This window comes from Helicoverpa zea, chromosome 9 (genome assembly GCF_022581195.2).
Source record: "Helicoverpa zea isolate HzStark_Cry1AcR chromosome 9, ilHelZeax1.1, whole genome shotgun sequence".
NCBI classification, from domain to species: domain Eukaryota; kingdom Metazoa; phylum Arthropoda; class Insecta; order Lepidoptera; family Noctuidae; genus Helicoverpa; species Helicoverpa zea.
In genome coordinates, this window is record NC_061460.1 from 545,962 (window position 1) to 690,140 (window position 144,179).

At 35.9% G+C, this 144,179-nt stretch overlaps 1 protein-coding gene across 1 annotated transcript; it reads left to right on the plus strand.

Annotated features, from left to right (window-relative positions):
* Positions 1-16,507: 16,507 nt before the first annotated feature.
* Positions 16,508-113,077, plus strand: LOC124633533. The gene is made up of 6 exons (XM_047168791.1): positions 16,508-16,692; positions 53,932-54,101; positions 84,796-84,973; positions 87,672-87,811; positions 97,949-98,180; positions 107,916-113,077. The coding sequence occupies exons 1-6, from the start codon at positions 16,662-16,664 to the stop codon at positions 108,017-108,019; spliced, it is 855 nt and encodes a 284-aa protein (XP_047024747.1). The 5' UTR covers positions 16,508-16,661; the 3' UTR covers positions 108,020-113,077.
* The last annotated feature ends 31,102 nt before the right edge of the window (positions 113,078-144,179 follow it).

Consider the following 144,179-nt stretch of genomic DNA (forward strand, 5'->3'; position numbering starts at 1 on the left):
TTCGCCACTTAAATTCGTATAAGTTTTATTTGTCTTAGATCCAGTAATAAAGTATCAATGTAATTTTATTGCTTTCTTTTATCGTCTGCGAATCGCTAAAGAAAAATAAAGATGAAATATTATTATCGACCTCCAAAAGTTTGTTCAATTATTAACTTGTTTTATCTCTTTACAGTCTGTCAATATTAACAAAGTATTTAATAATGTGTATGAATTCGTAATTTTATGTCAATATGCTACTTATTCATAAACTTTCAAAAACAGCGGTGACTTTGACAGTAATATAAATAAAATTATTTACACATTATATTTACAGATATCTAGGCTTTCATTCAATTAGTTTTTTATTAAGATAGAAATTATTTAAATTTTGATTGCAAATACATACTTACTAATAAAACAACAAAAAAACATGCATATTAAAAATAAGAAAACAAAACACATGTGTGCCTACCTGTACCGTACGAACACGACTGCACGTACCGCGCAAAGGGAATACGAAAATTGTTATGTAAAAGATGAAGTGTGCATCTGTGCGCCACTGTAATAAGCCGACTCGAATCGTCAAACGATACTTGGGTACCGGTCAGACTGAGAGCGGGCTATTTATGTCAAAGATGCTAGTGATTGCATAATTATCAAGCGTAATTTAAATAAAATACGTAACATATCTAATACATTACACCACAAAGATCGATTCGATTCGATACACTATAATCGTAATTTTTACACAAGAGAGCTTCTGGACCCGGAACAATTTAAGTTGTCCGGTGCGGGAATCAAACCTCTGGCATTTTTTGTCACGATTGGCTACAGAATCATTTTCGAATAAAAGCTATCAGTACCTATGGTAACCTACTATTGCATGTTTTATAATATATAACGCAAAAGAATTTAGTGAATAGTAAATTAAGTTAGCAATAATATAAAAACGTATTATAGTTTAGGATGTGTATTTTATACAGGTGCTTTACATAATAATGAATTTTACAACAAAATCCCGCTTTCACTAAAACCGTATTGCAATAGGAGACTCGGCAAATAATTGATATTGCATTTTCAATATTCAGTATCTGCATATTGTGGCAGGTCGTTTGATTACGTGCATATTATTATGCAGTAAGCTGCAGGAGGTACCTACTAGCTAGATTTTTATGATGGCTTGGATTTTGGGCCTATCATATTTTTTCTAATTTTTGTTAAGAAGCTAATTTATATTCATAATTTTGTCATGAACCCGAATAATATGATTCATGAGCGTGATAAGTTTTATTAAACTTCCTTCATTGCTTTTCCTACGAAAGAGTAACTTACTGGCACACCCATCCTACTAGTCCTACTAATATTATAAATGTGAAAGTTTGTGAGAATGTATGGTTGAAATTTGGTATGTAGATAAGTGATACCCTGGATTAACGCATTAGTAATTTTTTATCAACAAACCATGAGGGCGAAGCCGCGAGCGTAAGCTAGTTTATCGTATAACAGTAATAGACTTGACAATGACAAATTTTAGAATATGTAGATTTCCAATACACTTTATAGATATCTAAGCAGTTAGTTTTAGCAGTAGTAGTTTGTAGTTCATATAAAATAGTTGTGAAGTTGGTGCAAGTGTTGCGACGGAACCGTTTAGCCGAGCGCTGTTTGTTATCCAGAAATCCTTTTGACAAGCTTCCTGCGTACATTGTGTAAATACAACTGGTTGTTTAGCTGTTGCTGCTTGGGAGTTATAAAATTGAAACTAGATAAGCTTGTTATATTTCCACATAGTAACCTACTATTGAATTTTGAGCTAACACAGTTGGTCACAAATACAGACATTATTATTTAAAATTGAAAGTCATTTTAAAAAGTAAATTCCTACTACAAAGCCAACTTACTGCGTATTTAAATTACCTAACTATATGTATATTTTTTACACAGCAGAGATATAGTTTTAAAATTAGCCCAATACAAGTAATGTAAATTAAATTTCTGTCTCTAGTAAGCAAATCAACACAAACGTTATTAAAATTGACCGTTACTATAAGACCAATCATTATTCTAGAAAACCTGATCCAGAAAAAACTTATGCCATATTTTAAAGTCTCTATGACAATAACGGTCGCACAACGATCGCTCAAGCTTACTAAATGATATGGCCAAGAAACTGAAACCACAGTACGAACATAGTTTGGAAGCCGGGCAGCTATCCCGCGGCGGGACAAACAATGTGGCCCACCCCTAGCTTTTTAAACTTGCTCCCGAATTCTGGAGTACAAATTCTAAGATCTGTCAAATTATGTAGTGGGGATGTGAGTAGTTGCATAATGATGCGGGTGTGTTTGGAACAAGTCACTTAAAGAGAAGTTATCATTTACATGACACTAGCTGGTTCTCCCGGTTTCACACACGTATCGTAAACACCACTTTCTGCAACTACGTAAAAAGAACCTACAACTTTTTGGTTGGTCCTGGGTTTCTCTAGCTATAGTTAGACAGTCAGAGTTACTTTTGCATTTGTGATATTAGTAAGGATAATAACAATTAACCTTCATCATCATCATCATCATCAGCCTATCGCAGTCCACTGCTGGACATAGGCCTCTCCAAGTGCACGCCACTGAGATCGATTTTCAGCTTCTCGCATCCAGCTCCTGCCAGCTGTCTTGCGCAAGTCATCACTCCACCGTGCCTGAGGACGTCCTACACTACGTTTGCCAATTAACCTTGCAAGCAATTAATTTATTAGTGGAACCATGAAAATCATGAAGGTATTCTTTTTATTTTTCCCAAACGGATACCCCTTTAAAATTAAAATAATATAGCTACCGCTATTACAAAGCCGAACATTAATTGTCAATTTGAAAATAATAACTACAAGATCCAATATTAATTTCAGACAAAGATTCACAACTCTTTGTAAATCAACCATTTCTAAAAATACATGCCGAAAGGTCCGTTTAAATTTAGGCACAATGTCAGAAGCACTGAATGGTTTTCTCGGCTATCAAGAGTTTTATTTTCCATTAGCCCCTATACTATATAACATTAAGCGTTTGTCTGTCCGTCCATTGTGGCAACATTTTATTCCATCAACAAAACGCTATCTGGAACGTTAAACATTAAATGGACCATCAAACCAAAGTTCAGCCAACTAATGTTACCACTAAACCATTATGTCATTTTATTTTAGGCTGGGATTACGATAAAGTAATTATTAAACAAATAAATGAATAAATATCGCGACACCTTCATACACGGTCGGTTAGCCCCATGGTAATCTATTTATTAGCTTGTGTTACACAATTCATGAACTATCTACATATAAATACATATTATGGGAAATGGGAAAAAAGGCTCGGAAGATGATATATGTATAATGACACCCATACCATAGCCAACAAAGTGCCCAACACCCAAATGTTGACCGCACCAGGAATCAAACCCGGGACTATCATATCATAATTATTAATTACCAGTTATTTTATGCAGTTTTACTCGCATTTCGAAGGAAGAACTGATTCCAGTCGTATCGGATTGCCGTCCCATCGGGCTATGAGAGTGAGGGTACAGAGAGAGTACCTGTGTTATGTCAAATGCTTGTGTATGTATTATAATGATTCCTCAGGTGATTGATCTCCTTTGAGAACAACCGCTGTAGCCGATAAACTGTCTGGACGCTGTTAATATCGGTATATGAGATATAATCAGGAGTGAGAAACAAAAAGCCTTTATGTATGTTGCTAGGCAATGACAGTTAAAATAAAATACAGTAAAAGGTAAAGCCGTTTCTAAGAAAAGTGACATTGTTATTTCCTTTTACAAGGGTATGTTGAGACAATTTTTACAAAAATAAATCACGGTATTCCACGAAAAATATAATTGACGTAGTAATGAGAAGAAATTTTTCAGTTAAAATTAACAAGGTGTCTTGTAGATTTACGCTTCCGAAGAACTAATTATAACATTTACTGACTGACAACTCATATTTATTAAGTTTTCCTCGCTTCCCTTTAAAAATGATATACAGCCTATCGCGTTTGACCTTAATTAAAATATTCCCGACAGTCACTGTTTATTAAATCCTTCAAAAATTCTTATTACAAATACATAGAAAAAATGTAATAAGTTTCCTCTGTAGGTAGTCAAAGGATTACGTCAAAAAAAATTATGGAAGACAAGAATTTTATCGCAATATAGCGTAGTAAACAATTTTATTATAATCCTAGCTGTGAGCAGTTTCCCGCCCATAACTCTTTTTTCTTTTCACTTAGATTATGTAGGTCATAGTTTTATTTTATATTATAGCGGTATTTCTTAAGAACGGGGCTATTATTAAATATTTGTATTTAATAGTTTCACGAGCGTTGAAGGAGACAAACAGTTGAAACGGAAGTACAAAAATAACCTTCAAATTAAAAATATAGATATTATCCATATAGATACGCCAACCCTTACCTACCTTATCACTTCTCACAGAAACCTTATAAGATAATTTATTTCTATTATCATCATTAACATGATTGTACACCAATTACGCCTATTTAAAACTCCTAAACGTTTCCTACATTTGGCACTTTACACTTCCAACAAAAAAAGGAACAATTTATTAATAAAAAGAGCCCATTAAGTTGCAGAACATGCTTTAAACATTGTACAGGAAAAGTGGCTCGATCATAAATATTAGGTTGCGTGTTAGCGTCGCGTAGCATAGCTTTGTCTGACACGATCCTTTATACGTGCTACGAAAAAGACTTTAAATTGCTTTTAAAAATACTGCGTCTTTTTTTTGTTCGTCTTTAAAATGTATGTGAGTGTAAAACGAGTGCAGTGTTTCTTATGTATGTGAGTGTAAATTTGTATTGGGTATGTTATGTATTAATAACTTCACTGTCGTATGAGTCTTATGTGGTACACACCGACTGTTTAACTGTTACGTCTCTATCGTGGACAGAGAAGTGTTTTTGACTATTCATAATCTTTCAAAAAAATATGATGAATTTGTTGCTCGATCTTTCTAAAGAACATGATAGAGTTACTCTCTGTCAAAGGTCAATTACATTTCACATTTCGAAAGATCTTCAACTGTGATTATATTATGTTCGAGACCTTTGTTTTCTCGTAAAAAAGAAGAAAAAAACTAATCAAATTACATACTCGAAAATTTTAGCTTTTCTTGTTTTACACACCCACACTAAAACAGAAATGAGTTTGAACATGTTAAGGATCTTTATACATACAATTTTGTAAGTTATTAACCTTACAAATACCAGATTGTTCAATGACAAAGCATGCTCGTGTTTTAGATTGCATTTTTCTATTAAAATGTCGAATGCACAGTTTTGCTTACAAAGAGCAAAGGCAAGAATTGTGAACCTGCGAGTATGGATACCTTGGGGTTTTTACTTTAGATTAGAAACTAGCTGTTGCCCGCGACTTCGTCTGCGTGGGCAATTTGGAATTGTCAAAATACTACTTATGCCGTAGCGTAGGTGTATTCTTTTACATAACAATATAATAGGATTACCACTTAGCAGCAGCACGGGTTGATCAATCAAGGTGGTGTCGACGATGTGTGACTATTTATCTAAACAAAAGAAGTAAAGTTTGTGACGTTGAGGAAATCTCTGGATCTAGTCAACCGATTTGGAAAATTATTACGTAATTCTCACATAAAACAAAGGTCTGACAAAGTTGTCATTTGTACATTTTCTGCAGCAGCTGCGACAAATCAGGAGCCAGAAAGTCTGTCAAACAGTTTTACTTACCATGGATAACGCGGTGTCTAGTTCACTGGGTTGAAGAGATCAGATAGGCACTCCAAGTAAACATTGGTACTCAAAAAGATTCGGTTTGACTGGAAGCCAACACCCACACAATTGAGGAATAGCTGGGTGGATGATGACTGAGTCATCAGGCAAGCGCATAGTTTCACTACTTGTGTTTCGGGGATTTTCTGTGCACTCACTCACTATGTTATGTTGGAATTCCACCGAAATGTTTGCATTAGTTCACGATCAGGTAAAGTATACGTCCGAGAGAGTAAGGGTCGGTTCATATCTGACGGAAAATGCGTCGAGCGTATTGTAAATGTATGATCGACGCACTAACGCATCATTGGTTAGGTGTGAATGATTGAATGTTTTATTGTATATTTGTCTGTGAATGTTTTATTGTATACGCGACGTATGTTCGGTCATATATGAACCTACCCTAAGTCCAATTCGTGTGTTGGCACTTGAAACCTGCAGTTCTTCCAAGATTTTCAAAATGTACGCTCGCAATTTGTCATTTCTTGGTGGAGCCAGCAGATCAGAAGAAACATAAGTGCTGTGTATACTGTGCGTCACTACTGCACAACCGTAAAATTTCGTCTTTATAAATAGCACAAACGTTCGCTCTCTTGCGGAGGACGTTTAAATACCATATTATGTGTCACACGTAGGTAAACAGGACAACAATATATTATCATCGAACCGCTTTCAAAGATCTGATGAGCGAACAGACCAGAACTGACTTGATCGCCTCGAGAAAATCAGAGCTCTATGAAGCGATCATTCGCTTTGGTTCCTACTGTTATTGTGGTTTCTGAAAATGTATTCAATTAACCAATGATGAATATAATTCTTAGCCGGCCAACTCTTTTGACTTCTCGAAAATCATAACGTTGGTTTTTGTGCAATGCACAAACGGAAATTCGATATATTACACATTCGATATTCACACTTCTACAGAATTGATATTAAAAGGTTTGACAGCGGGCTATAGTAGCGTAGTTAAACTAACTGAAACAATCTTAGTGATCCTTCAATAAAGTTAGAGAAGCGGGTGTGCATGATGAACATTAAGAGTTGGTAAATACGTGATGAAGATGACCTAATTCATTACTATTCTAATTTGTTCATGTACCACAAAACTCAAGTTAAGGTGGAGAAAAGGATTACCAAGCTCCCAAAGGCCTGGGCATTTGCAACACGTTGCATGGCATCCTGGAAAGTTACGTAATTCTCAGCCATCAGTTTGAGCAGCGTGAGGGAGTGTCAGGCTTTGGCCCTAGTGGGCCTCACAGGGGTTTGCTGAATCTCCTTGAGGTACGCGTGAAATAACGGGTCTCCCAGAAGCCGGAAGGTCGATGACCCACTCAAAACTAATCGCTCACGCCTACGGTGGCCGGGAGTCGTCTCTCGACATCCGGCTTTCGAGGTGTCTTACCGCAGTGGCTGGGATGAGAGTTGGGAATTTTCAGTCGCTCCGCCGCCTCATTCTTTGTCATCCCATTTCTTCTCGCTCCAGATCATGGTTTAAACCGGGGCCGGGTGCGATAGGTCGCACAGTCCGCACAGTGGTGACACCCGCGCGCCACCTCCATGAGATCAGAGTTGGGAATGTATGTTTGCAAAAACTAATAGAACATTTAGCGAAAACATGTTTGATAGTAACATGTCTTTGTAACTGAATAATATAAATGATATAAACGTAGCTATATAAAAGGTGTTTTTTTAGACTCAGTCCGTGGGTCTGACTGTGACTGTTCGTAATTGTGAACGGTGTATTTGTGATATAATTCTTAGCTCGATGATTTGTGATCAGAAGTTGAAAGCAAGTATGTCTCTGGCCTGCGACGTGTAATTTGTGCGTTTTCAGAACGAACGAACTCTTGTCTTCTGTTGACATCTTGTTGACGTATTGTGACAGGTAGTTATTCCCATTGATGTTAATTTTAGAAGTGACACAATGTTTTCGGTCGTATTTTGCCTACATTCTTCATTACTCAAAAAGTATATTAATAAGGACCTTCTATTTATATGTAAGTGAATTCAAAATAATGTAATATATTAAAACCAGGAACTTATTTTTAAGGATGTTTGAATATTAATTACAATGTTTTTTTTTATAATAATAAAATCTTAGACTCGCAATGCACTTTCAGTGTGATGCATGTTTGTTATTGGATGAAATGAATGGATATTCATGTTTATGAGAGGTATAGCTTATATTATGTCAGAACAACATATGTAGACTTTTTAAGAATGTGGGGAAGTTCATAATTTCTTCGGGACGTGGGTGCCGTTCCCATGGGAACTACTGCCCGCACCGGGATAAAATATACCCTATGTTACTCGCAGATAGGGCTGCCATCCGTCCGGGTTTCCCCGGATTTGTCCTCGTTTGGAGGCCGTCCGAGGGCCGTCCGGGCGGGGTTTCAAGAAGTGTCCGGGGAATACCCGGACATTTTTCATGTAAGGAAGAACCTCATTGAATTTAAGTATATGTTAATAGTAAATGGATTACAAATTAGGTATTATTTTGTTTAAAGAAAATCGTACTCGTTCGGGGAAAAATGCGATTTACGCCAAATGTCCGGGTTTTTTTTAATGTTTGTCCGGGTTTGGCGAAATTCGAGATGGCAGCCCTACTCGCAGATAATGTAGCTTTCTAATGGTGAAAGAATTATAAAAATGTCCCTGATGATGCGCTGATATTTCTTGTAGTGTTTTTATAGTAGCGAAATACACACGTTGTCATATAATTTTTTCTTGAAAGTAAGAACATACCATGACAAAGTGAAGTCTGTTTTCATTGATATTTTACCTACTACCAGTTTTATGGCACATCTGTTTCTGCATGATTTTCTTCATCTATAATTTTAGGATATCATTTCTTTAAATTCAGTTTTTTGCTCAAGTTACTTATAAAAGCGTTATTTTCTATGTAAAGATTGATAATAGGCCGATAAACTTACAAAGTTCAACATTCAAATATGTGTCATTATTGCACCCGCTGTTGCAGAAACGTTAACAGAAATTATCGTTCACTGCTCATCCCCCGTAGGTGATAGCGTGATAATATATATCCTATATGTTGAACCGGCCCCCAGGTAATATTCATGCAAAATTTGATTTAAATCTATGCAGTACTTTTCGAGTTCAGTGAGACCAAACATACAGACAAACAGACAAACAGACATACAGACAAACAGACAAAAATTCTAAAAACTATATATTTGGGTTCAGAATCGATAATAGATCACCCCCCAAGTATTCTTTTAAAAAAATATTCAATGTACAGTTTTGACTTTCCTATCATTTTATTATATGTATAGATTAGCTTCTTAATGCGCATTCTTTTGCAATAATAAAAGTAGCTTGTAGAAGTTTTTGCAATAAGTAGTTTTCTGATTGTAGCGTAATGATAACATAGATACCAAAATGAACTGACTATTTAACACTGGACAGTTCAAATTGGACTAAGTCTTGTTATTGTCATTAAAAACAAACTCTTGAGCTTTATAAAACTTGGCTATAGCTGTAAATCTTTGTTACCTGCCTACTTTAGTACATGAAAACATCTATAAAATAAAACAATATGAAGTAAACATCATTCCTATTATATTATGGCACAGATCTAAACCGATCTAACCAATAACAAAATGACGACATTATAATATTCCTTTAAACGAATGACACTTATCCTTTAAATGACATAAATCCAATCCTACTAGCCCAGCGCTGGGAATTATCGTCCGTTGCATAATTGCATCTGCATACAAATGACACGCTACTGTATGCAAATTATGTTTTTTGTCTCACACGACGTTCTTAAAGCAAGCTGGGATTATGATCAGCTGTCTCCCTCGCGCTTGCTTCTAATATTTTTTTAATTTGTTCTTTCTTTGTTCTTGTTCTCAAATTAGGTGTTTCTGATTAAGACTGGAAGCCGACCCCAACATAGTAGAATAGAATAGAATAGAATATATTTATTTGCTTGAAATATGGTTAGGTACAATATAGGTCTTACAATACAATTATGTTTCTCATATCTCGCCTCATATTCAGCATGCAAATTTTATAGGTATGAAATGGTAATAATTCTCAATTACTCAAAAATGGTAAGTTACTCAGTTACTTACACTATTAAAAAAGAAAAAACTAACAATTACAAAATTATAAACTAAAACATACAAATAGTCAAAATTTAAACATTTAAAAAGAATACAAAATCATAAAATAAAATAATACTAATCATTTAAAAAATGTCAACAACTAAATCAATGCAACATGTAAGGAAAAGACTAGGCAGATGATGACGCATTCATTTTACTAACTACGGCTAACTATTGCATCAACGTGTTGGTCGCATTAATATACTGTTTAAAACATAAATTAGTTAAAATACCAGAACATATGTCACTGACACATTTCAAAGAACATACCTAAGTCATGACGAGTTTGTATTTACATAGATTATCCAGTATTTTTTTGCATTCTCCTTCAAGTTATTCGGTAAACTTTTTTTATAAATACGGAAAAGTAATAAAGAATATATTTTCATATACAGAAAGGTTTTAAGCTTTTTATAGATCTTCTGACAGAGAAATCGAAAATGGAAGAAATACGAAATTGTAATCAATCAATAAAGCAATTATCGTATACAGTTGATATTTTAAGTCTGTTTTCCTTCCTCCGTCTTTTTCCAAACGTATTGGTGACTACATTTCCTTATACCTCACCAAAACCTTCACACAAAGCAACACAACCCAGCACAGTTGACCGACTTCATTCCATTCAACCTTCACTAAGTATGATTTTTTGTTCAAATCGCCGCAAGTTAAGTGCAAAGTCAAATAACGTTGGCTTACACCGTTTCTTCTGACGCCAAAAATATATTGTGCTTTAATTCTCAGGCCAAATACGGAGGCTTAATCTCGACGTACGAGACTTATAAGATACTTGATTTTATTACGGATTTCGCGACAAAAATTGGAGTTGGTTTTTTTGAATTATTAGCTTTTTGGGCCTCCGGGAGTCGTGTATTTGAGGCGGTATTTTTTTTCTTCGTTTATGTTAATTATATTATGATGAAGCTGAAATACATATTTAATGTAGAAATATGGTGAAGTAAATTGAAGTAATTTGCTTCAGAGATGATGTATGGTGTCAAATATGTAAATAATAAAATAATGTAATCGTCAACAAGCTAGGATAAGAAAGGTTTGAAATCTCATGGGTATGATTAATATGATCTAACATTTGCCGGTAGCGACAAAGCGATACGAATTTGCATTTGCTCACTCCAAATCTGGCTATAGTAAAACATATATAAATTATAAGTATATACTATAATATATCGGATGTGTCGTTCACAATCACATTAAATCATATCGCATATACTTTATGATGTTCTGTGACGAATTGTAAAAAAAATAACCTAATCCATTCAGTGGTTTAACCACAGGAATCATTTTTCGTTTTTATAATTTACAACATCATGTGTAAAGCAGAGATAAAGTTAGGAGTATCGTATGTTTTGATCAGTTGACAGCTGTCAGTTTTCAAGGGAGAATTTCAGTTGTTTGTAATGACTGACTTTTATATGGTGTTCTTATTTTTGCACATTTTTATTCCATTTACTTTGTTTAAAAAAAAAAACATTTTTTTATTTTTACGTATTTTTCTTTTATCTTTGTGTTAATCGACATATATTAACCAGTATATTAACGCATTTCATTTAATGTGATTATGAACGACACACCCGATACATTATAGGTCACATAACGCAATCAGATACCCTCCCCAAAATAATAACTGTGAATAAATAAATAATTATGCAAGGAAAAATACCAGGCTGGTGCTCAATTAGGTAATCATTTATTCAGACCGAAACCTAACCTCAATAACAAAACAATAAAAACAACAAAACTACAGCCAATAAAAGCCACTATCAGTCATTTAAATAATTACCGTCTTACCACAAAAACTTTTTAACGTCAGTTAAAGACTTGTCTAAAAAAATGTCAAATTATGACGTGGACATATGGTTCATTTTGGAACCACATTTTTTTTAGACAAGTGTAAAACAGGGGTTAAAGTTTTTGTAATAAGGCCATTAATGTTCCGCTTTACAATACGAATAAATAATAAGACTGTCAATATGGGAAATTATCTGGCAATTTCCTTGGGTCGTCGCGGCCTGGATATTCTGAAATATTGCATATTAAAATGCATTATATACTCTCAAACGGGAAGCCAGTGCCATTTATATTGATAGAAAATATGCATTTCTGCAGTTGGTATTGCATTCTTTATTAAGCTGTGTCGTACACCCTTGCCAAATGTGACGGGTTAACATTAACTCCAATAGATTTAGTGAGACTAGGAGTTATAATAAGGTTGTTTAATTTGTAACAAAATGCTTTTATCATATTACATTAAAGAGAACTCCTTGGTTTTAAACTATTTACGAAAGCAATAAAATAAATGTTAAAATAACATTCTCTCTAAACTGGAAAAGTAAATGGGGAGACCTTTGCTCAGCAGTGGGACAGTATGGACTAACAAAAGAAGTTTTCTTTTTAAATGGTCTTATTAGATTTTCCCCGAAGTATCTTTGATAACAGTTATGCCTCAAAACCAATATTTTTATTTGATTTCACATACTTTAAATAAAATATGACGCTGTAGGAATGTACACAATTCCTGGAATGGAATAATAATAATTGAGGCTTAAATTAATAAAGTAATATTATTGCAATTGTTTTCCCTGAATCAATCAAAATGGCAATCGGAGATCAAGATTTTAGTAAACCCATCGAGTTTGGGCTCGTTGAATTTGTCTTGACTAGTTCTCTTCATGTTTCTAATTGACGAGAACCTGATGCTGGAAATGGGATGTGGCGGATGAAACCCTGGAATGCCGGAATGCAACGGATAAACCGATTTATTTGTATTTTTGCTGAAAATTTAGAATGACCAAAGGTTAATCTTTATTGTTTCTCAATCTGTGCAATTCTCCCAGAGCCAGTTTGTTATGAGGATTGTTAAACAGCTTCATTTGGCCGAGATCGCATACAGCGACCCCATCTTAAAATAAAAGAAATTAAATGAAAGAAGGAAAAAATAATGAGCTCCTTCAAAAAGCATGAAATAAAATTAAATTATAAATTTTAAAAAAACCCTGACCCAAAAATGCACGCAATTATTATGACAAAAGGTTAAAAATGCTAAACCCTATAAAAAGCAAAAAATAACTTTTAACACTACGTAAGTACCAACTAAAGCATGTCAGACTAAACTAAATTTTGACGTGTCGGGGGGCCGCTTTTTACCTTTAAAAATACTTACATAAATCCCTAATTACAACATTCGTATAAAAAAACACGTATCTAAACAAAATTCTATAAAAAATTATAAGAAGTATATATGTATAATGTATATAATTACTTCTAACGTTACGCTAATAAATTAGAGCGGTCCCCCGACACGACAAAATTTAGTTTAGTCTGACATGCTTTAGTTGGTACTTACGTAGTGTTAAAAGTTATTTTTTGCTTTTTATAGGGTTTAGCGTTTTTAACCTTTTGTCATAATAATTGCGTGCATTTTTGGGTCGGGGGTTTTTTTAAATTTTCTAATCGGTCGAACAGTTCTTGAGCATAACGCTTAATAAATTCTTCATAATATTTCTTACTAAAGATTTTAAAGTCGTTTAAAATCTCAAAACTGCGCCAAACAATTTCGTTGCCTGCATTTATTTCATCGAAAACACATGTGTGTATAAAGCTAGGCTCCTAAACCGGGTGCAGATCGATTGAGAACCAATCAACATTTCGCCAGCTCGTTCCAGCGCATAGCGTAGATTGAGTTAGCCTTTTTACAATCAAATGCACAGGATAAGTGAAAATTCATGGTGGAACGACGCCCGATCACATACTACCACGTACCACGGTTTGAGTCGACATAATGAAACAGATTTCTTTTATGCCTACAATTCGGGGGTTCACTAGGCCAAATAATAAAATATAACCAATAGTAAAATATGCCATTGCCATGTGAACAATAGTCAACCGAATTAACATTATCGATACGACAATATAAAAGATATGGTTTGTTATTTAACGTCAGGTTAATGATTTTACATAAGTACACCATTTCCAAATGGAACGAAAAGCATTTAAAACAAACATATTAATCGAATATAAAATGAGACAATTGCTTTCGAATTTATTGCGATTCGTATGATTTTTTTATTTGAGCACATTATTGAAAATAAAGCAATTAAAACGTATACATATTATTTAATAAACACCCAGGCCGTCAAAATGAGCAAAGCGCATGTTAGTGTGAGATCCGCTTCAAAGCAATCAGTGCAGTCAAATGCCAGTTGCACCAGACGAAACTCTCAGTATTGTATTCCTCTGCTTATAACTTATCTAGCAGTTACATCGTTTGAACTGGCGAGGTTTGAAATCATTTCAGACTTAAAGGAATTACTTTCTGACTTGATGAACTGGAGTTTTTAGTTATAAAGTTGTAAGTTCACAACAAAGGTATCCAAATACCATTATAACTAAAAGGTTACTTTAGTGTTTCAATAAAAGAGCAAGAAATTATCACTAAAGTTCGGCCATTCAGAGAATGCGTTCCTGACACGTCGCGATTGAACTGACGACGTAACTACATTCATTGATTATTGATATAATAATGTTGTTTTAATGCTCCTCAATTGTTAAAACGGTAAACAACCAGCAAAAATATTTTTATCGTAACTGCAACGCCATTGCAAAGTTACGTCGTCAGTTCAATCGCGACGTGTCAGGAACGCATTCTCTGAATGGCCGAACTATAAAACATTTAATTTATTTTTCTAAAGCCTGTCCGAAGCTGCGGAAATGAGCTAGTAAACAGTCCCTAACTCTCGAATGGTCAGAATTTTAAGAAGGTTTTAAAATTGATTAATGGCGATCATCAATGTAAAACATTACTTTCAATTATTATTTATGTGGGAAGAGACTCATGCAGTCCAGAGGGAAAATAAAGGTTAATGATGATGATGACGAATTACAAAATAACTTAGGTATAGCCAACTTAACAATTCCATTAAAAATAAATACAAATTGAGAACCTCCTTACTAGGAAGGAAGGAAGTCTGGTTAAAAACAATACTAAAGTATTCCGAATTCAAATTAAAGCGTGGGCCGATCAATTGCAATGATATTCCGCCTACATAGCGATTGTTATTTTTTATTTAGTTAATGTTTTGGTTCTAGTGGGCGTTTGGACGATGCCAGTAGCCGTGCCAGTAGATGGTATGTCAGCAGAGTAGGAACAACAAACACACCGCTCTATTGAACGTGAGTAGTGGACCGGTCACGTGTAATAGCAATTCTAGAATCGTCTTTGGAACGCTTTGATCAGTGATAATGTCTTATAATTTCAGAGTTATATGACTTTTATGTTTTGTAAATCTAATAAAATTGGTTTGTACTTGAAAAAAATATTTCAGTGATGGATATCACATTAATTCAGGCAGGCTAGTTCTTAAGCTACTAAGATGAGATAATACTTGAAAGTATGCCAGAGAGTGACAAAGAGATAAAAATAGGGCCAAAATAGCTATCAACTAGAGCACTTCACATTAAATATATTGGTGTAACTTTATGTAATACTCATTATTTAAGAATACACATACAATAAAAAAAGTTTTCAAGAATTCTCAACAAAAACACCCACGCAATTATAACAACAATATTATGAGTAGGTATTTGGCTTGAAAATGATCCTTCAATACCGCACAGAGACATATCACATTACATACATAAATACATTAATTCGTTTATCTAATTCGGAACCAGAAAGGTCCGACTCCTAAAATAAAGTGTCAACATATTGTTTTCATAAAAATGTCAAGTGTGCAGAGCGCATGCGCGCGCCGGCCGGCCGGCTCTCAATTAAATATGTATTGCCAGATTTAGGAATGGTTTCCCGAAAATAAAGGGAAATGAAGGGGAAATTACATGAATATCATAGTAGATTGCAATCGAGTGAAAATGTTGAATGGTTTTGTTGGAATTAATATATTTGATTCCGTTTTTTGATGTATAATGATTTATGTGTGAAAAGCTGTGAAATTCAGTACGGTAAAGTGAACATTCAATGGTAAGGGTAATTATCGATCTTGAACGGTCTACAATATCGAGCCTTTACCAAATAGAGGACCAATATTAAATGAAATGATTAAAATGGATAATGAAAAGGTTACTAAAGACTGATAGAACTGTATTCCAGAAATCTATTCGTACACTATAACTTGGTTCTAGCCAAGGTTTGGTCAATACGTTCCACACAAAGACATTCGGAAACTCAAAAGCAATATTGTGAACGTAATGAAAGTGAAATTCAAGCCTATTCGTAGAGTGCAGTCGCTACGGCGTAGCTCACCTAACTATTGTCTACGCCGTAGCAAGATTTACCTGCTACGGTGAAGCAAACTCATAACTTTAATTGATCATAGTATATTAATTTAACTAAATGTATTATGACATAAAGTGTCAAAAAAAACAACACCATCTAAAAATATTAGACCAACGCAGATCGTTAACATCACCCCGAACGAAAGCTCTAAAAAAATATGTACAAAAAAGGCTAATTTAATAGTCCATAAAATTAAATTTATTCTTGGTATCCGCGGTTTTCATATAGCAACCCCGGTCGGTATCTTATCATTTAGCATCTGGCAGTTGACAAGTGACGCGAACCGTGGCCGCACGTCCCGTCGCGATCGCTCCCGAAAAACACGCGAGTTCAAGTAATGTGAAATAAGTGAATACTTTGGTGAAAGATAATAAAGTTCTGAATAATGTGACATATGTACAGTGCAGTGAAATATAGTTATTAACAATGCTGTTGTTATTAGTTGGCATGTTTATTGGTGAGTTTTGTTATGTGAATAAGATATTTGTCTTTATTTTGGAGGTCTAAAATACGTCGTCAGATGATCTGTTTTTTTTTCGAAGAATTGATGGCACTAGCTGTTAATACATAATAGTTTAAGGACGTTTAAGTTATGTCGTCTAAATTATTGAAATAGTGTCAGAGAATTATATCTATTTTCAAGGTTTACGTGAAATACTTAAATTATTTATTCTTCAAGAACATTTTAACCCTTCTTGTTAAACTACTAGGATATCAATCTAGGAATCAATTAGTACCTAGCTTAAATTCGGTAGCTATTCAGTAAAACAAAATATTTTAACAACACACACTCCAGCATTTAACCCTACAATTTTATAAGACAGGTTGACTAATTTAGATGGCATGATCTAGATAAAGTAGGGTTTTAGCTAAGGATAGCAGAAAAGGGTATGTTACTATAATTATTTTAGCTAGGAAATAAGAAGAACCTTTTTCATTTTACCTGAAATATTAAATATAATTACATATAGAAACTTTTTTTGTTAACCTGTATTTTTAATAGGTTAATATCTGGCCGAATAAATATGACAGGCGTTCTGATTGATCGAGCGTTCTTTTTTCAAATAAAAGAGATTGAGGTTAGGTGATTAATGAATGAACAGTTGTTCTATTGATCGACTCGCGGTAATGCGATTGATGTTTTTAAGCTGATTATTTTTTAATATCGAATTCGATTTCATTAATTATAAATTATTGTAGGAAAACTTGAGTCGTTTTTTTTTTCGATTTGGGTTACATTTAACTTATTTTTTAAGTGCTAGCTTCCGCTTGCCGGTTTCACACGCCTTCTAAGGTAATTACAATTATCGTGATGTGTAAGATAAATTACTGTCAAGTTTAATCAAAATCTGTTCAGCTGTTTGCACGTGAAGAAATAACAAACTCACACAAACTTTCTCCGCAAACTTGTGATTGGGAAATTGTTCACAATTTCTACATGATAAAGTCGCTCCACGTAAAACAGCTGTTTCTAAGCTGTATCCAGGTTGACTGGAAGCCGACCTCAGCTGGGAAAAGGCTAGACATTATAAAAAAATATGAGTTCTGTTCAGCAGTTACAGAGCTGACTTCTCAACTAACATACAAGCCAACAGTTATCACATTACACATTCGGGCACAATTATCTCAGGAAACACTGCGACTGCGGCGTGGTGCATACAATAAGAGAATTAATTCATTGCAGTGTGCAAACAAACAATAGTGTAATTGTTGTGTGCCGCCGCTTTTGTTTCATAGCGGTAGAAAGTGTGGTGGTAAAACTGTTCAATGGAATGTCAAAGTTATATTCGTACGTGTAGTTGTTGTCATTTAGAATTGCGTTAAAAAAGGGCTTATGGTTAAGCTCAAAATAAACGGTAGTATACGTATAGCGCTGCATTATATCTGAAACCCATTTATGAAGAACAAGATTTCGTTCGCGTCCTTGATGAAATGCCACTTTAACACTTTTCATTTCAAAGGCAACATAATTATATCTCCATATCGATCTCATCTAAATCGGTTCAGCGGTTTTGGGTGAAAGCAGAACAAACAGAAGAACATACGTTAAGATGTAAATTAGAACATTAATGTTAATAGTCATTCCCCAAATTCACACTTCGTATCCCAACAAACAATCTTTTAGCTGAAAACTCATGCAACAAAACACCCCAGCATCACATCTATCCGTTATCTTCACCAAACACTCAGTATAACCGACCGTGTAAGAATGTGTGATGCCATAAGTCTCAGTCAATCACGTACCAAAACCATTTGAATCTTCCGCATAAATAACTTGCTCCATACTGCTTCGATTGATTCTCGGTAAGATGGATAGTTCTGTATTTAAAGATAGATCGCTGGGTTTATTTGCTGAGGGAAAATAGCACTCATTATTTCTATAGACTATCTATAGTTCATTTTATTAGTTGGGTATTGTTCTTTGTGGTAATTTCTGGGAAGGGCTTTCAAATTATCTTGTAAACGTGGTTTCAATTATTCACAATTAAAGGGGTCTTTTATGAAAAGATACTGAGTTATTGTTTTCAGTTATAAATAATTGAAAGTTATAACTATTTTTAGTTACGCACGGAAAATTTAACGTGGGCACCGTTTTATGGGTAGTTTCCATTTTAATTGGACAAGCAATTTCCCTAATTTACTATTCAATTACACAGTTATCTAGATAAAAGTTTGTTTTATGATACGCCCGCTTTTTATGGGTATACTCGTTCATTTATGTACATATTTAAGTGAGGAGTAATCCAAATAATGTCATTGTAACATTTATAGAAGATAAGCATCAGCCTGCGGTTTCATTTACCTTCCGAAGGAACTACTTTCCGCTTATGGATAAGAAGTAGCCTATATGTGATTCTGATATATTATAGGTACGCTATTTATGAAAGTGGTAAAACACCCATTTATACAAACTTTCGCGTTTATACTAAAAGTAGGAAGTACCTACAGTGTAAAATCTGAGTTCTGCATAAAACATTATCTCAAAGTTTTTAGCACTTCTGTAGCTTTTACCAAAATATTTCGGCAACACCTTTCATCATTTCTAAGAGCCTAGGTTGTAAAAACTCCAAGGATATCAGCCAGCACTCAGGAATTACGGCGGTTCTTATCACAAAGATAAAACAAGTTCCCGAGGTAGGCTCCTACTCAAATAGTAAAGGAATAGTTAGCGAATTACGAGCCCTAACCCGATTTCTTTACTTAGCTTTTAGCCTTCGCACACTGCAAACTAAACAGTCGGCCAACTGTTTGAGAACATTTTTTTATAGAAAATCATGAATTCAATCAAAGTTTAATGTTTAGGTATGTAATTTATTACATATTGAAATATTTACATTATTATAGCAAAGTTTTTAGGCGGTCTGATACCGGACAAACACCTAATTGTTCGTTACGTGCGTCCTTCGCTTCATTTTTATACTAATTTAAGAGCCCATACCAACTATCGGCCGACCAAAAGTTAGTAGTCTGTGAGTACGGGTACTTTTACACTTACTGCCAACAGTTTATAGTCAGCTATACATATTCATTTACTTAGTTCAAGTCTATCTTAGTTTACGGCGTTCACAATGTAAGACGTATAAGGTTTCGTCCGCGGCTTACTGAGATATATCGTTTGTAATTTATATAGTTTTACTTTTAGATTTATTTGCTGACTCTTAGAAATGGTCTCGTGTTTTTGTAAAAATAAGTTTTTTTACATCGTATTTTTATTATAAAAACTGATATTGTGCACTATGATTAGAGGTGACTAAAGGTCATCACTATTTATGATTACTAGTACAGCAGTTCTATTTCCTATTCTCACTTTAATAAAACGTTTACCACATTTACAAGGTTTTCACATGTATCCTTTGAAACGATAGTTACGTATAACCTGCTCGGAAAAATCTAACCGAAAATGCGCTAGTATAAAAGCGCCGTGAACGCTAGTCCCATTATTTTAGAAAAATACCACTCAGAGTACAGTTCATGAATGTTTTTCTATTTCAATTTCCTAGTATCAATGCTTTTACCCCATTCCTCGCCAATTTCACAACAATCAATACACAACTTGGCTTAACGCAAACTTAAACCTTGGCTTACTTTTGTTATTGCGGACTTGCGAATTTTTAATATGCATATTACCTACATGATTCAAACCAAGTCAAGGACGACAGAGGGGTGAGGCAAGGCTAGGGAAGGGGGGAGGGGGTAGTTAAAGAGTTGAAGGTTCACAAGTCTATTGTTGGTACAACGTGCATATTTAATTTTCAGGTTTTATAATCCCTCAAGGGTAATGTAGGTAAGCAGAGGTAAAGGTCGGATAGTCGGCTTCAAACTCAAAGGCTTAAGCAATGGACGTTTGGACCGACTTTGAGGTGATAGGGTTAATGTAGTCCAGCTTTGGTTTGCGTTAGTGTTAACTATGTGTTGACTGACCGGAGAGGATTAACGAAACTGTTGTTGGGTAAAAAGGTTTTCAGGGAATTGGTTTTTCAAAACTATTTTTAGGTTCAGTCCAGCTTTGATAACAAAATTTTATTTTTGTTTGTTTTTATTGATTTGTGATTTTCGATGATAAGGTTTTTTTTAGCAAAATACAAATCGTCCTAAAACAGACTCTTTCTAACCTCTGACATTTCACAAACACAGCGAATACATTTCGCAAAATGTTCCGATTGTTTTCCATACAGACACGAGATAAAATACGTCCAACTTGTCTAATATTAATCTTTAAGCAGTTCACTTGAAGTTACGTGCTTATAACTTATGTATTCACTTATGTGTTTATGTTTCATTTACACGGTACCATCGCTTACAAAACTCTAGAAGTGCTAAAGGCATTCAACCACGGAGTAAGGAAAGTTAAGTGGAGATACCATAATGCAGGTAGGTCAGGCGCATTCTTTTAGATCAAATTCGTGCGGTGGGGATGATCAAAACTATCAGTTACGATTGAACTAACGAGGCGTTTGGGTTGTCTGAGACATCTGTTAACGATTTTTGGTATTACGAAAAATGCTCGGGTCCAAAGAAGAAGTACTAAGTATAAGGCACATTCGCATCCTCCGCACATTCGCATTTTGGCGCGCTTCTTTCTTAGGCGATTTTCCGTTATGGCACCTCCGCTAGTCATTTGTTCTCCGTGCATTCAACAGTAGGTGAATAGAAACTACTTTTATATGGCGTTGTCTCTTGTCGAGTTTCGTAAAAGTCCAGTAAGTTTTTATATTATGTATGAGGAAGGATATTGTTCCGTATCTCCCAAGTTTTTGTACGACTCCTTATGTTCAGGGTGTTTTATTAAAGTTATCAGTATTTTTTGCGTTATTATTTCTCTGCGTAGATCCAAGTTTTTCGTAAGCGGGATCTTTTTCACCAGGTTTCAGGATAAGCGTTACTAGCGTGACTACTCCCACTAGCTATTCAGCTTGAGTTTTAGCTTTTATTACCAGGCCGGAAAAACTTGTTACGGCAATTTTATTTTGATTTTTATAAGGAATACTAAGATAACAAAAAACCATTTCACTCATTTGTGTTTGCGATTGTCTCTGAGTTAATAGGCTACATTTATGGCGTGATCAACCTATCTCAGATTTTACATACATATTTAAAATGTTGAAAGTATTGTGCTTAATGATTTCATCAAGCTCAAATTTCATTGAATAGGCTTTAAAATCATGAATAGCAAAGTGCTTCCGTATGTTTTATATGAACCTATACATCCTCTGTCCACCTCTTCTATGAATGGTCGAGATATTAAATTTTTCCCTCATGAATAAATGTGCCTATACCTCTACCTTCCTCACCCATGACTGGTTATATTTTGTTAGGTGTTGTCATTAAATATTTTGATTGTTTAGGCTCGGACATTTGTGTTTATCTTCCGAGCGATATGTGTTTACAAATACAATGTTCCGTGGGAACTTTGACGGCCATGTTTATTCTATTTGTTTTATATTGAGGCGAGGAATGAGTTATTTTTGCCAGTATTATGCATAAAGATAAGTGAGGTTTGAGTATTTGGTTTTTGATGTGTTTTTGAGAACGGATTTTTGGTATGTGTGAGATAGGTTCGAGTGGAGTATGATACCGTGTCGTTTTTACATAAGTACTTTTATTTATTTATTTATTTTGTTGTACTTTTACGTTTTATGACCAAATAAACTTTTAGCAGAGGATGAATTTGGGATGCGTAACTGTACTTAATAATTTTTGAGTAACTTATAATACCTACCAGGAAGCGCTATTCTGTAAATGAGCTTTTTATATTGGTTAACGTTACCTTTAAGGACTATAACCTTCTCTAATGTTTGCTTAAGTAAAACATAGTCAGAACTGGCTGCTTTACATGTTTCAATATTTATTTCCGTTGCGCTCTATGAGCACTGCACTTAGTCCATGTGTAAAATGCAGGCAGCTTGCATGTGAGTTAGTGTAAATGCGAATATGCATTGTTGATGATGTTTGTGTATATTAAATTTCTATATTTTTAAGACCTTGTTATCATTATGAGCTGATGTATAAACCTGACCATTTCTGGTTATGAAAGTTAGTTAAACTCTGGCAATATGTTTGAAATTTTAAGAAACCAGGTAGTTATGGCTTTTTAAGAGCCTTATCAAAATAGCATTCCGTCTTTAATATACTTAATATGTTTTTTTTTTTTCTTAGAATATAGACGTAAATTTATAGTCGTTGGATGTGTGCACGAGTTGGTTGGTTGCTTGAATGAATATCCACTCACTATTCCACAGCGTATAATTCACATACAAATCAACAGAAGGCACAATAGGGAAAGCATACATGTGATAGCAAACGTGTTAGAAATATTATAGCGACAAGCATGCGCTCCGCGTCGAGGCGTGGTCCTGACTGGCGTACGTGTGAGTGCGCTTGCGCACCGCGATTGCATAGGTGTTAGTGCTGAGGGCTAGGTCGATAAAATGCCGACCGTCGACTATCGATAAATTTACCCGACCAACTGTTAAGGTAGTATGCATGTTAGTGTAGTGATGTTGTTCATATGTAAATAGATAATTGTATATATGTATATATTATATAAATTGTGTGTTTTTGATTGTGTAATTTGAAATTTTAGGTTTAAGATGTATATAAATATTATGTAAATAAATTAAATATTTGTGAAGTAGGCTACAAATTAAATTTCATTCTAATGTACTCCGTTAAATTATATCATTACACGCACATTGTGGATTTTCCAAATGTTTTCTACCCACTCTCAATATTGCTACTTCCCCCTTTTGTGACATTTACACGGAAAACGAGTTTCATGTTACTCATTCTATAAACATTTTATATACACGAAAAACACTCCGTTAGGTTAATTAGGTTCACAGAAGGAAAAATACAGTTTCTACCCAAAAAAGGTTTTATTTTTAAGTAATATTTTTATAACATTTTTCCTGCACTAGGTAAAAACGTTATATTTCAAGCGAACATCTCGGCTCGTTAGCCAGACTACCAAACACTCCGTTGTCACTATTTTGAAAACTAATTAAATTGAGCTAACGTAGGCTGAACTTTAAAAATGTTCACTGAAAACGCCAACTGAATATGAACTTTATTGTGAAGAAACAAGATAGAAAATTGGATGGACGTTTATGATAAGTGACAGTGCTATTCACAGGTGGCTGTAGAAGTAAATTATGATTAGTTAGGGCTGTGGTACATTAGTTTTTGGCGTTAGAAACAACCGCCCCTGAACACCAATAACTTACGTTGTTCAATTACCCACATTGCGTAGACGGGAGCCGTCAAGAATTGCGCATGTGTGCGTGGGAAATACTTCGTTCTACGCACGGAGTAAGGAAAGATGGGCGAAGATGCCATTATGCAGGTAGGTCAGGCGCCTTTTCCTAGGTCAAATTCGTACATTACGTACGATCAGTTACGAATGAACTAAGGAGGCTTCAGGTTCTTTGAGACATCTGTTAACGATTTTTGGTATTACAAAAAAATATTAGATCCAAAGAAGACGTATAAAAGCGAAATTAGTAAAGTTCCTCGTCTCCCACACACCCACATTTTGGCGCGCTACTTTCGGGATTTTCCGTTATGGCACCTCCGCTAGTCATTTTGCTCTCCATGGTTCTACGTATGTGTGGGTTCCGCATAAGCATTGTATCAGATTTCATGGTGAACGAAAGTGACGTGAAGTGGGGTAATACTCTAAGCGGGTAATTCAAGATGCCTTTGTTCCATTTACATAGTGAATGGAGTTTCTATTTATGTAAGCCTATATTACGACGATATGAGAATGGCGTGATGTTGCTTTTGACGTTTTATTCCCGAAAAACATGACGCATAAAAAATATAACATGATTTTTATGTGTCAAAGGGATTTGGATATTGAAACTGGAAGCTATTGTTTTTTAACATCATTGTAACTACTCAGTAAATTCAAAATTAATGATACATACAGTTACACCATACTACTAGTTCCCAAAATATTTCTCACTACTTCTCCATACAAAAAAAAAATATCAACATCCTATAAGATCCCAAGCACAATGGACCATATAATATGTCCCCTAAGCCCTGTGCATTCACCGTGAAAACTGTTGGTCCACATGCGAAGGGCTCACAGTTCGTAAAGAAAACAACTTGCAAACCATGGCAAATATAGCGAACCCCATTATTTTGGTCAACACACTATATAAACATGTTTGGAAAAGGATTGTGTTGTGTAAAGAAAGATTTTTTTGGGTACTGAATGTTTGCGTTTGCTTGGTGATAGTTGTATTGATAAGTATGAAAATAATATTTTAGCCATTCATCCTACTAAAATTATAAGCAAAAACTATTTAACCGATCATCATGAAACTTTGAACACATATTTTTGGTGATACTAGAATGAACATAAGATACTTTGTATCAACACACCACGGGCGGAAGTTAGTTTCATATAAGTAATGAGTGTTTTTGAAAACCTGGGAATTTACATGTGTTAATTTAGTCGATCTACGTGAATAAATTGATTGGCTTTTTGCTGTGCCCTAACAGGTTCCATATTATTGTACCCTAATTGAAATTCTGGTTTGACATCTGTAACACTATAATATTATCGAATGAATATGAAATTCTTTCGGAACGCGATTTTGCGAGATACGGTCGTCGAAAGTTGAATATTTAGTAAGATTATAATTTATATCCTTTTTTATAGCAAGACCTAAAAAATAGCAGGCATTGGAAACCATAAAAAATATTGTTTATATTCAGACCTGTTCTAACCCGACAAACTTCCCATCCACTCCATTACTATAGAACAAAAAGCGATAAAGTAGCATAATATAAAATGTAGCATACACGATAACCTAGATTCGTTTTAAAACAAGGCAAAATGCAAACTTACTGAAACTGTGTTGTCTATAAAACTCACATTTAGTTACGTAAGGTAACTGCTGAGATCGCCAACCAAAGTGAAATTTCAATAAAACTTTGATTAGGCACAAGTTTAAGGTACCAGGGTATAATGAAATACGTGGATGTCTTCTGTTTTATCTCCAAGGCAGTTTGAATTTTTCTTACAAAAGTTTTAAGGACTTTAAGCCAGCTGTATCTTGACTGGAGTCGTGGCAAAAATCGCGGGTAAGATGCCAAATGTTTTAGTATTTACTTTCAAGGTTAACTAGATACTTACGGGAAACTTTTGACTTTAATACACCCATTATCTGATAAATTAGTGACACTTACGGCCAGTTTCTTCATCAAAAGTTAAAGTTAAAGTTATGGCTAAAGTAATGTCTAAAGTAAAAGTAACGGTTAAATTCAATTTTTCTATTAGTTTTGCTGTCACTTTAGCCTTGAAAAAACGAATTTGACCGTTACTTTTACTTTAGACATTACTTTAACTTTAACTTTTGATGAAGAAACTGGCCGTGAGTGACTAGTTTAGAAGTGAAAGTTTGGGATTGCAGAGTAATCAATATCGGTGAAACAAAATACGGTCATTTATCTTAGTGTAACTTTCGTATTATACATTTCAGCAATTAATAAGAAATAGTTGTAGTATATGAAGAGATGAAAAAACGAAGTCATACTGAAATCAATCACTTTTATAAGCATCAAATTATAATACAGCAATAATTAAGGTCCTTTTAAACCTACGCTCTCTAAATTAACCCTCATGACGCTGCGTCGTATCACATGACACATATTATCAAATATGACAGGACAATAACGCCCGCCCGATACCCACTTACGCACACAACAGCCCGCAGAGCAGCTTGTTGCGAATTCCCGAATATCCTGCAATCCTGTTCACTGCTCACTCAGTGGTGATAAAGGCCTAAACAGCTGAATTCTGCGCCACCGATCGTAAAACAGTTCGGACGGATAGTCAGTACGTTCGTAAGCATCGCAGGGTTGCCAAATGCAGTGCCGTTATATAAAATTGGCAACGTACGAGTTGTGGTCGGCCGGCGGTTTGGAGAGTGCAACTGTCGATGTATCTGGCATTTGGGGGTTGCGTAAGTCTCACATTACGCTGGGTCCGTGTCGATTGTGTTTTTTTATTGGTTCGTGTCGGGTTAGATATTGGCGGTGCATTGATAAACTCGGGGAAGTTTATGCGATCGGTGTTCTAAAAATATTTGAGATTATACCCAAAATTTGGGCTTAACAAGAGTATTGTATTACCTACAACCGTTAAAAGATAATGACAGTGATTCTGGCGAAATTCATGCCGTAATATTTGGATATTAACAACAAGAATTTCAGGTAAAACCCGTCGTCGCTTTTCATTAAATGTTCAATATTCTTTGTAGGTATAGTCAAAGAAGGACTTATTTTCTGTTCAAGCTATTATCCGCTTTGGAAGCAGCTCAACCAATAAATTTACTGTAAAATTAAATGGCTCAGTACTTCAGCTATTTTGGAGAGTGATTAGATTTCTATTACGAGAGTGAATACCGAATCCTTACCTCCTGAAATTTCAAGAGCTCTGAAGTTCAAAGTTCAAGTGTTTTCCTCCTTAAATTGTTTTATCGTTAGTAGTTAATGAGGCAATTTCAGCAATTAAGATTTCGTTATAGAAAATGGTTGAAAAATAATCACGTTGCCGATTAAGGCCAACTGTCGACGGCGATAAATTGACGAAACTAATTGAATTAATGACTTTACAACATTTTCAGTACTTTTTCATGAAATAATGGCACGAACTTATGAAGTAATAAAGATCGTTTTTTCTTTCTCAAAAATTTTATTTTAATTTGCTAAGATCATATCTTTCAGCCCTTGGTCGTTATTTCTGCGTCTTGATTTATAGCTTATGGAAGTTAAGCCTAGTATAGAAGGAGAAAATTTTTAAACCACCACAAAATCTGGTAAATTTTGGCATCGATAACCGATTTTCATGAGATTGAACCAGCCCATTTGATACCTGGGGTCGAGAGTTTTCAGGCAGGCTAGACTCTAGAGCACTCACTAGATTCAGGGGCTCTCGATAATTCAAGATAGGCTCGACACCGAACATTTTCATGCAGGCTTTAATGGCAAAATAGGAAGTGTGTTTTTTTTAACACGACACTAGTATTTGAGTGAAGTGAGCATCGAAAATAACTCTACATTCTGCGTATATAAAAGTATTCTATTACATTTCACAAGTTACAAAATATTTAACAGAAGCAACGTAAAACATGTCAGCGCAGTCTACGTGATAATATCTTCAATATTAAATTCTTTTTCAGCACTTTTCTCGTGGAATACTTTGGCGTAAAACCTTGAACCTCTTTTATGGCATAAACTAGGCTCGTAAAATTCTGTAACCCCACCAGAGAGGAGCCTAATGCATAACGCATGTAGGGCACAAGTTTCTCACGAAACAAAAAAAACTGCGCAAAGCGAATATTTCTTTTGATCTCATAAGTACACTAGAGGCCAAAGAAAAGTATACATCGGGGATTAAACCTTTATTGCGAGCAGAAAGGCACGTATTGTTGCGTATTCAATACGCAGCCTGAGAATAGGATATTTTAGCATTAGGCGTAATGACTTGCTTTCGTGGCGTATCGTTGGTCTCAGCTAAGTGGCTGCGGGTCACGAGACGCCGCGTTTCGCCTTTTATTTTACGTTCCACTGCGTTTTAACAGCGACGCTTTGATGATAATTTTTGTTACGTTTAAGGAATAATGATTTTCTTGAGGAATTTGGGTAAATGCTTTGGTCAATTGTGTATGATTTATTTATTATGCTCAGAGTAAGGAAGTATAGCGAATTCTCAAAAAAAATTGTGCGTGTTTTAAAACAGTTTTTGTACGACATGATGGTTTATTTAATATCGTCAGTTGAAGTATGTAAAAAGTAATCACTACATGATTATTGATTACTTCATCAGATTTAATATTCACTTTTTGATATCCATTTAGTTATAATTTAAGCTGAAACAGATCAAATTTTCTGTTTTCAATTAATTAATTAGTTTCTGTGTTAGTCGTATCGTAACGAATTAGTAAAATACAGCTACAGTTTAATTTATGTCAAAATTTATTTATCAAAGAGAGTATAAATGAACTTTGTATTTATTATTAAATAAATGATAGTATCAATGACAATGGCACATAATTATAATTATTTTACGAGTAACACGCAAATAGATAAACTGAAATCACAACTATAATTAACGACGAGATAATTTATGGATTTTATTCATCGGAATAAAATAAACATAATTTGACCAAGGTTCCGACTAATATAATAAATGGGAACGTTTGTGATGATGTATGCGTGTTACTTTTTGACACTAAAAATACAGGATAGATTTTAATGAAACTAATCAGTAATATGAATCAACAGTTTATGCTGTTTTTTATGTGTGTGTGGTAACTGGTATCCTGTAGAGGCGGGTGAAACCGCAGACGGAAGCTAGTCCAAAATAAATCTATAAAGCAAATATTTATTCGATAGGAATGGATGCTTGATTTAATATTTAATTTGTTGGTCAATTTCGTGGCCGGCAGTGTACAGTGGTAAAGGGTGGTTCTGAATAAATTATAAGAAATATTGGTGCGCACGAACAGCGGCCAAAATAGCTTGTAAAGGTATATTCGGTTATTCTGTACCTATCTCTAAAATATTTGATAGGAAACTAAAGTCTGACCGCGGCTGCGCTCGTTTTGTAATGTACACTACACAGTCTGAATATTTTTTTATATAAAAAGCTATATGCTTTTTCTTATAAAAAGATCTTCTTGGAATTGGGAAAACAAATTCCTACAAATTTCACTTGTATTTAATTATTTTAAAGTACCTTAACAAACAAACCATTTTAATCTACTTCATATAGCCTGACAAACCAATTCTGTGAATTTCTTTCTGTACCCTTCCAAAAAAGAGTTCAATTCTACGAATTCTTAACCTTTTATAAAAAGGATGTACTGTTTTTAATTGTTGTTCATTTTCTCAAAAAGGAAACTGAACAGAAATATCATGACAAGAGTACGCGCACACTTCAAATTTTAATCAGCCTACAGTTCTTTCGGCTCGTAAATCGATATAGAAATGAATGAAAACCCACAAAACAACGATTAGTTATTTAGTCGATATCAGACCGACTAAAAACTTTGAATTGACGATTTTCTTTTAAAAAATGAGTTTTTCGGACCATCAAGCCAATTGTCGGCCGACTGTTTAGTCTGCAGTCTGCAGGAATGCTTTTAAGCAAGTAATTTAATCAAATTATTTTCTACAATTTACTTAATCCCACAAACAAACCAAAATGACATAACTTGGCACATCCAAGTTACTCACATTTAGTCGCTGCAAGCCATCCTAACTTACAAACGAACTTAGCAAGCAACTGGTAACGCACTTCTAGGGCAGTATAATAACTTAACTTTAACTCACTATATTACATTCGCAGTTTGTAACTGACTAACAAGTTTTGTAATATAATAGCGTTGTGTATAATCTGATATATAGTATCAAGATTATGTCAATGATAAGATTGGTATATAGTGTATAGTTGTTAGAAGGATTTTAGTCACGACTGGTTTAGTAACTATCTCGATGGAGTTTATTGGGAACTACTTAGTATATTCTACAAATATCAAGACTTATAGTGTTAGAGATTTTAGCTCATAAGTCGTTATCTGAGTTTCTCAATACCCTTTGATTGCCTCTCATGTTGAATCCTAACTTTCAACCAGTCAATTAAGCAATAGTTTATTGACTAAGTGAAAGACTTAGGTCTAACGTATAGAGGAATGATATTTTCAAAATCTCATAAAGCGATTGCTCGTTTTGAGTATCAAACCAGCAGCCGGTACAAATATGAAGAAAAGAGAAAATAGCACCAACATTCACATTCATAAAAAATCACAACACTACTAAAAATACTCAAGGTAAAAAACAGTAATAGAATATTGCGTTTGCAGGTGTAGCAATGTGCCTTCTATGAATTTCTTAACGATACGAGCGCTCGCACCGTCGGCTTTGACGGTAATGCATATTTATGCATTACCTCTCTCAGGAAACTCTTCAATAGTGGGTACTTTAAGCCATTTAAGCATCCGAGTAAAATGTTTCAATGAGTTCTGTATTCTCGATAAGAATGTATGGAATGCAAAGATTGAAAAGTTGTTTTTCTTTTTGCTGTAAAGGAGTTTATGATTTGTAGTGAAAAGTGGTGGGTATTGTAGATATGCATAAAAGGTACTCAATAAGTAAATAAAGAAATAACTTGTCAAGAATGTCGACTCAAAGCTTATTTAAAAATGGAATTCCGTTAATGCCACGTATCGCGTACGTGTATTTGTATTGTTCCAATAAAAACATTTCGGTTAGCCGTCAGGTGAGCATCTTGCTGAATGCATATTTTGTCACGACTTTTATCCTCCATCATTAAAATTGGCAAAGTATTATTTACCGGCCAGGATATAAACCCACACCACGCTATGTCATTTATAGTGGCGCACTTAAGTAAAATGAACAGTGTGAATACTGTCATATCTCTGATAATACGTAATATAAAAGTAGAGTGGTATGTTCGCAGTAAATATCTTTATCATATTCTCACTCTTCCGAATCGGCAAAGTTAAAATTGGATTCAATATTACGTTCTCTTGTCGAAGCCACATTTGTAACGCGTTATATTTTTGCTGTGTTCCTATGTTATACAACTTATACCAGTATTTTATCAATACTTCAAAACCAAAATAACATCAAAATGACTGAGTCCCTGTTAAATATGGCACTATGCCTCATGTTTTAATTTATTAAAGTGTCACATAGTACGAAATGAAGCAAAACGGTTATTTTTACTCTAAAATTAAAGCTGCTCTTCAGCTTTTTCAAGGCACAAACATCAACAAAACTACCAACTAATTCCGCCTTGACCTACCTACGGTAACACAAAACTGCAAAGAGCGGCTTAGCAGGCAAATCCTCGCAACATACATACTATAATATACATACACATAGCTAGTTAAACCGACAGACAGAAGCATAAGGTTGTCTGTAAATAATTCGAGCGCGATTACCTGAGACCTCGTACATAATTCGAGAAAAAAATCCGACATGATCATAAAATTAAGAAGAGTGCTGCTTGAATTATGTATTATATTAGCGCTGGATTTCGGCAAGATGTTCCTGTTGATTGGCTCGAATGAAATATTGTTATTGTAGTATTTTTTTTTTGTACGTATCTCGTTTCAGCAAGAGGTTTTATTTCTGAGATTTTTTTGGAGTGCTAGGCAGATATATTTTAGGTTATTTTCTAATTATTAAAAAAATACACCTGTTTATATATATACTAGTCGTTTCCTTCGGTTTCACCCACGTCCTGAGGGAACAATTTTTCTTACAACAATAAAATAAACAGTATACAAATACAAAATTAAACCCCAACGACGCAAAACTTTATTACAAAATAAAACCTTATCTCTTTTAGTATTTATATGGATCATAATATTGCTGTGAATGTTATTTCGACCAGTTCCTATAATAGTTACCAAGTATTTTAAACACCCACCATTATCACATCACTAGAGTGAGCACTGTAAGTCAAGTCACCGTAAATCGCGAAGTGTTTTACAACATCAATCCAACTGAATGTCTCTCCTAACTAATACGAGTAGCGCAAACTTTTCACGTTCCTAATGTCCGAGCTATTTCTCTTTGGCAACTTCAAAAACACATACAAACACCGGAATACGGTACGGTGTTTTTCACTCACTCGGTAGGCCTGCCATGAAAGCACTAATTTAATCGTGACGGTGATTTGTTGATTGTAAATACAACTGGCCTAAAACTGTCTAAAAGTAGGTACCTAAGAACAATAATTTGTACTAAAACAACAAACAGGCTTTGTTTTTTATTGAATCCTAGAAATGGAGGAGGTTATATGTTCGACGCGTTCTATTGTGAAGAACCCATAGATCAATTTCTTAAGGAATATTTTTTCGAATACTTTACGCTACATATAAACACCGTGAAGTAATTGTTGAAAGAATAAGATGTAACTCAAACTTTTTGTCCAGCAATCTCGATCGCGCTCGAGGCCTTCGAAAACAGAAAATTCTTAAAAGTATTGTCATGTTGATTAATAAAAACAGCAAAAGCTAAATATTTGTCTGCCAACAATAAACTTACCTACATTATTGTGTGTATTCAAATAAAAAACGTTATTACAAAAAACAATGCAGCTGAAAATAAAAGCTATCCAAATAGAGAAATAAAAACTCAATTTGAGCGTATTTATTTAAATTTTATTCTGATGGTGTGTCAATGTAGCGAGCTGACGAGAGCTCATAATCGCGAGAGTTTGAGCGTATGAGTGCGTACACTATATGAGTATATGAGCGCGAAAACTGTATGAGTGTATGAGCGTATGAGGAGCTGCACGCATGAGCACTCCCCGCCGAATGGAAATGAAACTAGAATCGCGAAATAGTTCGTGTGGCTAATTTTACTTTAATGTTTGCTCGCTATATTAAATGTGGGGAAACGTTAGAGCATCTCATTTGATTCTGGCTAACTTTATATAAATATAAGAGTTTATTACAATATTTGAGTACAATTAATGATATTTTTGTAAAACTAATAATCATCAAAAACATTTATACAAAGTTATATTATATCCGACACATAAAGTTTATTCCAAAAAGTTGTGGTTATAAGTACGTCTGCAAAAACTTACCGCGTACCCAAACTCTAAATTACTCATAAGTTGGGAACCGAATATTCTTCAACTTTTAACGAGCTTGTGAACATAACTTCACGCGTGGCCTTACATACGAACATACATTTTGAATTTTTAATCTGCCCTAGTAGTTTATTTCACCGAATAAACAGAGCTACACTAACTGTGCGATTTCCAAACCCAACCCAGTTTCCATCAAACCTTTGCTCGCGTCCAACGCATAAAAAGGATAAAAAAACTCCCGACCATTCATTCCATATCGGTGGAAAATTTCCGACGTCTGTATTTCCCCGTTTTCTCGAATTTTCCGCCTGACATCTCCCCGGATTTATCTTGTTTACTATCTCGAAAAGTAAATCCTAAATAAATACGAAAGCCAGATAGGAATAATTTTCAACCGCAATTAAGACCAACAATCATCATGGAAATTCGTTTTGGTTTAAGTTATTCATTGAGGGGCGGTTCCGCAAAAAATGTTTCTAATCCCTTGATTCGGTGTCTCTTCAGAATGCGATAGCGGGTTACTGCTAATCTGATAATAAATAACGCTTTCTGAACGATATTTTCTGAGACAGGAGCTATATAGGATTGAAGGCAAGGATTTGTGGTTGGTTTGGCAAACATCGCTCTCGGCCGGATCAACTCGAATCGAAGCTGAACGTACGTAAAAATTGGATCCGAAATAAACTACGTATTTTCAGTTTTTGTCGGAACTCTTTTATATTCAAACTACTGTTAAGCCTAGTTTTCTCGGGTATATTGTTACGGTATTCTCGCTAAGTATGCAGAACCCTGGGCCCTGTCAATAGCAAGTCATAAAAAGTTGCGAGACCCGCGCTCCAGTTAACAAACTTTGAATATTAAAAATCAATAAAGCATCAAGTTAGACTCAAGAGATATTGTTATAGGATCAAGTTTTACTTTATTCGAGACGAAAATAGATTTAAGGAATATAGGCGAAAAAACCCGCCACTTTATTGTAAGCCGTGTTTTGCTGTGCTAGCAAATTAGTTATAGCTGTATTAACCACTGCTTTAACCTAACAATATTTTGGGATATAAGTAGACTATGTGCCATATAACAAAATATTATTTCTATCGGCTGTTTCAGTTGAGCTTATTGGTGTTCCATTGCACATCTAGGGCGTCGGTTTAAATGCGAGCAACTGCAGACTATTGTCAAACCATTTGTCGCAGAATTGACAATTCCTAGAACCAATACTGAAACTAAACGCAAATTAGTGAACCATGGATTACGTTTAGCTGAACACATTTCATTTGTCCACACAAAAGGATAATTATAAGCTGATTGACACATAATTAAAATTATATGAAAATGTAGATAATTTGAGGCAGTAATATATAAAATTGTCTATTAAATACGTTTTGGCCCAATTTAAGTCATCCATTCAGCAACTTTGTCGCCCAAAGTTTGAAAGAACGACCGAAAACATTTTAACAACATCATAAAATGTTTGGCTTCCACATACTCTAGAACTGGCTATAAACCCCTTGAAGCAACTAAAGTAATATTTACGAGGGAGCAGATTCATCGTGGTACTTTCCAAGATGGAGCGTCATGTTTTCATTATGTTAAAATAAAAGTTAGTGAGCTCTTGGGAACTCTGGGCTCCTGGTAAGGGCTAGTTAGTAATAGAACGGTGGAGCGAACACGAGATTTTGTTTTTCTGCAGCGCTGTGAAATGAGATTGCCGGCTCAAAGGGGTTACTTTGATACCTGATGGCGATGCTGTTGTTTACATTTTTATATTGCTCGTGCATTATTATGAAGTCTTGTTTAGTGCTATTACTGCTCAGGTATAGATCGGAGAGTGTAGTGCAAACTGTGCAACATAGTTTGTGTGGAGTTTTTTTGCCAGATTGTACTTACGTCTATTTATGACAGAGTCTTTCTTGGCCTCTGATTAAATTTTCTTCGTAATCCATCGATTGTCGGTTAATACAAACGCCTTTTATAAGCTCAATGTAAAATTTCGCTAAATCGCGTCACAATGGCAAAATTGCTCATCTCGGATACTTACAATATCGAGTGTGCTTAAGTCCTAAAGATAAGGAGCCTTAGCAGATTCTAAACTCAAAAACTCCCGAATTTAGGGGAGATGGATAAAAATGTCTATTGTGCTGAAATCTGTCATAAGTGCACGAACTATAGCGTTATAGCTGATATTAATATACCTTAGTGTCTCCCTAGCGGGGAATAACATCTATATTCATATCTTGAACGGCGAAAAGAAAAAGAATATATCAGCTGCTTATCTGAGTCGTAACTCGCGAGGGTAGACAGAAGGAATGGGGGTATGGTGCCCCTAAATAATGGGATAGCGAAAGGTACATGTTCACTTAGTTTTGTGGCTGCGGCTGAGTTGGGTCTTTTTGGATTTAGTGTCAATGAGGCCTCTGGGATAATTTTATAACCGTGCCCTTCAAAAGGTCTTTAACCTTAAGACTGCAGATTTTGAACTTTTTTTGCAAATATATTCGGAAAGTTAAATCAAATTATATAAAGAAAACTTTTTTCTTACTAATCATTGCAGGGACATTACAGAAACCGTCATAATTTTACTATGTAAAGCATTACTTTTGACCAAGTCCTGCATGTCGATTCTATAAAATATCACAACTCACTTCGACATCACTCTCACTTCGACTTCGATCTAAAGGTAGAATTCCGTGGACGCGACAATAGTCAACCTATGAAAATGTATGGCACCGTTGCCGAGGCCCGTGACAGTCGCGCGCGGCCGACGAATTTCGTAAGCTGCTCGCGGCATTGTCAACAATTTAATTCTGGTTTTACTAAAATTCTATAGATGTTATTAAGCGCTAGACCATGTTGAGAAGCGTACGGCCGCGAGCGGCTCACGAAATTCGTCGTCCGCGCGCGACTGTCGCGGCCCTCGGCAGCGGTGCCATACATTTTCATAGGTTGACTTTTGTCGCGCGCGGCTGCGACAATCGCGACCCACGGAATTCTACCTTAAAGTTTCGTGATTGACATTGTCAAACTACACTAGCGCTACACTATCGAGCGTGTTGACAAGTTGAACTAAATTAAAGTCGAGATTTTGACAGATCTGCCAAAATCTGTCTATCTATAGGGGAGGTAGGGGACAGATGGGCAGTTGGGAGACATGATGAAATCAGAATAAAAGGGGGGTCCTTTTATTCTGATTTGATCATAGTTTTTTTTTATTGGGTAGTTTACGTTACCGACTGGTAACGGTGTTCATCCATAGACTATCTGTCATTTCTGTGAGTTGTCAAGAACAAACACTCGTAAAAGTACTTAAATATTTTGTTGCGGTTTCGGATCGTTATAAAGAGAAAACTAATGAAAGGTATGTGTATTTTCTATTATTAATGATTGATTGTCAAAATCTCCAGTTACGATTATAGTAAGTCGATGCAATCCACACCTATTATAGAACCTCCTCCATATCCACCTCTAGAAGAGGTACTACAGCAATAGTTTATGGGCCCCACGTTTTTATTTTAGTCTAATATGACCGGGACCACCGTAGGTTGACAGGTAAGTAACTATTTTTTATTTTCTAGTTTTCAGTGCACATAAGATAAAACCGTTTTAGTTAAGTTTTTTTACCGATTTTTTTTTATAAACTAAGTCAAAAGTGTCCAATGCTCCCTATGGTAGGGAGGCTTGGACATACCATGTAATGTATAATTTGTAAATTTTTGTTCTTCTTCTTCAGTGAAAATTTGTGAGGTTATAAATCTGCGCTAAAAATCCTTTATAGAATCTTGTTTCAGGTACCGTTGCCAACTTGATCTAGGGACTCCATATTTATCAGCTGTTAATTTTATTTTTTAACCTTTTGATACCTCTTGTATTGCTCGTTATATTAAATCTTTAAGAATTTCCCGTCGCAAACCATTCTTTTTAACCCCCGACGCAAAAACGACGGGGTGTTATAAGTTTGACGTGTCTGTGTGTGTGTGTGTGTATGTGGCATCGTAGCTCCCAAACGGATGATCCGATTGTAATGCGGTTTTTTTTGTTTAAAAGGAATGTCATTCGGGAGTGTTCTTAGCTATGTTTGGTGGAAATCGGTTCAGGTCTTCAAGGTCATCAGCTCGTTTGTTAGGTGTGATAGGAATGTTACACGCTCAGTTTACTTGCAAGCATATGTGGGATCTAAAATTTGAAATACTAATGTCTTCTGGAACCACTGAGCTGGTCTGCTGTTAGGACACGAAGATAGGAGACGTAATCCTGAACTGCCTTTTAGTAAACCCATCGAGTTTGGGCTCGTTTAATTTGTCTTGACTAGTTTTCTTCATGTTTCTAATTGACGAGAACCTAATGCTGGAAATGGGATGTGGCGGATGAAACCCTAGAATGATATATAACCCTGGATCAACAAAGGTCCATCTTTATTGTTTCTCAATCTGTGCAATTCTCCCAGAGCCAGTTTGTCATGAGGATTGTTAAACAGCTTCCTTTGGCTGAGATCGCATATAGCGAACCCATCATAAAAAGAAGGAAAAATTAAGGAGCTCCTTTAAAAAACCATGAAATAAAATAAAATTATAAATTTAAAAAAACCCCCGACCCAAAAAAGTACGCAATTATTATGACAAAATGTTATAAACGATAAACCCTATAAAAAGCAAAAAGTAACTTTAAACACTACGTAAGTACCAACTAAAGCATGTCAGACTAAACAAAATTTTGACGTGTCGACGGTTTTATTGAAACCGTTTAAATATCTCGTAATGTTGAAACTGATTGTAATTTTTAGGATAGCTCTTTGATTTTATCTAGCCAAACATAAGAAATGGTAATAAAAGTTGATTATCTGTAAAATCTGAATTTTTTATGCAATAAATGTGAAAAAGTGCCCATCCCTCCCCTACCTCCCCTAAAGTATGAAATGACATTACGAATCGAAGTGAAATGCGAGTTGTTGATCGAATTTTATAGAATCGCAGGACTGCTTTATGTAAGCCCAAGGCTATTAGACCGGATCAGCGAACACGTACAAAGAAAATAAATAAAATATGTACACGTTTTCCTTGTTATGTTTCACTGTAATCTTGGACATCATGGATTCTGTTTTAGTCAAAACTAAATCTATACTAATATAATAAAGAAGCAATTTTTTTGTTTGTTTGTTTATACCGTAAAGACTCAGAAACTACTGAACCGATTTGAAAAATTCTTTCACTGTTGGAAATCTTAACTCTTCCCAAGTAACATGGATTATATTTTATACGATATGAGCAGTAGTTCTCACAGGACGCGAATGAAACCGCGGTAAAAAGTCTAGTTCATAATATTATGGATAGATAGACAAGAAAACTACATAGCAACATCCCTTCGCAAAGTTTGGGATTGGCTTTCAGCATTATTATGATTTACACTGTGCGACTAGTGTCATCAGTCGGACACTAATTGACAATCCGGGCTACTTCTGAGACCCCTGAGAGAGGGCAATGAATCAACTACTAGGTACTCAGCACTCGCAGTTGCTACCTCTTGTTCCCTACAATAAATATAATAGGTCAAAATTTTTACGACCTACAAAATAGCGCGTAAGGCACTTTATTACATATCTTTCAATTATTAAAAAGTGTACAATATTATATAAAGTATCTAACAAAATTATTATTTCTTTCAAAATTGTGTAGATATACAAAGAGTTGATGTTACCTTCTTATAACACCCCATAGCTCAACAAAGGTACGCTGACAAAATAATCGCTTCCCATACAGAAGTACTCAAGTTCAACCCTTTTCAAATGTATTGAGTTTCCACACCTTCGAGCCCCTGGATCCGAGGGCAGAGATTAGTATGCTTTCCGGCCCCCAACAATCTGAGGGGGTATTATCAACTTGTTGATATGAAGGGTTTCAACGAATCTTTTTTTGTTGGTGGTCTTTTTTGGGAGGCGCGGTAAGTTTAGGGTTAGAGGTGGTATGGATGTCAACTGTTGATAATTAGCTCAAAAGGGTTTGTTTGTAAAAATTACGTGTTGTCCGAGAAAAAATCTTGTATTTATCTTTCATCGTTGTAGCATACGGCAATAACTGTCGCATTTTTGGTATGTACGACGAAAACACTACCACCGACGTGAACCCGTTATACTAAATCAAAATTGAAACCGCGATATCACCTAAAAATATCCAACCTAGTATTTTTTTGACCAAAATCTCTAAAGTCATAAATCTCTTGAGAAACCTCTCATAATAATTTAGATCGCCGCCATGAAAATTACATTATTTCGAGACGACGACAACGGGATGATTGATTCGTCCTAAGTAAAAAATGCCGAAACGATCAAAGACTTAATTTTCCAGGGCAAAAACTTGTTACAGACCTCTGCGTAATCCGAAGCTTTGTGGGTGCAAAAAATAAAATTATTCGTCGAAGGAAAAGCGCCGGGGACAAATAAAACTTGGTCGCCGTAAAGTATGAATGTTTGATAACTAAAAAAAAAGTTTTAATAAAATGTTCGAGACCACAATGTCTGCAATCGAACTGCGGTCCTTGACAAGTTCTGCGAGTACTCCCACTGAGTTTGTTGGCACATTTACTTCTATTATTCAGTTTTCGCTTCACTTTAAAATGTGGCAAATATTTTTGCAGCATACTGTATGTTCAAGGTTTTGTTACGATCCTGTTTTTTACAATAGTTTTATAGTTACACTCCATCCAATAATTCTGGAAGCATGCACAATGCAAAATAATAATGAAACTCGTTCTGAACAACGTACCTACACAATCCGAACACAAAAATAATAGAGCATTATTACTTAAACATGGCTGGGGACGTGTAATCCTATCCGTATCCAAACAAATTTAAATTTTATCCGCAGCCATCGCAAACACCTATAAATATAAATGCAAATTTTAATCGATAAAGTGATTTATAAAAATTGAAAGCAATAAAAAGCTCGGAAAATATTGTTATCGATGTGTCAACGGGCGTAGTCAGTGGGCAGGCGAGTTTATCAATAACCGCACATTGCCGTGCCGAGCCGATGATCGCGTAAAAACGTCATACTAACAAATTGATAGCATCGAGCTAGGGATGTTACACGTTGCGGATATGATCGAGCACGTGAACTTGAACGGCGGATATTTTGTCCGCGGATTACGGATATATGGATGCTGTAAGTCATCGTCGAGTGTAATGTGTGAGCTTAGGATGAAATATATGTTCGCGTTGGTTATGTGAGTTTGTTTTAAGTATCCGCAATTTAGGCTTTATACCGTTCCATTCTATAAAACCGCTCTGATAATAATATTTTGTCTGTTTAAGTCTAGGACAGAGGAATCTAGTTTCCCGGTCACAGGTTTCTAATTTAATGTAGACAAGCTTGAGATGTTTGTCATCCCGAATAAACAATGGTAATATTTACCTAGAATCATGAATATAGTAAGTCAATATTTGCTTAAGGTAACTTCTGTTAACTTACGTCTTATGAATTCTGTACCTAAAATGGTTCTTATAATTTGCTACAAAGGAAATGGGCTGGATACTCAATGATAATGTTGAAATTATGAATAGACGTTTTGTTTTGGGTTTTAAGCCTAAGTAGTGGTCAACTCACCGTGTCACATATTTACACAGTTATGGCTCACTAGCTTTCTATATTAAATATCAATAACCACAAGGGCTAGTGGGCAACAGTGTACATAATAATAACCACGACTTTAGTAACTAGTTCCCTTAGCATCTTACTTCATCAAATACTCATCAAGTTAGACTAACCCTTTCCGTACACAACATAAGCGCAGAACATACCCCATCCATCTACTGGCCTGGCATTTCTTACAATCAATCATTCGTGTTCCAAATATTACTCGACGAATAAGGACTTAGGTCCTCCTCTGTACCTTGTAAAGCTTGGCCAGCTCGTTAGTGACACTCATGGTCCACTCGGGGAGCGGGGCGTAGGTAATGGGGGTGATGACAGCTGACGTACCTGTCAGTGGTGGGTTATTGGAAAATTTTATTGCTTCTCTTTAAGTTTTCTTTTTTTAAACGTGGAATATAATGTATATTTTAGATGATTATTTTCAAAATGTTATCAGTTTTTGTAGATCTATTTTTAGGTTTTTGTTAATCTAAATATGTGTTAATTAAGTACCTAATAAAAACACAAATTTTGGATAATTATAAAAAAGGTCGCAGAGAAGAATGTGAATATTTAAATTACTAATTTTATTGCAAAAAAATGTCATCAGTCACATTGAAAATAGTTAACCATGGGAGTGTCCTCAACGAGCTTGCCAGGCCATAGTTCCCAGCTTGACGTCATTTCGTAACTTAGATGTTTGTATATGATAAGTCGTGGTGGCCTAATGGGTAAAGGACCAACCTCTCAAGTATGAGGGCGCGGGTTCGATCCCAGGTCAGGCAAGTACCAATGCAACTTTTCTAAGTTTGTATGTACTTTCTAAGTATATCTTAGACACCACTGACTGTGTTTCGGATGGCACGTTAAACTGTAGGTCCCGGCTGTCATTGAACATCCTTGGCAGTCGTTACGGGTAGTCAGAAGCCAGTAAGTCTGACACCAGTCTAATCAAGGGGTATCGGGTTGCCCGGGTAACTGGGTTGAGGAGGTCAGATAGGCAGTCGCTTCTTGTAAAGCACTGGTACTCAGCTGAATCCGGTTAGACTGGAAGCCGACCCCAACATGATTGGGAAAAAGGCTCGGAGGATGATGATGTTTGTATATGAAACTGAAGTGCACCTGTTCTGTTCGAGCCACTGGGGCGAATGCGATGCACAGATGTGGATGCACTTGTTTCATCTGTGCTTACTGTTATTTTGTGCAGTTGTAGTTTAAGATGGGGTTAAGGATTATGAACGGTTGTAAATTAGAGGATATTAAATTAATTTTTATATTAATGTAGTTCTGTGTTAGGTTAGCACAAAGTATTGGGTATTTAATATAGTATATAATTACCATATTGTCACTGTCAGTCTGCTGTCCATTTAAAGTAATTGATATCATAATTTTTATAAAATTAAATGATTGTTAAATGCCATTAATGCTTAACACCTATCCTTAAAAGTACAAACAATCATATTATTAACCAAGAAGCGAATAGCCAAGAGAATGTCAACAATAACATCCAACAGTCACATTCCATTTAACGATAGCATTTCACAACGCTACTCCACCCACACATGCATAAAAATAAACATTCGTAAAATATTAGCGATACACCTGAGCACATCCCTAATCATGACATCTATGGTTCGTGACGTCATCACACACACACACACAAATGTACAGTCAGTAACAAAAGTCAATGAACACAATATCTGAACACTAAAATCTCAAATGCATAAGCTTAATGATGCCTGAGTTATTTTGTGTTATATAGCCTTAGAGTACCCGCACACTACAAACTTTTAGTTGCCTTATAGTTGATTTGGGCTCATAAATCAGTATCGAAATAGTAGTAGGTACGCACCCAACAACGATGAAGTATTTCATCGGTATCAGAGTGACTAAAATTTTAATCGAATTCAAGATAATATAAAAAAAAAAAACATCGCATCGGGCCAACTGTCAGCCGACTGTTACCCTTTTGTATTCAGTTATTTTGTAATCTTGACTGTGTTCAAATAGTTTTGTCGGTGACAGTACTTTCTAGTGATACTTGGTGAGTGTTTTTATGACCGTGACTAATATTCAGGCAGTATCACATATCTTTTAGAGGCACATAAACATAGATCTTCAGTGATATAGTGCTCTAGTAGATGGATTACGTAGTAAATTGTGTTTATATGATGCGGGGACGGATTTGTGTGTTTGTTCCCCTCTAGTGTAACCCTTATGGGTTAGAATTCGAAGTTAGTTTAGTTTTCATACTGCTTTTACTGTGAAAAATTTCCCGATCTTAAAAAATACCTCTTTATTTTTGACTTAAGTAACCAATTTAATTTAAATATTAGATATAACTACATAGAAAGAATCCTCTCTTCTAGATTTTTTCTTTCGATTTGCATATATGTGTGAGTGCACTTTGTACACGGGACATAAATGTGTGCACGTTCAGTTTCTTGCAATCCACCCGCCTTTTAAACCTTCAGTTTTTCTTTATGTTCTTGAAACAGCAACAAACAAAGATCTTTATAAGTCTACTTCAGTATGATATCAAGGTTAAAAAAAAAAAACACATAAAAGGGTTTCTCAGTCGGCTAAGTTTCTACTTAGCTTATCAACATTCAAACTTGTAATGTCACTCTGGGGACTGCGATCTATTTCGATAAATTATTCAATATTCAAAAACTGAGGCCTTTTTAAACAACACTTATTTTGAACACAAAGTTTCTTGACGCGGCTCAAAGCAACATTTTACGGATAAAACCGTTTCGCAGAAAAAAAAAGTGTAAATAAATATTTAATTCTTACTCTCTGATTTCTCGATTTTAACGAACGTTCTATTTATATACCTATATGTGAGAATTTTCTGCGAAACTTTCTTCTCTGAACCTTTTTTCTCGTTCTAAAATACAGAAAGATAATAAAAGGTAAAGATATGTTACGATATTACCTTTTGCGTGTATAAAAGATAAGAGTGTAGTCTTAATAGGGTGTAGTCTGTGTAAGTAAGCGCTTAGACGGTCGGGTTCAAATGTAATGGTCTTAATGCGGTACTAGGGCTTTATCGTGCACTTGTCTTTATAATCATGTTTATAACGAGTATGTAGTTGTTATAATAATGACATGTAAAAGTATTATTTAATTTTGTTTTTACTAATCCAGAGAAACCTAAAATGGGGTTTTAATAAAGCTACAAAATAACTCCTGACGTAACCAAGTATCTTTAGTAGACAGTTCACTTGCAAGAGACACGTTGATTTATTTGGATGCAAATATAGTGCCATCAAGAGGTAAATAAAGCCTCTATGTAGGTGCAAGGTTATAATTTAATAAAAAAACTTCGCCAGTTTCCCAAGAGTGTAATTTACAATTCAAGTACATAACAGTAACACTGAAACATGAACTTCATGGTTCATCATCATCATTATCATCATCATCAGCCTATCGCAGTCCACTGCTGGACATAGCCCTCTCCAAGTGCACGCCACTGAGATCGATTTTCGGCTTCTCGTATCCAGCACCATCCACTTCAAGGTTATTCTCACCTAATCAATATAAAAACCAAAGCAAAAGATTTAAGATGAGCTACTAAACTAGTTCCTATTCGGAGGCAGTTCCTCTGAACTTTGTCAGCTGTTTAGCATTCTGGTCGGGTCGTAAACTTGAGAGAAGGGTTGCCGGGTATTAAGCGTCAGACGATGGTCTGACAGTCTGACGGTAACTTGAAGTGGGGGTGTATAGGAAATGGGCGTTAGAATATCTTTGAATAATTGCTAAGAACATTTAGAGGCTAAGGAATGGTATGACTAATAATTATGATTAGCAGGTAATAAATAAATAAAATAAAAAATGAAATAAAATAAAAAATACCCAATCATGTTCTTTACATTTTATGTAAAACTTGCTAAGCAATGCAGTAGTAACATTATAATTAGAATTTTTTGTAACCCAGAGGCTTTCTGTCTGAATTTACTGTCACCAAAGTATTGTATCAGGACATGTTTCATTAAGCAATGCTTAAAGAATCACCACTACCATTTTTATGAACTTATTTCATCTGATTTGACAATAATAACGCCTCTAACATAAACCAGAGTATTATCCGACGATCCCATAAAAAGGCCACTTATAACCATTTTCCTCGTACTACAAAAAGAACAGTAGATTGCGCATAGATACTGTCCTTTAGCATAGCATTTGTTCTTAGCAATAAATACTGAGGAAAAGGAGGATATTACTAAGAAATATATTCGGATAGTTTCAGCAGGTCCGTTAATTCTAGTGCTTTGCATTGCACATTAGTATCGCAGTAATAATCTTCCGCTTACGGAGGAGGCTTCATTAAAATGCATGTGGATGAACAAATTACTTTGTATAAAGAGGTATTTCCTTTACTTTGACACTAGTTTTTGTCCTTACTTTACCTGTATGTTAGTTGGAAATTAGCGTATTAAAGAGGGGAATGTCATCTGATAATGTTTAGACAGACAGTGAAAGAAGTACAAACCAGTAGTTTTGTACTTGTGAAGAGGAGAAAACTTTTTTGGCTCAGTGCAGTCTGTCTGTGTGACTGAAGAAAACAAAAGTATTATACGCTCTAGTTAGTAATAGATAAACACGCTCGTATTATCAGCCTTTTTTTATAATCTCACTGCAATGCACCAGCCACTTTACATACAGAGAATGAAGGAGCGTTTATCACCACGCTTATTTAAGGCCGATTGACGATTTCAGAATTTAAAGCCCAGGTTTCCTCAAAATGTTTTTCTTCAACTTTACTAAGTCCTAGACGGCCAAGATATTTATACTATCCCTTTTAAAAATGACCCATTGCATTTACCTGGTCTCGAACCTTCTTGCTTACTCCAGGTAGCTCCAGGTTCTAGGTTATTATGTTATAGAATTTGATAAAAGATAATAACCTGTGCCTTAGTTTGCCTGTTTCACGTTATTCAGCTGTTATTGATTGAGCATCCAAACTCACAAGTACGAGCAATTTAACTTAGTTGTTTGTATCTCGAAGTATTGATTCGATTCCGAAAATTCTCTGATCGATTGTTTAGCTTCAGTGTTCCTATTAAGTCTTTACGTAGAAAACAGTTTAAAAACTGTAATTTAAGCAGATGCATTTTTACGGGTTTGGGTATTTAAAAATATATCTAGCATTCAAAATTAAATTGTACTTAACTGAGCGCTCCTAATCAGCCCTTATATATTGATAGCCACATAATTTACTCAATACATAAAACATCCAATTTGAAATACATAGATACCAATCTTAACAAGCAATACATTTTATTACCACAATATTGGCGTTTCAATTAACTGCCGATGAATATTCGATCTTATCTGCCCCCATAATAATTGCACATACATTACGTACTTACAAAGGACGGAATACATTAGCTATATAATAAAACGCGCGATGAAGCTTCGTGCAATTTTACTACACGCCACGAATATTATGATAATTTTAGAAAGGATTATGTTTAGCAATGTTTGCATTATTCAACGGTGTCGGTGTTTGACGCTGCTGTATTAACCCAATTACTTAATAGCTGTGTTTTACGCCTTTTTACTGCGAAGCAATTAGTGTTTGTTTCATAGTTATACGTGGAATATATTGTAATGTTTATACGGCTTCATTAATCTAGTCGCAAAGGGCAGTTGTGAGCTATAAGGGTAGATTTTACATAAGAAACACGGTTAGACTAGGTCTGGACTATTTTGCACTTGATAAATGGTAATTTTACAGCATTACTGGGAAAGACTTTCTATGTAGGTTACTTCACTTTTTACTACCGAAAACTTAAAGGATCCATTACGACCCCTAGGAACACGGTAACGATATTGAAAATAAAAACCAGCTTCATAACAAGCAAAAGCACACCTACAGAACAATAGTCTTAAGCCACCTCCCCAATCGATTACAGAGCCAATATTGGTTTAGCTTCAGTAAACCAAACTTGATATTCCTATTGAAAACAATACGAGAGGTAGTTACGAGTCCCGTAGCGGTAACAATTCTTGGTTCGGAAGCCAATAATATCGTTCTCAAGTCTACAATACTATTAGTGGTACTGTGACAGGTGGCTACCTCACTAGAAGTAGCTTATTGACCTATTTTCCACAGTCGATTCAACTTGCAGCGAAAAGTAAAATTTTAATTGAATTTTGTCGGAATTGAAGCTTGATATATTTCAGTTCGCAATTTGAAATTTAAGACTGCATTTGTTTTTTAATTAATTAGGTTTTTGTAGCTCTTCTTAGATGTACCTATTTCAATTGTTTTCCAAATAGACAGTTCTTTGAAATGAAAACAGCCTTTCGATACACTTCAGACTGCCTTTAGATACTTTCTAGAACTTTTACCTACTTGTTCATCTTCTAACTAGGACCCACAACTCTTTATTGTATGGTCTATGGTTACCAATTTTAGATCATTATGGTTATGATGAACTAAAATATCCCTTTATTTCTTTATTTTTATTGCCTCAATAGGTTACATATTTACCACAAAATTTTGTGTTTACAAGATTGTTAAGCAAACAATATCGTGTTGCCTTAACAGCCAGTTTCTTCCCTTTACTTTAGAAGCTCTCCAGATATAGGACTTGTTATGGATACGTTTTCTGTATATAGAAATTATATTTCTAGTTTGTTAAAGGCACAAGCTGAGCTAGCATTTCCAGACTCGAAAAGACCTTTTGTAGTTTTCGTGAATATGCAAGCTATGCTATTTACGTTCATGCAAATATCGCTAATAGAAATTCTGAAGCACCATATAAAAAGCTTATAAAAATGCTAAGCTTTGCTACAATATTCAAGAAATTACGTATTTTAAACTTCTTCACGTTTAAACCTGTTGACCGATTTGGTAGTAATTTGGTATGCAGATAGATTCAAGTCCGGGGAAGTACTTAGGTTTTTATCGGAAGCCATAATTTAGTAGCAGGTCGACAGAAACGACTGGTATCTACTGAAAACGGTGAACGTTTTACATAAGCTTCTGATGCTACAAAATCATTTTTCATTTCACCCATCAACTAATCGGTGTTGCAAACGAACCAATGGAGCATCTCCGAAGTTTTTGCTTCATCATGCCCCAAATTTAGTATAACGATGACGCGCCAGTCCGGCCCCTTTCTAATTTACCGCTAGACCAAACAAACTTGGTCCGACGTCACCTATTATGTCATACCCTATCTCTTTTAAAAGTTTCTTGTAACTCCGAACTATTCACCTTTGGATCAGTAAAGTTATCTCCGAGGATAATCAAACTTTGCGAAGGATTAGCCAAGGATCGGTTCACGATTTATTGGATGTAATCATTTCATGTCTGCATGGATTATTGTTATGGTATCAGTAGGTTTGATTAAAAAACTTGATGATTGCTGTGAAATATGCTAGTTCTTAGAAGACCCCAAAGTTGGAGAATCTACTAAAATTACAAGCACCATTTAATATAAGGTCTCATCAATCGTTACGTAGCTCGCTCTCACCTCGCGGCTGGCTTAATGATCCTTCCAGTTTTATCCGCGAAGCTCTTCTAAGTACTTTATATGTTCCTCCTAGTTTCATGCAAGATTAGCTTCGAATTATTCGCAGCGCTGTTCGCCAACACAGTTCAGACTGAGAACTTTTACAGCTTAGAATAACTACAGTCACCGTTACACTCCAGTTTCGAGACGGAATCGAACAAATCATTTCAATCAAAAGAATGAAACGAATATCTGGGGAAAACAAAACAATTGGAAAATTGCTTTTCGTAAAATAAGGAAGTTTTCATCCAATATCCTTTCGCAAATGATGGGGCTCTAGCGTGAAGAGCCGTAAAACTGGGCATCTGGTTCCGATCGACGCCATTTATTTTTTATTTTTTACGACTTTATTCATCCACTATCTCAGCAGAACTCAGCGGAATTAAGGACGCTTCTAGGTAGTCGTAGTTCGAGCTGAAAGGAAATATTGAAAGGAGAAATGGATTTATAATCTGAATTCATTATCCGCCTAGAAGAAGAACGGTGAGCAATGATTATTATTTAATGATATAATGCTCTTACCTAATCTCTTTAAGAAGAAATATGTTTCTACGGAAGATTAATTAAAAAGCCTATGATTAAAATGATGACCCTGAGTAGCAAGGACGGCGTCTTCAAAAGGGACCACTTACATGAGTTAATCCAAACTTGATTACTTCTGTGAAGCACCCTTACACATTAATACCACGTATCCGTAACAGCGTTGCGGGGTGATTTCTCAGAAGCGATAGCGCAATCAATGGCAACGAAGTCGTGATTACATTCCTAGTTTCTAATTTATACGTTTTTTGAAATAACTTCGCGAGTTGCGTAACCCGTCCGAGAGCACTATAACCCACTTGTTCCTCATTTCCATTCGTCTTGGCGAAACAAAAATGTGCGCCATGTCGCGAGTACAAAACAGACGGCCGAAAGTGGGACACTCGGGTTCTTGTCGCGAAAAATTGCATCTGCCCCGAGCTAAGAGGGGAACTAGTTAATTTAATAAGGAAAGTATTACTCTCATTTTCTATTTACAATTGCATGAGGATTACTTCACTAGTTTTCGGAATTAAAAGATAAGCAAAGTTTTTTACCTAAAACTCGTTGTTCGTTTTGGACGTTCCTAAGGAGAATTTATTTAGGTAGCTAAGCTCAGATTTTGGAGCTAATTGTGGACTGCAGTTGGGAATAGTTGCTGCTTATCTTAACGGGCGGTTCCTCTCCGTTTTTAAAAGGAAAGTTTTTAAACCTGAGCTTGCAACTTTGTACGTCAGAACTGGGTGAGTGTTTGTAGGTAAGAAAATACTTTTTCAAAGCTAGCACAAAGAAGTGATAGGTATATCTAGCATAACGAACAAATAGACAGAAAATGAAACCTGAACACTATTCTTATTATCTAACGTAAGCGTTGTCTAACATGAAAGAAAAAAATCTCGCAAATTGTAGCCAAATTCTTTGTTACGCTCTGGATTATGATCATAAATTACAAGTACTACCAAGGGCACATTATTTATAACTCCGACGACATTTACTGACTATAACGTCGAGAACACGCTTGTTAAAATCTAGCTTGACAAAGCCAAATTTTCTCATCAACCCTTCTCGCTAACAATGGTTAAGAGTGGTGGCCAAATCGCGGCCTTTCCATTAGACCACCTCCGCATTACCGTTAAAAACAACAACCCAACAGAATATTTTATAGCCCACCGCTCGTATTTATGCAAATCCAAGACACATTTCACTACACACTGTATTAATGTTTTTCTACCTTCTTATACCTGGACCGTATTAAAATTTATAGAGAGTACATAAGAGGGGTCGCTCCGATTGAATGTTTTATTAAGCTACCTCGCTCGAATATCGTAGTGGTTACTTGGAAAAAAGAACGAAAGCATTGAATAGTAATACTAATCTGTATCACGAAAGGGGATTATGAAAGTGAAAAGACTTAGCGTATACTTTCGAGTTGCCATCGAGATCGTGTTTGAGATTACATCGAGTGTTACAACGAACACTTTCAGATTTGTTTGTGTTTCAACGAACCGTTTTATCGGTTGCTAATCTTTTTTTATGTGTACACATTTTTTGTTAAGGCTTAGGGAAAATGTGGGAGAATTAAGCGGATTTACGCGACACAGGTATTCGAGCGAAAAAACTTCTGTAGTTATGTACTAGGTATTCAAGCGAATATTTCAGACTGGAACATCGTGGAAGTGCCGACATCAACAATCAATTTATCAATAGTTGGGAAGTCTGTAAGTTGGCCAACTCCAATTTGGCGGCAATTTCCCCTATAGAATATACACAACGGTCGTTGATCAGTGATTATACGACAACTTTATATCACAATACGTTACACATCAAAGGGAAATAACTATTAATAGGAGGGTACGTGTCAGTTATCGGCTGCGCATCGGTTTTGGATAATGATGGGCCAAAGCTTAATTCCAGCATCAAACTAAAATAATTATTCACAACGCCGACTTTGACGTAAAGTGCGAAATCCCTACTTTATATGCGTGGCCTTGTTTGCGTTTTATGACTATTAAATCAGTGAGGGTTGGGTTTAGAAACAATATAGTAAGCGAATGACCTGATGGTCGGATTACACTAAATATACGTACGGAACACTGCGGTGTATTATTCGGTGACAAAATAAGGTGTAGCTTACGGCAATAAACAATAGATGGCGTTACTGAATTTGGTAGTAAGATCTGAATCGCTCTAGTGAAATTTGCATGTCGTAACGATTTCATTATACATTCTGTTTCAAGCATTAGGTAGAACCATAAAGTTTGATGAAGCTATGAACGTCTCTGCTTCTCTTTCCCAAGAATATCTCAGTACTAATTAATCTTAGTAATAAATTAGTTTCGAAAACGTACCTTAATTAGTGCCCAGTTTTATTTTATAAATGGGTGCTAACGATGAAACGAGTTCATTGCTCTTTTAGAAATTACTCTAATGTTTATTGCTAAGGTTTTTGTATTTTTATTACTTATAATAGACCCTTGAAACGTGATCTTTTTGTTTCACTTACACAATTCGTAAAATTATAATTTATTAAGTACGAGACTAATGTAACTATTATTCATGATAAAGTACAAAACTATAACATTAATATTTTAACGATCCTCAAAGAGATTGAAAAGCACTTACTATTAGGTAAAAATGTTAATTTACTCCCTCCAAACATTTAAACATGTGTACAATAAACGATTGATTTCGAAAAATAAGAAACATTTCAAAATCCTGGCCACCTACAAAACTCCTACAAACAATAAAGCAAATAAAAAAATACAACCAAAAGTATTTGGCGACATACAATCGTTCTTATTTCGAATACTCGTAAATAAGTACCACAGAGGTCGGTAAGGGGTATGCCATGAATAACTAGACGCCATTATTGGCTGCGTGGGCACTGGTCATCGCAGATTTGTCAATAAAAACAACAATATTACACAAAACTGTGTAGGTCGAACTAAAATTGTTGATGACAAGACAAAAAGCTAATATTTTATACTATGTATAACTAGCTTCCGCCAGCGGCTTCGCCCGCGTGGTGTGTTGATAAAAAGTAGCCTATGTGTTAATCCAGGGTATCACCTATCTCCGTACCAAATCGGTCCAGCCGTTTTTGCGTGAAAGAATAACAAACATACATCCATACATTCTCACAAACTTTCACATTTATAATATAAGTAGGATATAAGTAGTATATAAGATGTCTTTCACATTGTCAGATGATCTATCTAAAATTATATTTTATTGTTAGGGAACCTTAATTCGGCATTTTCATCGCTTTACAATAACATGAGCTAATTCCTTGTTCCTCTCAAAACAGCACACCCCAGAAACATGCTCCTATCTATTGATTTAAGAAAATCGCTGCAACAAACACGAACTAAACACAAAGTTTCCGTTCAAATAATCCAATAGCAAAACTAGAATCTGTTGGAACTACAATTTGTTGTTTAATTACACCATTGCGGTCTACAAACTGTGTTAATGTTCTACCAACTATTGCTGGAAGTTCTACGCGCTTAATTGGTACCAAGAAACGATAGGGAGATAAGAAATATCATAACTATAGTTCGGCCATTCAGAGAATGCGTTCCTGACACGTCGCGATTGAACTGACGACGTAACTACATTCATTGATTATTGATATAATAATGTTGTTTTAATGCTCCTCAATTGTTAAAACGGTAAACAACCAGCAAAAATATTTTTATCGTAACTGCAACGCCATTGCAAAGTTACGTCGTCAGTTCAATCGCGACGTGTCAGGAACGCATTCTCTGAATGGCCGAACTATAACGAATTTGAGGCATTCACGCACACACACGTACATAAAACAGAAGGGGCCTTACTACAAAAACTTTAAACCCTGCTTTACACTTGTCTAATAAAATTTTGGCTGCAAAATGAACCATATGTCAACGTCATAATTTGACATTTTTTTAGACAAGGCATAAACTGACGTTTAAAAGTTTTTGTGGTAAGACGGAAGAAGTCTATCTATCTGGACATTGAAAGCATAATGACAGTCGCCTATGCATAGTTCGTAATTAAACAAAAATCAGCTAAACAATTTGAATTATTTTCTAAATAGATATACCACTGTGACAATGACTTGAGAGCAATTCAAAGATCGAGAGCTAGCTAGACAGCCAGCGGACAGTTTCACCCCTAGGCAGTAATACGAGCAAAACCACAGTAAACAGCTACCTCTCAATAGATCTGTTCGCAGATAACAACTTAAGTAACTTATAAATTGAGCTGAAATTCCGTCCATGCTCCCACTGAAGTTGCTAACAAACTCCCATTGATGGAGTTCGATAGCTCTGTAAGATTGGAGCGAAAATCACGTGTTTTGTTCCACGAGGCGCCGATGTGAGGGTATCTAGAGGTTTTTGATGACGTCATATAGACTAAGTTTGGTGGGTATTTGGAGTAGTATGATAGTTTCAGGTAGTTTTATGAATTAGGTGATCAGCATACTGTTCTAGCTGTTGGTTATGAGTCTTATGTAGAGACGTGAAACAAGCAAGACAGGCACAGAAAAAAAATGTTTGCAAATCGAAGTAAACATTTTTTTTCGGAAAGTACCTACTCGCTTCGATACTGAACATGACATTGTTGTGTGGTATATCGGATTTGGTCCCTCAACTTCTTTTTCTTCTGCCAGCTTCTATCATCTGTGTCGCACGGAAACTATTTTCCATAACCCGGATAAACGGTATATCTAAGACTACATGATTTTTAAAATCAGCAAAATAGTCCTTGCGATAGGCGCGTTGAAGCAAACAAACAATTATTATTTCAGTTTCTTTACTATTTTCACAATACTTAAGAATACAGATTTACACTCAACTGACAAAGTTTAAAATCTTAAACTTTATTCTCATTTGTTCCAGCCCGCAGTGTATCGCACACGATCACATCACTAGAAGTGCCTCTATGGGCAGACCCGAGGCGCGAGGCAGAGCTCCGATGCCAGTACATGAGGCAACAGCACGAGCCTCCACTGCACTCCGTCAAGTGGTACCGAGATATGCACGAGATCTTCCGATATACACCGCAGGAGGTAAGGGATTATCAACCTTATGGAAGTAGAGATAGAGACGAAAATAAATGTGGTTGTGTCTTACCAAATGTGTCAATTGTTCACTGTGCTTTACAGGTGAACTTAGTGGAATACGTTGAAACTATTGTCGTACTAACGTTTTTTTGAGATAAAGTCGAAAATCAATTAGGTAGTCAGAAATCGTGAATTGAAGGAAGGAAATGGATACGTTATTAGGTTTATTTAGTTTATTTTCAAACCCTGTTTGTGACACCTTACCAATAACCACATAATTAACTTTTCTAATTTATTACCGCTTAGTTAGACGTTTTAAAATTTTGCCCATGATTTTCCTTGCCCACAAAATACTTTCAGAAATCACTTTCAATATTTAATTCTGAGGCAGGTACCAAGTAATTTACCTTAACTACCTAGGCATCAAATGCATCGACGTTATAAACAACATTCAAGTTAATAAATAGAAAAGAAAAACAGCATCAAATATGAAAACAATTGCTAGCAGTACGGGACAGTTCACGCGTCGCTAGTTCCACTCACGGTCGGAGTGCCACGGCGAAAGGACAGGATAATTGTCGGTACTATGTAGCTTTGTTATATTGTCTATTTATGTAAGGGAAAAAAGGAAATTGGTTTGAACTCATATTTATGTTTATAAAACGGTTATCAATACTTTGGTACTTACACTGTACATAACTATACATAACACGAGGGTATTTCAAGTTATTCCAAGAAAAACTTAAGGTTTTCATTTTAGTGTCACTTCACTAGCGACCCGCCCCGGGTTCACTCGGGTACAATACTGATACTAAATACACTAAATATACATAATATAAATTTTCAATTCCCCTTCCATTCCTCTTCAACCATTCCATCTCATAAAAAAAAAATATCTCATCAAAATCCCTTGTGTAGTTTCAAACATTTAGCATACATAGCAACTTTGTTTTTAACCGACTTCCTAGAAAGCGGAGGTTCTCAATTCGACCGTATTTTTTTATACTATGTAGTGAATTCATTTTTAAAAATCTACATACGTAAAAGTAAAAATATCTAACCAAAAATATTTTTAAGCCCAGCTGACCTATTAAACAACAAAAAAGCACAGGTATCAAATATTAATTTGATTAATTTATTCTGATGCAGCTGCAAATCTCAAAAGCGTTTTAGTGTTAAGCTTTGACAGGGAAACAACATGGCGCCGACTCCCGTCTAGAATCAGACGGCACCATTCAGTTTGTGAATTTTAAAATCATTCGAAACATGCTTAGTTTTTGCAGTTCCAAAAATACTTTGAAATATTAAGTCATAAGCCAGATTAATCCAAAGTCGTGGTGGCCTAGTGGGTAAAGGACCAATCTCTCAAGTATGAGGGCGCGGGTTCGATCCCAGGTCAGGCAAGTACCAATGCAACTTTTCTAAGTCTGTATGTACTTTCTAAGTATATCTTAGACACCATTGGCTGTGTTTGTGAATGGCACGTTAAACTGTAGGTCCCGGCTGTCATTGAACATCCTTGGCAGTCGTTACGGGTAGTCAGAAGCCAGTAAGTCTGACACCAGTCTAACCAAGGGGTATCGGGTTGCCCGGGTAACTGGGTTGAGGAGGTCAGATAGGCAGTCGCTTCTTGTAAAGCACTGGTACTCAGCTGAATCCGGTTAGACTGGAAGCCGACCCCAACATGATTGGGAAAAAGGCTCGGAGGATGATGATGAAGCCAGATTAATCCACAAGGAAATAAATAAACCATCGTTTTAATTATATTGTTTTTTTCCTCCGTCATTAATTTGGTCGGGGGTAAAAGAAATTAAATTACTTGGTCGACACGTTTATGCAGAACCTGGTTCACTTTTTAAGGAAGTTAAAAGGTATGGAAAATTTTGAAAAATTCTAAAAGCAAGATTCTACTTGTGTTTGGCACTGTAACGCGTACAATTTGTTTCTTCTGGTCTACTTACTCTACCAAACAGTATGAAATTGCATATTTATATAACATACTTATTAACAGGGATATAGTTCAAAAATATTCTATAACCAGTGGCACTACTGGATATTTTTAGAATTAAAGGATATATATAATCAAAACAATTAAAATGGCATCACAACAACCATACATCGAAAACCATAGCTTCATTACCACATCACATTGGCACTGCACTTGGCCCAACATTGGTTATATATTGCTACAGAAAAATAGACCCTATGAGCCTAACTATACAGTTCACTTTATAATTTACAGTGACGTCAATATTGGTCAAATATGAAGCAGATTTGGCATAATGTTCAGTTTGCGGTGCTGGTCATATTAATGTGGTGTTAATGTTGTGTCTAGGGACTGCTTGTGTTCATTTCATATAAATTAGGCTGTTTTGTTTATCGGACTATTTGGTTTAGTGGTTAGAAATGCGGTGAAGTTTAGATAGGTATATTTCAATGCATTTTGTTTTATGTGTGATTCGTCATCAATTATTTATTAACTGCTGTATTTGCGGTTCCTCAATGCAAATGATTAGATGAAAATTAAAAAATAGTTGTCCATATAGCCGTTTGTATAAGTAACATAGTTGATTCCACACGAGATTATTTATTTTTATACTGTATGTAATCTGAGAAATTACATAAGCACCCATCGAATTAACTATCGTTTCGATTAAATAAATACATTGAATTGAATTGAATTTTAAATAATCTGTGTGCGTGAAGAAATTTCAAAGAGTACTCAGTTGTAACTGCGGACACTTGGTTAGTAGTTTTTTATTCTATAAGGAGGCTTTCTTATTCTAATCGAACCATATCGTTTACCCCACAACTTTAATATTTTACCCCACAACACATCGAAATTGTAATCCACCAAATAAGCTACTTAACTATCTCCAAAACGCAACATTTCTCCGTTGACCCGTGATCACGTGAGCGCTCACGCCAGTAGCACGCATGCCTGGTTACCCTTCACGCATCACTTCGGTTGGTTGGCTGGTTGCTGTCAAAACAACCCGCCGCAGTCGGTTCGTATACGAGCCGCATGCACAATGGAATCAACATTCATTTTGTGTTTGTTTTATGGATGCGTGTGTCTGTGGGACTACTCATATATGTGGATGTTTATAGAATTGCTGTTTAAAATTCAATACCTCTCTTAATTAGTGAAGGAGAACATTAAGTAAACAGGCCGAGTGGGCGTAATTAAAAGTTATATAGTTGCCTACTTTTATTATCAATCTGGCACATTGATATTACTAAGTAAAACAGGGTCAGAAATTAAAAAATACAAAAGTTAATTTTTTGGGAGAATAGTTAATGGTATTTTGTAGCTGAAAAGGGCCAATGTAGACACCCCGTAACTGCACCTCTGTTTTGCACCAAATTGCTTTAATGTGTAATAAAATGGCACAGATGGTATTTATTATCCACTATAATATGTCAGAAGTACAAAAATCTCAAATAGTTACACGGAAAACATTAATTTTTTTTTTTTATAAAATCTATCAATATCGCAACCCGTCTTGGATTTTCGCAAAAACATTTAAAACTTGTCCACGTACGAATTTTTTTAATCAAACTTGCACCTAAAACTGACGTATGTTTCGTTCCCAAACTTCGAACATTCTAGAACCCGAACAAATACCTATTCAGTTGGTCCAAAATTTCAATTTCATATTTCGAGAATACATCGTCGTTAGCAAACCAGTTTTAACTGGTAATTTTCTATTCTGAGAATTGTACCTGGATTGGGTCCTAGTTTCCAAAAATGTAGGTAGATGTTGATTAGCATCTTTTGTGTCGAGATATCCATTCTTCACAACGAAATTTGCACGTTCTTCGTTTCTCTGTGTATTGGTTTGGATTTTTTGGTTATCGAATTATCGGAGTATTTGAGTTAAATAGATGACGTGATTGGCATACTTTTAAAGATGGGTGCTATGGGATGGGACACATGAGACTTTTCAATTCAGCAATGGACGAATGGCCAAATATTTCAATTATAAATGCTTATTTATTATACAGTATAGTATACCATGTCTTTGTGCCTTCAGCTTCAAACTTTCTAACTTTGTCATCTTAATTTGTCATCTGCCGAGCCTTTTCCAAAAACCGACCATTCTTTATTTTTAAAATCAGATCCAATATAAATATAAACAAATTAAAAAAGCACCTTCTACTTATTGCGTCCAGATTTAGAATCCAACCACAAATAGACACGTATAAACCCGTTGATTTATCCGCAGTTCATTATTCAGTATTCAGTTCGCGAAATAAAACCAAGTAAATAACAAAGGGAACAACTGGAGTTTAATAAGACAGCCCTTCAGGAGCGTCTGCGGTGTCAATCCGACGTGATTTATCTTTTGTCTTTGTATCTCCTACCTTTAGAAGATTCCTATCAACCGTGCTCTATATTGCTGGATAACTATTGTCTTATGTAGGTTACCTAAATAATTTATATGGTGTTATCTTTAGTTTTATAGCAATTAGTAGTACTAATATAATAAAGAGGAAATATTTTTTTGTTTGTTTCTTCGTGCGCCGAACGCTATGAAACTACTGAACTCAGTTTAAAAAGTATTCTACTTTTGGGAAGCCAGACTATCCCTGAGTAATATAGGCTATATACAGGCATGGGAAGAAGTTCCCCCAGGACACGGGTATAACCGCGGGAAACAGCTGGTAGTTTATACGATCTTTGTCAAAAGCTGGTCTGTACTGGCAAGAGAATTCAAATCCTAGTTTCTCATTTAGAATTATTTTTTCTAACTCCCAGAATATGGTATCCCTCCATTGCTCTCTTTATCTTTGATATGAATAAAAATATGTGGAACCGTATATTGAACCTTGTATTGTACGCTCATTTTATTATGTTAATCGACTCGCCAACGCACCACCACACAGGTCGACAGTCTGACAACGACTGACTCCCCACCGCTCGATCCGGTATTTATAACCGAGTGACGTATGCGCACGAGGCGTCATAATAATGACATAACCTATACAATGATGCACATGTACCTGCATACACTACATCTCTCCCTTGTTGTTTTGATTTTAACCTTGTTTCAAAAAGTCCAACAATCAAACTCATAAATATTTTGGTAATTTCTTAAAGATCTATCAAACACCTGCAGCACAACAAAACCACGCTATCAGATCCCGATCACACTGCCATCAAACTGATTTACTTTGTTCCGTTTCCATTTCATTTCCCTTTCCATTTAAGGAGACGACAGATATCGGTGATACTGCAGGACACTACATCCCTTCCCTTGTGAAATAAACAAAAATAAAAATCCGTCCCTTTGCAGACGGTAACATACCAGCATCTGCTTCAGGCTCAACAAGACAAATTCGTAGCAGTGATATCAGGCCGGCAAGTTTAACTTCAGGTTTTGTAGCCGCTGTTCCGGCCCTGTATTATATCTACACTAGAGATGATCCGTCCATTTGGCAGACATCCCGCCAATCAGTCCATGTGAAATCAAGCAAGTCTCAAATATTGCTGTACCTTCAGATAATGAGCACTCATCTTGCTTGGTTCGACTTCACTTAAAACTGATACAGAATGCATTGTTCCAAGGTAAAAGATCGGCATTAGGGTACCTCATCAATGCTTTTCACTCATTCAAAACCGTACGAGCCGTACGAGGAAAGTAATCACATAAGATCGTCCCAATTGAATGGTGACCTAGATGGACTGTTTCCAATTTGATGATGACCATATACTTTGTCACCCATTTAATGGTGACCACATACTTTGTCTCCAATTTAATGGTGACTCCATACTTTGTCACCCATTTAATGGTGACCACATACTTTGTCTCCAATTTAATGGTGACTCCATACTTTGTCACCCATTTAATGGTGACCACATACTTTGTCTCCAATTTAATGGCGATCACATATTTTGTCACCAATTTAATGGTTTAAATTGTAGTTCTATGTACGAGTTAAGTACTTTGTGTGCCTTGTAAGCAAGAGAATGCTAACTCAACTAATTTTGGTAATATGTAGTTTTTAATTTGAGAGTGGAATATCAAAGCCTATCATTATCTCAGCAATGTAACAAACAATCTGGTCTTCAACCCTATTGATCAGCGCTGGTACTTTGCACGTTTCTGCTAGTACACTCGCTGAAATTCTGATATAGGCTTTAAATACCCTACATCAATGTATGTCCAATATCTAGTCAAGAAACTGTAAGCTTCTTAGCATTCAACACCCAACATATGAATACCTTACTGCATATAATAGTGCGATAGGAATACTTATATTTCGGTTAGGCATCCAAGAACACTATTATCACCGGACATTGCGTTCTGTAATGTTTGTTTGCTTTTCCTAATGTGGTTTTCAAAAATTTAAGTAGTCAAAGAATTATTATGCTTTGATGGTAAGCTTTTTAGTATCATGGTTACATATTGATTATAACGAAGGTGTAAAGTAACATTACGAATCAGATTTTAACTAATTAGAACCATATTATGCAACGAACGCACTTTAACAGGTGTCACTAACTTTGCACTATATATTTTGAAGCTGTGACATTCTGCATCACCATAAAATAGAAGAGTCCCTGACCCTCAACTCATGCTCTTCTTCCTTTCAACAAGGTGACAGCAGCTCACAAACAGTTTTCTAGTCGATGCAATTTTCCTTTTGCAAAACAACCGCTAACCTTTCTAAAACATCTGTCTACACATAGATAAATGTGGGATTCTAATTCTATATCTCAATTTCATGAGCAGCTATGCTGCTCTCATGTCATACTTGACCTCATCAATTTGATGATCAGCTTTGTGCTGCTTCCATTTTTAATATTTTACGCTTTTCCAATTTCATGACCGCGTATAGGTAACGTAATATTTTTTTTTTTTTTTTTATGTAAGTATAGTTGGCTGCATAAGTATGTTTATAGTTTCGTTCAAAAGCGCTTACCCTTTATTGCAGCTGACTTTATCTACGTTGTTTTAGTTAGACAACCAGAATATAAAAATATTATTATCTTTTATAGGGACAGCACCCAAGTAAATTTTTAAACGATTTGGTGACTAAGGGCAATTTTACTTCCTATACTTTAAGGAACACTTACTCAGATTATATATTGCAGTAGGACTTAGGAACTTAATAATATTTTAGTTATTATTAACCAAATGTCGACGCAACTGTGTAGTTTAATTAGCACAAAAGAGTAATAAATGTCGATAAATGTAAATAGTGATAAAGTTCTTTACCTCTCGTGCGAGTCCAATTGTCTTACGGTAACCTAAGATTGGTGTTCTAAGATCAATTATTATTAACCCTAACGCTATGGACACAAGACATTATTTTGTTAATAGATATCCATCCCACCACCCATATGGATCTTATCTTATGGGATGGGTTGAGGAAATTACACAACTTTATATTACAAGTAGGTGTGCACTTCAAGAATATATTAATGTGATGATTTATTAACTTGAGATCAATAAATGGATTCTATTTCATATATGTTCATATATGGTTATGTTATTCGCCCCTATGGAAGCATATTCTTCCACAACTCTCAATGTACTTATACTGCTTATTGGTACTGCAATACTGTAAAACATAATTTGCAAATAACAATATTATAATGAGGGCCACTTTGTTAAACTATTTGTAAACACCAATGTAAATCAATAAAAAAGAGGCTAAGATACCAATTAAAATTCATTCAAGCCTGAATCTTGAAGGTTTTAAAAGCACACGCAATCATCAACTTTTGAGAACTTGATTGCAACAATCATCCATGAGCTAATCATCATTAGACAGTTCCCAGAGTAAATATCTACATTGGAACTCCTTCCAGGTATCATCCTTAAAAGATTTTTTGTCACAGATGAGAAGGCCCAGTTGGGTAAATGATGATGATGTCCTCCTAGCCGATTATCGGCTACGGCGGCTGTACTCACGTAAGGGGATTAGCCAACTGCGCAGGACATATTATAGTGCACAAGCATTTGCGCAGACACAAGTGCACTCACTGTTCCTTCACTCTCATAACCCGATGGGACGGCAATCCGACACGACCGGAAAGAGATCAGGCGCAGGACCGACATTTACGTGCTTTCCGATGCACGGGTGTATCAATCACCAACTTCCAGGCCCGACCCGGGAATCGAACCCGAGACCTCGTGCTCAGCAGCCGCGCTTGCGACAGCTAGACCAACGAGGCAGTTGGGTAGATAAAGTAGCATTGTCAAATAAATCACAGATTGCTCCAATGCTTAGTTCCATATTCTTTTGATCTAAGAGTTTTATATCAACCTAAAGTACTGAAATTACAATTGTGAGCTAGCATGTTTACCAAAGATTCTATCTATTGGATACCAAAATTTTGATCCACATTTTCCAGCTAGTATTGCTGCTTGTATGCTGTTCTACTGTTCTGTATCTTCTGGAATATCTCTGTTGTATAACAACCTCTTTAATACAGCAAAATAAAGTAAAAGTATTGAAATTATACCTAGGGTGACTGAGCAACTGTTATAATTAACACTATTATGGGTAGGCAACCCACTAGAGGTGTTGGTGGACTTGGATGTTGTGCATAGGTGAATACATACCAGTATAGCTGGGCGAGTTCTTCAACATACATGGCCAACCTACTACGGTCCCTCAATGTGCTGTTTGTTAAACTAGATACCTAGCACATGTTTGTCATTTGTAGAACCGTTGAGTATATAACCCACCAGTTTGTTCTTGTAATATCCTCTATATTGCAAGCACTTGAATTAAGTTAGTTAAGTACCAGAACAATATAGCAGGTATAAGTTGTTGACTAGACTCTGAGAAGTTAAGTTTGGAAGCTTTTTATGATCCAAATCACCGGGCACAGAAAATATAAAAATTATCAAGATTTACTATTTAGTTGTTGCAGTAGTTGACAACTATCGCCAGATAATTTATGCGTGTACAGTCAATTGAATGACCAGTAGACGTTCACTACCGTTAACTGTCAAGCTGTCAATTTAATGACCAGTAGATATAGACTACTGCCAACTGTCAAGCTGTCAATTTAATGACCAGTAGATATAGACTACTGCCAACTGCCAAGCTGTCAATTTAATGACCAGTAGATATACACTACTGCCAACCATCAAGCTGTCAATTCAATGACCAGTAGATATAGACTACTGCCAACAATCAGGCTGTCAATTTAATGACCAGTAGATACACACTACTGCCAACAATCAGGCTGTCAATTTAATGACCAGTAGATACACACTACTGCCAACCATCAAGCTGTCAATTCAATGACCAGTAGATATAGACTACTGCCAACAATCAGGCTGTCAATTTAATGACCAGTAGATACACACTACTGCCAACCATCAAGCTGTTAATTCAATGACCAGTAGATATAGACTACTGCCAACAATCAGGCTGTCAATTTAATGACCAGTAGATACACACTACTGCCAACTGTCAAGCTGTCAATCTAATGACCAGTAGATACACGCTACTGCCAACTGCCAAGCTGTCAATCTAATGACCAGTAGATATACACTACTGCTAACCGTCAAGCTGTCAATTTAATGACCAGCAGATTTTTGGAATAGAATAGGTCTTTATTTGCTTAGAATGCAGGCACTTACAAAATAGGATTGTAAACAACATAATAAGATCCGTGTACATTCCGCCTTGTTGGCATGCAAGCACAACAATTATTAAACACAATTGATTATAAGGCAAATAGGTTATTGTATTATATCCTCTAGGAAATCCCACCACTGCTAAAATCGTCTTGACGACAATTCAACAACCAGCAACTTTATATTGCTTCCAATAAATGCCTATTATTGAATAAACTTTGATGCAGGTTTAAGAATGAGTAAACTGATCACCAAGTAATGATTTTGTATTATAAATTACTCATTTGATAAATATTAACACCTGCAATAAATATTGCTACTTCCATTAGAATTGTAGCAAGGTAAACTTAAACAAAGAATTACGTAAAAAGGTTAAAATTTGTTTGCAATTCGGGTGATACATACATGAACATAAAAGTTATGTATACTTTGTCATTCTACTCTCTTCCCTTCCTTCTTTCCTTTTGCACTTTTTAATATGATTGAATATTAACATCGGTCAGAGGTTACTTGTTATCAAAGCTTATTTAGCATACATTAATTTGGTATAGGCATGAATAGGACAAATTATTTAGTATAACCTTGTATATCAAATATTTTTCTGGATCACAGAACTAATAGGTAGTTCAAAATTATAAAAATTAGATAATAGGTAACTGTTGGTCCAAACACTCACGGTTTTATCCTCGTCGCCAATGTATTGTACGCTCATTTTATGTATTATGTTAATCGACTCGCCAACGCACCACCACACAGGTCGACAGTCTGACAACGACTGACTCCCCACCGCTCGATCCGGTATTTATAACCGAGTGACGTATGCGCACGAGGCGTCATAATAATGACATAACCTATACAATGATGCACATGTACCTGCATACACTACAAACCTATACTTCATTGTTGCGCGTGTTAACATTATTTTTATATTCCCCTCACTAAAGCTTTCACACTACAATCTGAAATCTAAACTAGCTCGTAAGAATTCTATATTCCCTTTGCTCATATTACCTTTATATTCGTCATAATAGAATTCTCCGCGATATCAAACGATGCTTTTAACTTCGCCCTTCGAACAATCCACGTTTTATTTCATACTTTCCTCAACACTTTATTTTTATACCTTTTGACCCTTGCCCTTTATTCTGACCAAAGGTTACCCTTGTAGGGTAAGACTCACAGTTATTATCGTAAGTCCCAATCAATATTGAATTAATTATCAGAAATTTTAACTTCAGAAAAGCTTTCTTGCACCTCTTTAGGTCTGTTAGAAAACTTTATTGATTTCAATTCTCAGATTATTCTTCAATTGATATGAATTGGCTTCTTGGAGGGTCATTTTAATATTGGGTGACAACTTTCTTTTGACTTTAGTCACAAATTACTGAGGACAAACTTTTCATTACTTTATTCCCTGAAGATATTTTTTTACTAGATTCTGCCTGCGGCTTTACCTGCGTTTCGTGAAGACTACCTTCTTCATATACAAGCCTTGCTCAATATTTTTTTTTTCGAATCGATCAAGTTCAAGCGCGATCAAGCAAACAAACAGACTCTTCAATTTAATAATGTTAGTGGATATTATATAGTAAATTGTATTAAACTATTATCAAACACTGAGTTGGGGCTTTGGAGGGCAGGATTCGTTATGTAATTCGATTGCATTTCCCACAATTTTCACAGCAGCACAGTAAAAGTATTGAATCCCACACAATAGCCGAACGCTACTAAATTTAGCTTAGCCGAGATTAGGATTTGCAAAGAAAAACGAAATAAAATCGAATTAAAACCACTCGCCAGGAAAAGTCACTGCTCTTTTTACTTTCTATACAAGCTGTTGATTTGCATCCGTGCCATATTCAAGGAGGTAATTATGCTAATGATTCTCGATCCAAATCAATAAAAAAATTGGTACGTAATTTTTTTTCTTTAATTTTTTTTTCGGAATTCCGTAAATGTCATCTAGCCTTATTGAAACTTGGCGCGTATGTTACTGGCGTTAAAACCGTGCTGCACCCTCACACAAACGCAAACATAAAGCATAAGCAACGATCACTCATAAATTTCATTCATAAAATTGGATTACTTCGGAAATACCACGACATTACAATGACAAAAAAAGCAGTGCATATTAGTTATTTCCCATCTACTGTAATTCCAATCGATTATTTACGTATTGTATGTCCTCCTCCTGAACTATGGCACAAATGCAAATCAACACCTTGTATTAATATTACGAACTTGGTTTGTCCGATTTCTAAGATTCTTAATTATTAATGTTAGGCCATGTATTTTATATCTAGGCTAAGTATTTCTCATGTGAACGACACCGCGAGTCGAAGCTTGTTATTGTAAAATTGATTGATTTTATAACGATGTTGAGTATGTTATTAATTAATTATAATAATGTAGTAATAGCGTGGTTAATTAATAACTTGTTATTTAATTACATAATATTTCATCTATTTTGGTCTGATAAACAAACATTTACTTTTATGATATAATTTTAACTAATTTTGCGGTACTCAGCTGTGATGTTGGTTTGTTACTCGGTAGAGCTTCTAGAAAACATGGAATCCTGGTACTAATTCGCGGGTCGGGGAAATATTTACTTTATCTACTTACTAGCCGTTTTCCCGCGGTTTCACCCGCGTCCCGTGGTAACTACTGCCCGTACCGGGATAAAATATAGCCTATGTTACTCGTCGATAATGTAGCTTTCGAATGGTGAAAGAATTTTTAAAAACTGTCCAGTAGTTTTTGAGCCTATTCATTACAACCAAACAAACAAACAAACAAAGTTTTCTTCTTTATAATATTAGTATAGATGAAGTGACATGAATCATCAGCTGAAGAACTATCGACCCATTTCCCTCCTAAGCCACGTCTATAAGCTGTTCTCAAGAGTGATCACGAACCGACTTGCGCGAAGACTCGACGAATTCCAACCACCGGAGCAGGCTGGGTTTCGGAGCGGATACGGCACCATAGACCACATCCACACAGTGCGGCAGATTATACAGAAGACCGAAGAGTATAATCAGCCCCTGTGTCTAGCGTTTGTGGACTATGAGAAGGCCTTTGACTCGGTTGAAATCTGGTCTGTTCTGGAGTCCCTGCAGCGTTGTCAAGTAGATTGGCGATACATCCAAGTGATGAGATGTCTCTACGAAGCCGCTACAATGTCCGTCTAAGTACAGAATCAGCAAACAAGGCCCATACCGTTGCATCGAGGAGTGAGACAAGGGGATGTTATTTCCCCGAAACTGTTCACTAATGCAATGGAGGATATGTTCAAGACGCTGAACTGGAAAGGACGCGGCATCAACATCAATGGCGAACACATCTCTCACTTGCGATTTGCTGACGATATCGTCATCATGGCGGGAACGCTGCAGGACCTACAACAGATGCTGAACGACCTGGCTGAATCTTCTCTACGCATCGGCCTACGGATGAACTTGGACAAAACCAAGGTCATGTTCAATGAACATGTTCTACCGGAACCGATTGCGATACACGGCGCCGTTCTCGAAGTTGTTCGGAAATATGTATACCTCGGGCAGACATTGCAGTTAGGTAGAAACAACTTTGAGGACGAGGTGAATAGGAGAATTCAGTTGGGTTGGACTGCATTTGGGAAGCTACGTCGAGTCCTAACATCGTCGATCCCACAGTGCCTAAAGACAAAAGTCTTCAATCAGTGCGTCCTACCTGTCATGACTTACGGAGCCGAAACGTGGACACTGTCGGTACGGCTGGTTCACAAGTTTAAAGTCGCTCAGCGGGCTATGGAAAGGGCTATGCTCGGCATTTCTCTGAGGGATCGCATCAGAAATGAGGTAATCCGTCAGAGAACCAAAGTCATCGACATAGCCCACCGAATCAGCAAGCTGAAGTGGCAGTGGGCTGGCCATATTAGCCGAAGAACCGATAACCGTTGGGGTAAACGAGTTCTAGAGTGGAGACCACGCCTCGGCAAACGTAGTGTAGGACGTCCTCAGGCACGGTGGAGTGATGACTTGCGCAAGACGGCTGGCAGGAGCTGGATGCGAGAAGCCGAAAATCGATCTCAGTGGCGTGCACTTGGAGAGGCCTATGTCCAGCAGTGGACTGCGATAGGCTGATGATGACATCATGAAGTTTGAATTTGTGTTTAGTTTAGGAAGTTCTAATTTAAATTCTTGGACAAGGCGACTCAGGCATGAATAAACACAGTTGCTTTTTTTAATAGATTTGTAACTCTTTGACTTTTGTTTGTGTTTGATAGCCTATTTATCGAGGCCCCAGGCTACTTTTTATCTGGGTACGCGGCATAGCTTCTACAGGACACGAGTCAAACTGCTGGAGGAAGCTAGTTTACATGTAAACAAACTGAAATACCTCTACAAATAAAACAAATGAATTTAAAACACAGACAAACAAATGAATTTAAATACGAAAGATATGTCTTTGTTCCTTAAAAAATCTCTCAAAACTTGATTTCGTCGGCTAATTGAATAAAGTTTGTCTACCGGCTTCAAATAAAAACGCGGGATCTTTTATCTTTGTAATAAAAGAATGGCTCCCATTCAAGTGAAATTTTCAATTATGTGGTCAAACGAATGTTTATTACGATAATTTAATTAATTGTAATGGACGCGGTTAATTCGCTTTTGATGATGAATTTGGACTCTGGTTTTTTATGTTTTAGTTTTTTTATTTTTATTCTAATGCTTTTGGTGATCTTCACACTGCCCCGCATCACGCTGCATCTTGCGTGTCGACGCACCTACGCGCGTTCCTGCGGGAGTGCAGATCTGCATCATCGTGCGGGTTTTTCACGCACTCACGCGCGTAGGTGCGTTTTGTAAATTCACGCACAGCGAGTTCCATTTTCAAATATACACGTCACGCCCATTCAAAATCACGCGCGGCATTGCGGGATTCAGTGTGCCATACCTTGCGTCTCGCCCCGCACCTACGCGCGGGGGTGCGTGTTTCTCCGCATGTATGTGCGTGATCCGCATGAACGCGCGTGGATGCATTTTCAGTGTGTTGGACTATGCGTGTTTTCCATACAAACGGAGATATTTCCATACAACGGAAAAAAACGCATCCACGCACTACGCTGCATCATGCGGGGCAGTGTGATAATCGCCTTTGTTTCGGTTATGTATAGTGAATAGTCATGCAGTAAAATGTACTTACTATACTGACATTAAGAGCTGATTTCCATTGAAAATGGCCCTCTTACCTATAAAATCTCACTGTTGAATGTTATCGATTATTCTCTTTTTCTACGTGTCTCTATCTAACGAGATCTGAGAACATTCCTTAAATTGATGTCTATTTCATGCTGCCATTGTCTTCTGAGACTGATGTATCTTTTTCTTTACTCTGTTTTTAACATATAAAATGTAAGAAAGAACATAAATATTGTTATTAACTTAATCCACAATTCTCATTAATACCCATTAAATAGAAATCCACAAAAAATAATTATCGCTCCCTCGCTGATCCCTTAATAATGCAAAAAGACCAAGGTGCTTAATTTTCACCTTTAAATTACTCCCATTTAGTGCGAGCATTATCTTAAAATATCCCTTGAGACGCGGCCTTTAACTGAGCTATAATAACGCTTATTCACATAATATTTTAAGCTCAGCAGAGCACAGAATGGCATTCATAAAACTCGGTAAAGCGGATCACACACTACCACAACACTGCACTATATAATATTACTACGTGTCTTGTCATGTTAGCAGTGTGTTGTAAAATACGTAAAATGATATACATTCATCTACATACGATTCTTTATTAGATGCACACAACTTGTGCATAGGTAAATGCAATTTACAGCCCACACGATAGTACGCGGATTTCTTTCGGTCATAGTTAAAGAGTAGTAGTCTTTTCTGCGCAAAGAATATTGTAAAAAGCATCAACTTAGTAATCTATTACATTGTATGTGTTGTTAATTTAAATATGTAGCTATGCCCTAATTGTGTCCATAATTGTACTATAATTAAATTTAGTCTTTTGAAGAACTGTAATCACGTCATTATGGAATACAAATAAGTAGATGAAATAAAAGTATTCGCGTGGCAGTGTGAGAGTGGCTTCAGTCCTGAAAGATAGACGTCGTTACTCATCGGGTTACCTTTGACATGCAGCAGTAAACGTTAGGGTGACGGTACACGATACTCCTTTATAACTCTGCAGTGATTGACATTTTATTCGCAGATTCTATATGTATTTATTTTTATGAATCAAAGAATTATGCAATGTTAATTAATTTTGTATTATGTTGAAACAAAAACAATGTGACAATATTTAAAAACTAGAGGTAAATGACGCAAGTATTCACGGGTCAAAGTTTTTTCTAAAGAAAAAATCACACTATGAGCAAGAATTATTATAATAACACATGCCACTTTTACAAAGTCAAATACTTTCTGAACTGACCTAAACACTTTATTTCTGATATAAATAAACGGACGAGGAACGAACGTGAAAAGAAGGTAAATAAATACCTTAAATTCCCACGAGCAACTGTTAAGGAAAACCATAATCCAAGTAATATAATAACATCACCCAAAATCATGGAAGTTAAATGTTTCGTACAAATAGCGACAAGACAATCAATAAACCCGCTTTTGTTGGGCGAGGAAACTTCGGGAGCAACAAGACAATCACAATCTGCTGAGTTTAATTAATCTGCTCACGAGTCATCTGCAGATTAGAACCGTGACGCTTGGTCTTAACGTTTTTGTACTTATTACTGCAGACTTATGTTGAATAATGGAAGGAAAGCTAACAAAATGTTTGTGAACGCTGGCTTATTAGAACGACATTTTTGTGACTAATTCGCCTTTTAGGTGATATATGTACTGTAACTTTTAATAGTTTCTCAAACTTGTACAAAAAATATTTTGTGTTAAATACCTCTATAACCCGTTTATCGAGGAATTATGTAGTTCTCACAAGTCGCAAGTAAAATCAATAGCAAAAGCTAGTATAAGAATGTATGTGTATACCTAAATTGTTTCTCTCAAACTTTTTCCTCACAAAAGAGAATAAACACTCGTTGAGAAATGAGTCCCCATAGTTTAGCTACACCCCCCACTACCGGGAGATATTCTTAGTTATTTGAATAAATATGTCGTCACTTATAAATATGTATGTTTTGGGACCAGGGAGAACAAAATGACTAGCGGAGGTGTTATCAGGCAAGCTATCAAGCTAGCTCTTAAGAAAGTAGCCTACTAAAATGCGGGGTGTTAGGTGGACGAAGAACGTCGCTAGCTCCGCTTTTCTACGTTTATCTAAATAAAATAACCAATAAATCGAAAAGAATCTATGACAGATTGTCGTGATTCGACAAGGAACCCGAATGGTAACTACTAGTAACAGATCCCGCCTACCGTAAGTTACTTTGACCTACAAGAAGGCGTCTAACCTACCTTCCCTTTGGCATCTCCGCTATCTTTTCTCCATCCGTGTTTTGGGAGCAAGGCCGGGCCTAAGATTCAGTTCATGCATGTGTAGGCACGGCTGCACACTTGCACAGTTAGAATATACTATGGAGATGACAGACTGTCTTTGAAATTATATCACATCTGTTTCCCCTGAAGGTTGGTAAAGACGTTATACAATTGCATTTTGATAAGTCATAAATTGCAAGCTAATTGTACTATCTGATTATAAATTCAGAATATCTGAGAATAAATATAGGTGTAAATCTCGTGTATGAAGTTTCCTTTCCCTTATAAAACCAGTAGTTAATTGTTAGTTATTATATTTTTTCTTAAGTCTTGTATTTAAGATGGCATTTTCGTAGCATTTCATCAAACCTCGCCTTCTATAAGCTAGATTACCTTTCATTTACATAGTTTCATAGAAAATGTATTGACCCATTAAATATTCTATCATCGTCAATTTACCTACTGTTGAAACAAATCAATGGCTGAAGTTTGCTTAACCTAAATTTTTAAGCAATACCCGAATGAATTACCTCCCTAACACTTGACAGCAACTCGTGTCGGTTTACAGCTTCCTAACCTCAAGCGGCATGTCCACGTTAATATAATATGGATAACGTTCCAGTGATAAGCTATAACACGGCTAACACGCTAGTTTGTGTGTCATGTCCATGTTATAACAGTCGCTGGAGATTACCTGTTTAGATGTGGCTTGTTAAATGGAAGATGAGGAGCATTAAATTGGCGAATTGAGTAATTTGGTTTTAGTTTTTGTTTGTGTTTCGTAATGTTTGCTGTACGGATTTGTTAATTAATATTCTAAGGACAATATTATCCAATCTTTACAAAAAATTTGAAAAAGCAACTTCATTCTCATGTTTTGTTGTACAATCTATTCATTCAAAATACAACAACTAGGTATACTATTAGTTTTAAAATTGTCTTGCACTTGATTTCCTTTGAATCAAGGAAAGTACTAAAAATAAACGAATATAATGCTATACTAAAATTAAAAGTAAAAACACTTAACATAATTGTTAATGAATATACCTAAGCTTAAGCTCATTGCATACAATAGTCAATTAAACAGCTCCGTGCAAATGTCTTTCTTTTGTTTTTCCTGCAAACTGCCAGAGATCAGTCCCTTATCACTAACTTAAATTCCGTTTGCGAGTTTAAGAAAATTGTTTAAAAATGCATCGTGTTTTCAACAAAGGACCTCATATAGACTTAAGATGTGGATTGAGATATTTTTTATTAACGTAACATAACACCTTATTCAATTAAATAAAACAGTTTACCGTAGCAATTGTGTTTCCTTATTTTTAATACTTTTACGTTTTATTATCAACATGGACAATTACAGTATAAGGTGTGGGTGATGACATAATTAAATCTTAATACGTTTCGCGATTTCAAGGAATTCTTAGAATTAAGAAATGAAAGGAATCCATTCAAAAATAAACTAGGTTTACAAAATGTGCATCTGCATATAAACGGCTCTGGATCTCAGCTGCGTCCGGTTAGACTGAAAGTATACATGTTTAGGAAATAGCTATGCAGATAATTCCATTGCTATATTTAAAATTCAGATAGGTTGGTATGCATTAATGGTACTTAAATGCTCCTCGAAGATATGTGTTCGTGGCACGCTACGAGCTACGGGCTACGGCGTAGCAAGTTGCTACGGATGTGAAAATATTCGTTTCATTAATTGCGTATTTGAAATAGTTAAGACAGAGCAAAGTGTATTGTAAGTATTCAAATGTGTGTGTATAACACTATATTATAACACACACTTCCACTGTAAATAAAATAAATTGATTTTTATTAAAATTATAGCCTAGACTAAAATGTATCATGCCAAAGAACTTTATAACCAAGTAAATTAACTATTTCTCTAAGTAAAAATAAATTGCATTGCATAATCTAGATGTAAATATTTAAGTGTTTTCTTCCATACTCCATACAAACCTACTTAACTGAAATAATTCCATTAAACGGGCGTAATGTACAGAATTATAGTAACAGTGTAATCCAGTAGTTAATCATGCTTAAGAGGATACACCCAGTGTAAGTTGTATAAATATGAGTGTAAACGCAACTCGCTGGAAATTCCCGTTATTACGAGAATCATGCAGTTTCGAGTTAATACTGAGGGATTTATTTTCAAGTTGTGTTTAGCTTTTGTAGTTATTTTGATTTAACCTTTCTAAATTTTGAAGTTTCATTACAATTTTGTATGTAAAAAAAAATGTTTATTCACAATCTTTTTAAAAAAAAAAACCTATGAAAACCCTGACTTCTGAGCTAAGTAAAAAAACTTGTGTTACAGAAGTCGGTGTAGAGTACAAATTATGTGAGATGTACTCACATAATTAATAGAAACACCAAATTAGTTTCAATAAAAATACTGGTAGTTTTCTCAAAGTTTACCCGTTCTAGAGGACCTTAATTTTTGACTTAATAAAACGCCTATAAAGGTTTCCGGTTTCCAACTAAACACTCAAATCATTACAGCCTAACAAAAACTCACTTTTTCGACATGAGTTTCACATAGAAATTATAAACATTAAATAAATAATACCTTTCCTGTACTGGTTACTTTGTTTTACACTCACAAACAGATAACACAACATCAACAGCTTGTACCTTAAAACTGAGTAAAGTAAACCAACTTGTAAGACGCAGAAACATCCGACAAGCAACGCTTTAATAATAAATTCTTATCACGTCTGTCTGTGCGGTGTAGCTAGGTGTAAGGGAAGGTGCACAACGATATGTGTGGCTTGTGAGTGGGGAAACTACTGGAATTCCATAATATTGTACAATTTGAAGGTAGAATATTGTTGTTTGTAAACTGTCAGAAAAACTTTTTTAGGTTTGATAGTATATTTTTGGAGCAATGTTCTGTAATCGCCTTTTCACATTGGCCGAATCTTCGCTCGGTTTTTTCGACAACTCGTATGGTCGTTGTCAGTTACATAAAACAATTTACAACTGCTGGTAGAATAATGATAGATTTTTGTGGCTTGGTATGTGTTGTGGAAAACCACCCCTGTAAATGTGCTGCTACCCAGCTAAAATTCAATAGAAAACCATGTCTCTTCTTGTGATTTTCATTAAAACTTTCGATGTGATATAATTCTGCCAGCCTTAAATGAATACTGTGCTCGATAGATTCGTTCCCGTCACGTGTGTGTCTGTAGGGCGGAGTGAGTTGCTAGGTGAGGTAAGGCATACTACACAACGATACATGTGGTTTGTGAGTGAAGAGACAAGGCTGCACTTTCAGAATGAGCAACCGATACCTAAATATCTTTTAGAATTGACACATTTTACAGGTAAAAGAAGGAACGCAACGCGGCGACGCACTTTCGTTTACGTGCTCATAAATATACAGTAGCTATATATAAATGACTTTAGATTGATTTGCAAACTCACCAGGATTTCTCGCTGCTTACCTGAAACAATTAATTTAGTAATTTACAATCACTACAACTTCACCTATGTACTGTATTTGACAGGCAACATAGTTAATAATGCTCTCAGTTTCTCTGAACGTAACATTACCCACCCATACATGGGCCTGAATATTACATGCTACCTGTATGTGAATGAAACATGATACGACGTTCATTTCCTTACAAATCCTCATATCTGAATAGACACACATTCTAAGGTATAAACCAGACAAATTAGTGGTACTTTTCTTGCGTTTGTAGCGTGTTAAAAATCGCTGGCCTGTCATATCTATCCGCTGTGTGATCCTCTGAACGATGGCCTTACCCGGTGTGTTCCAACTGCCCGAGGCATGAGCGGTAGCGATTTAAAACGTTAGAAAGATTAAAAGATATTCTTACACACCATTTTTGTTTCGTCGTCTTGGTGTCAGCCGACAAAGGCCTCCCCGAAGTTCGACAGTTTTTGCTTACCTAGAATGTAATAATATGGTTTCAGTGGTTTTTATGAATTAAGATGTCTATAACGGTGTAAAAAAATGTTGAAGGAGAAATATTGGAAGGTATTTTTAGTCTACATTCTACAGTCAGTCTATTTAGTTAGATTTATGCATTTCTATTATAAATATAAGTAAATGATATTAAACTCCGAGATTCAAGAAAAGTTCAAATACTCTATTTTGCACCTATTCAAACAAGAATTTAGCAAGTATGTACAAGCAAAAAGCTTTGGAATCAAATTAAAATTTTACAAAGGCATTTTCAATTGGAGCGTTCACAATTTATATTTGAAAACACATAAAGGTGTTTGTTATTTCAAATTAAATTTTATTTAACGCAGCAATGGTTCTTATCTTTACATTTAATAATATTGTTATGATCAATATTATATTCACCTTTTGTATGTACCTTTTTGTTAAAATAATATAAACGAAAATTAATTTTAACTACGACAAAGTTTGAAACATATACAAAAAGATTATTGGTTTAGGCAGATATCGTAAGTAAAAATTACAAAAGGGATTTAATTTTAGGCTTAACCCGCCGAGTTTAAAATCTAGATAGTGTAAAAAAAATATTAAACTTTGGGTGATTAGTGATCTGAGGATATTTGTAATAATACCAGAAAACTATAAATATTGAGATATGCTCGCAGAGCAGATGGCAGATGGGGCCGAAAAGTGCTGGAGTGGAGACCACGGACTAGCAAGCGCAGCGTAGGACGTCCACCAACGAGGTGGACAGACGACCTTATAAAGGTCGCCGGAAGACGCTGGATGCAGGTCGCTTCCAACAGGTATCTGTGGAGATCAAAGGGGGAGGCCTATGTTCAGCAGTGGACGTCCTATGGCTGAGATGATGATGATGATGATGATAAATATTGAGTACAAACCCTGTTGTCAGCTATATATTTTTCAAACCATAACAGCTTGGCAAGGAGAAGACGTTTTTCTCAGAGTAGCAAATTACATTAAAAAGCAGTGCACTATTTGCCTAATATTTCTACAATTGTTTATAGTTGTCAACCCGCTACCGCTTATAATAAACACCGCACCCTATAAAACTGTGCGCACAACTAGGAATAATGAGTGTCATTTTTTCACGCTTATGCGCATAAATATAGAGGTAAAATGTCGCAGCCCGCGGTTGCTCGCCTAATTTACGCGTAAAAAACATTTTGAGCTCGTCTCCAGCATATAAAATATTTTATATTATGTATTTTTTCAGGTGTTCTTAGGATATTTTCTTAGTATATGTCTTGTTATAATATAAAATGGGAGGGAAAACTGTTTCTCTAATGCTTGTGGTTTGACTACTTTGAAACTTTATTGATCTTACCTAGTGTTATATGTTTAAATCTACCCAAAAACTTATTTAATAATATTGTAGATATATTATTTTTTGAGACATGTCGATCGAAAAATTTATATACGAGCCCTAACTCAGTAGTTTATTGGATACCTACAAGCAAAAAAATAGCCAGAATTATTCAAACATTCCAGCGACTTTATTACAGCTCCAATGATAGGATACTACATCATTCAAGCTGTTTCCAAAGGCAAAGAAAAAAGGCCAAAGATAATAAAATGAAGATAATTCAGTCATGAATACTCAATCGGCTTTGGTTTGTATGTCAGTTGATGTTCGGCTTCTATCTCGATACTCAGGTCAATACACAATCGTGTGGGAGTTTATTATTAACATACCAATTCTCCCTTGATGTTTTATTTCAGTAGTTTTGTAAAATGATATAAAAGACGTATTAAATATTGGCATAAAATGTAAAGATTTTTTTGTTAACTAATATTTCAAATACATCAGGAACATAGACTTTTTTCGTTGTAAATGTCTTTTTTTGGAAAAGTTTGTTAAAAAAAATCCAATTATATTTTTTCCACCATTTTTTGCACTAAAACAACAACTGCGGGTGCAGTGAAACTTCATACAAGTTGTTTAAATGGAATAAAATCTTTTGAACTGGCTGCCTGCACATATTTCGGGATTTTGCTCTGTAAAGGATTTCTGGTAAATACACTCGTAGCTTTATTTTGCAAAGGAAAGTTTACAGGTATGTGGAAATACGATATTGGCTGCCAACAGTCCACTGGTTAATAAATAGAGCCTCCAATGACTGCAGTAGGACTTTTTTGACGAATAAAAGAAAAAAAAAGAAAGAGGTACAAAATATTTTTTTTGGTTACGAGAAAAGACAATGAAAATTGAATATTGATACATTTTTTTACTGTCATTTGTTTTTCTTTATGTCAGGCATTGCCTTTCAGGTGAAAATATATTCATGACGTCAGATATAGAAATTGGACACGGGCTGCTTCTACCACAAATAAAAATGAATAAGGGTAGGATGATGATGATGCATAAGTCGGGCTAACTATCAGGTGACAGTTGTGACTAACTCTTATTACTTACAGTACAAGCAATAAAACAAATGCAAGCAGGAAGAAACGGCACAAAACAATCCTATTAAAACCAAATGCCTATCGCATCACAGCCACCATCAGGCTCCATTTGAATAAGTCGAGATGGCTGTAACTCCCATACATTAAAACTTGGCCCACGTTACGATTCACGTTATCCGAATAAAAATCACATTAAAAACGTGAAACGATCCAACTTCGTAACTATATCGTTATTTAATACGAATCCCGATTATTCTGTTGTGCGGATATAAATTGGAATGGTTTAAGGTGTCTCAGAGATGTTCAGGGAATTGGAAAGAAGTTACGAATGAAGAAAGAATGTTGGATTTTTATTTTTTTCGATTATAAGGATTATTGTTATATCCACTAGCTTCAGCCTGTGATTTCACCCGTGTCTCATATAAAAAGTAGACTATAACATTCCTAGGTAAATGTCTACCATTGAAATATATTTTCAGATCGGCCCAGTTATTCCTGAGATTAATGCGTTTAAACAAACTCACACAAAAACTCTTCAACTTTATACAATAAGTTTAGAAAGAAAACTTTTCCTATCTTACCTAATCTATATCTATAATATAAAAATGAATCGCAAAATGTGTTGGTAAGCGCATAACTCAACAACGCCTGGACCAATTTGGCTAATTCTTTTTTTGTTGTGTTTGTTATTGTCAGGAGAAGGTTCTTATGAAAAAAATAGGGTAAAGTAGAGAAGTCAGTTGACGGGAGCGAAGCCGCGGGCAAAAGCTAGTATTAAATAGGTAATTCAAGAACACAAAAAGTTACGTTCTAACCCATCAAAAACAGCAATTTGCCAAGTCATACAACAACTTGTCCGAACCATACAACTTAAAGTTCACTCTCTGATATAAATCTTGTTGGCAGGTATCGGCCCATCAAGTATCATATTTGTCTTGTAACAATAACGCGTCAATAGTTGGCAAACTACGTGGGCGTGCATAATGAACCACCTCGTCTTTATTCGCAGTTTGGTTCCGTACAAAGTTTAATACAAAATGTTGGTAGTAGCGATTAAATTTTATAGCTCCTATTTACAATATGAAAGGTTGTTATGGTTTGAAATATTTCTATTTTAGTTTTTAATAAAAAATGTAATAATGTCTTAGTTATGAACTTTTTTGCTTTACTTAACTTATACCTTTTTTTTTTTTTTTTAACGACGTCAAAAATCATCAAATGACCCCTCCCGCTGTGGGTTAGCAGCGGTGAGGGAGTGTCAGACTCTTACTGACTAAAAACCGTCGTGTTCCGTCATAAGCCTTTTGTGTACCAGGGCCGCGGTATCTCTTTCGAACAACCCGCAGCCCCGGCAGGCCTTGGCCCTGCTGGGCCCCGCTGGGGTTGCTGACATCTCTTACTGGAGCGCGTGGAACAACGCGCGCCGTCGACACGGGTCTGTCGTCTAAGTAGACAGAGGGGCGATGAGCCACCCGAACTCACCGCCCACAGCCCTACGCCTACGGTGGCCGGGAGTCATCTCGCGATACCCGATGCCCATGGTGTCTACCTGGTCCAGCGCGGCGGCCAGGATGAGAGGTGCGAACTCTCTGGCGTTCCGCCTCCTCCTTCTCGAGCATGACCGCTTCGCGGAAGGAGGCGACGGCATCCCATTCCCTCTCGCCCCGGACCATGGCCTGAACCAGGGTCGGACGCGAGAGGTCGCCGCCGCCCAAAGCCTCGACGAGGACCCGGCGGTGCCCCTCCCATGCGGGGCACACCTGGACTGTGTCCTCGGGGCTGTCCGCACAATGGTGACACCCGGGCGCCTCCTCACGACCGATTCGGTGCAGGTACCTCCCGAAACAACCGTGTCCGGTGAGGACCTGCGTCATGCGGTACGTGAGGGCGCCGTGACTCCTCCCGAGCCACTCCTCAAAGAGGGGACTTACCGCCACGATGGTGGCGTGCCCTGCACTGGGTTGCGACAGTCGCTCCCTCCAGGCCACCATGAGATCGCGCCGGAGCTCCGCCCGCTGCGCGACAACTTGCCGCGGCAACGGGGTTTCCCCCCGGCGCTGAGCCTCCTCGCGCCAGTCGTACAGGCGCAAGAAGACCCTCGCCTCCAGATCCCACGGTGGCAGTCCAGCAAGTAGGCCAGCTGCTTCGCGGGAGATCGTGCGGTACCCCCGGATTAGCCTAATGGCTATCACCCTTTGGGGCACGTTCAGGTAGTGTACAGCCCGCGGCCGTACCGAACGTGCCCATACCGGGGCCCCGTAAAGGGCCATGGACCGCATGACCCCCGCGTAGAGTTTACGGCCGACCTGGGCGGCCCAAACGCCCCCTGCGTTTGGGCCGCCCAGGTTGGGCAGGAGCCGCTTGAATGCAGCACCTGCCTTCTCCAGTTTGGGGCCCAAACGTCGGAAATGCTCGACGAAGTTCCACCGGCTGTCGAGGCCGAGTCCCAGGTATTTCATCGCTCTCTCGACACCAATGGTAACCCCCCCACCGTGTTATACTTATACCTTAAGCGTGAATATTTACTGTCAGATATGTCTATTTTCAGTGATCCATGTTCGATTAAGTATGTACTATTAACCAAGCACAGATTAGTTTTGATTCGTTTGATGATGAAGAAGTTAAGTGGTCGATTAAACATAATGTCTTAACAATATAAGTCAGCCTAATTATATGTAATTAATCTTGGCTCATATTCAGCTCAAACACAACTTTACTTACCCTTATTACCTCGTTCCTGCCATGTACTGTAAACTAAACGAGTTTCCTTTTATTCGTGTTGGCAACACTTTGAGAGACTCGTGGCGAATTTAATTAGTTAATGGAGTCAGGTGTTACCAGAGGAAAATAGACAGTAATTATGTTATAACGTTTTATGGGGTTAGAAAGTGGCTGTGTTTGGTCTTTGTTTAAGCTGTTTCTTTATATTTTTGGTTAACTCTTTTTTGGTAACCTATGTTTAATACACCTATATTTGGGTCATTAAAATTTAATTTAATAAAGCAATTACATGTGTCTAGATAAGATATTGCTATCAGTCAAATATTTTCAGTATAGTATAGTATCAGTATTTTTAAGAAACTAAACGTAAACATTTAATCACCGATTTTAGGGGTAGGCTGTACTATTTAATAATTGAATCAAAAATAAAGTAGCTCCTTCTTTTTTCACGGGCAATATTTTTTATCAGCAGTGTAAAGCAACACATTACAAAGCAGGTGAATCCGCGAGCAGCAGCTAAATAAGAAATAAACTCGCTTATATCTCGTGCCTCAGAAGCTCGGAAATTAAATATTAAACTATGTAAACTTAGTCGAGCTCTCTCAATGTTTCTAAAACAAAAGTTTTGCAATTTACCTAAAATATGTGTTGACAGGATAACTTTGACAGGTTTCAGGGATTTTACATAATACTACTCGTAAAAGCTGACGTTTTGAAAATAAACCCAGTATATTATTCTGAAAAAAAAGTGTTTATTAATTTTGCCTCTTTGTAAAACACCTTTTAAAATATCTAGAAGTCCTATTTATGGATACACCTTTGCTTTAAACTTCTGAAAAAGCGCTTCTGATGTTTTTTATTCAAACCTTGCACCAAAATACGAAGAAAACACACAAAAACACCTTTATTTCTTTAGAATCCTCAAGTGTCTTACACAAGTTTAATAACACAATTCCTAACACCGAAACTTCAAACAAGATATCCAGGACAAAGCAAGCAGTACATTGAACAAAAGTGGACGACTTTGAAGTCTAAATCCACCCCCTACCACCCCTCCCTTTTGAATCCCACTGAAGTAATGACTCGACAGATCAAAACGTCTGCAATGTCATTTAAATTCGCGAGGGATCACGTAAAAAAATATGCAAAACGTAATTTTAAACGAGCCGACCCGGGATACGGGAAAAATTACGAAAACGCCGGTAATTGAGTTTACATATTATATAACTGATGCGGGCCGCGCAGCTCGCGGATTAGAGTTTAATTATTTAAGCTCATTGTATTTATAGTGTTACTGATTACCTTAGGTCTGAGAAAATAAATTATCAAAATTATTTGATATCAATCCATGGATTCTGGTTTCTTTCGGATCATTAAATAAGAATATTTCAGGTTCACTGATCACTTAATCTGTATGGATCTATATCATATTGCGTACGTGTAATCACGTAGTTGGTTAAAACGATCATTAAAAAAGTGTATATCATTCCAAACCATATCTCTAAAAAGATAAATCTTTTTAATTTTAGCAGCCCAACCAGCCAACATAAAGTTCAACGGTTTAAAACATTTAGCGTATATTTAGTATATTCTAGGTGGATAGTAATTCGTGAGTGAATTATTTACCGCTGTTTTAGTGGCGCGCTCACGGTCAGAGACTGGCGTAGTAGTTTGATGGTGAATGCATCACTGTTGCCTTTCGATGTTTTATTGAGTGTTAATCTTTGATAGTTCAAGTCATTCTAGTTTTTTTGGGTTGTGATTGAATAACTTTGTTTTTGTAATCTGAATATTCAACTATTGGAAGACTAGCCACGCTTTAAGCTGCATAATGTTGTTTTTTTTAGGACCGTGGGCACTTTCGTAGATCTAATGAATGAATAGGTAACTGTACTGTGTTATACGAAACCTAGGTCATTTGAAAGCTCTTTAAGAGCACTTTGTTTCATTCTATGGCTGGACTCCAGCTCTAACGTGGTACGTTAGTCCATTATTTTGTCACGCCGAATAAACATCAATGCTCTTATGTGGCTATGTGTAAGGCCACTTATAGTTTTGATATATTATTGGATTAAAGTGGTTCACTTTAGTCACAGGTTTTGAACTTTTTAGAAAATTCAATTTGATGTTCATATTTTTTAAACACATCTGTCGTCACGACAAAGTGAGAACGCGCCCTGAGCCTCATTTAGTAAGCTTGCCAAATGCCCAAGGCCTAGCAACGTTGTTAAGGCCAACGAAAGTATTATAATTCAAAAGACGCTCTTTTCGAATAAATTCTGTCTCCTGAAACCTAGTTACATCTAAATTCTAATTAAATCATTTGATTTATAAAACTATCGCATTTCGCAAAATAAACGGAGAGTATTAGAAATTGTATCCAATTTTGTATTATTCTGAATTTAGATTTTAATAATAATAATTAATTATTTTAAGTTTACCTTTGTTTGAGTTTGATATTTTATTTTCATTTGGGCGATAGCAAACTGGTTTGTTTTGATAAAACATAGTAATTATAACGCCTAAATATAATTTGATTATTGAAATTATTGAAGAGAGGTGAAATATTTAATAAAACACGTTGATATAAATATAAAAAGGTGAACATAATCAACCGTGTTTTTGGTAATTAAACATAGGTGTAAAATTACCTACTCCAGATCTTTTTGAACCCATAGTTTAAATTAGTTTTCAAATAAAGACGCTCGCTAATGTAAATGAGCATTACATTGTGATCCACGCGTTGTGATAAAATAATTAAATAAAACACCTGACCTACCCGTCTTATATATGGACAATCTTTCTTCTTCTGTAGTCTAAACTCAAAGCTATAAAGAGCTTAGATATCATTAGTAAGGCAAAAAAACGAAATACGCAAAATAAGCTGCCCTGTAAAGCCCTAGGTGTAATATTAATATGATTAGACTTTTTCTTGGAAGTTTTTCTCAGATGTACCGAAAACGTTAAAGTTTCAGGTTTATGACATTACTGGTGCCTATCGTACGTTTTTTACTTATATTCTTATTTGGTTAATTTCTAGATTCGGAAACGGTTTTCTAAATAGGTAAAAGAATGTTGAAATATATGACACGCAACATTCTCTTAGTTAGTTATATATTAGATACACATACATATTTACGACATCATATAAAAGACTCCAACATGCGTGTTTTATATAAACATTTCATTGAACAAAACCTCCCCGAAAAAGTTATTCACAGCAACATTTTTTTGTTTCCCCGCACTATACATTTCACATTTTTGATCAAAAATTCTCGCCGTAGTTAACGTTTGAATTTCTCCACGTAATTTAAAAACACACCCTCAATAAACGAAAAGCTACAAAAAATACACATTTCCCGGCTGCAACGCATTGCGTGAAATTGCTCATCACGTCACGCCCAAAAACATGTTTGTACAAGAAAAACGTGGAAGCGAAACATTCACAAACATTATTTTAAAGTACTAAATGTTTTACCTGTTATGGGCCACCTTTTGAATCTGCGACTAGGAAATATTTTACGGAATGGGGTCGAAATGAGAGCTCTGAAAGACTCAAGCGCCTTTCAACAGCTTTTAAAAGCCGAGCTGGTAATCTACGAGATGTATTTTATTATATCTACGTAGCCAACATTGAAAAGGTGCTATAATTAGTTGTATCACCTTACCTTCTCTTTACTTGAACCTTTTAGTAATAATTTATCACCACCGTGAACAAGTAGACTTGGATGTAATCTTGTTAGTAAAATGTAAGACGTATTTCTCTTTGATTATAATGTTGATAGCTGTTATCACGTTTATTTTGTAATAACTCATTACGAACCGAGCGAACTTAATTTATCTTTCAACATTATCGGTAAACATTTTACCATGTTTTTTTGCTGAAAATGATGAAGATTATCAGACACTCAACCCATGAACTAGAATGCGTAAGGATTTCGCGCCTATAAAATTTTGTTTGATATTTTTTTCTATCAAGTAAAGTGGTGACGAAAATCTCCATGCACACGAAATACAAACAAGGATATATTGGCTTCTTGTCATCGCGCAAAAGTCGTAAAATTCAAGTGTGAGAAAGGGTTATCTTCTCAAACGACGCCCGCGGGAAATAAAATGGCATGATCTATTCGTGGAAGGAGCCACATGGCCATTTCGATGACCATAGATCTTACTGATGGCTATGTGATCTGATAACTTATGACCAATAAAACTTTCGACAATTTCACAAAGTTTTTTATTCCGTATCTCTTTTGGATCTTGAAGAGTTAAGCTATTTGATCTATGGGGGATGATTTTATCACCCTGATATTCCCATACTATGAGAACTTTGTTAAGTTGTATTATTGTCCCCATGTTTTATTTGAAGATTGTCTGTCCTAACTGTGAGTTAGAAGTTAGGAAACTTTAGCAACTAATTTCACAATCTTAGATTAAGAGTTCTTCTCGATTGGCACGGAACAATCTTACCATCGGTAAGACTTTTTTTCATCTCCGAATTCCTTCTTCTAATCTTCTGTTTTTGTCCACAGCTAGAAACACGAGCATTCAACAGCACGGAGATATCAGTGACGAACAGCTCATGTGACCCCGAAGCGTGTGTGATCACGGTTAGGCCGGAGCGAGGGACTGCTAAGTACACGTGTGAAGTCTCCAGTGAGGGACCACGGTTCGCGGTCGACAAGCGATCCGCTAATATGACCCTGGCTGGTGAGTATGTTGCCCTGGTACCTCACTTTGGATAATGTGCTTGCTTTTTCTTTTGTTGATATTAATTAATTACCTTTTCACTGTCTTAAATGTACTCGTTAATAACTAATTCAGAAACCTAAAAGTATTAGTTTCAACAATTTCTAAAAAACTTAAAAGTTAAAAAAAATCTTCAGTGACTGCTGGATGTGTTCAAAATACTGATTATAATATCAATCAGTAAAGTTCCAATATTTTATCGCCCAATATCGAAAGTTAAACTGACCTCAAACCGAATCCCAAACCAACAAAACTCAATTCAATAAACAAGAAATCCAAAATTTTATATCAACACGCAATTCAACGTAAGATAATAACTCCCTACAGACGAAATATGATTTGCTTTACCAAGCATTATTATCTATCTCATCACGATGGCTATAACTTCGTTTTGTACTGGAGATTATCGGCTGCGAGCGTAATGGTACCAGGGGCGCAGAATTCGGCAATGTGATTAAATCTAACATTTCAGAGTACTGTAGTTCGACAAAGACGTTTCGGACGAAAATATGATTTCGAAATAGAATAAAAACGTGTTTCATGGAATTTGATGGGAGTTTTTTAGAAAATATAGTTTTCAATATAGTCTTTTTCTGAGAATTGTACAGTTCAGAGATTTTAATAAGGCCTTTCCCAGTCAACGTTGTAATATATGAATTTCCTCGTTAAGGCGTATTTACAGCATCAACACGTGTTAGATTTTCACTTCAGGAAAAAAATAAGTACATATTCTATTATTAGCTGTTCACATTATTTAAATACACTAAATTATTGTCTCAGTTATAGTCCCAATATATAGGTGACATCTATTTCCATATAGGCACGCACATTAACAAACAGGTAATGGGATTTTATACATTGTACAAGGACTCCCCAAGAAATACTCTTCATACTTACTGAAAAATTAAAGCTTTTTGAACGAGAATACCTATAATAATTTTTATCGAGTTCGGCAGTCAAGAAAAACTTATTTTGTAAAACTTTAATAAGGGAACCGTTTCTTGACCTCCTAAACACACACGTGTTTATATCAATTCCAATATAATTGGCTAATATAATTAAGGAAACAATTTCAGGAAAATAATACAGAGTTACCCGCCTAAAATATATTGGGAAACCCTTTTTAAGCCCGTTATAATAAAATAACAGTTGAGCTAAAAGTTTGTGAGAGATTTGGCTCCAGCCGTCCACTTTAGTATTTAGTTAAACCGAATCATAATTTATAAGGATCGTAGATAGGTATTATTTCAAATTGAAATGGATCCCATTGTATTGCTAAGATTTTTTGTAGTTGGTGACTAAATACTAAAATTATTACTTAAACAGTTCGAAAGATGATGCCTGGAACCGCACGACAAATTCGTAAGAAGCAAACCGACGCTCGACAGAAACTGCGCGTTAATTAGTCTATTGAAGGATACTTATGTACCTATATAATAATGTGGTCATTATGCAGATACAAATAATTTAACTACATGCAAAATTATTGGAAAAGTGTTTAGTGTTGACATTTAAGCGGACTTTTATTACTTTTATCAATAAGTATTACATAATCTTCATAGTCACCAATCCCTACCAGACATTATCCCTCATTTACCCATTATCATCATCATCATCTCAGCCATAGGACGTCCACTGCTGAACATAGGCCTCCCCCTTAGATCTCCACAGATACCTGTTGGAGGCGACCTGCATCCAGCGTCTTATAATAGGTCTTTCACCTGTCACCTATGAAATTGCCGTTTTGTATGAAAAAATTTAAACGTTTTTTTTTTATGTATTTTTTATTTGTATTTATAAAAGTAATTACCCATGCAATCAATGCTTCTTTGCCAACGCAGTGGCAGTGAATTGATGCCCTTCTAAAATTAGCTGGACGGGAGGCAACCATTTGTTCAAAGGCATTTTTTAGTGCCTCTCGGGTACTGAATTTTTTACCCGACAAAAACTTATCCAAATTCTGGAAAAAGTTGTAGTGTGTGGGCGCAAGGTCTGGTGACTGGCGGACGATGGAAAAAATCATTCATTTGTGTGTCTGTTGAGCAGTGCAAGGCACGTCTCGACACGTACTTCGCGCTAGCGTTCATTGAGTTCGTGGGACACCCATTTGTTAAGCTTTTTTACCTTGCCAATTTGACGCAAATGGATCAATATTGTTTTGACGCTAACGTTGAAAGCTTTAGCCGTAGTTTGTGTATCATCAGCTTCCACAATCGCCTTTAATTCATCGTTGTCGACCAAAGTCTTCGGTTCAACTTTCAGGTCGACAGGTCGAAATTTCCAAAACGGATGCGAGCACACCAATAACAGGTGGTGCGTTAGTTAGCAGCGTCATTGATGTTACGTGCCGCTTGTGCCGCATTGCATCACCACGGTGCTCATATTCCATAATAACTTGATTTTTTAACGTATCCACGATGAAGAAGAAGATTGAAATGCGATGACAATGTAGCACTAATCAATAAAGTAATGACTACTTTTGGAAGATGAATTCCATGTTTTTTTAATAAAATTAATTTGAAATTACAATTCTTAGCCAAACAAAAAATATTATGATTTAAAATGGCCATTACCACAGAACGGCAATTTCATAGGTAAAGACCTAATATATTAACGTCTTACCCATTATATGTATATTAACCTATTTATTTCCCGCCAGTGATGCCAGAATACGACCCCCTGATCACGGGTCTACCCACACTCGTGCAGGTGGGGGAGCAGGCGCTCGTCAACTGCACCTCCGACTACTCCTTGCCGGCTGCCACCATCGACTGGTTCGTGGATTCAGAACCGCAAGAGGTAAGTTATACTCCGTACTTGTATGACAAACTAGGGTTCTCCGCAGTTTAAGACCACACACCCACATTGAAGCACATTGGACTACATTGAAGTCCATAATATATTTTTTAGACGCATAAGATATATTACCTTAATAGCGAGATTCCTCTATTTTGCTCCCATTTGTGTGCATCACAGTGACGCACACTGATAGAATCCGAAATCCTTATTATGTAATCAAAATACGTATTACAGTTTTGGTGCAAAAGCGTAGCTACAACAAAAAAAAACTCCCATTCGTATTTATTAAAATCCGGTTACGCCACTTGATACATAAACCGAAACCGCAAAATCAGTCAATGTACGATCAAACCGCAACACGTAAAAACCTCACCATTATCAATTGCAGTAAAACGTAAAATAAATCCGTCCAAATAAACGCGTTCGTGAAAAAAAAAACCTATCTAAAGTAAATAATAATAAATATAAAATTTCAACAATGCAGATAATACTTTGGTATTTTACTGACATCAGGTGGCGAAGTCAGCTTTTCAACGAGAACGGCTATAGGTTTCCAATAAAATAAATAGCACGTTCATGGTTATACCTGTAAACTCAGCTTTACGAACTGAGAGCTGTACTCGTATTTACTTGCGAATCGATAAAAGGTAAGCACTACTAGTCTTTTATTTCGTACTTCTTCACGGTGGTTATATAGGTTTTATTCTTGTGTTCTTGATAGTTTTCTAGGTTACCCTTTATAAGTATAGACGTCGTGTTGCGAAATACTTTCCGCACATGAATACACGTAAACTATACATATGTAACTCTGATCTGTAAGCTATTTTACTGCCACGTGTTATCAAAATCTATCTGGTAGTTATAGCGTGACAGGGTATTACGTGGTTGGAACCTCCGAAAGAAGGTTTAAGTAATATAATAAAATACCTGTACCAACACTCAGTCACTCCCCAAAAAGCAGTTTGAAGAGATTTATCAAATAAATAACACGATCTGTACAAAGCCACGACCTGTTGTGCTAGAAATTATTTTAATTTCTCCTCTCTATTGTGGAGCTAACGATTTTTCCTTTCAAAGGTTCGTATCGGCGTCTGCGATGGCCTTTTGTCAGACCCGACGTTCAGAAAGCTGGTTTATTTGATTTCGTATAAAAGAATTTTGGTGATATATTTTTGAAGCAGGATTCTGTTAAAGAGAGGGATCTTGACTGCCAGGTTTAACTTTGAGAATAGCGATTGAATGGTGTTTTGTGATTATGAGTATGCAATCAGTAGTAGGTATGATATTCTACGGCAGCGTTAAGTATTGCGAGTTATTGCAATACTATAATATAGAATGTGAACTTCAACTTTGAGAATTGAGTAATTGACTTTAGTCAATTCAGAGGTAGGCTGAGAATCAAACAGTGTTATATTAGCGAAAACCTTAAGTTATAGTAAGCTATTTCTCTGAAATTGTTCAATAAAAAGTCCAAAAATCGTCAAAAGATAATCCGCATTAATCCCAACACTCAGTAAGAAATGTAAAATTATAATTTCCTTACATTAGTACCACAAAACACGTTTCATTTTATCTCCTTCGGCGCAGAAGGAAAGACCTAAATACGTACGACGTTACATCACACATAAAATGATTTAAAACTCGCGCTGTGAGGATATTGAGCGCGATACATAGACAGCTGCGTAACAAGCTTATTGCTTCATGATAGCCTTATTTGATACGTCTATATGGCATTATTATGTACTGGAGATGTTTTATTTTTGTATGTAAGCCTTTTTAGGGAGTATTGACTTGTTGGGTTAGGAACTTAGGTAATTACTTGGTTCATGTTTGATTTTTCGACATTAAATGCATTCTTATATTTCTGATTTACGTTTCTTTCTAATACATCTTACTATGATAAAACTGAAAACATCGTAACTTAAAAGTATCACCCATTTGGCTGTCTATCAGTTGCTGTATTGTTAGCTCAAAAATTCATTAACTAAAACATCAGTCTAAGTAGATTTTCGATGAACAAATATTTATTAAATCTTAAATATCCTTGTCATTTTAAAATCAATCACATTCTGCTCAATCGATTTATTTGCCGCACTCAAAGCTAAGGGTCTCTTTATTAATCAAAACTTCGATAAAACTTTTCAATCTATGCACTAAACTACAATATCAAATTCAATAATAATCTCATTTCAATTGAATAGTTGAACCGCAGTGAGATAAACTGGATCTTCAATTAATTGAATTGTAGATCACAAAAGGAATTATTCGTAGCAAAAGATAAGTAAATATAACTTTGTAACTGCGGTAAACGTTTGTAAAGTTTATGTCAATCCTCGGGCTGCGAGCAAATTAGATTGCTGTGACCGAACGCAATCTTTGTTATGATAATATTTTATGTTTTTTGTTGACGTCAATTTTATTACATAGTTTTATCTACCCGTACTAATATTGTAAAGTATATTTGTATGAATGCGCTCAACTTAAGAACTACTATTCTACTGTTAAGTATTTTCGGGGTTAAATATCCCACTTATCGAGTAAGCCTTTCATCCACTTTCCACCCATCCATTCATCAGCTATCGTTTTCAACCGTGCGACTGGAGTATTATTTGTTCAAAAAAACAGTACGGCAGCCAATTTTAAAAATCAAAACATTGCCTAGTCAAGTTGGTATGTAAGCGTTAATCTCTAGAACTGTCAGTTGAATTTGAAAAAAATATTTTGTTTATTCGATAGGCCCACTTTTTAGGAAGATTACTGGCTAAGCTTCCGAGCTAGTGACGAAAAAAAAATGGCGAACGATGTGACGAAGTGCCACGGAGATGATAAGCGAGTAAAACTGCAGGGAAAAGTTTATACAAGATTAGTGTAGTTTCATGACTTGTTTAGATACTTCAGTTACTTAATTGCGAGAGTTTAAATTGAAATGAGTGTCTCATGATCAAAATATAGTCTTATCAAAAAGAAGTTAATCACCAATGTACATAACAACGGAAGTTAATAATAATTGAATCAAAAATTACTTACAGACAATTATAGAGAACTGTATTACTTATCTAAAATTATAATTACTCTATCCACACAAAAAATCTGACCAAACTCAATATGCTGAGATTTAATACCAAAAAAGAGAAAAAAATAATTCAATAAAACAAAAAACAGTCCTGTTCTAAACTTACTTCCACCTAACACGTTTATCTAACTTGTGTGTTTACAATCAAGTTAGGTGCGCCAGTGTCTGGTCTGGAGGTAACGTGATTAGTACCTATGTCCCGCCACGACGTCAGATTATGGACACTTTGACGTCAGATTATGGACATGTTGGTTAGTGTGGTTGTTCGTCAGTTTGCCTTGTTGCTAGTTGGAGATTAGGTTAGGTTAGGACTTTGGAAAGTTCTAAAAGAACTCTTTAAGTAATTGTAGCTTTAAGCATAATTATAGACATGCATAGTGTTTTCATCAGTGTGGCTGTGAATATACTTCTCACACTGGGATAAAAAGTAGCTTATAATGTTATGAATGCTATGGACTACATTGTAGCCAATACTTCACTATGTTCAATATCGCCAGTGTCTGGTCTGGAAGTAACGTGATTAGTACCTATGTCCCGCCACGACGTCAGATTATGGACATGTTGGTTAGTGTGGTTGTTCGTCAGTTTGCCTTGTTAGGAGTTGGAGATTAGGTGGTTAGGACTTTGTGAAGTTTGTAGGTGATATTTTTAGGTAATTGTATCTATGTATGTGCAGGTATATATTCATCGTAGTATTTGTGTAGATGTCGAACTACTTCCCACACTGAAATAAATAGTAGCTTATAATGTAATGAATGGCATGGTCCACATTGCAGCCAAATATATACTTTGAAGCTTGCACAATGTCACAACGCTTTTAAGTTTCCTACATCTATTTACCAATTAAGATATAACACAATTGCACAAAGCTACATATTTTCTCTTTTAAAAACAACAGCGCGTTACATAAACCATGTGTTGGTGTCGGACGCAGTAATAACTTCTCCGCAATGCATTTCTTCCTCTTCCTCCATTTGTAATACACTAAGTACTTGTGCTAAGCACTCGCGTGTTCACTCCACATACAATTTATCATTGTTGAAATTAAAACAGTAAGCTACAGTATCATCAATCTTCCAAAAATAAGGATATACAAACCGCTCCGTCTCAACATCAGCCACAAAGCAAAATAAATAACACATGCAATTTAATCCAGTTCCCGCATCCCTCTAACCTTCATCGTAATATATACATATCACAAATTGTATTTCATAAATTTTTATGCTCGTCACATCTTCCGCGAATTTCTGAAGTCCAAAATGTATGTGTTTGTCATTGATCGACGGATAGAATTTGTTTAAATTACATGTGATGAGCCCTGAGGTCTTCGTTGCTGAGCAGAATTTTGATACGCGGATTTTATCCTCAAAGTAGGAAAATGTCAAAGTCACCGACAGCGACAGCACATCGATTTGTCACGATCCTCTGAAAGGTGATGTTAAAAGACTGGAAAATATCTGAATATTTTTTTCTTAGAAATTCTAGCGGAGATGTTATTCTGCTTTTGGGGACCTCATCCGTCATCGTTAGACAGTATTCGTGGTTATTCATTTATATATTACTCGACATATATAGGCAGAACCGAACGTTATTAATATGGTCGGTAAAAAGTTTTGTGATAAATTATCCGAAACCCGTAATAAGCAATATTACATTAATGTAAACAGCGGCCATCTTGACGAAGAATAAATCTGATAATTATTTCGCAGTAACAACTCCTTTGTTAACATTACGAAGAAACAAGGTTATTGTAACTCGAAAATTAAGTATCATTTGAGGTCCGTTCTAAGAAATAAGATAAATAATTTAATGCAAAATAAACGCGAAGTTCATCTTAAACCAAGTTACTGGATACCTGGTGCTCACTTTGTTGCTAGTTACAGCAATGTTAAGGAATAATTGTCTGAGTCTTATTAAGATGTATGCTGTGTGGGAATAAGTTAGTAAATAATATTACCTACACATACATATGTTACGAGGAAGAAGTTTGGAGTGATTGATTTGAGAATAACCTTATTAATTACAATTATCAGTACCTACTCCTCTGGGCTTTACCGCGTAACATTGACCATGAACAATGTCTAATGCTAGCCATTCACCAACCTCGGTGCGACTTAGGATTTTAAAGTAAAACCTTACCTAGAAAAATAAGGCAAGGCAACTAACTTCCCTGTGCTCAATTTCAAGCAAAAAGCAACCCCATCAGTCAAGGCAATATTAATAAAACAGCCAATCATCAAAAAATCTCATTAATTTTAGCAACCTTTTGTTCAGATTATAAGGCCGAGGCCCCAATAAAGGATATTAAACCTTAATACAAAAACAATTGAGCACAATTTACTTTTGTTCTGTTACGAGTTTGTGTTTAATTATTTAAATGAACTGAAAACAATTAGAATTACGTTCGTTGATGGCGGCTCGGGGAAATTAGTGCCGTCCATCGGACCCTCACTCATTACTCGGGGAATTGTACAAGTTCGGCCTGATGGACACTGGGTATGACCAACGGGTTTTTTTTCTAAATACTTCGTGCATCTAATGACTTTTGATAAATTTAGCGAAAACTTTTTGGAAAAATAAATTACTTCAAGACCGCCTTTGCACACTGTGGAAAGGAGCATTTCCGATCGAAAAGATTGTGACCATGCTCAAGCGAACATTGCTGTCTCGCGAAAAAACTGAGCGGAAAATCCGTCCGAAAAATCCACCAGTGTGAAAAGGCTGTTATTGTAATTGTGCTATATTCTAGAAGAAAAATTGAATGTCTATGCAGGTCCACGAAGACTTCTTTTAAAAGCGCGTTCCTCTCTAAACAAGTACGAACACTGTTAAATAGCAGAAGTCATTCCCACTGATAGTTTTAAATTCACTCCACAACAAAATGCGTAGTGAACGTCTAGCTTTAGACAGTCGTACGTCTTTAACGAACGTATAATTTGTGAACCGACAGCAATAAAATTATTTAATTAGATCAAAGACGACGGAAGTTAAGTTTAATCGAGGAGAGGAATTAAAACCCACCATCGGTCGGGTTGATAGATTTCCTAAGTAAAAACTACTCAGCTATATTTATTGAGGACATTCATAATAAAACTAGAGTATCTGAAATTGCTTCTCATACAATATCTAAATTCTGAACTTTATCGCTAACTAAGGTTTATTCGCGTTCAAAACTGCGAAATTGCTAACGTACTGGTTATTTGTGTTTTAATATTGTTCTAGTTTGTACACTACAAATCTGTGTGGAATAGACCAACAACTAAGATAGCATAACCACATAGATATAGAATTAACTGAAAAATCCAATAACCGATCCATCGTTTGTTTTTAGATTAGAGATTGAACATAATTTATAGGAAGCTACTGTTTTATGTACATGGAGCAACTGCCTATTTAATCTTCTCGACCTGAATCCGGTCATCCCGGCCGCCGCGCTGGACCAGGTAGACACCATGGGCGCCGGGTGTCGCGTGATGACTCCCGGCCACCGTAGGCGTGGGTCTGTGGGCGGTGAGTTTGGGTGGCTCATCGTCCCTCTGTCTGCTTAGACGACAGACCCGTGTCGACGGCGCGCGTTGTTCCACGCGCTCCTCAAAGAGATGTCAGCAACCCCAGCGGGGCCTAGCAGGGCCAAGGCCTGCAGGGGCTGCGGGTTGTTCGAAAGAGATACCGCGGCCCTGGTACATAAAAGGCCAATGACGGAACACGACGGCTTTTAGTCAGTAAGAGTCTGACACTCCCTCACCGCTGCTAACCCACAGCGGGAGGGGTCATTTGATGATTTTTGACGTCGGAAAAAAAAAAAAAAAAAATAGGTGTCGAATTTCTGTCTTCTGCCTACCGATCACGACTGCAAAAGATCAAGATGTTTATCAGCAGACAGAAATCACTAACTTAGCTTGCCTTCCAAAATATAGAGGAACTCGTCAAGACAAGATGGTTAGTTATCTACGGACGCTCAACCTTGTGATGGATGTATCAATAGATGCCTCCATTTAAACTAAATATCAAATCAAATAAAACTTGCAAGAATTTTCCTCCTACACAACAGAGATAAAATCTAGCCTTCCTAGGGTCTTCCAATATCATTACATTTGAATAAAAACTCCTCACAAGCATATCAGAATCAGATTAGTGAATACCTTAGTAAGCCCGAGTGATGCCGAATAAAGCCGAGGGGCCCCGAGCATAGCCGAGCGTTTCCGAGTAATCCCGAACGGTCGCGATCCATTCGTCATGGACGATATCGGATCCGATAGGGCTCCGACGAACTTCGTGTAACAGATAGCAGTTTAAAAATAAAGTTTGACTTCGTTAGCTTAATCTGAAAGGTTTTTATCAGCTTTTAATGGTATTAGTTTAGGGTTTTAAAAGAAATAGTAGATAGCTTGGATAAAAGTGAATCTTTTAACACGTAGTAAGAAGGTAATTCCAAGATAAATGTCCTTAAGTGTTAGTTAGTTATGACACGATATAGCATGGGTAGAGAGAGTATGTGAAATGTTTTTCACGTTTTTTCTTCCCGCTCAGCAGAATCTATCTAATCCAATAGCCCAGTTAACTGCTTTTTTGCTTAACCAAACAACCAAACTCCTGCTTACCCCAATCCATCACCCAGTTTCATACAGCAACCCTTCACGACACCAGACAAAAGTCCCACTATATGGATCACTTATATTTGCATATAACACGGCTCCCGAGTGAATACTAAACATTTTTAAAGGGTCTGAAACGTTGCCTGACTGACAAACTTCAAGTGTTCTTTTTGAATTCGCTTTTTTCTTGAAAAAAAAAAATGATTACATACTCTTTTATTGATGGCACAACTGACTTTTTTATTTTTCATTGTATTATTTGTAACGTAGATGAACAATTTTATTTAAAACAAAAATGAACAAAAAAGTGTACTTTCTCATGTCGAATCGGTCTTCGGCTATACTCCACTATACTTCATCAATGTCTAATGTTACAAAAATGAATAATTTTTGTATAAGAAAACTTTCCACTCACATTATTGTCCTCCAAATAAAAATCATTGATACAGTATATCATGAAAATTAATCAACTCCATTACACACATTGATACAGCCTACAAGCAATATTATTGTAGGTAATTTTATAACTGAAAGTGTAGGTACTACAACTAGTCAGCACTCTTATAGAAAACGCCACAGTACAAGGTTTCAATTACCAGAAAATAATTAACTGTAGGAATCAGGTAAACGTGAAAGGAAATAATATGATACCTAGGTAATTGCTTGATATGGTTCTCAGGAAAATTGATATTGCTTGGAAATATTAATTTTGGAACGCTGTGTAGGTCGTTTCTTTCAATTAATTTGTTGTAATAGTAATGGAAAATGATAAGTGCTTGTTTTATGTTTGATTTTCTTTCATAAGAAAGCTGCTCTCTGTTAGAAAATCAACAGCAGGAAACTTTATTTTCTTATTGTTTTCTGGTAGCGTTTACGGTGTAGTGGATTTTCTGCGGGGATTGGAACATAACTACCAGTTGAAATGATGACAGCTGAAACCGCTTGATAGGTTTATTGCATTGAATGTACCTATCGCACGCAGAAAAACTGAGCAGAAAATCCGCCAGTGTGTAAACGCCGTTTTACACCCAAGCAAATCTTGAACGCGCTAATGTTAGGAATTACTGATTCAATTCTTAAAATTATTTAAATTTCCAATTACTTATTTATCGAGAAAGGCTATGTACTTGTAGGTTACTTTTATCTGGGGGCGGAAAGATAGTAGGTATCTATGTAAATCGTGAAGTAGATGTACTAAAAACACTCATATAAGGTACCTGTATTATCGAAGAATAACCATCAAAAGTTTTGAAGATATCTACACAAAGGAACCGTCCGTGTCCTCATTAGCTGAGCTAGAATATATTCCTTTGTTCCTATCTGCCTAGTGACCGTAGTTCAGACAACGAATATGATCGGATTTGTATTATTCTCAAGGTCAATATTTGGAATCGAGTTTTGTTCTGTTACGTTTTATGATATTTTATTTTTGAACTAAAACAGCAACTATTATAATCTTAACATTTTTTTTTATATTTTTTTTGCATTTCATTTTAATAATGAACATTCTAATAAAACACAATCTTACCAAAAGTAAACAATTACGGAAACAATTGAACCTTATCAGCACTTATCGCCAAGTTAACTTACAAAAGCCTGTGAGTGGACAAACGAAAATAAACAATCATAACTTCGTCCAATAAATCATTCAAACTTAATTCCACGAAGGAAAACACTTGCAGCCGCAAAAACAGTAACACAATAAGATAATTCAATCAATCGTATCTCCACAACGCAATCTGGGTCAGCTTCCTACGTTAGTTCTTCCAGAGAAAGTTTTAAGAGATGAAATTGGCCGTAAGTGCACAGTTTGTCGACAAACAGACACAAAGACTAACTTTCTGTATTCGTCGACAACAATAATAGCAAACTATTGCGCCATCGATGGAGGTTCCTAAAGGAAATGCGGGTTCCAAGATGATTTTTATGAATTTTTATGTGCTTGCTCGAGTTTTGTAAGTAGTTTCAACTTGGATTGAGTGCATACTTGGTTAGTTGGGCACTGACATAGAGAGCAAGTTTTAAAAGTCTTTGAAACAATATGAATAAGATGGAAGAGTTTGAAAATACGAATTTATTCTGGCTCAGATTTGAGTTTTATTTCTCTGAAATGTCACGTAAGAATTCCGATTTAGTAGATTCCTATGTAAAAGATATCCGAACATCTTTTCTCCAGGAATTAATACGTCTCCTCACAATATCTCTTAAGTCAAATCAGCTGTTTAATCTTAAAGGCGTGACAAAACAGATATCTTGATAGAAAGGGGATAGCGAAAATAGACACCTTCAATTGTTATATTGATTGAACGATGAGATTCAATGAACTGGAGAGGAATAAGCTGATAAAAGGTGGCATTCACCCCGGAGTTCGAAGCAGCATACGTCCTTCGAAGACCGCAGGACTATAAATCCCGGATTTTGGAAGGCGAACGTGGGGACGAAGCATTACAGATTTTCTTTTGCCCCCAGGATCCGCTAATAACTCCAGACACGGTAGTCTCGGGTGCCGACGGAGATGGTCTCCGGGCATCTTGGCGGACCCTCCACGTGTACCCAGACGACTACCCGACGCACCGCGGGTACCTAGCTCTGCGCTGTCGGGCGACGATACCGACGCGACCGCCGCACGTGCGCAGCATGTCGGTGCGCCTGTATGTGGCGGCGAGGCCCCATATATCTTCGTATATGTTTAGTAAAAATAGTAAGTATTTCATGTTTATTTGTTAATAAAAGATGGGTACATATTTTTGTCAGTAAGTGTCCTAAAATTTTTTGTACAAAAAAAACTCGCGCATCTCAAAGAATTTACTTTTTCACTTAATATCATCCGAAAAACATACCAGTATATTAATTCTAAAGCAGCCACTTTATATGCATACAAAACATAAAAGTAATTTTCCTCCTTAGAAAATTACCCTTACTCAACATATTATATGGTTAAACAAATTGATTTTTAATACACGACCGTTTATCTATACCACTTTCAAGTAAGCATTTTATATTTTACCAAAAACCAACATGGCGTCATTGTCACAGGAGTTTTGAATTTCGAATTTGGTAACTGGCTGGAATATCAAAATTGAACAAAAAGGTTGGAACCCTTTTGTCGTGAACAAAGTGACGAGTGACGTTTGTGACGTCACAGATCATGGCCGACTTTATCATTGGCTACATGTAGCCATTTTAGGTTTACAATCGTTTGATGTGGAAAATATTTGGTTCTTTGTGTGTGGTGAAAAATGTTAGTCTGTCGTGTGCATGGCTGGTGGACTAGTTTCTGTTGTTTTTGTAAATTAATCAATTTCAATTCAGGTATTTTGGGGAAAAATTAAAAGTAAAGAAAGGCATAACCCGAGGTATAAATAATAATTGAAGTACGTAAAGAGCGAGAGACACATTTTGAGACATACTAAAGGTGTTTGTTTTCTATAGGTATGAACGTTTTAATTTTTCAAAACCTCGAAGCTTTTTTAAATTTTATTCAAATCCCAGATTGGTTAAACAAAGCAAGGTGCAAAATAATGACGTTAAAAGTGAAAGCTTTTGTGAGCATTAACGACTTAAAAATCTCGTTTAAGTAAGAGCCTTATTTTTTGAGGAATCCGTGGAATTTTGTACACTTTGAGGTATTAGGATAAAATAAAATTTAATAATGTAAACTCTGAGGCATTTCGACATAAAAATAACTTTTTTCACTAAGTGACTGCGATTTTCCTTGAATAAAAAATAAAGAAAAATCTTCCGCAGTGTAGGAGCTTGTTTTTTATTTATTCTAAGGTAGGTAACAATTATTGAACTATTTCAAGATTTATAACGTATACGCTTCATAAAAATACGCTATTTATTCGAAGGCAAATCTTAATAACAAGTATTTTCACCGAGCTAAAAACGTCTACTTATAAATAAAAAAACTTTTTTTTTTTTATTTAACGACTAGTATATTGAGATCGTAAACAATAGTTATTTGTTATACAAGAGTGCAAAGTTGCTTTTTAACCGCGGGCTCAATTTTGATGACCGAGCAAGCGAAGGATTCTAAAATTGAAACACGAGCGTAGCGAGTGTTTCAATAATTAGAATCCTGAGCGATAGCGAGGGAATCAAAAGAGCACAAGGTGAAAAATCTTTGCACTCGAGTGCAACACGTAACTTTTCATCCCACCTCATCGAGGAAATTTCTAAATGCAAAAAACAAAATGGCGCGCACATATGAGTATCAAATTAAAAAGTAGTACCTATTAAAGTTCATTTATTTGAAAACTCAGTTTAAAAATGAAACGAGGATAAAAATCTATGTAAAAACAATATTTAAATAAAAATTCTATGTAAAAACAATAAAAATTTCTTAATTAATTGAATAATTATTTTAAGCAGTATTTTATTTGTTTAATATGTATTTGTTTGAAAAGTCTTATCAAGATTGTCACAAATGGAGTATTGCACACGATGTTCTAAATTCAAATCACTTTGCCGCTCTAGAGGATAAAAACGGCTTTTGCGCTCAGATATCAAAGGGTAAAACTACTCTTTCCGAGATGGTGGGATGAAAAATATACAATCGATTCTCGCCACAGAGTGTCTTTGGTTAGCACGTGTGCCTAGAATTTTCAGCTGTTTTAAGTGTTTTGGTGAACTTTTGTGACTTAGTTTTGTGTTTGTGTGTTGTCCTTGTGTTTGTCTCCAGTGGTGTACTGTTATTTCGGTAACTAACAACTTTTTTACAAGCATAATGGATCAAAATAAACCCCCCGATCCCGATCCTCCCGACATCTCTGCATATGCTCCACTTTCCCCGAACTATCCGCTATCCCAACTCGCTGATGTTGCTTGCAGCATCGCGGACTCCCAGACCCCATCAACCTCGAATACCAGAAAACGCTCCGGAGATGATGCCAACATTGGCGTGTCAATCCCGCCATCCAAACAACAAAGAAACCTAGTTGGCCGCAGCAGGTACTCTGCTACTGATAAGGCACCTTTTATCGTTCATGTCTCTCGATTGGAGCCCCAGCCTAACGCCGGTACCTCTCTTCACCCTGTTACATTCGGAATATTCCTACAAAAACATAGCATTACTAACGTTGTCCGAGATGGTGTTAAAAAAGTTGGTAGGAACCGTGTATCTGTAGAGTTCAAATCCCCTCAGGATGCAAACTCATTCATTATCAACAGCATTTTACACAAGAACCGCTATGTTGCCTCTATCCCCACTTTTAATATAACTCGGATGGGAGTTGTGACTGGTGTTCCCACTGATTTAAATGAAGAGGAAGTCCAAAAGTACTTACAGGTCCCTTCAGGTTGTGGTGAAATCCTGAAAGTTCGTCGCATAAACAGGAAAGTAGTTATTGATGGAGTGACTGAATTCAAGGCAACAGAGACATGTGTACTTACATTTGATGGCCAAGTATTACCTCAAAGAGTATTTTGCTGTTACACCTCCCTTCCAGTTCAGCAATATGTTTATCCCACCATCCAGTGCCGTAAGTGCTGCAGGTTTGGTCATGTGGAACTAGTGTGTCGGTCCAAGCCTCGCTGCAGTAAGTGCGGCCATGATCACCCTGGTGATGGTTGCAGCACTTCTGAGGCGGAGGCATTCTGTGTGCTCTGCTCAGGGAATCATTTTGCAAATAGCAAATCATGCCCGGAGTTGGGTAGACAGAAGGCCATTAAGACGGTTATGGCTGAGAAGTCCCTTTCATATGCTGAAGCTAGCAAATCTGTCCCACTTCCTTCTCGCAATTATGCTAATGCTGCAAAAGCTATTCCCGCCCCCACTCAGTCATACCGCAAAACTGTTTTCCTTAAGCCAAAGACCCATGCCCCTCTATCTCCCTCTTATGATAAAGCTGCCCATCAGCAGATTATTAACTCCCCTGCACCTTCACAGCCTGATGGCTGCGCTCTGAATAACCCATTCATTGATAATAATGTTTCCTCAATAATAGATATTCTTATTAAACTTCTATCTACAATTCTATCCACCAATAATACCCAATTACCGTCCAACGTTGCCTACCAACTAACTAACCTTTTATTAAATATTAGAAATGGCGCCTCGCCAAGTATTCCTTCAATGGAATGTGAGGAGCGTGTGGCATAAAAAGCACGACCTCATATTCCTCCTCAACAAATTCAAGCCTCTGGCTTGCTCTGTAGCTGAGACTTGGCTCACCCCGAGTCTCAGTTTTAATATGCCACTATTTAATATTCTCAGATGTGACAGATCTGATGGCTATGGAGGGTCGGCTCTCCTTGTTAATAATCGTGTTCCCCTTTCCACCTTGACTCTTCCGGTTCTGGATGGTGATATGAATATAGTTGCGTGTAAAATTGAGGGTATCACTGTTTTATCAGTGTATATTTCCCATCCTCAGCGTAGGTTTTTAACCACCATTAGGGACATTTTGAATAACATAGTGGGACCTGTGCTCGTCATGGGTGATTTCAACTGTCACCACTTTAGATGGGGCTCCAATCGTTGTGATTCGTTTGGGGAAGGTTTAGTAGAAATCTTGGATGATTTAGACCTTTGCATCTTAAATGATGGTAGTCCTACTCGTAGATCCCTTCCAGGACAGCAAAAGAGTTGTGTAGACCTCACATTCTGTTCAGTAGAGTTGGCGGCATCAATTCATTGGGAATGTACTACTCTGACGCATGGTAGCGACCATTACCCCATTGTTGTAACTTTAATTAATAAAACTTATTTAGAGAAAACGTCTCCTCCACTATTGAAGTACAACTTGTCCAAACCTGATTGGTCGAGGTTTGCATCTTTACTGGAGGAGAAAATTAGTGTGCTTCCAAATTTAACTTCAAGTTTCCAAGATTCTTCTGGTCACTGCCATGCTAAGAGCTGTTACGATGGCTTTATCTCGGCCATTACCTCAAGCGCAGACTCTACATTTCCGTTGCGTAACTGTGCCAGAAATAAAATCCCGTCACCCCCGTGGTGGGATCAAGAATGCACATCGGTTATTAAAGAAAGAAAAGAGACCGAAAAACAGTACAATGATGCGATGAATAGCGACAATCTTATACGGTACAGACGAGTGTTAGCTCAATCTCGGCGGCTTCTTCGCAAGAAGAAACGTCGCGGTTGGGTTAAGTTTTGCACTTCTCTATCCCCTTCCACTCCCATTTCAGCAGTTTGGAAGAGCATTAATCGTTTCAGGCGAGGCTGCTCCCCATCTATCTCTTCCCCTATCTCGAGAGAAACTGCTGAATCCTTTTTCGACAAAATTGCTCCAGCCTATGTTCCTTCTTCCTCAGAACTTCTGCTCCCGTCTGTAAATATTGTGGATGATCCTATGAATGAACCATTTTCGTTGGAGGAACTTGATGCGGTATTACGTCATGTTAGGGATTCCGCCCCTGGCATAGACGGCATACCGTACTCATTTGCAGTTCATTTTGGTTTTGAAGCAAAAAAATATTTTTTAGGAATAATAAATTATTGCTATCAATTTGGTTGGGTTCCTGAACAGTGGAAAGCTCAGATAGTAATTCCCCTTTTGAAGCCCGGCAAGACTGCTGATGATCCGAATGGCCTTAGACCAATTGCTTTGTCCTCAGTGTTGGCCAAGATATTGGAACATTTAATTAAAAACAGACTTGAGTGGTTGGTGGAGTCTAGGGATCTACTGCCGAGTAGTCAGTTTGGCTTTAGAAAGGGGCTTAGCACCATGGACAGTGTGGCAATTTTGGTTACTGATATCCGTACAGCCTTTTCCAAAAATGAATCCGCTGTAGCCACTTTCCTTGACATCTCTTCCGCATACGACAGCGTCCTTCTTCCTGTTCTCAGGCAAAAATTGCAACAGCTGAGGATTCCGGGTAAGATGGTACAATGTATATGCGCACTCCTCATGTCTCGCTCTTTGATGCTCAGAGTGCAGGGGGAGGTATTTGAGGTGAGACAGACGTGGAAGGGCCTTCCCCAAGGCTCAGTTCTAAGCCCTCTACTATACAACCTGTATACAGCAGACATTGGCTCCTGCCTTAATTCTGACTGCCACCTTTTACAGTACGCTGACGATCTAGTGTTGTATGTAGTAAATCCATCTATTACGGACGCTGCCTCATCTCTCTGTCTCTCCCTGGACTCTCTGCACGCATGGCTTTTGGACCATGGTCTCTCGTTATCCGCCCCAAAAAGCTCGGTAGTGATTTTTTCCCGAAAACTACTGATCCCTCAGGTCTCAGTTAACATTCAAGGACAAGATATCCCCATAGGCAACAAAACAAAATTTTTAGGCGTTTTCTTAGACTCAAAATTATCCGGGATTCACCACTTTAATTACTTGATCAAAAGATGCGAAAGAGCAATCTCCATCTTGAAAGCTCTCGCTGGTGTCTGGTGGGGGGCCCACCCCTTCACTATGAAACTGGTCTACAACGCCTTAGTCCGTAGTATCCTGGACTATGGGTCACACCTGGTGATTCCAAGCAACAAAGGTGCCTTGGCCGGTTTAGATAGGATTCAGTCTCAATGCCTTCGAATCATCTCAGGTTGCATGAAGTCGTCGCCTATTAACGCCTTGCAGGTCGAATGCGCTGAACCCCCCCTAGCCCTAAGACGTCAGTACCTCGCTTCCCGTTTCCTATCCAGGGTTATACCCAAGTCATCTCACCCCCTCATCCCAAAACTCAGAGAGCTTGACACTCTTTGTCACAGCTCCAAATATTGGGAACACAAAGAAATTCCCCTATTCCTAAAAGCATATCGGTTTTTTCAAAATTTAGAATCCCCCATTGCTCCACATCCCAGACTTCCTCTATTTAATTACCCTTATGAAGTACTTTGCTTCACCCCTAAAATATTTTATAACATTGGCATATCCAAAAACTCCCCGTCTGCAAATTCGGCCTTTAATGCGGTTTTGGGTGAACGATGGATTGGGTTTCAAAAGTTCTTCACGGATGCTTCCAAATCAAATGGTGGCTGTACTGGAGCCGCGGTTTACTATCAGAACTCTAAAATAATTTTGAAATTCAGATGTCCGAAGGAGTCTTCAGTATTTACAGGCGAGTGTGTGGCACTATTGGAAGCTTGTCGTTTTATAGAGTCCCATGAGATTAGCTATGGAGTTATATTTACTGACTCCCTTAGCTGTCTCCAAGCCCTATCCCAGAATCCCTTTAGAACTAAACTCCACTGTCCTATTGTCCTGGATATTAAAAAGTCCCTTTTCTCCTGCACTAGGCAAGAGAAAGAAGTACACTTAGTCTGGATCCCTAGCCACTGCGGTATAGCGGGCAATGAATGTGCCGATGCATTGGCCAAAGATGCGTGTTCATCTGAGTCCGCTGACCTTGCACACTTCTCCCTTCAAGGGCATGACCTGCTAAACCTCCCCAAATTGAGTCTTGAGACCTCGTGGCAGGAATGGTGGAACATCTCAGGCAAAAAGAAGGGTAGCTCTTATTTCGCCATTCAACCGGTTGTAAAACCAAAACCGTGGTTTTCCAATTTCAAAAAATACCCTAAACGCGTAATCTCAGTCCTGTGCAGAATACGGTTAGGTCACTGCTGTACACCGGTCTTTCTGCGCAAAATTCGGGTGCAGGATTCATCCCTCTGCGAGTGTGGTCTGGATGAAGGTACCCTGGACCATATATTTTTTGACTGTCCTATCAACTCATCCTTTGATTTATATGGTCGTCTCCAAAAACTTAAAATCCCTCTCCCGACTAATTTCCGTTCCCTCCTATCCCACTCCTGTCCAGAACTGCTCCAGATGCTGTTGATGTTTATTAATCAAAACAATATTAAATTATAAACTGTGGCCTATATTTAGGCCACAGTTTGTATGGTTGTGGTATATATTTTATGTTATGTGTTACTAACATTTTGTTGTTGTTTTTATATATGTAAATGTATTTCTGTTTGTTTCAGTGTCGTCCTACTAACACATTAAGTTACACAAGATCGGCCACAGCACCATCTTAAATCAATATATATATATATTTTTTTATTTATTTTTTTAATTGTAAGCACTTCTTGCTTCTCATTTCACTTGTCATTGGCAGAATCGTCGAAGTTGACATCGACACGGATTGCCATATACAAAAATAGAATAGAATAGAAAAATATACAATCCCATCAATTATTTATATCTCAATATTGACCTGTCAATAAAATAACTAACTGAATTACTGGATATAAACACAGAGAAGGAAGTCTAGACAACTTTTCACTAAATAAAAGGGCTCATAAAGTTACAAATAAGATTATTTAAATGATACTCAGTATCACTCGTTTTATATTTCAAGGGAATAATGAGATTTAAAATGACAAAGGCGGTGTTGACAAATTATTGAAATATATCTTGTTATTAATGTCTTACATTAAAATTATATTATTCAAGTAAAGTGTCACCCTAAACTAGAAATAAAGCGTCAGTCTAACTTTTTAGTATGTTGCATGCAAACACGCTAATATGTCTAGCCTTCAACTATGGCGTGTTGCCGACAATAAATTGAGGCCACCTTTAAATGTGAGAAAAACACTTTCGATATAGAAATTTTATCTCACGAAAGCCGGTGAACCAAGCTTGTGGTGTGTGTAAATGTACATGTGTGTGTAGTACCTACATTGTATGCGTAAACTTTTAAACGCTTAAAATTGGTGGAGCAGCTGAATCACACAAAGATAATGTGTTCATATTTACGTACACAAGTACAACATCTTTAATCATATGTTGAACGGTAGAAAGGAAAAAAAAACAGTAACCTCCTTATTATTATGCGATGTTGTCATATGAAGTTAGCAGTAGTACTGTTCATAAACTAAGGTCCCCGGTGACAATCCGAACACAAAACGAAAAACTTTCCCCGATCTAATTATCAAGTTGTAAAAATCGTGCTTAACTCACGTCATAGGGTGGCACGATGCAGGTCAGTTCAGAAGGTAAAGTTACGAGCAAATATGCAAAGCGTACTACCCAACACTGGATGGTGCACATTGTGTAAAATATGCGTTCACCAGTGGATAGCTGCAGATTGATATTTTATGATGATGGTATAAAAAACATTATTGAAACAGATATTGAAACTAATTTCAGAAAAATGTTAGTAAGTATATGATGTAATGCAATTTACAGATTATAATAACATTTGTACAAATAAAACATGATTCGTTCGATGAAAAGAAAAACTCTAAATTTTGTAACAAAGATTAAATCACAAATTGATCAAAATCAACAAAAGCCACAACGGAATATGTCAGAATATTGACGAGAAAACCTGCCCTTCTGATAATTTTTTATAATGTGGCTTTAAAATTAGTTATGTAAATGAGTTTGGTTCCCCTCGTATGGTATCTACGGTATGTGACGTGCACAGTTTTGCGATACGTCGTTATAACATAAAGTTTCCTTTGCTATGGATATAGGGGAAATTCATGCTTTGTTAACTTTGGGCACATTTTGGAAAATCTTTACACGTGTTGATATGCCTATTGGTAAATTATGGAATCAAGTTTTAATTTGAGGAAATTCATGACATGGCATAGCAAGAATAGCATTAATTGCATTGCTGTAGTGTTTTATTATTTTGCTATCAATCCTATACTGTATTTTAAATATGGCAAAGATTGTTTACGTTGTTATTTTAGAGTCAACATATTAGTCATTGCTGTGCAAAGGCTTCCTCCTCCATAGATTTCCAATTTGCTTTTGTAGAAATCTTACTTTCACAATATTTTTTTTTAATCACAGTTACTTGACAGTCAAGTTTTCAATAAATGAGTAAATATTTTTCGGATTAAAAAAAAATGGAAAAGCCATTTCCTTGCTAGAATAATTCAGAATTATATTTAAAAAAATATTCACTATTCTCAGTTTAAACAAAAGTCTTTGTATCTCTCAAATTAGGCTTTTCGATATTGGCACGATTTTCTATATAAAAAAAATAACAATTGCACCCGAGGCTTGGCACGGTTCCCAAAAGAGAATATTGATAAGCCGGCCAGCCGTTTAATCGGTTCAGTAATCGGTCATTCAATAAATACGTCGCTTACAGGTCAAACTTGCTGATATCTTCTTGTGTAGGACATTGGCTAACAGTTTAGATTAATTAATTTACCTTTATCTAATCTTATTATAAAAATAAATACTTGAACATCAAAGTTTGGAGTTAGTTGATAGTCCATATTTATCCGACTGCATCACGAAATATGGTTGGTCATGTTTTATTTTGTGTTTATTCACGTTATCGGCTGATACTTCTTGATCCAATCCAAGTGTGTAATCCAAGTTCTATTTCGCATCTGATTTCAATTAAATGCGGAAATACTCACCTAGCAAGCCCAGGTGTCAAAGGTTTCGCCTAATAACCTCTGACGTGGAATCTTTTGACCTTTTATGTAATTAAATATGTCACCTTTATGATAATAAGTTTGAGCAATATCTAACCACCCTCCTCATTCCAGACGCTGTGCCCAGCAGTAGTTCCCGGCTGCGCGCACGCATAGAGACAGCGGTATGGACGTTGTTACTGTTAGTGAGAAGACAAGTGCCTTCGCTAGTTAAGTGACACTAGTGTGTGTGACATACGGACAAGTGAGCTGTGAGTGTTATGATTTCTGTTGCCCGGTTATACGTGTCTGTGTTGGTCGTGGTTAAAACATATTTTTTTATTTACCCTGATAAGGTACGGTTTTCATTTATTCTAATAACTATTAAATTCTTCATGAAAAACTATTTACATTTGTTTTTGTCTTTGTTGTATCACACAATACACATACTCGTAATCAACCAATTTCATTCAGGGGATTGACTCGCGTTCTGAGGAAATTTCTTCACGCACCCTGAAAAGAAAGAAAGTAGCTTAAAGCCTCACTCGATAAAGGGGATATTTTTCAAATCAGACCAATAGTCCAGTATTAGCGCGTTTAAGCAAACAAACTCGCCTTTATAATCTTAGTGTAGATTCTTTTAAACTTTCCCATGTAGATCTTTTAAAACCTCGATCAACTCAGTAGACTTTGGACTATCTAATAATATGAAACCTGAAACAAATATCACGCAAACAAAATGTTCGACAGACACTAGTTAACAATCATTAATGAACCGCTTAAGTAATTATAATCCGAAACAATAGTGTTTTGTGGAGATAGTAAGTTTGAAGCCCACTCAATTACGCGGTGGTTTACCTACTCAAATGTATTCACTTTATAAGATGAGTTACTTCAATTTTATATAGGCACCCGGTTTCAATTAGGTTACCCTGGTTCTTATAAATAAGAAATGTTTCGTTTTACTTCAACACACCAGCTTTCGACGTTTTAAAAACCAAATACCGTTCGTAAGCTAAACGAGTCGTTTCATTTTAGAAACGGCGTACGGATTGTTTTCGGTTTATTGGGTTCAATGTTTTTGATGGTCTATTTATTGGTCTCAAATGCAACTTTGTTTAGATTCTGGGTTCCGAGATTTTATAGTCGGGTAGTGAATTGAGTTTTTCAATTTAAAATACTATTTTGGAGTCATATTTTAAATTGCATTATTTAACTCAAGAATAACATACCATTTTAAATTACTAATACTATAAAATTGAAAGAGTTCGTTCGCTTGCTCGAATGAGCTAATCTCACGAACTACTAATCCAATTTGAAAAATAATTTCAGTATTAGATAGCATAACCTATTTATTGAGAAAGGCTATGGGTTACTTTTATCCGTTCCCACGAAACGTGGGTGAAACCGCGTGCAAATGTTTGTTGTGCGTTATATTTGTATAAACAATTGTATATAATAAAATGACCTACTACCAACACACACACGTCTCGTATAAGTTAAATGTAAAACAAAGTAATTTATATTATGCTGTGAGATAATCTGTTTGTAATAATTATGTAAAGATATAAAATATATTTTTAATGAGGCTAAAGAAACACTTAATTAAATCTGTTTGGTAATGAGCACGCGAACTCTAATATTCTAAATTAGATAAAGTTACAAAAATTATATCAAGTCCTTTGCTCAATTGTTATTTATTATATTAATTGATTTTATGGGAGAGCACTACTTCCAGTTTATACTTTTGTCAGAAAGATAGAAAACCATCTAAGAAATACTTACCAATTTCTTATAATTTCTCCTAAAATCGACGTCCAAATTCATAATATTTTTGACTCTCGGTAGTATCTTTCAGCTAAAATAAAAGCTTGTAAAATATTTCCATCTGATAACGGGATTCGTAATAAACCCTCGCAAAGCATTTGGTTTCGTCTTACTACCACATTTTACATTACAAAATGGCCATAATTATTCCAAATCCGTAGTTTATGGCGTTCTGCCCCGTGTAAGTTGCCAAACCACATAAAAATGTAAGTATAGCTAGGTTGAAACTTGGCCAGTATTTAGTTGCGTAATGTACGTATTTTTTGCAAAGATAGCTTTTATTTGGATTAAACGAATGTAGTGTTATAAATTTAATATCCAAGTATTTTTTTTTTTTTTTGGTCATGATGTTTTGATGTAATACCTTATTAGAATCTCTACACCTGTTATGTTTCTAAAAGTTTATGTGTATAGGGAATACGTTTTTATGGCTAAAACAAGAATAAAGCCAAAACATTAACTTTTGCATTTTATTTTGCGAAAACGTTTACGTTTTATGAATATGTAACATCTACGCAAGCCGCTGTTAGCATGCATTCATAGCTTTTACAATATTCATATTTTTCAACGGTTCTGAATTTCTAAATTCCTCGATCAATATGTGGGATACTATATTTTTTACAACCAACTCTTTTGAACAATTACGGATAAATGAAATTCAAACCAAAATGTCCACAGAATCTCTACAGAAAATATTTGACTTTAAAGAATAGAATTTACACCCACAATTTTGTGAAAAATCTTTCCATTTCGAAACTTTCAATACACCTATCAAGCTATTCTTGAAAAACTTCAAAAGACCCCAGTGGGACGTGACAAGACTGAACTGGAAATAGTGCTACCCTTTGTTAACACCCCACAGACTTCAAGTCGCCTCTAGATAGAATATAATTGTAAATAAAAATCTTTAGAACCTAAAGGAACTCCGAAGAATTGAGATTAAACCTTTCTTTGCAATCCACTGCGTTCTCCAATTGCTTTTCTGTTGATTAGCTCGTATAAAGCGAGCAATGGACTGCGAACATTAAATTGAAATTGTACTTTTGTTTTTGCGTTTTGAAGTTTCGTTTTTTGTTGGGTACGGCGAAATAAATAAACAGCTATAAATATTAAATTTAGGTATTCGAGTCAACACGGAGTTGTTTGTGGTTAAAGATGGAGTATTTATGATAAAAGTGGGAGTTTTGTATCGTTTGTGGCCCGGTTTTGTTTTAACTGTAAAGTCGCATTATGCCCACGAGTACTTCTGAGGAAACCACAGTGCGACGAAGAGCCACCACAAACCGAATTCGCTTGTAAACGCAATGCGTGGTAGAAATAACTTCAGATTTTGTTTTTATTCGTTTTATTTACAAGAATGTATTAAAAAAAAATAAGATAATTGAAGGTAAATAACATATAGGTACGTATGTTGACACAGTAACCTTCCAGCTCTGGAAAATTATGGAATTGCTAATTATGAAAATGTTGAAATAGCATGAGACATGCGAAAATAAGTACTCTAGTTAAAGAAGAATGTTGGTGAACATTCCACTGTATTATTGTAGGTGTGCTGAAGTTTTCAAACGAAAGAAAATCTACCATTTTAGTTTGTCCACTTTCCTGGAAATTAATACAAGAGTGTTATTTAATAATTTTACCACCCAGTTTTCTTACTAATATTTTTACGTGGACTGTACTTAATAAAATATAAATTACGTTAAAATATTACTATCAAATTAGGTTGAAAATATCGTAATATTTTTTGAAAATGCATGCAAATATAATTTGTAATGCATATAATGAATGTGAGAGAGGTTTCTACCACGCATGAGCATCGTAACGACAGTGTGATACTGAACATGTACATTTAATTTGTAAATATATAATTAAGTGGACGTGCCAATTTGTTAATAAGCTACAAATCACGTTATTTGTTTCAATCCAAAATATTTATTGAAGTTTTCATATTTTGCATTAATGTTGTCAATTTTAAATTATGTTGGTGTACTCCCGGGTTTTGTGCAAACAAACCTTAATTATTGAAACGAATATTATGCCAATTAAATTATTCTCAGGCTCTGACAAAAATGAATTAATAAGTTGCTTAATTATTATGACTATTATAATTTCTATGGTAATAAAATGTAATGGGGCTAGTTTATTCATTTTTAAATTAATGTTTTAATGCTCTGTGGTTAATAAAATCTTTCGTGTTTATTATTTATGTGGCAGTTTAATGAAAATTTTCACTGCGAATTAAATCAACTGCCTGTAGGTAATTCTCGAGAAAATAAACAAACAATTCAGCCTATCGAATAGTTCATACCTCATTTAATACATCAGTACCCAAATGTTTCCTAAATAATGTAAGTTTTCTAAAAAAAGTTAACTTATGAATTTTCCCACATTAGCATACAAAATTGGTACTCCAGGAACAGATTGTAAAAGATACCGCTGGGAAGCAATTTATTGAGGTACTTAGGAAAAAGGCGAGTTCAGACGCGACTCCTCGACTGCTAAACTCAATTTGATGCAGGACTGCAAGAGTCGCCAGGGATGCTCTGCATCAGATAATCTGATTGTGTTCGTTACCGCAAACCGATGTCTTATGAATAAGACTTTATGTCCTGTCTTCTTTGGTAATGCTGAAAAAGGTAGACTGTCTATTTGTTTGTAAGTCCGTTATATTCAAGATTTAATTTTATATGATAATACAGATGAATTGAAATTATTCTCTCCATTTTTGGAACTCGGTTAAAATAACCGGGACATGTCATAGAATACTGTTGGATTGTGGTGAATTTTATCAAGATAGTTGTAAATTCGGGGTATAAGTATTTTATTTTGTTTACAAGACTAGCTTTATCTGACCTTGTAATAAAATTACTGGCCTTTAATTCTATACATTAATTAGAATTAGGGTTGTCGTGATACCATTCATCTTGCTAAATCCCGATAAGAATGAGATTCAAAGGCATACCACAGACTTATGAATAGATAGAGAAGTCTGGATGAAAATACAAAATAGATAAATGTAATAAAAATATCATTTTGAAATGTAATGTTTATACTAACAAGGTTATTTACGTTCCTGTTATTTTTTAGAAAGTTACCATAAACTATTTATGTGTAGGTATACATACTAGCAATAACAGAGTTTTAGAATAATTTTGTAAATTACAATTATTGTTTTCTGTATTATGAATTTGTACCTATAAGTACTTCGATACTTTGCTTCGGTTGCTCATTATATTTTATAACCGTCTGTCCTCAAAGTCTATTAATGTTCTTGTTTACTTTACAGGCCTCGATAATATTAATTCAAAAAAATAGATATCAGAACCACTAGACTGTAACTAAAATAAATTATTTTATAAAAAATAAAAACACAATAACGCAGGGAGTACGCCAGATGTTATAAAATACATTGTATATTGTACAGAATAAATTGAAATGTCTGAATGTCATTAATAAAAACGATTCCAGTACATGATTGTTGAAATTTATTTGAAACCTGACCATGGAGAACAAAATGACTTCTGGAGGAGCTAACGGAAAATCGCTTAAGAAAGTATCGAACCAAAATGCGGGTATGCGTGAATGAGGAAACTAGAGGTACTGTTTACGCTCTCGTAGCCTTTTTTGGACAAGACCATTTTTTGTTATACCAAATATCGTTGACAAATGTCTCCAACAAGCCGAACGTCTCGTTAGTTCACTCGTAACTGATCATGCCCACCGTTCAAATTTGACCTAGAAGAAGGCGCCTGACCTACCTGCATTATGACATCTCCACTTACCTTTCCTTACTCTGTGCTGACCTATTGGGTGTGCTATCAAATGTTCAGTGATTTTATCTGTCCAATTTATTTTGATACAACAAACTATCGGACTGGGGGACATGGCAGTTGATGGACCTTGTTTTATAGTTTCAATTTTATTTAACATCAGCTGTTATTGTTGTACCGAGAGTTCTGTATGCTGACAGATAAGGTACTGACTCCCTATAGTGAACTTCAGAGTACATCCAAATGGAGTCCATCCAATCCATCCATTATAGTCAATTTATTAAAGGGATAAACTCAAAATAATAAAGATGGCAAGTACAGTATTACTCTGGTGCTCATTACTTAGTCGCAGAGGAATATGGACTTACCTACAGCAAATGGATCATGACGCGAGGCGAGCGTCATCCCAACTGCTGTCATGGAGCAAATCAGTAAGTATTACTCAGCAGTCATTGCTACAAAATGCTTTCTTCCTAAAATCGGTTTTTGCAATTAAATCAACACATTATACAATTGATTTCGTAGCCGTTTTACGCGCGGTAGGGCGGTGTTCATGTGAAATGTTTGAATAGATTTCATGCAAGCCACACACTTCTCCATCATCCATGGCAGAGCATGTTACCGTGTGTGAATCACCTTTTTAGCAAAGTTACATAAAGTACCTTCCTCCACTTCACAAAATAAAATACCTGTTCACTGTAACTTCTAGAATATCTTGGCACTACATTTTTACATAACACAATATAAATATCGAGAGGCATCGCCGTATTCCTGAGCTCCTGTCGTTTAAGTTTCTCCGTTAGTGTGAATATTATATGAAATTACGTCGCAACGTGTGAAGGCTTTTGCAAATTTTCATGAAGTAGACAGCTCAGACAGTTTCGCTAGAAAGAAAAGTATTTTTTTAAGAAGGTACTGTCTTTTTTCTTTTTCATAGAAAATATACTACAACCCAAATTCACCCAATTTAAACATCAGTTTACCTTGAACAGCTTTTTACTATGAATTTTTACGTTCAATTTTTAAATTGAAAGTCGTTTTAAGATAATCGGATGTTTATGCTGTATGTGAACTTGGGCCTTAGTTTATTTATCTTAAATGAAGCTGATAATTTTGTTTGTTGACTATCATTGATAAGGGAAAATTTTCAAATTCCATGGAATAATAAAAAAATATCATTTATCATCTGACTGGATAAGTATACCTAACCGCCAAAGTTGTGGTGATAGGTAACTTGGATCCCGAGAGAAAACAAACACAGTAAGGTTCTTAAAACAATCTATGAACTAACGTAAAATATAATGTAGAAGGTAAATAATAAACAATATATGAGTTTACACTAATCTAAGAGAATTATCAGCGACTATAAATAAATCCAATAAATAGCGCCTCACGTTCAAATCTAAGCCTTCTTAACTACGATTGGTCACGTTTTCCATTCGCGTTTTATAAGGTATGTAGGTATTTTAATAAAATGTAATTTAACATTGAAACCTGCCCTTTAGAACCTTGTTATAACAATATGTTTGTACAATCTATTTACCCGAATGTACCACTTTAATTTGATGAATGATATAATTTAAAAATAACTTACTAAAATACTATTTTGAATAAATGAATTAACTTTTCGTATTTTAGTAAATGGCCAAGAACTTAATGAAATCATAGAAATTTCTAATTTCACGTTTCATAAACGCAAAACCCTAATTTTACTTTTCTTTTAGTAATATTAACATAAGCTAAACTTATATCATGAAATTACTCATCCTTTTGCCTCCTATTTCTGTAGAATCCTCACAGAACTACCAACATTATTACCAAATTTATAGTCTCTTAATATTTTATAAACATTTCAATTTTTTGACGCTTTTTAGTTGTTTGTTTTACTAGGATAGTTTTTGATATTTATTGTAAATATGTATTGTAAATATCTATGTAAATAAAGAAAACAATTGTGTGTAAAAAAAAAAAAAAAACAATTTTAATACCTATCTATATTTGTTTCGCAAAAACTGCTTTACTGATTTAGACAGAATTTGTGACATAAAATCCATTTCTTGTATGACAACCTTTATCGGAAGTCTCAATATCTGTACGAAATATTTGTCTAAACATACCTACAATGCCTGATAACCAAATCCAACACCGTCAAGTGAAAAACTTGGTAAGCCGAATAACTCAACCATAAGTCCCAATCTTATCACAACTAAGTTTAAACTCGTTTTAACTTTTGCACCACAATTTTGCTGATTTAATACTTAAACTTCGCAACTTACGTCAGTCCACTGTAAAACTACAAGCTTGTTCTTATATTTTCATCTTATTTTCTTCAGAACAAAATCTTGTTTTTCTCAAATAATTGTCTTTTATTAGTTAGATTTGTATGTCTAGACAAATTGCCTAAAGCGACACTGGTTGTCTTATAGAATTGTAAGTCTTATTTTGTGACGTTTTTATAGCTAAAAAAGTAAGTAGCCAACTTCTTAATATAGGTATTGTAACCGATATTTTTTTATTTTTTGTCAGTGGACAGACAATGACATTTATATTGTTACAAACCTTAGTTTGTTACTCTGACTTTTGAATGCTAAATGGCCTTTTACTTATTTTTAGAATTCTTACACCAATATGTAAGATTTTTTGATAGTTCCAAGACTCAATAAATCCTCTATTTAATATGCATAACACTCTACAACATATCTCTAATACAAGTCCAATCTACATTTCCACCGTACGTGGAAATGTGGTTTGTAAACCAAGTAGTATACAATTTTAATTTTAAATTGACCTATATTCCGGTTTTCCTTTACTTGGCTTATGTATGCAGCTCGATATGCAAGGGAAATATTCAACGTTTCTCATTTACTCGCAGATCAACCTGAAACTATACTCGTCTTGAATATAAATTGAGTCTGCACCAATTCTTCTATCTTGAATCTCAAGCTTGCTGTCATGTGTATTGTGTATGTCAATAAGTATGTCAGTGCTCGGTGATCTAATTGTGGTGTTCTGTTTGAATTTGTCAGCAAAAATGTGGAAAGAAATATGGATTTGTCTTGTATTTTTGCTCTGTTTTGTTTGGATGTTCTCGATATCTCTAAAACAGCTGTAGTTTTTAAAGGCCAGTATATAACTGGACTGCAATAAATGCCGAGTATTTTTCTATTGCAACGTTGAATAAATGATGTGATTAAGTACTCTTTGAATGAATAAAAGTGAACACATTATACTGAACTCAAAACAAATTAGTGATTTCAATGAATCAGCCAAGCCCGTTTAACTTAGACTAAAGCTCAGCATTTTTGAAAGTCAAGAACGAAATTAACTTCTAAAACTTTTGGTTAATTTCAAGTTCGTTACAGAAGCTTACTTAGGCACTATTTAAAATTAGATTCAACCAATAAAGTGGATTGAGTGTCGTTCTTTGTAAAACTCGTATTTGTGTTCGCAAGACGTGACACATCGAACTTTTTAGAGAGTACCTAGTTAAGCAAGGACGAGTAAAGTCAATGCCAAATGGGTCTTTTTAAATCCGAATTTTTAACAAAAGTGGTACAATATCGATAAAGTATCTACTTATTATATGAATACCTACTTAAATAAAATTCGGTAATGTACAAAACCAGAGGAGAAGGCAAATGATTAAGGAAAACTATAAAAGTTAGGTTACGTGCAAGTTAACAGTAAAACAGGTCATAACTTTATACAAGCTGTTGATTTGCATCCGTGCCATATTCAAGGAGATAATATGCCAATGATTCTCGACCCAAATCAATAAAAAAATTGGTACGTAATTTTTTTTCTTTATTTTTTTTTCGGAATTCCGTAAATGTCACCTAGCTTTATTTAAACTTGGCGCGTATGTCACTCGCGTTAAAACCGTGCTGCACCCTCACACAAACGCAAACACAAAGCATACGCTACGATCACTCATAAATTTCATTCATAAAATTGGATTACTTCAGAAATACCACGACATTACAATGACAAAAAAAGCAGTGCATATTAGTTATTTCCCAGCTACTGTAATTCCAATCGATTATTTACGTATTGTATGTCCTCCTCCTGAACTATGGCACAAATGCAAATCAACACCTTGTATTTTACTATTGTGTAAATTATAGAATTATAAAAACCAATTGTACAAATATAAAACAATTGCAGCGCTCAGCTACATATATTTTTTTTTTCACGAAAACCAAAAAATATATCAAAACACAAAATTATAAATCTCTAAACTACGTATTAAGTATATATTAACGTCACAGATTTGTCTGAATAACGTTTTTATTAAGACAAAGGAGAACTGCTGTACAGACTCCTCAAGATATCCCTTACTCGCGATTTTGTACCCGAGAGAATACAGATTATGTGCTTCAAGATGATAGATACTTTGTTACTTATTGCTATTTTGTATGCTGATAATAATATAAAGAGATATTTTTAAATTGTTTGAAGGGGTCGTAGCTAAGGAACAGCCGTATGGATCGATTGATCATTAGGTTAAGGCGATTAACACACGGCAACGCGCACCGCCGCGGTAGGCGGTGAAACGGATCTCATGTCGCATTGACCTGTAATGACGGATTTAATCCGTTGATGCCTAACACACGTACACCGCCTGACCGCGCGTTCGAGCGCGGTGCCATGTGTTAATCGCCTAAGCGAGGCGAGTTGAACATCTTGTCACGACGAAATTTTCCATGTTTCGAAATGTGGAAGCAAGAAAGTCTTATAACCAGTGTCTTCGGATTGCTCGGCTAGCTGGGATGAGGAGATCAGATAGTTGTTCTAACTAAGTAAAACACTGAAACTCAGCTGCATACGGCGAAACTGCAAACCGACCCAAACATAGCTGGCAAAAGACTAGGCAGATGATTGACACAACATGAACGAAGCCATGGCTGAAAACTAGTGTTTAATAAAACTAAGTTTTTCAAATATCAAGCGTAATATTATTAAAGTTTACATTCAATTGTTGAAATTAAATAAGTTTCGAAGAATCCTCACGTGCCTTCAATTATGTTCACATGTTATTATTTCAATTATTTGTTTGAGAAACTACATCAAACGACACCGTGTGTAAACTTTATTAATATTACTTTGTTCATAACTTCTTCGGTATTGTATTTGTTTTTAATTTACTTGGTTTATTTGCAAGTCATTATTTAGATATTTCTATGTAATCTTATAAAGTTTTTCAGACCGATATCAATCTTAATGGCAGTTGGCTAGGTCTTTTAACGTAGGACTTTCAGAATATTATATTTGGCGAAAAGTGAATGTAGTACACACTACGCCGACCTCATTGTGTTAGAAAAAGCTGTACTGATTGATGACAGAAAAATGGCTGTGATGATTTAGATACAATTTATTCTGCAGATAATTAGAGGTCCAGAGACAACTATGTGTACCGGTTTCTGCCTACTGCTGGCAGTAGGTTCTTCAGGATAGACAATAATCAAAGAGAATATAGTATCTTATAACATACATAGATTAAAATCCAATCCAACATTAAAACGTTTTTCATTTCTGCAGATTACTGTTTAAATCTAAAACACATATTCGTACGGGTTCCGCATACATTTTCCATCGGATCCATACGTGACCTATATGCTTGACAGTTGCGTGAAATATTATGGATATCGGGTGGCGGGTAGTTAAATATGTCTTTAGAATTAGCTCGGAGGCTTGTTATATGAGTTTGAGACGAGTTTAATCAGCATATTTGTATAATATGTTGTGGTAAGTTGTGTGTTGAGAATTCGCTGGATTTGGTTTTGGAATGAAAATAATCCACTAGCTGTTTCTCCGCGTCCCATCGAGAAGTCCTTCACATACCAGGACACTAGCAAATAACAAGGTCTTGGTCAGTTGTATAGGTCCAGAGATTTCCAATTCAAATCTAACATTACAAATTAAATATTATAACTAAATTATTTTCGACATCTTACGGAGTGAGCTGCAGGTGTAATCACCTAAAAACAATAATTTTAAATACTTTTTCTTTTATATGAAGTTTCCAAAAAGTACCCCTTTAAAATTTTCAAACAACACGCTGTCGAAAAGATATTGAACTTTATCGCTTAACTAGTTAACTTTCGTATGCACTTGTATGCAACGTCATTACGCGACAATTTTGAACTTTTGTCTTTTATGCCACTTCATTCTTTTGGCAATTTTGTTAATACAACTAGTTGCTTCAAATGAAATCGCTTGCTCTTCATAGCTGTTTAGCAAACCCTTATGTTTTGAAATTAATGGGTACATAAATAAACTTGTTCGTTTCATTGGTACTATTATCATCATTACCATTGTCAGTAGCCATTTATCGTCCTGCTACTGGGCTCAGGCCTCCTCCCACACAGAAAAAGATTGAGAGTTAATCAACTTATTAGTTGATTAGTTATTCTAAAAATATTAATCAAACCAGTAGTTAATGAGAATGATCAAAACTTGTGATGAAATGAGGAAAACTACTGATTTCACCCATACTTTGACCTTCTTTAGTCCTACAGCTGGGCACAGACAGAGAAGATGAAATCATTATAATTTCGTAACTACAAATAGACAGCATAATTCTATCTATATAGGTAAAATCCGTTTCTAATGCAAGTCTGCTAACAAAACGACAACGTTATGAGATTACGCTGTTTGAGCTCGCAGTTACGTTTTACTTTTTGCAAATGCACAACTTTTTGTAGACAGTTTTATGAAACACAGAGGTTTTAGCAGGGTTTAAAAGTTTCTGTGGAAGATTAAATTTAAGTAAAATACTGCATAAGAAAATTTCAAATTTTAATGACATTTCGGATAGACTTTTTAAAATTAATCTTCATTCGGCTTTTACCTTAGTAAAATACAGTTGTTTTGGCCCAAAATTTATATACAACCTTCGCTCCTCTCCCTTATGGAAGCAGTCACATCTTTTAGACAGAATTGACCAAATTATCCGTACTACTCTTACATCTGTTTTTAATTTGGCCTTGGACGACCGAGCGTGGCTTCAAGCCACCCTTCCGATCAGATTCGGTGGCCTCGGCGTCCGCAAAATTTCCAGTTTAAGTCTACCGGCGTTCCTATCCTCGGTCTGCGGCACTAAGGAGTTGACCAGCAAAATTTTAGCCTCTTCACTGGTCGATTCTGAGGTGCCGTATCTGACTGATGGCATGAACGCCTGGAAAGTGGCTTGCCCAAACACAGCCTTCCCTGACAACCCGGCTTCCCAGAGACAGTGGGACGAGCCGCTCTGCAGATTGACGAGAAATAAACTAATTGAAACATCTGTCAATACTGCTGAGCGTGCCCGCCTACTGGCTGTGGGAGAGTGGGAGTCATTGTTATGGCTTCACGCACTGCCGTCACCCAGCGTTGGGACCATGCTGGGTGACACAACATTCCGGCTCGCTACATGCCTACGCCTCGGCGCTCCCGCTGCGGCTCCGCATCGCTGTCAGTGCAGCGAATCTGTGGACCGCCTTGGGCACCATGGTCTTTCCTGTAGCAAAAGTGCTGGTCGCATGGCACGACACGCCAGCATAAATGACATTAGCCGTCGTGCTCTTGTCACCGCCGGAGTGCCAGCCATTTTAGAACCCAGAGGCTTGGCACGCGACGATGGCAAGAGACCAGACGGGATGTCTATAATGCCTTGGAAGATGGAAAGGTCTTTGGTGTGGGACGCAACCTGCATCGACACCCTTGCACCTTCCCACCTTCCCAGTACGGCGAGCTGTGTCGGTGCTGCTGCTGCAGCCGCGGAAAACCTCAAACGGCACAAATATGTAAACCTCACCGGCAAAAATTGCATTTTTGAGCCGTTTGGGGTTGAAACCTTGGGACCATGGGGCCCAAGTACCCACAGACTCTTTCGAGAAATCAGTAAGCGATTAGTGGAGTCTACTCGTGACCAAAGGGCTGGCCTATACTTCGGCCAAAGGATATGCATTGCCATCCAGCGTGGCAATGCAGCCAGCCTTTTGGGCACGATCCCAGCTGACAGCGATGCGGATGAATATTTTGATACTTAGTGTTAATATTTCCCTATCATAAGATCATTTGTAAAACTATTGAATAAAAGCAGTACAGAGTAAAAAAAAAGAAGTAAAATACTGCAGGATATACCTATATAAGTATTTCCTTGCAGAACTTTTTTGTGAACCTGATAGATTCTATGACCTTTACTACAAATGCTTATTATACAGCTGATTAACCCACCAAACTATTTTGGCCCTTCCAGGGAATCGAACCCGAGACCTCGAACACAGAAAGAAAGAAAGAAAGAAAATAAGTTTTATTGCGCAAAATATAAGACACATAAATGCCCTTAACAAAATGAGCATAACACCGATAAAAAAATAAAAAGAACATAAAACAAATTTAAGGGAAAATGTGTGTGCTAAAGCGCGCAATATGTCATGCTTTTCAACTACTAGGCAAACGAGGCAGTTCGACGAAATTTGACTTCACAACCACTCGAATATTAATTACAACAAAAGCGATATACATTTATTTCAACCGTCCATTTGACAATAGTCTAAATATTTCACCCTAGTACATACATTGTTACGTTTCCAACGCTTCTCGTATTGACAATATGTTCGCATTTCATAAATATTCGTTACAAATGGATTTAAAGCGGACAGCAATGCGCTATCGCTGGATGCAGCGCTGTTTTATTAAATGCACGGAATGACGAATATTATGCAAAATGTATGGCGAAGATTTCGTAACTTGCATCAGGGTTTATTAATAGGATAAACGGATTTAACAGATATTACAGGATTGAAAGTTAAGCGCAATTTCAAGTGCAGATTTTTTAAAATTAAAAAAAAAAAACAGTTGGTAGAAACTTAGAATGCACTTTCATGGTTTTGTATAACTACTCTCTTTGCTCTTTAGACTGCGTTAGGATATTTTTAAAATTTGTGTCGATAATAGTTATTGAACCAGTTAAGTGAACAGCCTTGAAAACTAATGACAGTCAGTTTGACGGTTGTTTCGATAGTTATACAATTATATTATTTAAACAGTCAAATCGACCACTAAATGGCCAGTGACGTTGAAAAACGCTATCATAATTAACAGTTGTAAGTACTAATGGAAAATCAATGAGATGATTTATTTTACCATGACACTATAAACCAAGAGTTAACTGTCAAATAATTCGTGGATACCGTAATCAGATATTTTGAAACAAAGGCTCACTTAAATGAATAATAAAACAATGTAACGAAAATGAAACGATTTGCACTTACACCGATTAATTGAATACTCTTCACGATGAAATAATAATTGATTTCAGCCACTTCATAAAATTGGTCCGCACCATCAATTCATTAAAGAATTAATCACTTATATTACAAAAATAACTTGGTCCGTCTTTTTACTACTTCTTTGGATATGGTATGAAACGGCTGAATAGATTAAGATGAAAACATGAGATAGGAAGAATTGGCTCCTCTGAACGACATTGTCTAGTTTTAATAATATCAAAGTAATTCATTTGTCCAGGATGTGGGTGAAACCGCGGGGAAATAACTAGTTTAGTGAATACGTTTGTATGTGGCATCTTAATTTTATAGCCTTGTAGCGTACCGTAGCACGAAAATATACGGCGGCAGCGTAGCATTGTAATCACGTAGCGGGAACCGAGAAATGCTGCCTACGAGCTACGCCGTAGCATAGAACCGTAGCAAGTACTGAGTACTATTACAGTAACACATGTTTGCATATTTCATGATATTTAAATGTATTTGAAGAATTCACTGTTGCTTTTTTTAGTAAAATACTAGTAGCAAATATTATTTTTATTGATGTTTCGTTCTGGAATAATATGTTTTTTTTATAAAAATGATGTGGTAAATAACTAAACCCACTGAATCCAATATTTATAAAATCAAAGGTTTTTTTCTCCACAATTTTCATCACTATGTAATTCTTTAGTATTGACATTGCATTATAGTTTAAAAATATCAAATGTTTTACAATAACAGGTAATATTAATAGCAATTTTCAAACACTCTTATAATCCTCAAGGATATTGTATTACAAAAGGCTGTTGACTTCCACGTGTAAAGTTCTTGTAAACCGAGTCTATGACTATTGCGAGGAGGCTTCAAACATAAGCTTTCAGGCTTGATGGGAGACGACGTTTGAACATCTTTGAGAATATTGAGAATTTTGTGAGTTTGTGCGTGAAACCTTCTTATGATAGTATGGTAGGATAATTCACTTCATTTTTTTGGGAAAATACAATGATTTTTTGAATGCTGTGCCAACTATTTTAGTGTCCTGACTGGCTTCCAGTCTAACTGAATGCAGCTAAGTGCCAGTGCTTTAGCATTAGCGACTGCCTATCAGACCTCCTTCACCCAGTTACCTGGGCAACCCAATACCTCTTGGTAAGACTAGTTATTAGACTTTCTGACTTCTGACTACCCCGTAAACAATGCCAAAGATGTTAACTTAACAAAGAAGAATCATTCATAGCTAACATTATAAATATGTCTTACCTACTCTCTTATCCTACATAAAATAAATACACAATCGCAAAATTCCCATCGGAAACTCACAATTAAGCCATTATCTATAATTTAGTACTACAACCTGCCTTTGAAATTACTCACAACGTCACCGTAGCGTTTATTTCTAATAGCGTAGAAATAAATAAATAGTAGAAAAGTAAATAATTAAAGCGGCAATAGATCAATTAGATTGATTGGATAATAATAGCAATTATCTTTGGTATCATTACTTAGAATACTTTTAAAAAAGCCTTCGAAGCCTTTCCACCATTGTATAGTTCAGATTTCCAAGGCGAACTACTACACACTACTCACGAAGATGAAGATTTTATTACTGGTTCATACGGTCACCTAAGTAAGATACATTAACACAGTATCAAACATCATAAAATTGGGTTTTTTCCATGGTTCTCTTTTCAGACTTTTTAACTACTGTTGTTTAACTAAAGGTTTATTCTCAAACAACCTGCTCATATGTACATCTTTTCAACGATAACGTTCAAAGGTACACTCTCCACTGAACAAAATACCCAAATCGAGGAGGAAATAGCCGCGAGAGCCGAACGATAAATTCTCCTCGCACGAATATTAAAACCTAGGAAAGATAAAGCAATAAATTGCTGGGTTCGTTGTCCGGGCCGGGCGATATCGCGGACACTTGCCGGACGGTCGGACGGTCGCCGGACGGTCCCGGACAGCAGCCATGCGGATACCACCCCCATAACTCTTGGAGTCCTTCCCGTGCGTATCGAAAATGAAAAGATTTTCCTTCTGATGATGTATGGGTCCTAGTGACCTTGACCAGCCTTTTGTTCGCCCACAATATTCTGCAGTGCCCATAAAATTGAGCACGCATTTTATAACCACTTGTCAAGTTTTATTACGAAACTGTCGAGTCTTTTATGTCATCCTTATACACTAGGATAGGATAGAGAATTTATTTAAATGTGTTGTATCTACTACGCCCTAGTTCTTTCGGAGACATTATTTATTTTTTTATTTTGCAACAAGAACTGGTACTGTACAGTTACATTTTTATAAAAATGTATCATCTGCCTAGCCATTTCCCAACTATCTTAGGATCGTCTTACATTATAACCAAATGCAGCTGAGCAACAGGATACGTGGAGTGACTACCTAACAGACCTCCTCCTTAATCTATTAAAATCATTAAATAAATAACGCAAATAAACTGACGCAACTTACCATATAATCCAAAACATTTCGAAAGCTCCTGTACAAACATAGTCTCCTAGTACTCGCTATTGCTATTCAGTGAACACACTCGGTATTGTAATGTATAGCACCGCAATGTTCGCGCGGCTAATTGCCAATTATAATCGAAAGCAATTTTAATCTCGCATAGTGAACCTTTTTTGTCCTATCTCTCAGAGCTCGCGTAATCAGACTCAATCTATCTGTATCATACTTTATTGGGGGATTTTTATGAAGAGTTTTATCTACATGACTTTTTAATTACTTAAATTATTTTGAAATTTTTATGATGAGTGTATTTTGTGATAACCTTCTCCAATTTTTCCTCCACAAAAGAACTTCGCGTGCTCAGATTAAATAACCTATCACTTTACCAAACATGTTCAATCTGTGTATGTGTTTTGCTATGCAATCATGAATAAATAAATCGAGACTCGCCACTTCTCAAATGAACCGCTGGAAACAACAACTAGTGACATATAGGAAAATAAAGAAAGCTACTTTTACGTTTATAATGTTAACAAAGACAATACGGATTATATAACAAGACATAAGACCAACACTAGAACAACAGATGTTCAGGTCGGTAAGTACATAAGTTACGAGTTGGTTTGGCTTGCACTGGAGCTAGTTATAATGAGCCAAAACTTCTCTCGAAGATCAAGATCGTTCTGATTTCCTAGAAGACTAGCTTTTGGTGTAGCTTTGTTATTTCAGTTTAAGATGCAACTTTCCTGGAAAACTGGATTTTAGATCTTATAATTTTTCTTCTCAATAAACTGTGTTTAAGAAACCTTCTTGAAGTAGATTAGGCTTATAATACCGATAGCTAAGATTTTATACCCTTAAATGACTAAATACTCAAGGTGTGATGTAGATTCTTTGTGGCTATCGGAACCCATGTTACCAATAACTGCATAATACATAACTTGAGTGGCACCACAACAAAACCCAGTCTCAAGCAATACAATAAACAGTTTACTTTATATACGCAAACAAAACATCTACAGTACTGCAACAGTCGGAACGCAAATTATTTAAGCCCCGAACTTGCATTGACCGGCCATCTTGAAACTTAGCTGTCAAACGGCACCGCAGGCACGAAGGTAAGTTTTATAAACTTAGTAACTTAGTTAAATGGCAACTGGTGTTTGGAAAGAGAACTTGATTTTTGGAAAAAAGTCGAACTTAAAATACTTTTAGAAGCCTTTACTGTATAAGTTCGTTGTAAAGAAAATAATTGTTGTACATTGTAGCTATGTATGATAGTCTACTAAAGCTCTGCGAACGCAAATCTAACTATTGATGGCTTCCTAGCCGATTGTCAGCCATGGCGTCTGTTCTCATATAAGAAAATCAGCCAACTGCAGAGGACATATTTTAGAGCACAAGCATTTACGTAGACACACGTGTACTTTCTATTCCATCACTCACTCTCACATAGCGCGATGGGACGGCAATCCGACACGACCAGAGAAAGATTAGGCATAGGATCGACTTTAACGTACTCTCCAATGCACGATGCAATCTTCCTAATATTACCAAATCGTAGGTGAATTTGTTTTTCAAAATAAAATGAGTGAACTAATGATTAGGAAGATAGGTTCTAATACAGAGAGAGTTATTGGCTCCCTTTGAAAAGAGAACCCCTCAGAACCTAAGTAAAGCTGCGGTGTATCAGCTAGTTTAACAATAACAGATGCGATCGAGCAGTTATTTCAATCAGTCGGTGTACGTTTCGTGAATTTCAATACTGTGGGGAAGCAAATCCTCTTGCAATATTCACAAACTTGGTTTATGTTGAGACTGGGAACAAGTTCTGATGCTAGAAGTAGCTTGTTAACTTAGATACCTGATACTTATCTAGTTACTATATATCTATTTATTAAATAAACAAAGTTTTATACAATTTTATACATAAATGATTTCTATATGACCAGCTTTATTGCCATTTGTAAAACACGAAAGAATTTTAATTCTACAAGCGCCCAGCAAAAGAAATGTAATATTTGTTGAGATACCTTTTACAATAACTTTTTCTGTATTTTCATTTCTCCTAAGACTAGTACAGGTGTCTAGAAAAGCGAAACTTTTTAAGTGTTTTTATAAATGCAAATTTTTATTTCACTTTTAGTATAAGTAGGTATAAGATTTTAACCTACTTAAAAAATAGAAAAAGAGATAGGCAAGATTTTGAGAATCGCAGTACACAGAATTTGTATCTTCGAATGTGGCAGAAACCAGGGTAAATGTGGAGTAGAAAATATGAAGTATTGTGACGTAGAACAAAATTATTTACAGACTCATATACAAGGCTCTAAAAAATATATGCGTTGACGTGTTTTATATTTCTTCCTAAAGAGCGATCCCAAAGACATTTCCTTTAAACACGATATGCTTGAATATGATAAAATTACTGCGGAAATCTAGTTTCCTGAAGGAACGGATGTTCAACCAGAAACTAATTTATTATCAAACATGAATTTCCTTATGATGTCATCTTGCGTTTGGCACATCTATACTTATACATAATATTATAAAGCTGAAGAGTTTGTTTATTTGGACGCTGCTGAACTAATGTTTGATACGGAGCGACTGTGTTTCTGACCTCCTCAAAACAGACAGCAGTCTGATACGTTCTCACGACTGGTTGTTAGACGCTGACTACAGGTAACGCCTGAAGATATTCAAATGACAGGTGGACCCAACAATTTAACGTGTCTCGTTGTTTTCACGACGCTTATGTACGCTCAATTACTTCTTTACTAATAAAAAGGGCCCATTTTTGCTTGTTTGTAGGTACTCAAAATATACTCGGACACTACATGCACCGTTTGAATATTCTTTGACAGTTGAAAAGCAACACTCATCTCGAGTGACTAGACCCAGTGTGGTAATCCCAGCGTGGGCAATAGTTCCCACAGAAACAGCTCGTTTTGAATAAGTATCAGTTAACATTTTATCTGGCGATGATATGTACTCATGAATGAATATCAATCACTTTAATAACAATCATAAATATTATCTCAAATTATCATTACACAGTATCAAGTGAAAGGTCTTAGACGCAGAATGATAAATAATGTATGTAACCTTTGTCTGAGACTTTGCAATGACAATTACAAATGTGTTAAAATCTCATAATGTGAAGTTTTAAAGGATTTAGTTAATATATCGTTATTTGAGCGTCGTTCAGTCTCCAGTGTCATAGTACTTACGTGTTATTTAAGGTTTGTACGTGATTATTATATCTAGCAGTTATTTAAAATAATAAATTGACATAAGTTTCAGTTGTGCTCTCTTCTTTCTTTATTACTTAAAGAATTTGCTCAAAGTATTTATTAATGTCTTATCAAGGTAAGAAGAAGCCTTTCGTGATAAATGGGCTGCCTAACACTGATAGTATTTCAAATCAGTCCAGTAGTTTTTAAGGTTAGCATATCCAAACAAATAAACAAACTCTTCAGCTTTATGATGTTACTAAATAAACCTTGTTTCACCAGAAGCTCTCATCTCATAGGCACAATATCTCTACATTAAAAATTCATTAAACAGTAGTTTAATTTAGTATCTACCTTCATTAGTATTGCCCGAATATCCCAGCTTAGTGGTTATAATGATACCTTCATAAGGCGGGCCCCCGAACTAGGCCCATCTTGTCTCCCTGGGGCCCCACAACAGGTCATATAATTAAATAATTACCTTAAGGTTGGGTACACATACATACATTAGCGTTTACTGCTGTGATTCTGAATAGTACTATTTTGGTACCTAATAATAAAGGTATTATTTACTGTTGGTCATTTTGTGGTCAGTATTCGGCGGTAATTCCTAAAATGTTAAGTTCGATAACATTATGTTTCATAGAGAATAAAAATGAGAAAGTTATCATGTAGGTATTTAAAATATATATATACTTGGAACAAGTCTAAATTATCCAAGAGATTAAATTACTTTCAGTTCAGTTTGTACACCGACACACAAAAACATTTTCAGTAATTTTCCTACAAACAAACGGATTTACTTACACTTAGTACGTCTACCTTTAATCCTTAAAACTACGTTTCTAAATATACAGGTAAACCCTCAATTTCAGCAAAGATAGCTTTCCAACGTGTATTTCTAATACCTACATCTTCAAAAAGCCTTCGAAAACATAGCTCGTTAAGTTTTAAAATACCCGCCACGCTCCGACTAACATAATAGGCTCTTTGACGAACCATAAGACTTTTAGGCACTCACCAAGAAAGGCTGACGTACTCACTTTTAGCTAAAAACAACATCTTTACCCTCATGCATAATGAATCCTTCATACTCCCAAAATATAAGTCTGAAAAGTTGGTTCGTCTCCTTGAACATGCTTATCTCAGAAACTAGTGGGCCAATTTTTTTTTTCAGTGTTAGATACCCCAATTATTGAAGCAAGCTATGAATTGATCGAAAGAGTTACGGCAACCTAGTCCACAAACGGCTCCAAAATGATTACAGAATCTCCCACTGCGCCCACAGCGGGGGAGGTCTTTAATGATTTCCCATAGAATAGGTAGGATAGGCTATAGGTTGCATTTTAGCCGGGTGCGCGAAATAGTTCCCACGGGACGTGAGTGCTGGCGGTAACTAGTCAGTCATATTCCTAAATGTGTTCGCGAATATTGAACGTCAGGTTTTAGTACTTTTTAACGAGAGTTCCCAAGCACTCTGGTTAGCTAAAAAGTCTTGAAGATTCAATTTCCATGATGGAAAACCTACTTAATTGCTCCAGCTTCTTTATAGAAATTCTTTTAACTTTGAACTATCTCAGCTCCTTACTTAATAAGTTTCCTTTACTTACATTAAAAAAAAGGGATCTCTAAGAAAATCTTGTTTATTTTTGATGTTTCTCAAGATACAAGGCTTGTCGTTTGAATAAATTCCTACCTTGTATTCGTCTGTCATTTCTTAGAAGTTGGAAATTAATATTGTAGTTTATAATATTTGAAATATTAAAGGGCACAATTTATTTATAGTTTTAACGAAGGAGCCTTTGAAAGCTGTTGTTGTAATTAGAAATAATCATCGACTTCAAACACAGTTCAAATAAATCAGACAGAGGCACATGAACGTACTTCATTGCTGTTTTTTATAGCCATCAATGTAGACCATGATATAACAAGCGTTTAATGAACCATGTACTCATTTAAAGCGGAATAAAAAATGTTTATTATCTGGTTCTAGTCATTCGTTCGTTTAGTTAAAGGCAGCTTAACAAACAGTCTTTTCATACTGTCTGTCTTTTGATACAAAACAGAGCGACATCGCCCGTAGGACCGGGCGGTGTCGCGCGTATTCTTAGGTAAGCAATTGACAGCCACTGGTACAAAAATGACGAAAACTCGAGTCGAAAATCTGCCAGTGTGAAAAGACTGTTAGAAGTAATCCATTCAGCGTTTTTCTCAACAAAGAACAAAAAGCAGCACATTCTAATATTAGTTAGTAGATCGCTCAACTCATTACGAACAACTTAATTTTAGAGTTGTTTACACAAAACTCAGCAAGTGAAGAAACTTCCATCTTCTCCGTGAAGTTTCCAACTTCTTCTTTGACGAAGTTTTTTGTTTAATGTGGAATTTCAATGGTCTAAGCGGTGGGTTGGATTTCCTTTCCTTTTTTTTGTTGAACAATTTTTTTTCTTCAACAATCAGAATGAAAAAGTTGACGAGTTTTGTGTATGGTTGTTTATGAAGTTTCGGTTTGAAATCCGAAAAAAAAGTTTCGAAGGAAAAATTATGGGTTTAAAATTGAGGAAGTTAAGGTATTACGTGTGGAACTTTAAGTTTTCACCTTGACTTACTATCACGTGTTACACTCTGTTGCACGAGGCTTTGGTGTTGAAGTTGATTGTAAGTACTTCATAGTTTGAATGCAAAATACATAGTGTAACAGATTCAAATCGACGCCAGTACTGCCTCATGGACTCCTCTATATACCCTCCCTGTGTACTCTATTATGTATTACGTTTTAAACTCCCTTATGTACAACGTTAATGTACTCCCCAAATTAACTTCTATTGTACTACACCTTTACTATACGATATACACTTATTCACCTATACGATATGTATAATTCCTTATTTAATTTTGATGCTCAGCTCGCATTGCAAAATGCACATTACACTTGAAGATTGCTTCCATCTTGCAAAGACTTGCACTACCCTAATGTTCTCAGAATGGCTGCGTTGTGGTTAGTTTTTCTTGCATTTTAGAATTTGTATTAAGTACGAGATTTATCTTATTCAGGTTGGAAAATCCCCAGAACAATTAACATGCCAAAGTATCTCGTAACAAACACTTGTGCTAATTAACAAGCAAGTACTTCAGCTAACTTCAACATTGAGTTTAAGACCAAAACAATGCCAGAAAGTTATATCAAGAGCTCGTCTCCAATACCAGGAGTTGCCAATTCATCATTCAAATGTCACTTGGGCGATAAGACCCGTTGTTTGGACCCCAATGGATACAATTATTAAGAGCAACAACCCCGACCCTTTCGATAAACGAGTCTGCACAATTGGAGATCATATTTCACTTATATTTGTGAATTTTGGACAGTTATATTTTCCGCTTTGGCTGTAAATAAAGTGGTTGATGTCATTAAAAGTTTTTATTGTATCTGTTAGCAATATATTTTGTGAAGCGTTGTAATTTTGTATACGTTTTTGGATAAATATAGACACCATTGGCCTATCTTCTGCAGATTTTGAATAATTACTAAATACATAAATTGATGTACATATATTAGATTTCAGACTCGATCAATCATAACTGTTTTGATGGTTTAGTTCGTGGTAAAAGGTCATTTAATTCAAAGGTTAGAGTCATTCTGGATTTAATTTATGTGACATATCCGAATTCAAATGTCACAGCTGACTTTGATATGACAATAGATTCTCTACTCTATTATTGTTTTGTTGTTGTCACATTATTTGACTTTGTATTGTCTGAAAACCATTGTCATAATTTCATGCGAAAATGCCTGATTATTTGCACTATATCAATAACTTGCTGCCACCAGTGATCTCACCCGCATTCCCTAGGAACTACTTCATGCACGTGGATATACCTAAAGTAGCCTATAATGTTTCCAGATAAATGGGCTATCTGTATTCAATTCCTGAAATTACTTTCAAAAAAACAAACTTCAGATTTATAATAGTGTACACATATTATTTCTGAAAGCCTTTGAACAAAGCCAGGGTATCTATAGGTATATACTAATACATCGTCACATACATCGGATTCAAATAAAACAGTTGACTGATTAAACCATGAATAGGGGCAATCCTATTGACATAATATCGGGCACTATTCCAACTAAGCTCGGGATTAATCTATTGAAAATCTCAATTATATGACTGAAATAGTTATATTACAGATAGACTTAACAACCTGTTTGCTCTTAACTACATATATGTATATGTAGGCAGTGAGAAACATAAAATATAGCCTTTTTCTCTTAAGCAAATCATGCTGGGCGCAGGCCTCCTCTCACACAATTTTTTTTTTTTACAGGAATAGATTGAGACTCAAGTTCATCAAGCAACAAACATTGCAGCAAATCCCCAGCACACGTTGAGTAAACTAACTCACTTGTAACTGGAAATCCCGAAAATATTCTATTTACTTTAAACAAAGTCATTCGCAAGCTATCTAAAATTCCCAAAGACTGCATACAGTGCATGAATGACCAAGTTTGTGAGCGCACGGTAGCTACAGGCCGCCCAGGGTACAGTTGTAGTCCACCGACAGTGTGCCCAGAATAAACTTTTATTTCCCGACGTATTTGTTTCAGCAAAACGAGCCAGGGGAAGAGTTTCATAGCTGAAACTTAGAACGTTGAGAAGGTTTCTCTAGATTGCGATTCTGCGATTTTGTTTAAATATTCTTGTAAACAAATGCAATAGCTAAGCTAGAATAAGTAGAGTTTTGTAATTAGATATATGAAAAATATAGTTTAAAAGATCTAAAAACGTTTAAATACGATACGATACCAACGATCTCGACTACTTGGGAAAAAAATCTGTCTTAATATCGGCCCCTTACATACATTGGGGTATCCATGTTTACTTTACATACATAGGTAGAGGCAATGAAAGTTATTTCTGCCAAATACTGTTTTAAAAAATAATCCATATCAGCAACCCAGTGAGACAGCTATGTAACTGAGTATATGAAGCGTACATAAAACGAATTGTCCTATAAAACTATTTTTCAGCTTTCATATAACAATCATTGTACAACCAACTTAACAGCAAGACAGGCACGAGAGATGACCGTGAATTATGATCTCCGGCGCTCGGGGACGCTATCGGCGGTTGACAAAACACTAGATACGACCCGTCAATATTTGCGCAGGCCATCGCGACCTACATCAAGTCTAACCAGATTATATGTACACTTTGATTTCCATTTCATTATCTAATTTATATTCGATGGTTTGACTGTTTGGTGGGATTTTAGATTAATAAATCATATTTATGCATATATTTTCAATATATTTTTTTGGGATGAAGTTTACATTTACATAACACAGTTACGAAATGTTTTAATGAAACGTTTGATGTTTAAGGTGAAATAAATTATACCGTTTAGAATATATATACATATATATTATGCCAATGATTACAGTATGAATCTAATATATTATTTAAATTCCATAAAGGGAAATTAAACTCAGAAACTTATATCAGTCTTACGGCCATTAGACACCTACATATTGTACAAGCTGCAACCTTTACCACACCTAGCGCAAAATAAGGAAAATGCATTACAAACCCAATTCCTTCTCATTACTGCCACAATAATGTACCATAAACAAAACTAACACACTCCACAGTCGTTAACTAACAAACAAACGTTCTGCTACAGTTTCTGAATATTTAATACAAAACACTACCCAAACGCAGGTGTTCGGCTCTCGGACGAGGCGTTTTTATTTTCTACCACACGTTGTTAAACGCTTTCTCAGTACCGTTTCTTTATGCCTCGTGGCTGAACTCCTTGATTTTTATGCTCGCCTAGTAGTTCCACGGAGCTATTAGTTGGTTGTCGCTTCTAACAAACGTTTCGCTAATTGAAAATTTCTGGAATTTTAAGCGTCATGTAGAGTGTATACATATACTATTATGGAAAGTTAGTTCTGAAAAGTTCCCATCACATTTTATTTCAAGAACATTTTTAACAGCAACTTTACTCTTCTACAATAAAAAAAAATCCTATGTGTAAGGTGCTTAGGTACTTATTCTTTTACCAGCAATGGTACTGTATACGGATTTTAAAGGATTTCTTAGCAGTATTTCTTTGTGCTTGCTTTACTACTTCAGTGAACTCCTTGATTTTTATGTTTGCCTAGTACCTACGAGGCGCTTGTAGTGAAGCTATTAGTTGCTTGTCGCCTCGTTAGCAACAGTTTAGTTGATAGAATTCTAGTAGGAAATATAAAATCTAACACATAGAAATAGTTTATGCTTTACGCTTCTGTAGAATTTCTGTATAACTTTAGTTTCTACGGAAGCTCGTTATTAGAGACTAACTCGCCAACTTGTCGTATATGTCGTGTTAGAAAATACGAGTTTCTAATAAGGCTTCGGATAGAAATTAATGGTAATAAACTCTTCTATATTTCCAGTATTCATTTCATATTTATATTTCTGATTTTTTTTTAATAACGATAAACAATTTTGTGGCATAAGTATTGTAAAAAATAACGTAACCAAAAGCGCTCTTAGTAACAATCGAAACATTTTTATTTTCACTCATACTTCAGAATAAATTACACTATTGTCTACTTAGAAATAATCCTTTAGAAAATTGTATGCGATTCTTCATAGCTTACGTAAAACTAAAATAAAAATGCTCAAGTGACCTTTTCAACCTTTGAAATGTGTTTTCATCCCACAAGACGTAAAGACATAACGTAGTAAATATGAAAAAAGATATTATTTTGTCAACGTTCAAACGAGATTACAAAGAAGAAATACAGCCTCCATGAACATGTGAGATTTTGCGAGTCCTTGTAGATTATTTAGTTATTGCTTTCTTATTTTTAGATTACCTCCCAAATATGTTGGGCTTATGAGCTGTTGCCGTATGGGAATATTTTTGTAGATTTTTATAGATACAATTTTGTAAGATGTCAATATTTTTTTGTTTGAAGAATGACGATTTGGTTGGGAATCATATAACTTGTGAGATGACATTAGACATATAAAAAGAAAAACATGCTGTTTCGAACCTAAATAAAATTCAGGCAAGATGTCTTTAAGGGCTGAGACAGAGTTATTTAAATCCGTTTATTCTGAAACTTTCTTAAACAATAAATAAACTGGTTCATAAACTTAAAGTAAGAATATTACCATGGATTCCACGCATAGTTCAAATTCACGCACTTTTGGTTTGCGGTGGGCAGTGGCAATTTAGAGCGATTTTATCTTTTAACCAGCCGTATTAACGCCAAATGGTGGTTTCTAGCTGGCCGGTGGTTTGGCGCTGTTTCCACTGCGCTTTTGTTAACCACTGCGCTGATTTAGGAGCCCAATGTTATGTATGGATTTTGTTAGAGAATTTTAGTTTTTTTTTTTTATTACGCGTGTTACAAGCGTTTTTAGCAGTGTTTAGCTTCTTTTTGCAGTTTTTGTAGTTTAAAGTATACATGTGAAGTGTAAATGATTATACTGTAGGGTAACTTGCTTCATACTAAACCTACAGATAATTTTCATTACCCTAACGGCCAGTTTCTTCATCAAAAGTTACAGTTAAAGTAATGTCTAAAGTAAAAGTAACGGTCAAATTCGTTTTTTCAAGGCCAAAGTGACAGCAAAATTAAAAGAAAAATTGAATTTAACCGTTACTTTTACTTTAGACATTACTTTAGCCATAACTTTAATTTTAACTTTTGATGAAGAAACTGGCGTAAATAATTTATTACAATAGTTACACCATATCCATTTAACAATCAGACAACAACTTGAGCTCTCTTCTAAACAGCTACAGACTTATTGCCATACCTATAATATATTATATAAGAATATACATATGTAAGTAGGTACCTGTTAAAGTATCTTCAAGTAGATAAGGCAACGGTGGGGGAAGTTTCGTCGATTGCCAATGAGAGCGCGAACTTAAGACTGATAAAAAGTTTTTTTAAGGGTAAGTTGAGTTTGGTACTTTATGCAATGTTTTATGGGTATACTAGTTGTTTCATGCGGATACATTTGCGTCTTTAAAAACAGATAACGATACATTTGCGTACCACTGCTGGGCAAAGACCTTCCCATTTTATATCCACACTTCTCGATCTTTCGAGTGTGGCCACCAATTAGGGTATTAGGCGTCCAGGTATCCTGCCATCTCTCAGAAGTCCCTATCTGCAGTGGCCGTTCTGTGGTACCCACTGGTTGACAATATTGGCCCACCTATCCTTAGAATAATCTACAATCTATCTCTAGGGCTATGCAAAAGCTCAAAATTAATAAACCGACGTAAATTCGGATTCATAAAATTACTCATGGCCAGAACTTTAAGGTTACAATTAAATTCGACTTTCTAAGCTCATTGATTTCCTACCAAAAAAATATCTAAAAATAAGAACCAAAGATGTAAGAATACCTCAAAAGAGCTTCTTCTTAATGAAACGACACTTATTTCACGGTCCGAATCGAAATTCAGTAATAAAACTAGTGAATTTGTTCGGAGCGGCAATAAATTTTATTTATCCGCCGCCTCCGCCCCACCTCGCTCCACCCTTGCTGAATTACTACCTAGTGGAATATTTTATTATCGTCACGGCGCATCAAAGTTCCGGTCCATACCTCTTTATTCTCTGTTTTATTAGTAGAAGGTCAATTAAGTATGTAGACTGCAAACTGCAGCGAAATCTTACAAAAATATTCAAATATGCTTGACATATCTCGATTTACTCCTAAGTACTATTTAAATTTTTAAAAATAAACTTGGAATTGAGAACCTCCTCTTTTTGGAAATCAGTTAAAGTGATAAGAGACCTTTTAGTCCAAAAGCTGGAAGAGTTTTCTTTTTTATTAATAGCTTAAACTTAGAATAGGCTTCTGACTGCAAACCTGATATTATAACTTGCCAAGTTCTGAACTGCCTTTGAGATTCAGATATCTATAACTCTGTTTAGAAGTAAAGATATCAACAACATAAATATTATGCAACAGACAGACACCACTCAATAAGACATGAATATTAATATCTTTCTCCTAGATAACATTGCAAGTACTTAACCACAGCTGAAGGTTGTCCCAAACCAGACTGGTCACAAATATTTAGTTTCAGCACCCAAATATTTGCACTAACGCCTTCGCAATAATCTATTTATATTATATCTATTTCAATGTAAAAGTCAAATAACAATGACCTCAAAAGTTAGTGTAATTTTATTTCTTAAAATTAATTCAGTTTCTGAAAACGTATAACCAATTTGATTGTTAGCCTGTTGCTTATAGTTTGTTAAAGTGAAAGTCAATTCAATTACTTTATTTATAGTTGAAAGTTATTTAAATTATAGTATACGAGTCAATATCATCGAATGAAATAAATGAATATCGATTTTTCATTTGTTTGGAAGGCTTATGAAGGTGACAAGGACACGATTTATAGTATTTTCACACTATACTTCGGCCGTTCAGAGAATGCGTTCCTGACACCTATCAGTTAGTCACGACTAGTGATGGGCACAACATAACACTGAGTTCGTTACCGTTCCTTCAAAATGAACCGCCGCATTATTTTAAGATTATTTTCGTTTTAAATTGGCGGAATCATTTGTTTTATATTTTAGTTATTTAAGTGGAAACCAAAAAAAGGTAATATTCATATAATAAAATTGTTTTATTTATTCTTTGTTACAAGTACATTGAATTGAATGTGCGAACAGAATATTAATCAGACTCCGATTTGCTTGAGGAGGTGGTGTCTTCATCATCATCTTCGCCTACATGTATAATTATATTATTATCAATAACAGAATCAATCCTGATATCTCGGTCTAACAAAAGCCGGGTAATCAAATAAAAACAGATCGAAAACACTTGAAAAACGTGGTCTATGCGCACGAAACGACAACGGACGACTGTTTTAGCGTCACAAAATGGCGGCCCATAACGCCATTTGGGGTTACCATTTTTAATCTAAGTATAAAAATGCGGTTTGGTCATAGTTTTATTTTTATATTTCATAAAAGTTATAATTAAGTCTTATAGTCCATTATTTTCCAATTCTTAAAAAGAAAATCAAAACGTATTATTTTATATTATAACTGTATAAGAACAGATTACGATACTTGCCTGTTATTTTTAGCACAGCACTACAAAATATAAACCGCTGACATAACCTTGTAATAGCGCAGTATAGATTTAGAAAAATATTGTTTACCAAGTTATTTGACACTCAGTTTGGCACAAAATTATAACATTCATTGATTATTGATATAATAATGTTGTTTTAATGCTCCTCAATTGTTAAAACGGTAAACAACCAGCAAAAATATTTTTATCGTAACTGCAACGCCATTGCAAAGTTACGTCGTCAGTTCAATCGCGACGTGTCAGGAACGCATTCTCTGAATGGCCGAACTATAGTTGATTGTATCGCGAGTATACGCTCTATTTTTAGGGTTCCGTACCTCGAAAGGAAAAAACGGAACCCTTATAGGATCACTTTGTTGTCCGTCTGTCTGTCTGTCTGTCTGTCTGTCAAGACCCTTTATCTTAAGAACGCGTGGACGTATCAAGCTGAAATTCACATGAAATACTCGAATCTATTGCCCCTATAAGCTGTGAAAATATCAAACTTCTAAGCCAAGCCAATCAAAAGATACAACCGATTATGTCGATATTTTCAACAAATTTTCGACACTCGCAAAGGAATCAAAACCTACAGGGTACTTCCTGTAAACTCAGAATCTTGAAATTTGGCATGAAGCATTGCTATATAATGCAAATATAGGAAAAATTGCGAAAATCACATTTTTTTAGTCATATAATGTAATAAAAATATTTTAATAAAATGATTTAAAACTACTTTGATTCATGTCCGCCACTTTTTACAAAGCGGGTCAGATATGCCCAATGACCTTTAAGACATAATTAGTTATTTTCAATCAAATTTCTGAATGATTACTTTAAAATGCTGTATATAAATAACTTTTACAAGTTACTGGTCAACTATTTTAGTTATATTATAAAATAAAAAATATTAACTATTTTGACTCTCACGAAATTACCATAACTATGATTGTTCTAAACCAGTGGTTCTTAACCTTTTTGACATGAGGGACCACTTTGACTAAAGTTTGTCTTGCCGGGGACCACCTCATCGGTTTACCTAAATTAGTAGACACTCATTTCTTTATTATTTATCAAAAAAAAAAAACTGCATTTTTGGGTCAGTTCTACTCAAAGCTAAACGCATGTCGGCAGATGTGTAGGTAAGCAATTTATTTATTTATTTATTTATTCGACTTACACGGCTTTAACAGCCAATTACATAAATCGTAAACTTAAAATTAAATTTAAAATAAAAGCTTAAAAATACTGTTAAATACAACAAAAGTATAAAATAATATTAAAAAAAAAAAAAAACACATATAAAAATAAACAAGTAATAAAATTAGGAATTGTTTTCACAAAATTTTAGGCATACGCCCATTATACGAACAAAATCGTCTTCGAATATATCGCAGTCCGGGTTGGCTTCAACGAGTTTGTTGATCGTATTCAACACGCGCGGTATGGGAGCCGTAGCGCGGGCTGCGGTTCGACACGGAGGCACGTCTAACAGACGATGCCTTCTGCTGCGGAGATAATTATTCGGCGTGTATAGTCGAATCAGCTCATTAAGGATATCAGGTGCATCTGTCAAACCTTTACAAATTTTGAGCATAGTTCCTATCTGGTCACACTCCCGCCTTACCTCCAACATGTTATACCCCAAACATCCCAAAAGGAACTTGGTAGGGTAAAGGTAAGGATAGTATCCGAAAGTTCTTCTGTAGAGAAACCGCAAAAATGCTTTTTGCACTTTTTCTAAAAGAAGAGCATATTTGGCTTCATGCGGATTCCATACAGAAGAACTGGCTTCTAATTTAGTTCGTACTAGTGCACTGTACAGAAGCTTTATCACGTGTTTATTGTTGAATTCACGAGCAATGCGGAGTACAAACCCTAACCTTTTAAAGGATTCCTTGGCAACCGTTGAAATATGGTCGTGAAAAGTAAGCTTCTGGTCAAATGTGACACCCAAGTCTTTCATGTTATTTGATCTTACTATCTTAGTACCATTTAATGTATATTCAAAATAAATTGGATGTCGCATTCGACCAAAAGTCACTACACAACATTTGGACAAATTGAATTCCATTTTATTCTGGACCGCCCACTCGTGTATGGCATTTATATCTCTTTGCATGGCTTCACAATCCGAAAGAGAGTCAACCGCACCGTAAAGCTTAAGATCGTCCGCGTAAAGGAGACTTTCTGCGAATTTAGGGACAGATGGTAAGTCATTGACCATGAGTAGGAAAAGAAGAGGCCCAAGTATTGACCCTTGACTTACACCGGAACGCGTATGGTAGGGGTGAGAATCGTAGACACCAAGCCTTACAAATTGTTGACGGTCCCGGAGATAGTCGGCTAGAAGTCGGAGTAGATTAGGACAGAAGCCAATGGCACTAAGTTTTAAAAGCAAGATGTCATTTATTGACTCTGTCGAAGGCTTTACGAAAATCGAAATAAAGCACGTCTACCTGGCGTTTTTTATCAAGATGTTTTGATATGTACTCAGTAATTGTCTGGAGGTTGGTATTGACAGACCTCTTGCATCTAAAACCGTGTTGATTGTTACGTAAATGCTTTTCAACTTGCGAGTATATTAACTTGTGTAGAACATTTTCAAATATCTTTGCAGGAGATGATAATATAGCTATAGGTCGATAACCTTCGACTGCTGATTTATTACTAGTTTTAGGTATGGGCGTGACCCGCGAGATTTTCCAGTGATGTGGATATATTCCCGTATTTAGACACAAATTAAAGATGTGGCATAAAGGAGCAGAAAAATTTTCTTTGAAATGTTTCAATATAAAAGCCGGAATACTGTCAGGTCCTATTGAACTTCTAGGTTTTAGTTTGTTAATACCATATCGAACATCATCAAGAGTAAATTTGAAAACATTAATGTAATTACTGTTGGAGCTATTGTCGAGACTATTTACACATGCCGCATTTAACTGTGGTATGTCAGGCAGAAACACACTGGCAAAAAAGTTGGCAAAGGCCTCAGCAGCTGCCGCTCCCGAAAAACTGTCGCCATTAAAGGAAACACTTGGTTCAAAGCCTCCCTTAGATCTTAAGCTCTTAACATGTTGCCAAAACTCTAGAGGGTTGCATTTAATATTATTTTCTACACGCTTTATATATAAACTATAGGCTTCTGTTGTGCGACACTTTAAGGTATTCCTGAGATCTGCAAATCTCTTATAATCGTCGGGGTTATTTGTACGCTTCCAGTTTGCATGTAGTTTTAGTTTAAGTTTAATGTCACTTATTAATTCTGAAGTGAACCAAACAGGATATCGTTTCGTAGAACATTTAGCACGATGTTTTTTGGGCATACAGTCATCAAAAATGTTATAGATATTATTATAAAATGTGCTAACAGCATCTTCAACTTTGTTACATTGTAACACTGATTCCCAAGAGATTTCAGATAGGGATTGGTAAAGTTGTTTGAGGTCACATTTGCTAAAGTTCCAGTCCTTATCTGGATTTATGTTGCTCGGTTCGATAGCATCTGATCCGTGAGCTGATTCGACTTGAATGTCTACATTAAGCGGAGGATGATACGCGTCAGGTGGCACAAGTCCATCTACACTGCTAACTACGGCATCTAGGGATCCATCCCGGACTAATATGACATCTAAAATTCCTCCATAGCTATTAAAGATTACATTCTTATCAACAAGAGCACAGAAAGACACAAAATAACAGTAATAATTTTTAACACAAGTTGATGCACTATTGAGATTAATATCACCCATAATAATAACCGAACCTTTAAAATTGTTTATAAAACTTTCGACTTTGCAGAACCAACGCATATATTCCTCATCTTTGGCACTAGGTTTTATATATACAACACATATGAGAAATGGATGACCACGCCAGCTAAAAGATGCCCACAGATCCTCACCACAGTCAGTCTCATATTCCTGTTTTCTGAGTAACGTAATAGGTGGTCGCGCTGCGAGCAAGACGCCTCCACACGGCGTATGCCTGTCACGGCGCAGAACATTCCAGTCACCACTTTCAAGTTCAGGGTTCAGAACAGAAGAGTCCAAGAATGTTTCGGTTACAGCTATAAGGTTATAAGCTGAGATGGCGAGGTTGTTACGCCACATTGAAAGCTTAGTTAAATGCAAATAAAGAAAAACTTGGCTATGTAATTTCCAAATGCGCGAGCGAAGCGAGCGCGAAATTTTTATCGGACTTAAACCAAATATTACGTAAAATGTAGCCCAAACGTACTTAACTTTTTGTTTGTTGACAAATGCAAAAATAAGGGCATATAGTTCCTGAATACGCGAGCGAAGCGAGCGCGAAATTTTTATCGGACTTCAACCAAATATTACGTAAAATTTAGCCCAAACGTAATTAACTTTTTGTTTGTTGACAAATGCAAAAATTAGGGCATAGGTACAGTTTCTGAATACGCGAGCGAAGCGAGCGCGAAATTTTAATTATTTTTTAAGACTCAAAACCAAAATTACGTAAAATGTAGCCCAAACATACATTTTCATGAATGGGGGGGACTAGGTACGACACACCCGATATACGTCCATGCGAAAACCCCCGCTCGCAATTATAAGTCGATAAAAATTAAGTTAGATAACGTATAGCAACGTCGCGAAGCTAAGCTTCGCGGACCACTTGGAATGCCTCCAGGGACCACCAGTGGTCCGCGGACCACCGGTTAAGAACCACTGTTCTAAACTGAACGGTTGGCGCAAGACTCACTTTTTATCTAGATATACAGGATTTGTACGGAACCCTCGGTGCGTGAGTCGCGCGAGTCGCCGACTCGCACTTGGCCGGTTTTTTCAATATGCGATACATTCCGAGAACCGAAAATCCTGTCACGCGATGTTGTCAATTGTTTTTGGGCGATACAATCCGCTAGTGGGAAAGCACTGCAACTGTTATCAACGAGGTCTATCCGTTTCAAATCTTAATAAAACTGTAAAAAAAAATGCTGCACAAAATACTGTATTCCTTCCAACCGATAAATTAGAAGCAAAAATCCTACAACTGTGTATTTATATTTCGGTCAATGACACAAGTCGTTGCAAGATAAACCAATATGTATATAATATAATAAAATGTCTGTATTTGTGGATATAACCACAAAATATTTTCCAGTATACCCTATGTTTAAATTTTAACTTAATCATATCTAGACACACGGCAGTGTGTCCGCCAAGTTCGAGCAAAAAAGGCGACACACCGGCCGTGGGTTATATTACACGAACCATTTCGGGCCAAATTCGACCCCCCTGTAACTCAAAATCTATTTTATTTACGCATATCAAATTTCTAGTATCTGTTGAGACCCCCTCACTTATCTAAAATACAAAATTTCATTAATATACCTATTGTAGGTCTTGAGATATTGACGTCAGAAAATCGCTATTTTTACTAAACACTGATTCACTTATTCACTGACTCACTCATCAAAAACCTAGACCACTTCCAATGGTCGTATTGCATGGAGGTAGGTCTTTATGTCAAGGTAAAGGGAAAAATCTGAAAATGGCCAAGTGTGAGTCGGTTTCAAAATAATGAAGGTGTTTTATACCCATTGTAAATTTATACCCCTAAGGAACTAAAACGAACTAAATTTATCTATATTTATATAATATATCTTCGAATGGTACAAAGGTTTGTATTTAGTCAAAGTAAAGTAAAAATCTGAAAACGGCCAAGTGTGAATCACTTTCGAAAATAACGA

Bases quoted from the DNA above. Each gene is read 5' to 3' on its own strand.
- LOC124633533 (XM_047168791.1), top strand. From the start codon at position 16,662: ATGCTGTTGTTATTAGTTGGCATGTTTATTG. The intron at 16,693-53,931 runs GTGAGTTTTGTT...CATTTGTTCCAG, and splicing joins ATTAGTTGGCATGTTTATTG to CCCGCAGTGTATCGCACACG. The intron at 54,102-84,795 runs GTAAGGGATTAT...TTTTGTCCACAG, and splicing joins TCCGATATACACCGCAGGAG to CTAGAAACACGAGCATTCAA.